Raw genomic sequence first — 128,566 nt, 5'->3', positions numbered from 1 at the left:
AATTTTCTCAAATTAAGGAAAAATAAGTGCGTTTACTACAGTAAAAAAGAAGTAACATTTCTTATACTGCCCATTCTTCTTGTTTGCCAGACTATTTTTTTCCATATCCTCCTGTCCTCAGCATCTTGCTCTAGTACACCCACAACCTGCATGTCTTTTCTCACTACATCCATAAACCTCCTCTTAGGCCATCCTTTTTTCCTCTTACCTGGTAGCTCCATCCTTAGCATCCTTTTCCCAATATATCGAGCATGTCCAAACCAATGAATGCTCGCCTCTCTGACTTTGTCTCCAAACCGTCCAACCTGAGCTGATTCTCTAATGTACTCATTTCTAATCCTGTTCATCCTCGTCACATCCAATGCAAATCTTAACATCTTTAACTCTGCCACCTCCAGCTCTGTCTCTGTCTCCTGTTTTTTGGTCAGTGCCACCGTCTACAATCCATATAACATAGTTGGTCTCACTACCGTCCTGTATACCTTCTCTTTCACTCTTGCTGGCACTCATCTACACACAAGTATTCTGTCTTGGTCCTACTGACCTTCATTCCTCTCCTCTCTAGAGCATATCTCCACCTCTCCAGGGTCTCCTCAACCTGCTCCCTATTCTTGCCACAGATCACAATGTCATCAGCACACATCATAGTCCACAGGGACCCCTGTCTAATCTCATCTGTCAACCAGACCATCACCATTGCATATAGGAAAGGGCTCAGAGCTGATCCCTGATGTAGTCCCACCTCCACCTTGAATGTATCCTTCACTCCTACCGCAGACCTCACTACTGTCACACTTACCTTGTACATATCCTGTACAACTCTCACATACTTCTCTGTCACTTCTGACTTCCTCATACAATACCACAACTCCTCTCTAAGCACCCTGTCATATGCTTTCTCCAGGTCCACAAAGACACAATGCAACTCCTTCTGGCCTTCTCTATACGTCTCCATCAACACCCTCACAGCAAACATTGCATCTGTGGTGCTCTTTCCTGGCATGAAATCATACTGCAGCTCACTAATCATCACCTCCCTTCTTAACCTAGCTTCCACTAATATTCCCTATAATTTCATGCTGTGGCTCATCAATTTTATCCCTTTGTAGTTACTCCAGCTTTGCATATCCCCCACTTATTCTTAAAAATCAGTACCAGTACACTTCTTCTCCACCCCTCAGGCATCCTCTCACTTTCCAAGATTGTGTTAACCAATCTGGTTAAAAACTCCACTGCCATCTCTTCTAAACACCCCCATGCTTCCACAGGTATGTCATCTGGAACAGCAGCCTTTCCATTCTTCATCCTCTTCATAGCTGTTCTTACTTCCTCCTTGTTAATCCATTGTACTTCCTGATTCACTGTCTCCACATCATTCAACCTTCTCTCTCTCATTCTCTACATTCATCAGGCTCTCAAAGTACTCTTTCCATCTGCTCAACACGCTCTCCTCGCTTGTGAGTATGTTTCCATCTATATCCTTTATCATCCTAACCTTCTGCACATCTTTCCCAGCTCAGTCCTTCTGTCTAGTCCAGGGGTCTCCAACATGTCGCTCACGAGCTACCAGTAGCTCGCCACCCCTTTCCAAGTAGCTTGCCTAAGGGTTAATGAATCCTACATAAATTTGAAAACTTGATTAGTCAAATTAGGGGTGGGCGATCTTTCCAAAAAATCATATCACGATCCACAATCTGAATTGCAATCTATCTTTTCAATGTGGCATACATTTAAGAGAATATCCGGACTCAAACTCATCAAGATCCAAGTAACACTTTATTTTAAATATCAAACAAAGTTGAATTCAATTGTTCTCTCATTCGCTAGTTAAGCAGAGTTAAGGAACACACCCTGAAGCTGGCGAGTGAGTAAGGAAGGCCCCTCCCCTTGGCCCGCTGCATGTTTCTTGGATTTGCGCAAATAAATCGGTTCTGCAAGCAAACTATGATACGTAGCGAAGTCGCAAAATCAACCGGAATGTTCAAGCAAATTATAGAAAAAAACCCGATTTAAATCCGTTAAGTAGTTCTCTCGTTTAAAGCAGACGGACATACAGACAGACAGACTTTGGATTTTATATATTATATATTAGTAAACCTTCAAAATAATGTGCAGTTAAAGTCTCAACAGCATTCTCAGCATTTCTGGAGCTTAGTAGAGCCAGATAACTATAAGAATCTTCACTAAGTAGTTCTGTAAATGTCTGCTTTGTTTGGGTCTACATACCTCTGTGAGTCTGCCTTTTCTGACATGAATGTCAAGAAATCAAAGTTCAGAACAAGATAGAATTGCCAGACAGCCCTTATATACGGGACATGTCCCATATTTGATAATTTTGTCCCCTGTCCCGTACTTACCTTTCAGGGACACTCAAATGTCCCGTATTTAGTTAATTTCAAATTTCATAATAAAAATATATTTTTACTGCCTTCTTGCGGTACTTAGTTGTAACTTTATAAGTAATTATACTTTCCTTTCTCAGATTCTCTTGATGAAAATAACCTAAATCTAACAAGGAAACTAGTGTTTGCTGGCTGTTTGCAACTTGTTCATTTGCTATGGTTGGCTGAGGACAGTGACACTGTTACCATTTTGCTCTCCAGCTGTGCAGTTCTGTATCAGCATTGCAACATATAGTGTCAACAAAGTGTGTTGTTACTACTTGCCATGGCCCATTTTTTTTCTAACTGCCTGTATTAAATAATAATAATATTTCTCTGTTGTCTGTATTAAATAAATATTTTCAAATGATTTCACTTTTACAGAATTGTTTTTTTAGCTTGTATTAAATAATTTTCAAATGATTTTACTTTTGTTTTCCTCATAACCCATTAAAATCCTTGCTTTATGTTTTCAACCTATGTCTCTACTTTTACATAATATATTGGTCTGGGTGTGTAGGGGGCATGTATAAATTTATATATATAGTAATATAGAGAAAGATTTTAAGAATGTCCCATATTTCTAATCTGGCAACCCTAGAACAAGACTGACAGATGAACATTTAAATTACTCCACAAGAGTGAACCTAAGTGGCGACATTCCACCATACACCTCCTTTGTTGACTCCATGCAGTGCCAGTCATCTGACTAACTAAAAAAACACATCACACATGCAAATGGACATGTGAATACTCTTGTGAAGTGAAACAGTGACATGTAACAAAATGACAAATGAGTAAGTAACATCTGTGTATTTGTAATTGCATTGTTTTGTTTTGACAGCATTCATGTTTTAATTCAATAGTGTGAGATACACTAGAAAATGCATACAGACATACAAAATGCACTTGCAGGTGAACTAAATATTTTTGTGATGTTTTAATGCAAAATGTGAGTTGTGGACACCAACATTTTGTAAATGTTCAGGCAAAACACGCTTATTCCATTTGTTTGGGTTGAAATAAGCTAAGAGAATAAATGTTAGAAAACATGAGTAGCTCTCAGCCATTTTCATTTTGTAAAAGCAGCTCTCAAAGGAAAAAAAGTTGGAGACCCCTGGTCTAGCCAAACGGTACAGGTTCTTTTCTCCCTTCTTAGTGCCCAACCTCTCCTACAGCTCATTATACACCTTTTCTTTTGCTTTTACTACCTCTCTTCACCTTACGCCTTATCTCCTTGTTTTCCTATCTACTTTCTGCATCTCTCTGAAAACCCCACTTCTTATTCACCAACCTCTTCCTCTGTGTATTACCCTGTACTTCCCCATTCCACCACCAGGTTTTCTTTTCCTCCTTCCTCTGTCCAGATGTCACGCCAAGCACCCTTCTTGTTGTCACCCATACTACTTCTGCTGTAGTCGCCCAGCTGTCTGGTAACTCTTTACTGCCACCCAGTGCCTGTCTTACCTCTTCCCTAAACTCAACCTTGCAGTCTTCCTTTTTCAACTTCAACAATTTGATCCTTGGCACTGTCCTCACTCTTCTCCTCTTCTTTTTCTCCAAAGTCATCTTACAGACCACCATCCTATGTTGCCCAAATATGCTTTCCCCTGCCACCACTTTGCAGTCTACAATCTCCTTTAGACTGACCCTCCTGCACAGGATATAATATACCTGTGTGAATCTTCCTCCACTCTTGCACATCACCCTATGGTTCCTCCCTCTTCCATACATACAAATCCATATTCTCCACAGCCATGCCCATCCTTTTCTCGCAATCCCCTATCCTTTGGCCTTCTGCATTCCTCTCCTTGACACTATACCTACCTATCACTTCCTCATTTCCTCTGTTCCCTTCACCAACATGTCCACTGATATCTGCTCCAATCACCACTCTCTATCCATTGGGTACAGCCTCCATCACTTCATCCAACTCATTCCAAAAATCTTCTTTCTCATCCATCACACACCCAACTTGCGGGGCATATGCACTAACAACATTCACCTTCAGCTTCCAGCTTCATAATCATTACTCTGTCTGACACTCTTTTCACCTCCAAAACACTCTTGACATAATCTTCCTTCAGGATAACCCCTACTCCATTTCTTCTCCCATCCACATCATGATAGAACAATTTGAACCCACCTCCAATACACCTGGCCTTACTTCCCTTCCATTTAGTCTCTTGCACCCACAATATATCAACCTTCCTTCTTTTCATCACATCAGCTATCTCTCTCCCGTTACCAGTCATATTGCCAACATTCAAAGTTCCTACACTCTGCTCCACTGTCTTTACCTTCCTCCTGTCCTCCTGCCTCTGGAAACGCCTTCCCCCTCTTCTTCTCCTTCTTAAGCCAACAGTGGCCCAATTTCCACCAGAATCCTGTTGGGTAACTGTACTGGTGGTGGCCATTGTTAACCCGGGCCTCAACCAATCCGGTATGAAAATCTGTATTGTTGTCCGCATATTGATCTGGCAAAAGTTTACACCGGATGCCCATCCTGATGTAACCCACCCCAGCACAAAATGTCTACATATTCAATAAGCCATTTATTATCTATATTGTAACATATGAATGGATTCTCTGCTCTTTAGATGGCTCTTTGAGGTGGCTCGCCATCCTTAAAAGGACTGTTTGCCTTTTGCCCCACTAGTACAAAAAGCACGCAACTTTGCAGGCTTGGCATTTATATAAGCACCCCTGCCACTGGTGATGTAATGCCAGCTCATACTTGGGTGACACGTCCCTGGTTGATGTAACTTGTCAGCGCTGTTACATAGCCTACCCACTTCAAACTCCTTGCAACAGCTCACAAACTTGTGGTCTTTTTTCTCTTGCTTCAGTTGTGCAGCTGGAGATGACTGCACATCAGCAGGGATCATGAGCACTGTGTTATCAAATGGCACAGTTGGCATGTTTATTGTAATGTGGTGTAGCAGAGGTGCTCAATGTTGATCAGTTGTAAGGAAGCAGGCAAACCTCCTTGTGCTGAAATGCAGATGTTCCAGTCTTTTGGCTATTTTCTTTCACTGAACTGTAGCTGCAAACCGTGTTCTAGGTCTGGATCTCAGCTTTCAGACTCTCCTGCTGCTTCCAACGCCTCTACGATCTGCCTTGTCCTTTGCCTTCACCTTTTCACCACTGGCCCTGCTACTCACAGCTCACCTGGGGTTGGTGGCAACTCAGTCTTCTACATTTTTCTCCAGCTTGATAACCCGAAGCTCTGTTTGCATCTGCACATCCAGACTAATGGACCTTAGCAGATGGAGAAGCGTTGGTTGAGCTGCAGAGATATTAGTCTCTCAGTTGTCTTTCTCCCTGTTCTGCTGCAGACGTCACTCCAAATTACAAATTTGATCTTCAAGCCTCTCCACCAGCTTCCCCAAGGAGCCAATCAGGTGCATTTTCAGTCTCCAAGGAACTTGGCACTTTGTTGAGTTGGACTGTAGGTTTTCTCTTTCCGCTTCTGACACCAATGTAGCATTGGCAGTGAGTGCAGTAATAAATGGATTCTCTGCTCTTCACATGGCAGGTGGCGTGCTATCTTTAAAAGGACTGTTTGCCTTATGCACTAGTAGGAAAAGCATGCGACTTTGCAGGCTTGCAATTTATATGGGCACCCCTGGAACTAGTTATGTAATGCCACCTCATACTTGGGTGACTCATCCCTGGCTGATGTACAGTGCATCCAGAAAGTAATCACAGCGCATCACTTTTTCCACGTTTTGTTATATTACAGCCTTATTCCAAAATGGATTAAATTCATTTTTTTCCTCAGAATTCTACACACAACACCCCATAATGACAACGTGAAAAAAGTTTACTTGAGATTTTTGCAAATTTATTAAAAATAAAAAAATTGAGAACGCACATGTACATAAGTATTCACAGCCTTTGCCATGAAGCTCGAAATTGAGCTCAGGTGCATCCTGTTTCCCCTGATCATCCTTGAGATGTTTCTGCAGCTTAATTGGAGTCCACCTGTGGTAAATTCAGTTGATTGGACATGATTTGGAAAGGCACACACCTGTCTATATAAGGTCCCATAGTTGACAGTTCATGTCAGAGCACAAACCAAGCATGAAGTCAAAGGAATTGTCTGTAGACCTCCAAGACAGGATTGTCTCGAGGCACAAATCTGGGGAAGGTTGCAGAAAAATATCTGCTGCTTTGAAGGTCCAAATGAGCACAGTGGCCTCCATTATCAGTAAGTGGAAGAAGTTCGAAACCACCAGGACTCTTCCTAGAGCTGGCTGGCCGGCCATCTAAACTGAGCGATCGGGGGAGAAGGGCCTTAGTCAGGGAGGTGACCAAGATCCCGATGGTCACTCTGTCAGAGCTCCAGAAGTCCTCTGTGGAGAGAGGAGAAACTTCCAGAAGGACAACCATCTCTGCAGCAATCCACTAATCAGGCCTGTATGGTAGAGTGGCCAGACGGAAGCCACTCCTTAGTAAAAGGCACATGGCAGCCCGCCTGGAGTTTGCCAAAAGGCACCTGAAGGACTCTCAGACCATGAGAAAGAAAATTCTCTGGTCTGATGAGACAAAGATTGAACTCTTTGGTGTGAATGCCAGGCGTCACGTTTGGAGGAAACCTGGCACCATCTCTACAGTGAAGCATGGTGGTGGCAGCATCATGCTGTGGGGATGTTTTTCAGCGGCAGGGACTGGGAGACTAGTCAGGATAAAGGGAAAGATGACTGCAGCAATGTACAGAGACACCCTGGATAAAAACCTGCTCCAGAGCGCTCTTGACCTCAGACTGGGGCAACGGTTCATCTTTCAGCAGGACAACGACCCTAAGCACACAGCCAAGATTTCAAAGGAGTGGCTTCAGGACAACTCTGTGTGAATGTCCTTGAGTGGCCCAGCCAGAGCCCAGACTTGAATCCGATTGAACATCTCTGGAGAGATCTTAAAATGGCTGTGCACCAACGCTTACCATCCAACCTTGAGAGGTGCTACAAAGAGGAATGGGCGAAACTGGCCAAGGATAGGTGTGCCAAGCTTATGGCATAATATTCAAAAAGACTTGAGGCTGTAATTGCTGCCAAAGGTGCATTAAGAAAGTATTGAGCAAAGGCTGTGAATACTTATGTACATGTGATTTCTTAGTTTTTTTATTTTTAATAAATTTGCAAAAACCTCAAGTAAACTTTTTTCACATTGTTATTATGGGGTGTTGTGTATAGAATTCTGAGGGAAAAAAATGAATTTAATTCATTTTGGAATAAGGCTGTAACATAACAAAATGTGGAAAAAGTGATGCGCTGTGAATACTTTCCGGATGCACTGTAACTTGTCAGTGCCGTTACCATATTTATGAAATTATAAGGGTTGTCCATCTACCAAGCAAGAACTAATGAACCACTGGTCCTTGAACTTTGGTTTTCATCTTACTCAAAAGGTAAGGATATCACACATGTGACACGACCCACAAACTGAAAGTGCAGGCTACCTTGACCACTTAATTGAGCTTTGGGTTTTTCCCAGCCAACAAAAAACCACTGCGATGAAGACACATGGTATTTCTGAAAGGAAAAGAACTGCGGTGACCAGGGCTGGACTGGGATTAACATATCCAACTAGGCCACACACCATGGATGTATAAAAAATCCATGCCATATAAAACAGTGCTACCCTTCCTGGAAAATCAGTAGATGGCAGAAGAATTTGTTGCTCATTGTAACCTGGTCAAATAAATTGTCAGTGACCAGTCCAAAGTCTCCCTCTGTACTGACATGATCGTAAAGGTCTCAAAGTACTCTTGTGTAACAGAGGTCCCCAGCTTGCTCTTCAAAAGCTTCCGTGTGGAGAGACTTTGCTCATAGGCCACTCGTGTCACAGACAAGGTCACTAGAAAACTTGTAGCCAAAGCCAATGACATGGTAGACATTAGTTGACAGGATGACAAGGCAGCATATTTTTGCAAGTTGAACAATTTAAATTCATCTCCACGGTCTCATCAGAATCCCAAGGATTATCATCTGATTTTGAGAGCCACTTTCAGATTAATAAATAACTGCTGTATCACTACTCTAATTAATACTCTATTTTTTAACACTTTTTATAATTGCATAGCATGTTTAACTGACTAACCGATCCTCAGATATCTCCAAATCATAGTAGTGTGTGTGTGTTGATGAATTTGTTGATTTTGCAAGACAAAATTCAGAAGACTTTTGTGTGTGTGAGTTGACCTTTGAATTCTGTCTTTATCTGAAAGGCCAGGTTGTGGTATGCAATAAAAGAAAAAAAAAACACACCTTTGTTCTGGTCACTTATTCTTTCAGTTGTTCCTGTTGCTGTGTTCTTAAGAAAAGAAATATGTTAAAATGTCCTTACAGCCCTCCCTGCTGTCATGATTAGGTTTTTTTGTGAATTAATTTAGTATTTTCTGCATCTTGAACACTATTTTTTAGGTACTTATATCACCACAGTTTTGAAAGCTGTCATTGGTGCTGCTTCAGACGTTGCTAAGGTTGTGACATGCAGGTAATTGCAGCCACATGATAAATCTTTCAATAGACTCTAGCTATGGGCCTCAAGAACTCCACTGCATTGAGGAGGTTGTTGCTTTATATTATACATCAGTGATAACACCTGGTTACACCAGAGTTAAGATTAGGGCTGGGGGGGTGAGGTGGGGTTATTTGACTCAAATTAGGAAAATCCAAGTGACAAAAACCTGCAATCTAATTGGCTGTCCAGTGGAGCTACTGAATCGTGGAGCTGTGGAGATCTGCATCTGGATCAATCTCAGAAGTCTGGCTGGGGGTTCCTTTCATTGTCTGATCTGCAGATACAAACCTCCTAAAATAAAATAAATAAATATTAATTCGAATACTTAAAGGAAACCTTTATTATTGTGCATGTTACGAATTACATTTGGTTTGATCTCATTTGTTTTTTATTTTTACTTTGATTCTTGTTTCTCATTAGGACTTGGCAGCTAGGTTTATTTTCATTTTTTTTTGGTTTAAATTTTTCTCCCAGTTTAGCTTGGTAAATAAATCACCAGTCTGTTTCTCAGAACCTTACACTCCCTGAAGAAATAAAAAAAAGTCATGTATTTCGTAGTTATTGTTTTTTCCATATCTGTTATTAATTACCTACGTATCTATATATTTTTATTGTAACTAATGCAATGTTCGGGTTCAGCGGGTTGGAAAATGGATGGATGGATGCAATGTTATTTTTAACAGGTCTAAGGCAAGGGTAAATCTTTTTGTACCCTGAAAAAAATTTGTTTTGTATTTTTTTTCTTACAGCCTCTTAGAGTGCTCCTCCATTTTGTTGTGATGTGTACAAAAATATTGAAAAAGTAATATTCAATTCACATGGGTGTCACATTTGCAATAGCAGAATCGTCCATGAAAGGGTTCACTCTGTGAGAGAAAGGAATTTATTTTTTTTTGTATCAGAGTATTGCATAAATAATAATATGAGGAATTGGGATTTCTGCAAGATTGAGAATCACTTGCGGGAAATTGGGAGAAGATGCCAATTTTCAGGATATCTGCACTTCACGCAGTGATTTAAATGGATCTGTGCTTTTACTGCATTTGACAGCATAGATATGCAAGGCTTTCCTCATTTTTCCTTGATGTCTTTCAGCTCCTGCTGGATGTTTTCTCACCAATACATATTCTTTCAATGCACTAGCCTCCTCCTGTATCCAGTAAAGTTCAGTGCTTCATTCTGGTTGAAAAAAGAAAAAAAAAAAAAAAAACATTACACGGAGTGCAGGCCAAATTTGTTAAAAGATATGCCAGGCCATCAAGACTCTTAAAACTGATGTTGTTTTATTTTAATTTATATTTTATTTGCTTGTTTTACATTAGGTCTCATGTATTCTTCTAATTTGTACAGTGTATTTGGACCATGCTGCATGGTAATTTTGCACTTTAAATAAAGTTGATTGATTGATTGATTGATTGATTGATTCTGCTCCAGGCCCAATGGCAACCTCTGCTGACACTGAAGCACATTGCACAGGCTGATTGATCATTTTTATCGCAAACGCAATTCATACAAGACCAAAGATTTGGAGGTGTGGGCTATCACCACAATGTAATTGGGATTTGGATTCTTCTCATGGCAAGGGGAGACATGGTCATGCGGGACAACACTTCTGCGTCTGTTGAGGGTTGCTTGTCTGCCGTCGAGGCAATTGCAGATTCACAGTGCCACAGAAACAACTACAAGATGACCACTGTCATGCGAAAAAGCACTGGTCACCCAATTGGTGATGCAGGGAACATTATAACTTTGCCACTGACCAGGCCCCAACCCTGCCTGTTTGCTGTTTCAGTGTATAGTAGAATGGTAGACCCAGCTACAATAAATAACCTTGCTGTTCCTGTTTTGAGCTGAATAAAGCTGGTTTGCTAAAGTACTAAGACTTAGCCTTGTCTTTGAGGTGCAAGGCACCGACTCACACGTCACATGGTACCAGGAGTGGGGTCTTGCACTAATGGAACACCAAGAGGCATGTAACATCCCAATACCAGCGGAGCAAAATTAGGCTCCTGAGGGCGCTCCTGTTTTTGCACTCCCCAGTGATGTGCTGGTGAAGATGGCTTCCTCGGATGACCCAGAGTGCTTCCTATTCTGCTTTGAACGCACGGCAACATTGATATGCTGGGATAGGGGAGCCTGGGCAACTATTGTGGCCCCATTTTTAACTGAGAAGACCATACAGGTTGTGCAAAACCTTGCTCCTGAAAGGTTCAATGATGACTTCATGAAGCAACAGGTCCTCCACCACACGGCTATCAAGAGGTCACCGCACAGTGGTCATGTGGCACATTGACCCAGATCGTCCTATAGGAGGACAGATCCAGGACTTAGTGGGCCTGATTCAAAGCTGGGTCCACGGGGACACTTTCAAGCACATTGTGGACAACCTCACTATTGACACAGTCCTGTCGAGGATGGATGAGGGCCTTTGTGATGAAATGCTCCATAATGATGTCCACTCGCTGTTAGACCTGACCCTCTGACTGGAGGGCACCCAAGCCACCTGGAAACAAAGGGACTACCCGGGGTTGGTCCCGACTTCAATCCAACCAGCACAGGCTCCTCAAGTTGCCGGCACCACGGGTGGAAAAAGCCAACATAGGAACACCATAGTGCAGACTGAATGCAAGCTGCTTTCGGTGTGATCAACCAGGACATCTGGTTCAGGAGTGCCACCTCCCACCTGCACAAACCATGGCCATCGGTCTGGCCCAGGTATCCGGCTCACAAGTTTCCCCCAGGATGTTAAGGGAGGACAATTTTAACGTCTCTATTACGTTGGCTGGAGGGGAATTCCTGGCACTGTTGGACTCTGGTAGTGACCTCTGTGTAGTCTGCCATTACTTGCTCTGACGGAGCCCTTATAGGTCCACAGACCAGGTGAACATTTGCTGTGTCCATGGGGACATTAAAACATACAAGATTATACCTTCTCCCACTTGTCTTGGCCACCTGCAGAGCGCCTCCTTCTGCACTGGGTACAGAGGGGTCTCGCCTCTGACAACGTCAGTCAAGGAGCCGGGTTTGAAATTCAACCAGAGTTGTCCAGTGACGTCAGGGACGAATCCTCAAGTGAGGACCAAGGGCAGCTGGCGGACTTTATCACGCTGTCGCTCACGCAAACAGCCTCCCCAGACCAGACACCCACTACGGACCCAGACGAGATAGCAGCGGGCAGTGAGCGAGATGCTGCATCGGGCACAGAGGAAGTGGACCCTGATGAAATAGCAGCAGGTGGTGAGTGAGATTCTGCACCGGGCACAGAGGAAGCAGAGACTGCAACTGCCATTCAGACAGAGTTTGCTCACCTTCAGCAAGCCAATAGCAACTTGGATTTTGCATTCAGATAAGCCCACATCTCAAATGACTCTTACCATCTGGAGAGAGAGGACCCGAACTTTAAAACACACCACACCTCTTAGTGGAAGCCTTTGAGGTTTTAGGTCCACCTTTACTAGCCATTATCAATGATTCTATTAGTGAGGGGGTTGTGCCCTCACTCTTTAAACATGCTGCAGTGCGTCCCTGTCTAAAAAAGGCAGAATTAGATCCTGGAGTTTTAGCCAATTTTCGCCCAATTTCCCAATTGCCATTTTTGGCTAAAAAATTAGAAAGAACTATTTATAATCAATTGGTTGATCACCTTAACTCCAATAATTTATTTGCGATCTACCAATCTGGCTTTGGGCGTTATCATGGTGTTGAGACGGCCCTCCTGAAAGTATTCAATGACATCTCTATTATTACTGACTCAGGTGGCGCTGCAGTCCTTGTCCTCCTTGACCTGTCTGCTGCCTTTGACTCTATTGACCATGAGATATTGCTGTTGCGGCTTGAACATCTTGTTGAGCTGAAAGGGGCTGCTCTTAACTGGTTCAGGTCATATCTAATTGGTAGACACTTTTCAGTGATTTTAAATTCCTCTTTTTCGTCTACTGCTCCTTTTAAATGTGGTGTTCCTCAGGGATCCATTTTGGGTCTTATTTTATTCTCTATATACCCTATTGGAGCTACAGTCATATGAAAAAGTTTGGGAACCCCTGTCAGCCTGCATAATAATTTACTCTTTTCAACAAAAAAGATAACAGTGGTATGTTTTTCATTTCCTAGGAACATCTGAGTACTGGGGTGTTTTCCGAACAAAGATTTTTAGTGAAGCAGTATTTAGTTGTATGAAATTAAATATAATGTGAAAAACTGTCTCTGCAAAAATTTGGGTCCCCTTGTAATTTTGCTGATTTGAATGTATGTAACTGCTCAATACTGATTACTTGCAACACCAAATTGGTTGGATTAGCTCGTTAAGCCTTGAACTTCATAGAAAGGTGTGTCCAATCATGAGAAAAGGTATTTAAGGTGGTCAATTGCAAGTTGTACTTCCCTTTGACTCTCCTCTGAAGAGTGACAGCATGGGATCCTCAAAGCAACTCTCAAAAGAACTGAAAACAAAGATGGTTCAGTATCATGGTTTAGGGAAGGCTACAAAAAGCTATCTCAGAGGTTCAAACTGTCAGTTTCAACTGTAAGGAAAGTAATCAGGAAATGGAAAGCCACAGGCACAGTTGCTGTTAAACCCAGGTCTGGCAGGTCAAGGAAAATACAGGAGCAGCATATGCGCAACATTGTGAGAATGGTTACAGACAACCCACAGATCTTGCAGGTCTTTGGAGGTGAACATCTTGCTGCAGATGGTGTATCTGTACATCGTTCTACAATTCAGTGTAATTTGCACAAAGAATATCTGTATGGCAGGGTGATGAGAAAGAAGCCCTTTCTGCACTCACGCCACAAACAGAGTCACTTGTTGTATGAAAATGCTCATTTAGACAAGCCAGATTCATTTTAGAACAAAGTGCTTTGGACTGATGAGACAAAAATGTAATTATTTGGTCATAACAAAAAGCACTTTGCATGGCGGAAGAAGAACACCGCATTCCAAGAAAAACACCTGCTACCTACTGTCAAATTTGGTGGAGGTTCCATCATGCTGTGGGGCTGTGTGGCTAGTTCAGGGACTGGGGTCCTTCTTAGAGTCAAGGGTCGGATGAATTCAACCCAATATCAACAAATTCTTCAGGATAATGTTCAAGCATCAGTCACAAAGTTGAAGTTACGCAGGGGTTGGATATTCCAACAAGACAATGACCCAAAACACAGTTTGAAATCTACAAAGGCATTCATGCAGAGGGAGAAGTCCAATGTTCTGGACGTCACCGTCCCCTGACTTGAATATCATCGAAAATCTATGGGATGATTTGAAGCAGGCTGTCCATGCTCAGCAGCCATCAAATTGAACTGAGCTGGAGAGATTTTGTATGGAAGAATGGTGAAAAATACCTCCATCCAGAATCAAAGGCACATAGGAGGCGTCTAGAGGCTGTTATATTTGCAAAAGGAGGCTCAACTAAGTATTGATGTAATAGCTCTGTCGGGGTGCCCACATTTATGCACCTCTGTAATTTTGTTATGATGCATATTGCATGTTTTTTGTTAATCCAATAAACGTAATGTTACTGCTGAAATACTACTGTTTCCATAAGGCATGTCATATATTAAAAGGAAGTTGCTACTTTGAAAGCTCTGCCAATGATAAACAAATATCTAAAGAATTAAGAGAGGTTCCCAAACTTTTTCATATGACTGTATTTTTAGGAAATTTAACATTTCTTTTCACTGCTATGCTGATGATACACATGTTTATATTCCGGTCTGCAACTCTGCAATGAATCAACTGCACAACTGTCTTTTTGAACTAAGATCCTGGATGGCTAATGGCTAATGATCTGAATCAAAATAAAACTGAGGTGCTTATAGTGGGTCCATCAGCTTAAGCCCAAATTGGTCTTGGACTTCTCTTCTCTTTCTCTGTCTTTTGCAAACCTCAAGTCTGCAATCTTTGTGTTATTTTTGACAGTAACCTCTCTTTTGAGAAACAGATTAATTCTGTAGTCAAGAGTTGCTTTTTCCAGCTTCGTCTTTTAGGTAAGATCAAGCCTTTTTTTATTTTCTAGGGATCTTGAGAAAGCTACTCATGCTTTTATCTTTTCTCGCCTTGATTACTGCAACTTGCTGTATTCTGGGATTAGCAAATCCCTGATACGCAGGTTAAAGTTGGTCCAGAATGCTGCCGCTCGCTTTCTGGTTGGAGCAAGAAAGTCTAATTCTGTTCTCCAATATTAGCTTCTTTACACTGGCTGCGTGTCAGTTTTCAAATTGATTTTAAAATCTTGTTGCTAGTTTTTAAATCTTTACATGGGTTTGCTCCTGCCTATTCATCTGAATTGTGTGCTTTACACCAGCCATCTAGAGTGCTTAGATCTTCTGGTCAGTTGCCTCTTGTCCCTCGTACCAAGTGTAAAACTAAGGGGGACAGGGCTTTTGCAGCTGCTGCACCTCGCCTGTGGAACTCTTTACCTCATTACATAAAGGAGTCATCTACAATTGAACTGTTCAAAACAAGATTAAAGACTCATTTCTATTCACTTGCTTTCCGTGACCTTCAGTAATACTGATGGCTTCCTCATTGTGATTATGTAATCTTACTTCTATTTATATTATTTATTTTGTTTATGTTCATTTATTTTATTTCTATTTATGTTGTGTTTTTTTCTTCTTTTATTGTAAAGCACTTTGGCCACAGCATTCCTATGTTGTTTTAAATGTGCTATATAAATAAATTGACATTGACATTATAACTTGGCCACTGACAAGGCACAGGCCCTGCCTGTTTGCTGTGTCTGTGTTTAGTAGAATGTCAGATCCCATTACAATAAACCTTGCTGTTCCTGTTTCCAGTTGAATAAAACTGGTTTTGCTAAAGTACTGAGACTGAGATTCGTCTTTGGGGTGCAAGGCACAATATATAATTAAAAATAGTAGCGGCGTCAGCACTTTTGACAGTTTAATAAAATCGGTGGAGAAATTAATAAATTACCTCAGAGATTAACATGAGAAGTCAGTATGCCTTAAAACAACACATAGTAGCTAGAATTCGAAACCAACTTTCCTGGCAGCATTTAACTGCTCCTCCCTTCAAACACCCTGGACGTGAGGTAAAAGAATGTTGATCCAGAATTGTGAACCAGAAGCAACGCTCACAACCGCTTTGGATCTTTAAACAGGGACCAGACAATTTGTAAAACGGAGCATGCGCACGTCAAAATGCAAACTTCCCGCGAGCTCTTCAGAAACGTTGAGTCTGGAGTCACCAGGTCAGAGCTCCACCCCGGAGCGTTTAGTACCCAGAGTTGATTTAATGGGCAGTCGTTTGAGTCAGGTTACCATCGTACAACCCTAATCTTAACCAGGAAAAGCTCAGCTGTTAGACTCTATTGGCGCCCCCTGGAGCTTCAGGGTAGAGGCTCCGGGCTACAGAGATATAAAAAAGAAAACGTTCAGAGATCACGGAGTGTTATCTACCCTGTCTTTTGTTCAACTAATAAATTGGCGTGGTCAGTGCTTTTTATAAGGGCAGGCGAAAAGGAGAAACGAAACCGAAAACATCTTATCACGTTTTACTAACAAAACTGACACGTCGGCCTGGAATGCACCGGCTGTCGCATAAATTCTCCGACATTCGCGGTACACTGGCAGAGCATCTCCGTACGACGGGACTGATCATTTAACCGAAGAAAGAACCTGAGGAAGTCGCAGCTTTACAGTCGTCGATTTATGTCGGAATACGCGATGTCTTACAATGTAAGTGAGTCTGCTGCCAACTATTGTAGTTTCTAAAAATAAACTAAACTGCGTTTTCTTAAGTTTGACCAGTGCGGTGCATGTAAATGATTCCGGGCGCTCTATCTTCTTTCTACGTTGAAGAAATAAAATCAAAGTTAATTCCTTTGTATATATAGTTGTAACTAAAGTGTAAACTCCAAACAGTACCTTTTGGGGTGATATCAGGTTGCATTACAATGACAATCTAGCAAATATTTCTTATGGTAATGAGTTTCCTCACTTCCAATGCATGTACTGTACCTGTAAAGTATTTGCTCGACCGTTTTATTCTTTTACGTATTGTGCGAAGTGCTTGATGCACAGCTGTTAAATCCTAATAGCCACAGGGTCAAGTGGACTACAGAGGATTTTATTTACAGGTCAGCTTACCCAAGAAAGGAAAATATATGCATATTGAGAGGACAGTCTCTCTTTATGGACGGTAATTTGTTGATATTTCCCCGGAACCCCAAGCTGTCTAAAACCTTTTATTGGGGTGGGGTGGAGGAGGTTTGGAATGGGTGGGTTCGTATAACAAACATTGATTGACATTCTAAAAAAAGCTGCATTAGTGTCAATGACTTCATGCTGTACCTGGCAGTGCCAAGGACAGATCTTTATCAGTTGTAAATTATCGATTTTTTTTTTTTTAGTTTAACTGCTCCATCTTAAAAGAAAATTTGAATAGTAAATAACAGTCAACGCATGGCACCAATACATTAATTGTTCATTTTGTTACAGCAGCAGAAATATGCGTTTTCATTTCCTTATGACCATCAATTTTGAACCCACTTATACAGGTCAGAGTTGTGAAGAGCAGATGCCTGTCCTTGGCAGAATCAAGCTCATGGGAGCTAACAAACCAAGGTGCTAACGGGAACACTCACACACCCACATATGTTACTACTGGGCCAGTTTCACGTTTGGAAGATTATTAGTCTGTGAATATCTATTATTATGGCATAAATTTGGATTAGAACACATTAAAAGCCATTCATTCAGGAATCAAAAAATCCAGAGTTCAAACACGTTTTCTTACATCTGTATGTGAATTCAGGCCACATTTGAAGCAATGTATTTAATGGTCTTTGTATTTTATAAATTTTACTTGACTATTCCATAACATTTAAGTAAGTTCTAAATCACTTTCATTGAAATAATTTGCAATAAAGTGTATGTATAGTGCCTTGCAAAACAATTCTGCCAACAATTCCCTTATTTTACTGAATGCCTTATCCTTCACTGAACTTTTGTTCTCTGAGTTAGTTTCATTTTACAGCACTAAAACGTTTTTATTATTGTAATAGTTTGTTACAAAAGAAAAAATAAGAAAGACATTTACTGTTTGTATTTCTTCTCTTTGGTGTGGAAGCTCTAAATTTACATGGGAGAAAAATAGTTGCCTAACAGGTATGGAGTTGCCTTACAGTTGGTTTCTACCAGTGGATGATTAAAGTAATTGCCACTTATTCTGGATAAAAATCACATACAGTAGTTGACTGATCGTTATTTACATTGCGACTCTGAAGGAAAACTCAGAAATTAAAAACTAAAGAGCCTCCACAAGAGCTCCGAGATAAAATACAAATGAATAAATTAGGAAATGGGTACAAAATAATATCCAAGTGTATGGATGCCCCAGGGGAAATTTGCTGGATCATTTATCAAGAAGGGGAAGCTACATCAAACCACCAGCAGACTAGAAAAGAACATCCATGAAAAGTGTCTGAATAAACAAAAAGCAGACTTGAGAGAAAAGCCACAGAGAGGCTAACAACCACTTTGAAGTAACCACAAAGTTCAGCAGCTGAGACTGAAGCAAAAGTGTATTAGTCCACCATGTCAAGAGCTCTGCATAACACTGATCTGTATGAGAGGCTGGCAGAAAAGAAGCCATTGCTCAAAAAGATCCATGCCAGAGCACATTCTGAGATTGGCAGAAAGCATGACCATGACCCAGGTGCAATGTGGGAAAATAAGTTATGATCTGGCTAGTCCATGATATAGCTTTCTGGCTAAAGTTCAAGAAATACGTGGGGCAGAAATGCAACACCTCCCACACTTAAAAAAAAACAAAAAAAAAAAACACTTTTCCTACTGTGAAGTGTGATGGCTATAGGATTATGCAATGGAGTTGGTTCAAACAGAACCATGTTCTTTCCCAAGGCACCTTGATTTAGCCAGTCTCCTACACTAAAAAAAACCAAGCACTTGTAGTCAAGTGCATTCCATGGCAGATAGCATCTGATGTCACCCTTGCCCATTTAGAGAAGACATGAGGCATGACAGTTACTTGTGTGTGCCAACTTTGAGTAAGCTTCATCTTCCCAGAATTCAGTCAGTCTACTTTATTCAAGATCTACCCATCAATCACATTCAAACAAGTTGTTTTTTGTCACACTGATGTGCTATTACAGCAGTAATCAGCTGTCTGATAGTTGCTTATAATTGGATATTGCTGCTGTCCTTTGATGCTGTTTTTTAAAGTTTGTTTTATAATGATTTAGTTTCATAAGGGTGTGCCAGTTTAAATCACAACACACTGTTTAAAATGGCAACCAACCAACAGCACAGCAAGATCTGAAGTGGACCCCTACAGTAGCAATGCCAGCCAGAACTGTACCTGTTATGAGAATTTGAAAGGAGTCCACACATTTTATGACCTGCTAATAATGGAATAAACTGGGGCTCATTCACTGTGTTTTCTTCTATTTCCTGAAAATACCTCAAACAAAGGGACTCCAGCAAGTACAAGTTCAGTAAGTGATGGCTGGGGAGTATTGCACTTTGTCCTATAATCAAGGTACAAAAAAGCCTGGTATCTAAATGGTTTTGAATATGAGAAAAGGCAGTCTAAAGGTGCTGAATATAGATTTGCTTTATCACAAAACGTCCTATAAAAAGCTTGATGGTCTGATTCAAAAGAAAGTCAGTGTGCTGTAGCTTGTATTTAGGAAGTAACATAGATGACTTTGTTTTTAGAGCCTTTTAAGTGGAAAATATAATTTGTGAATATGAATTTGAAACCAACAGACAAAGTATAGATGAGCAAGTTTAGAAGTTAGACCATTGTGAAATTTAGTGTATGTCACACATGACCACTGTATCATACTAACTTTCTGCTCTAAGGAAATATATTACTGTTTTTCTGAGTGGCAGCAGGTGAAATAAGTAATCCATGTCTTGTTTCTTTCAGAATTCTGAAGAACCTAAGCCTGGAGATCTAATTGAAATCTTGCGTACTGGTTATAGACACTGGGCTTTGTATTTGGGAAAAGGTTATGTTGTCCATCTAGCACCTCCATGTAAGTTTTACAGTAGCAGCAATAATTAGAAAAATTAATATTTAATCAGTATTTCAGTTCTCTGTTTTGAAATCTTTATATTGCTTATAATGGTTTTTTAACTGTCGGGTTCCTATAGAATGCTAATTACTTCCTGAAATTATATTCAATGTTGAGTTGAGAATTAATCTGAAAACTGTCTGGCAGTGCTTAAAAATATGAAACCAACTAATGTTTAAAGAAATATTTTTTTCCCCAAGAAACCTTTTGAGTGCACAGCTGCCAAATGCAGCTATTGTAATAACATTCTACAAAACTCTGTATTATCTTTCACAATCGGAAGAATCTCAGATACAATAACACAGTCTAGAAAAGGATGTCTTATTTTAAATAAAATTTTAAAAAATTATTACATTCACTTTACAAATCACAATTCAAATGTTTTTAGAATCTGTCAGGCATTTACAGTGCATCCAGAAAGTATTCACAGTGCATCACTTTTTCCACATTTTGTTATGTTACAGCCTTATTCCAAAATGGATTAAATTCATTTTTTTCCTCAGAATTCTACACACAACACCCCATAATGACAACGTGAAAAAAGTTTACTTAAGGTTTTTGAAAATTAAAAAAACTTGAGAAATCACATGTACGTAAGTATTCACAGCCTTTGCTCAATACTTTGTCGATGCACCTTTGGCAGCAATTACAGCCTCAAGTCTTTTTGAATATGATGCCACAAGCTTGGCACACCTATCCTTGGCCAGTTTCGCCCATTCCTCTTTGCAGCACCTCTCAAGCTCCATCAGGTTGGATGGGAAGCGTCGGTGCACAGCCATTTTAAGATCTCTCCAGAGATGTTCAATCAGATTCAAGTCTGAGCTCTGGCTGGGCCACTCAAGGACATTCACAGAGTTGTCCTGAAGCCACTCCTTTGATATCTTGGCTGTGTGCTTAGGGTCGTTGTCCTGCTGAAAGATGAACCGTCGCCCCAGTCTGAGGTCAAGAGCACTCTGGAGCAGGTTTTCATCCAGGATGTCTCTGTACATTGCTGCAGTCATCTTTCCCTTTATCCTGACTAGTCTCCCAGTCCCTGCCGCTGAAAAACATCCCCACAGCATGATGGTGCCACCACCATGCTTCACTGTAGGGATGGTATTGGCCTGGTGATGAGCGGTGCCTGGTTTCCTCCAAACGTGATGCCTGGCATTCACAGCAAAGAGTTCAATCTTTGTTTCATCAGACCAGAGAATTTTGTTTCTACTTGGTCTGAGAATCCTTCAGGTGCCTTTTGGCAAACTCCAGGCAGGCTGCCATGTGCCTTTTACTAAGGAGTGGCTTCTGTCTGGCCACTATACCATACAGGCCTGATCAGTGGATTGCTGCAGAGATGGTTGTCCTTCTGGAAGGTTCTCCTCTCTCCACAGAGGACCTCTGGGGCTCTGACAGAGTGACCATTGGGTTCTTGGTCACCTCCCTGACTAAGGCCCTTCTCCCCCGATCGCTCAGTTTAGATGGCTGTCCAGCTCTAGGAAGAGTCCTGGTGGTTTCAAACTTCTTCCACTTACAGATGATGGAGGCCACTGTGCTCATTGGGACCTTCAAAGCAGTAGAAATTTTTCTGTAACCTTCCCCAGATTTGTGCCTCGAGACAATCCTGTCTCAGAGGTCTACAGAGAATTCCTTTGACTACATGCTTGGTTTGTGCTCGTTTGACTACATGCTTGGTTTATGCTCTGACATGAACTGTCAACTGTGGGACCTTATATAGACAGGTGTGTGCCTTTCCAAATCATGTCCAATCAACTGAATTTACCACAGGTGGACTCCAATTAAGCTGCAGAAACATCTCAAGGATGATCAGGGGAAACAGGATGCACCTGAGCTCAATTTTGAGCTTCATGGCAAAGGCTGTGAATACTTATGTACATGTGCTTTCTCAATTTTTTTTATTTTTAATAAATTTGCAAAAACCTCAAGTAAACTTTTTTCACATTGTCATTATGGGGTGTTGTGTGTAGAATTCTGAGGGAAAAAAATGAATTTCATCCATTTTGGAATAAGGCTGTAACATAACAAAATGTGGAAAAAGTGATGCGCTGCGAATACTTTCCGGATGCACTGTATAACTGTTGTCTTTAATAAACCGAGGATGCTCAATCATTAATATCCTTTTGGATATTTCAGGATGTCTGAGTAATTACTTCATGTTAAATCTTTTTCTAAGTGTGCTTTTTACTTGAGTATGTGAGGAGGTATCTGTCTGAATGTGATTCTTATTGATCTGTATTGTATATACAGTATTGTAATGAAATGTGTGTCGGTCATGTAGTTTGAAAAGTAGGTGGATGAATACAAAAAAGAGGTGGATGAATACAAATTATGTATTTAAAATGGAAGAAGCTTTTAATTTTTTGTCCTTGGATTTCTTGTGGCTGCAGGTGAAACTGGTGGTGCCACAGCATCCAGCATTGTGTCCGTGTACTGTGAAAAGGCGATGATTAAGAAAGAACGTCTCTGTGATGTGGTGGGAAATAGCCAGTACCGTATTAACAACAAGTATGATAAAAAGTACGATCCTCTTCCTGTTAACATGATTCTGAAGAATGCAAAAGAAGCTATAGGTAAAGAGGTCCCGTATGACCTGATGAGTCAAAACTGTGAGCATTTTGTCACAGGCCTGCGATATAACATCGAAAAGAGTGAACAGGTGAGTAATAATTTATAATGTCAGAAAGCTGGAATGAATAGAAGAAAAGACATTTTAAATTACTTAGGTATAGTTAAAATACATGTAAATCAAAATCACATTTGTATAAAGAAATGAATATGAAAGTGTTGTTTTTTTAATTGAGAACAGACAATTTTTCAAGTCATAACAATTTTAGTCCAGATGAGAGGAAAGTACAAAAAAAAATTTTTGCTTACAAAACATTTTGTGTTTTGGATCAGACCTGGATAGCTGTGAGATATTTACATATTTCATATATGAAGGATGTATTTATTGCTTTCATAAATAATAGCTTGGGGTTTCAACAGAAAATCATGTTTTGATTTTTCTAGAAAAAGTTTTGAACCTTTTTGGAAAGATGTGACGTCTGTGTGTTTGTGTGTCCGTAGTATAAAATGTTAGGCACTGTAGCTTGGGAATGAGTGGACCAATTCATATGAACTTTCATGGAGAAGCAGCATTGATTAGTCTTACAAACCAATCAGGTTTTTGAATAATCTATTGAGCTTTTTAAAGGTCACCACGACAACAGTCACAACACTAGTAAGAGGTTCACAAAATTTGGTATATGCATTTAGGACTTTGAAAGAAAGTTTTTGTGAATTTTGAGTTCAGTCTTAAGCTCCTGCTTTGAGCTCTCAAAGTTCAATTTTTTTTTATTTGTAGAAGTCGCAGCAACTAAAATGTAATTATAAAGAAACATTTATCATATTTTATTTCTTTATTAAATTATGAATCTGCTTCTAAATTTGAATAAAATATAAAAGATAAACTTAAGTGGTAAAGCATCTTGTATATATGAAGGGGAGTCAAGCTAAAGTTAAAAAATGGGATTTATCAGAAAATGGAAGAACCATAACAAAACTGGTAATACATTTCTCTATTTAGTCTCCACCCTTCTCAATGCACTTGCGCCACCTGCTGGAAGGCCTGGATTCCAGAAGAATAAAAGGTTTTGTCTTGTCCTTGCAACCACTCATGCATCGCTTTCTTCACTGCGTCATCTGTCTTGAATTGACGACTACCCAGATGGTTTTTTAGTGGTTCAAAAAGATGGAAATCACACTGTGCCAAATCTGGCAAATAAGGAGGATGTGGCAATACCTCAAACTTCAGTTTCTCCAGACAAGCCTTGCTGTTCTTAGCAGTGTGTGGACGGGCATTGTCTTGCAGCAAAAGGACTTCTTGAGACAGCAGTTCCTGCCACTTGGGTCGAATAGAAGGCTTCTCATTGGTCTCCAGCAAGTCACAGTAACTTGCACTAGTGACTGTAGTACCCCTTGGCATGTAGTGTTTGACAATAACTCAGGTGCAGGAGTGGATGCGAGGACAAGACAAAACCTTTTATTCTACTGGAATCCTGGCACTTCCAGGCAGGTGGCACAAGTGCATTGAGAAGGGTAGGGGAGTCTACATTGAGAAATGACATTATCAGTTTTGTTAAGGTTCGTCCCATTTTCTAACTTTAGCTTGACTCCTCCTCGTATATTGATAAATTCAAACTATATACTGCACTCATGTTATAGATGCTTACAGAAGCTTAGTAAATAATACAATAAACAACACCAAATCACACAAGAATTACTAAAAAGAAAGAAAAACTCCTCAATTTGCTAAAGATAAAAAAACAGTCACAATCACATGTGAGGCATTAAAAAGGCGTATTGTAGTAGGTATAAAGGAGAAATAATAGCGAGAATGTCATGTCCTGACAACACCAGATTTTTTTTTCCATTTATGTATGAATTATGTAAACAAGGACTCAACATATTTCATATTGTAAAGTTGGGATATATTCACATTTTTTCAACACTTATTTCATTCTTTCTTTTTGGATAGGCTGTTTTTGAATATGTTTTTCTATTCAGGATCACAGTGGCTGAGTACAGAGTGCAGGACATACATTATAACTTTAGATGGTTGATTTTTTTTTTTTTTCGTAATGTAAGTAATATCGTAAGCATTGGCTCTAGCAGACCCCCTTGACCCTGTAGTTAGGATATAGCAGGTTGGATAATGGATGGAATATCGTAAGCCCTTTTCAGAATAAGGAAGAGTCAGTTATTAAATGTACATAACCCAGTTCAGTGTCGGGAGCTGGAGTCTGTGCTTAGCAGCATCAGGTGTAGAGCCAACACCAACCCAAGACAAGGAGCCAGTCTAGCACAGGTCACACTTAAGTGCACACCCACACCACAGAGGGCCAGAATTGGAGAAAATGAGGTATGCAGAACACTGCAGAGCAAATATTTAAAAGAAAGTTTAAGTGGAGCCTTAGACAAATAAGGAATCCTACAAGGAGTTCAAGGTGACCTATACTTAAGATTCATTTTCTGGTCAAGATTCCCTTAAAAATAACACAGCGAAACCAAGTAAATGTCAACTGCAAGTGCATGGTTTACTACAGCCATACATTTTAGATTAGAGATCTTTATTGTTGCATACACTGCATGGGCATAGTGAAATTCTTCTGCCACAGTTGTGTTGTGGGCAGTAAGGAAGTATGTGTATGTAATAAGAATATAACATGATTTATAAATAAATACAGTAAATAAAAGCAGGAGATAAATTATACAGTAACAGGAGTATCAAGTGCAAAACAGAACTGTATAGACATACAGATTGTGTTCAACAGTAGGGAAAATGTAGATGGCAGTACACATGTAACATCCAGTATAATTACACATAAACCAGCACAGGGCATATAAACAGTTTACAGAGAGTTCAGTGACCATATGGCCTGGGGGAATAAGTTGACCGAAGTCAGGTAGAGTGAGTGGTGAAGCTCTGGTAGTGCTGTCCAGAAGGCAGAAGGGAAAACAGGATAAGCTGGGTAGCTGTCATCGGAGATGGTGGAGTCAGCTCTCTTCATATCTCTGGTGAATAGATGGCAGCCCCATTCATTGTAGAAGCCGTACGCTGCAAGGCATTTGTGATCCTGGCAAGTCAGGTTACCAAGCCACACTGTATTTCATATTACAATTAAAAATAATTGCAGCATTGCACAAGTCTGTAGCAAAGATCTAGCAAGATAATTTCCTTAGTAGATTAGGACTCAGTCTTATGTCTGCCAAACTGGTATACAGAATAGGGGAACTAAGGTAGTCCAAATGTGTATATAATGGCACAAATTAAGTGAGTTCAGTAATTGATAGATGTTTGCCATTTTTGTTGTTGTTGAACTCTAAACGCAAAGATAGATAAACCCATTTTATGAAAAAAAACTTCACCATCGTAGTTTGAGCAGGTAAATGCAGTGGTGTTAAAGCAAAACAAGGACAAAAGTAAGAGTTTAAACAATTTTTATGCGGTTATTTACAATTTTGACATGTCTTGTTCAGGGTTGGTTTTTGCCTTGCACCTAATGAGTTGGGACAAAAGTGCCAACTCCCAGAAACCCTAAATTTGATAAGTTGTATAAAAAATGGATGGATAATTTCCTCCTTAACTATTTTTCCCTATAAGAAAATGTGCATATTTGCTTTACTTTTAGACAGTGCTTGAGCACTGAACACCACTGTGCCATTGGTGGTACTGTATTTAGCTGTTAAATTCAAGTCCAGACAGGGACATTAAGACTTTCGGTAAACAGTCATGTGGTATGCACCGTGTTTAACTAGTCACTGCAATGTTGTGCATAAGTAACCAGAAGACCTACAGGTGAAGCATTTTTACCGATTTATTTGACAGTTATACATTAACTGTTGCTGCTAAAATGTTTATAGCTAACAAATAATGCACAACTAGTCAAAAGTTAAGGAACAGATTTGGTTTAGCAGAAAAAATATATGATGTGCAGTTGTTGCTGTGAGGATAACCTCCATCATTCTCCAAATACAATGACAAATGGAGAAGTTGTTATTCACCTTTTAGACCTGCTTTTTCCATTGTATGAGTACAGAAAGCTGAAGGCTATTCTAGTAGCATCAAGTGGTTCTGGATAGGATCATAGTTCAGTAGGGTAACTATTCATATACACACTCACAATTCTAAGTTTGGCTGCCCTTCATTGTTTATGCCGTAGATAGACTACAAGTTTCTTTTCAAGTAACCAATAACGTTTTACTGGTTGGAGCTGCAGCACTTTTCCTTTGAGGATCAAACTGTACCTAAATTTTGTCAGCACAATTTGCTGAGCAAATAACATCCTATTATTGCTGAAACACACCCGTATGATTGCAATACTTTCTCAGCTTTGGGTCAAAGTGTGCAAGATAACCTGGTACCAACGTGGTACCACTCTACATATGGTTGCCTGTTATCTATTTAATTTCTATGTGTATGTTATTTTTCACATGTGCCCACTAATCGTCTTACTTTCCTGATTAAAATATTTCACTGTCTGAGAACTCCTAGATTAAATGGCATAATACCATAATGTCTATGTATGACAGGTCCTTAAATATTTTTTACCTGCATCCCATCTATCCTTTTAAAGTTTACATTTCTTAATAAAAGCTGTTGTACTGTTGATTGCAGGTTGACTTTGCCAAGGAAGCAGTGGGAACTGCAGCAGGAGTTCTTGGCGTTATTGGAATTGCTGGAGCTATTGCATACATGTTTTTGAAAAATAAACGACATGAAGAGAAGTAGCTCATCTTGAAAAGATGCATTGCTTCATTGTAATATGGTTGATAAGCTAATGTGCCTTTGGTATTGCAATATATTTAACAAGGCTACAACAAAGTAAAAACTATTTGTAGTGGTGCAATATTGACATTTTCTTTAAATTGTGTGGTTATATAGCTTGTTTTTAAATGTAGTAAAAGTAAATTATGCTTAACCACAGGCACACATTTAATATTGATATTAGATATTAATATTTGTATTGAAACTTCAAGATGTTTATTTTTATGTACATAAGTTAAAACTCCATTGTTTCAGATACTTACTTTTATCTGACATATATTGTATAGTACTGCTTTTGAATTATTAGCTGTGTCTCTGGAAATCATTCTTTGGAATGTGTTAAAACATCATATATTTGTTAAACAGAATAAAGGATTCACGTGTGTCTTTACATAAAGCATTACTACCTTTTCAAAAACAGACTTTTGTTTGTGCAAAAATAGTCACATTTTTATTAGCAAGTAGTATATCAAAGATTCATCAATATTTCATAACAAGTAACAAGTTAGGGTTTGGTCCTAATTTCCAAATGAAACTATGGGGTTGTAATGTTTTATACTAATGCAACGTTTGCTACATTTATAGCTTATTTTCAAATTAACTCAGTGACAGTTGATATGAATACAATCTGACTTTTTACTTGTAACAGTTAACAGCTATTAAAAGTTTTATTTGTACAGCTTTATCTTGTGTTTCCTAAGTGGTCTAATTTTATAGCAACTTTCATATAGACATCAGAACATGATTTACAAAGCAATCAAGAGTACACTTCAAAATTGTCCAATAAAATTCAAGATAACTAAATAAGTGAGATTTGAAAGTGACTAAGTGTCATACAGACAGACTAAGGCATATGCTAACATGGCAGAGATAGAAAATCATGAGGTACTGGCGGCACATTACTTGGGTATCTGTAGAGCTGGATTTGTGAGTGGTAGTCCCTCTGGCAATCGCTACACAAAACGTTGCTGTTGCCTGGATTCATTCCCTGAATTACTTTTTGTTATGCTGTCTTCTCTGCTGCAGATTCTTTCACAATGGTCTCTCTTTTCCAGATGTCCTGTCGTCTTTAGTGAACATGGTTACAGGCACAATCTTTCCAGCTGTTGACATCAATGCCCATGGAATTCATGTCATGCTTGCAAACATCCTTAAAGTGGAGGTGGGGGAAACCTTGTGCTCTGGCGTCAGCAGCTAGCTTACCGTACAAGAGATTCTTGAGGATGCTTGCATTAGACATCTCATGGAAGTGGCCATTCCAGAGAAGTCTGCGCTGCATTAGCATGGTGTTGAGACTAGGGACAATGGCACATTTAAAGACCTCCTCATTCGTCACATGGTCCTGCCAGCTGATCTCTAGAATGTGTTTGATGTTGCATGTGTGAAATATATTTAATTGCCTTTCTTGTCTGGAGTACAGCATCCAGGATTCACTGCCATACTGCAAAATGCTCAGCACGCAGGCACTGTAGACAGCTGTCTTAGTATGGAGAGTCAATTTTATGTTGTTAACGAGTTTTTGAGTCAACTTGGCAAAGGTTGAGGCACCACAGTTGATCCTCTCATTCTCTGCATCCAGCAAATGGATGTGAGAAACTGTGGAGCCAAGGTAGGGGGACTGATGCACCATTTCCAACTCGTAGACGGAGATGGTAATAGAGGGTGGACTCTTGACACCTTGGCCCACCACATTGTTCTTCTTCAGACCGATATTGACACCAAAGTCCTAACATGCTCTGGAGAACTGATCCATCAGTCACTGCAGTTGCTCTTCTGAATGCGAAGTCAATACAGCATCATCAATATACAGCATGTCTCTGATGAGGACATGCCAGGACTCTGGTCTTTGTTTTAGATATGAATGGCTGAAGAGCTTGCCATAAGTTTCAGCACCTAAGCAAAGAATATGTTGAAAAGCCTGAGTGCAAGGACGCAGTCTTGTTTTACACTGCTGCAAATGCTAAAGGCATTGGATGATACACCACTGAACAACTAGAAAACACCCTTCATGTCTGTGGAGAAGGACTGGATTAGGCTCGGGAGCTTAGGAGCGCATCCTATCTTACTGAGTTTCTTGAACAGACCATCCCGACTGACAAGGTGGAAGGCCTTGGCCAGACCAATAAAGGCAAGATACAAAGGCATTCTCTGTTGTCTACTCTCCTCCTCTGCAGCTGCCGTATGGAATATATTATCTCAGTTGTGCAGCACTCTGACTGGAAGTTGCACTATGACCAAGGAAATTCACTCTGCGAGTTTTCAGAGCTTATTCAGGATTACAAGGGCAAAAATGTTACCAACATGCTCAGCAGAGAGATTCCTCAATAGCTGTTGCAGTCACTTCTGTCCGCTTTGCTCTTTTACAAGGTAGTAATATTGCCGTCTCGCATATCCTGTACTGTTCTCTCCTTGCAACACTAGCAGAGAATATCGTGAAGGTAGTTCAGTAGGGGACCTTTGGCACTTATGATCTCTAGTGGGATCCCATCTCAGCCCCTCACCCCAGTCCTGCCTTGGGCAAAGTTATAAATGCCAACCCCCGTTGATTTGAGTGGTTACTGCCTAACCTGTACATATAAACTTGGAGACACAAAAAAGGAGCTGGGGCTGGGCACACCAAAGTATAGACATTTTGGATACAATTTGATTACTTATAGAAAGATCTGTTTACAAACCTGTATCCAAAAAATACATTCTTGAGGGGTGCTATTTTAGAAAACAAGTAGAAACTTTACTGTATTAGAAGGCATCATTTATTTATAGCTTTTTACATTTCTCCAAAGGTAGACTTTTATTTCTTGTAACCATTTTATCACTTAACTATACTTTTCATTTTTTCAATTTAAACCTCTAGCAAGGCATATATTTATAATGATGGTGAAAGTCTAATTATAATTTTACCAAATCAGTTTCATAACATATACTGTACACTACCAGTCAAAAGATTTAGAACACCTAAGTTTTTCTGTTTTTTTTTTTTAATTTTATTTATTAATTTTATTGAAATCATTCCATACAAATAGATCAATTTATACAAAAAAGAAGTGAAGACAAATCAAACCCCACCCTTGAGAAGGACAGCATGGCAAAAGGAGAATTGCTTAGGGCTTTTTAATAGGGCAAAAATAAACAAAAAGGAAAAAATATATATAGGTAAATAAAAAATGGAGAAGGGAAAGATATGCAGAAATAATTATTTCTTCTTATTCTAAAATATTATTGATTAGATCCTGCCAGGTTTTGAAAAAATTTTGTACAGATCCTCTAACTGAGAATTAGATTTTTTCCAATTTCAAATAATATAAAACATCAGTTTCCCACTGACTTATTAGAGGAGAGTTAGGATTCTTCCAATTTAACAGAATAAGTCTGCGTGCCAAAAGTGTAGTGAATGCAATCACCGTTTGCTTGTCCTTCTCCACTTCAAGTCCGTCTGGAAGAACACCGAACACAGCTGTTAATGGGTTAGGAGGGATTGTGACACCAAGGCTGTCTGAAAGGCACTTAAAAATTTTGGTCCAAAATGATGTTAATTTGGTGCAGGCCCAAAACATGTGACCCAGTGAGGCAGGAGCTTGGTTGCAGCGTTCACAGGTTGGATCTTGCCCTGGAAACATTTTGGACAGTTTTAAGCGAGACAGATGAGCTCGATATATAATTTTTAGTTGAATAATTCTATGCTTTGCACATATGGAGCTCGAGTGAATTCTCTGCAATGCTACCTTCCACTCCTTTTCTGATATATTGATTAAGATATCTTTTTCCCAATGTCCTCTTGGATCTTTGAAAGGAAGGGACTCTAATAAGATGTTATATAATGCAGAAATGGTGTCTAATTCCTCGAAATTGAGCAGTATTTTTTCCAGTATGGTGGAGGGTACGAGGTGAGGAAAATCAGGCAGTTTCTGTTTAACAAAGTTTCTAATTTGAAGATAGTGAAAGAAATGTGTAGCTGGGAGGTTGAATTTGGAACGTAATTGTTCAAAGGATGCAAAGATATTGTCTATATAAAGATCTCTGAGCAATTTAATCCCAAATCTTTTCCAGGTATTAAAAACTGGATGTTTGCGAGGGTTGAAAGAGGTGGTTCTCTTGCAGAGGTGCCACAGATAAAAGTTTTTCAGTTTTTAATCACATAGTTTAATGTCTTAATGTTTCATGCAATCAAGGTGTAGAACAAAGAAACAATGACAAAAATATAAGTCAAGCAATTATTCAGTGTACAAAATTTTATTATGATTTTTGATTCCTCAAAGCAGCCACCTTTTGTTGATGTAATAGCCAAACTGTGGTAACCCTGTTGATTCAGAATGCCAGTCACTCTGTGCAAATCACCAATTCTCCCTCCAGCAAAAGAACCCCAGACCATCAAACTTCCTCCTCCATGTTTGACAGATGGTGTCAGACACCGAAGAACCATCCTTTCACCAAATCAATGGTGTACAAACACCCAGTGTAATGAACAGTCCATAAGACTTTGTTCCAGTCCGCAGTAGTTCACAGCCAGTATTTCCAGGCACTATTTTATCCTTTAAGGAATGGTTTTCTTACTGCCACTCGCCCCGTCAAACCCACACCACAAAGTCTCGTCTTTACAGAAAAAACAGACTTGTTTTTTATCGACTAATGTTAAGCTGTGCTTGAAGCTGTTGTGCCTTGATGTGCCTATCATGCAAGCTGGTAACGCTCAGAAACTTGTCTTCTGATGGGGTTGTGACTTTGGATCTGCCAGATCTCTTCCTATCGGAGGTTCTTCCAGCATCCAATTGCCTTTGCATTTTGTAGACACCATACTCACTGACACTTTGATTTTTTTGCAATTTCTCTCAATGAAAGGCCTTCACTTCTAGGGGTAATAATGCTCTGCCTCTTTAAATTTGTTAATTTCTGTTTTCTTGCCATTATCACTGGACCAAGGTAGTGCTTCAGAGGAAGTAGTAACACAGTCTGTTCCAGCTCTGCTTTAAGACAGAGAGTTTTTAAGTAATCCACAGAAGTTGGGACACCTGTGCAAATTGTTTGCTTCAACTTGTAAGGATTAATTTACTTTTAATTGCAGCAGAACATCTGTAGGTTGTAACCTATTAGCTACCTAAACTTTAACTTTAAACATCTGGCAGTTTACTGCTTATTTTTCACCATTTTGGGTCATTATATTCACATTTTTTTCAGCTTTATTTACTCAAGGCAAGTTAGAACATCCAAGTCAAAGATATACTGTATAAGCAACAGTTCAGAAAAATAATAATAAATAAAAAATTGATAAAGGATCACATTTTTCCCCCCGTCAGTGCTTTAATTACAGTCTTGAGTGTGTTGGGATACTTTTGTACTAAAGTTGCACATCTAGACTGAGCAATATTTGCCCACTCGTCTTTACAGAACTGTTCAAGCTCAGTCAAATGGGATGGTGGCCATTGATGGACTTCAAACTTCAACTCAATCCACAGATTTTAAATAGTGTTTAAGTCTGGGTTCTGACTAGACCATGCAAGGACATTCACTTTTTTTTCCTTCAGCCACTGTGTGGTCAATTTTGCTGTGTGCTTTGAGTCATTGTCATATTTAATAGTGAACCTTCTGCCCATCTTCAATTTTCTTCAAGAATTTGATTGTATTTTGCCCCATCCATTTTTCCTTCCATCCTGAAAAGTGTCCCAATTCCTGCTACAGAGAAACACCCCCGCCTCTTTGCTTTACTGTAGGTATGGTGTGTTTTGGAGAGCTGTATTGGCTTTCTGTCAGGTGTACTGTTTAGTGTTGAGGCCAAATAGTTTGATTTTGTTCTCCTCTGACCAGAACACCTTTTTCCACTTGCTCTCAGAATCTTCAAGGTGCATTTTGGCAAAGGTCAAATCAGACATAATGTGGCCTTTCTCGAGGAGTGGCTTTTTTCTTGCAATCCTCCCATACAAGCCACATTTGTGGAGCACTTGTGATATTGTTATCACATGAACACAATGATCGCTTTTTGCCATAAAGTCCTGTAACTCCTTCAAAGTTGTCATTGGCCTCTTGGCAGCCTCTATGACTAGTTTCTTCATCACTCTTCCATTCAATTTAAAGGGGCGACCTAATCTGGGGAAGGTTTTGGAAGTACAAAACACTTCTTAATTATGGACTTTACTGTGCTGCAAGGAATCAATGACGCTTTTGAAATCTTTTTGCATCCATCTCCTGACTTGTGTTTGTCCACAACTTTATCCCTGAGATCTTTTGAAAGTGCCTTGCCATCCACTGTCAATTGTTTGCTTTCAGTTGCACTACCAAGCACTGGAATGCTCAAGGAATAGCTAAATTAATCACAATGATTAACAACTGATCGCAGTTGGATTCCATTTTTCCTTGGTGTCTATAGAGAAGATGATTAATTACACCTGATTGAGTTTGAGTATTGTTGGGTGCGATCCTTTATTAATCTCAGTGATTCTTGTTTTTATTTAATATAATTTTTCCAAAGTGCTGCTGTTGTATTTTTGACTTAGATGTTATGGGTTGGACTAAGTAAATAAAGGTGAAAAAATATTTTTGTGTTTTCATTTTGGGCTGTAAAGCAATAAAATGTGAATGTTTTCACATGGGGTGATTTGTTTCTATAACCACTGTGTATGTGTGTGTAAATTATCTTTATTATTGTATTTCCAGAAAACAAAACCAATGTCATAGTCAAATTTCTTATTCCCCTGACATTCACCAATATTAATTTCAACTTCATATGTTGGTTTATTAACTCATTGAATGATACTAATTTCCTCTCTAGTAAACTCCTGAGCAAATTCTATTGCAATCAGTCAGTTAGCAAGAAGTCACCATTCAGAAAATAATTAGATTAGAATAAAAACAGCATATGACAAAGATGACCTTTTAAGACCAAACCTGATTACATAAACAACTTAAAGTAATTCTTATCAGTAGATTATACTCAAACTCCAACACAAATTTAATTTCTCTTAAATGAACATCTTAGCACCTCTGAAAAGATTATTTCCTCTCCTCCTTGCCCTGGAGAAAAAAAGTTACCATTTTTTGAAACTGTAGACTGTTTACCTAACATATAGATATGGACAATTTACATTGAAAGCATCCTCTCTTGTGGACCAATAATTTATGACCTAAATATATTCTCTCTGTATTGTATCAGTACTTTATAACTTTAATGTATTTTTTATATAGGAAATTTTATGGTGCTTTTAATCAAAACAGTCATTCAGTTTACAATTAATGGTAAAAGAAAGCAGGCATGGTAAAAGATTGTACAGATATATACAGGATCAAAGCTTTTGGGGAGAGCATTCCATTAACAGGACAGCTAGCCAATCAAATTTGTGTAATGTCACATGTTCCAGAGTGTACCACGTATGATTTTAACATAAATGTGGCTCATCCAAGGGCCCAAAAAGAAATAACACAGGAAGTGATGTCAGAGACGGAGAAATGTCAAAGAGAGTGACCATTTCATCAGGATAACGAAGAATGTAACTTATTCATCATGCCAATTGCTAAATAATAAAGTCTCCCAGGAACACATCAACCCTTGACAACGCCGATTTTTAGTTCACTTTCTAAGATTATATATAATCGAAACCTAGCTATTTTATTTTCTATTACACTTTCTTGTACTGGTATTATTATACTTTATAAATGCTATCTTGCTTTCACATTTCTATACTTTGTCTTTATATATAGAGTGACTGAAATAATAAAGCAAATATTAGGGCACCTGGTGCTGGGGTAGATTGCCATTTGTTCGTCCCTGCAAAGTTTATCAAGATGATTGGAATGTTGTAATAGAAGATGAGTTTTAAATGTGACTATTAAAGGAGTTTCACACAGGCTAACCCCGAAAGAAAATTTCATGGAGTATAAGCCACAAACAAAAAAAAAGTGATCACCACTCTTTGAAACGACTACAAGGATTAATCAGCCTACAGAAGCGAGGTGGCAACAACATTCCTCCTATCTTGCTTTTTTTAACGAAGGTTATAAAGGAACATAAGGAATCATACCCAAAAAGGAGAGTCCTATACTGAAAACCTGTTGCACTTTAATGTAGTCTCATTCAAAAGCCAGCTTTCCTAGCTGTCGCATCTTATAAGGAGCTCAAACTTCCCAGCCATTATGGGACTGCAGGGCCATGCACTTGTATACAAAAATTTCAGAATCATTCATTGTTGGGGTGCAACATAACATTGCAAGATGCTGAGAAATTAGTTCACGCTTTTGTTTTCAGTCGACTAGATTACTGTAACGCAGTCCTCAGAGGACCACCCAAAAAAGACATCAATCGATTGCAACTAATGCAGAATGCAGCTGCTAGAATCTTAACTAGGAAAAGAAAATCTGACCACATTTCTCCAGTTTTGATGTCACTACATTGGTTACCTGTGCCATTTAGAATTGACTTTAAAATACTGCTTATGGTTTACAAAGCCTTAAATAATCTCGCTCCATCTTATATATCGGAAAAACTTACACCTTACACTACAAATCGTAACCTTACATCTTCAAATCAGTGTCTACTTAGAATTCCAAGAGCAAAACTTAAAAGAAGTGGTGAGGCGGCCTTCTGCTGTTATGCACATAAAATCTGGAATAGCTTACCATTAGGAATTCGCCATGCTAATACAGTGGAGTACATTAAAACACTGCTGAAAACACATTACTGTACCTTAACATGGCTTTCTCATAGCTTAATCTTAGTTTAATCCTGATGCTATGTATACTCAATTAATTATCATTATTCATGGTGGTTTCAAAATCCGTACTAACCCCTACTCTCTCTTCTGTTCTTTTTCCGGTTTTCTGTGGTGACGATCTGCACCGGTATCCGTCAATAAGGGCGCACACATAAAGGCGACCTTCAAAAGGGCGACCTCAATTGGGCGCAGCGAATAAAAGCGCACATAAATAAAAGCGATCTTCAAAAGGGCGACCTCAATTGAGCGCCGAATAAAGGCGCACACAAATAAAGGCGAGCTTCAGAAGGACGACCTCAATTGAGCGCCGAATAACTGCGCGTATAAATAAAGGAGTGCTTCAAAAGGGTGACGTCAATTGGGCGCAGCGAATAAAGGCAAACGCAACAAAATTACAGAAAATTTATTAGATAAAGGCAATGATTGAACGTATAAAAAGGTGAAAGCAAGAATATTAAAACATCCAATTAATTAATGCATGAACTTCTAACGAACTACTTCTAACGAACTATTTCTAAAGCTCTCTATATTTCGTTGTTTTCAAAATTGCAGAAAATTAGATTAAGGCAATGACTGAATGTATAAAAAGGTGAAAGCAAGTTACACTTGAAGCTGTAGATTATGTGCAATGCCACGCAGATATTCGAGAGGCGGTCTATTAGCATAATCAAGGACAATTAATTTAATTCGCTCCACAGGTCATCCTTTTGAAGCGCTCCTTTATTTGCGCGCGCATTTATTCGGCGCCCAATTGAGGTCGCCCTTTTGAAGGTCGCCTTTTTGTGCGCGCCCTTATTGAATAGAACCATCTGCACCATCACCACCTAATCAAAGCACCATGATGTCCCTACATTGATAAATTAAAGGCCAGAAGTCCACATGACCATCATCATCAAATTCTTCCATGAGAACCCTGAATACAATGAGGACTGATTGAGGTTATTTATGTTAGGTAGAATGCCTACAGGGGGCTTGGCTGTCTCATGGCCTGGAACCCCTGCAGATTTTATTTTTTTCTCCAGCCATCTAGAGTTTTATTTTTTTGTTTTTTCTGTCCTCCCTGGCTATCGGACCTTACTTTTATTCTATGTTAATTAGTGTTCCCTAATTTTAATTCTTATTTATTTGGTCTTTTTTCATCATGTAAAGCACTTTGAGCTACATTATTTGTACGAAAATATGCTATATAAATAAATGTTGTTGAAGTCTTGGTAACTTTTGGGTGACTTCACTACTTGACCAAGTATTTATCTTTAGGTCAAAATTTCAACTTCTGGACTTCATCTACCTCAAAGATTTCACGCATCAGTTAACAGAGTTAAATCACTTTTCAGAGTAATGTCTGTGTGTGTGTGAGAATACCAGCTGTGGAAACCATAAACAAAAATCAACCATTTAGTCCAAAATAAACTCTGTACAGTTTTTTAGCATTTTAAAGTACTTACCTATTAATGAAAAAAATGCTCTGGGTCGATTTTGCTCAAAATAATTAATTTCTGATTAATTTAAGAGCTCAGTTAATAACAACACATATTAAACAAAGAAACTGGTTAGGACTAGGACTGGCCTCCCCTGGGTTAATCAGCATACTGTAGACTAGGAGAGGCAATTGAGGCCAGGAATGAAGTAAAACTGACTCAATTTGGATGACTCTGCGACTCATTCATACATAGTTATGGTGGAGGTGAAAACTTTAAAATAATATCATCACATTTTATATCACATACAGGTTTACTGATCTTCACAAAAACGTAAGCATTCAATTTTGTTTGAAAGTTGAGATGCAACAGATCTGCACAAATTGCCCCAAATCAAGTGGTACCTACATGTGTTTTCAGGAGTGCATCCCTTTTACTTAAGGCATGTCTAAACTGACTCTGCCAACTAAAAGCAAAAACGTTAAGTCTGTCATAAAAATAAAGTGTATAAGGGCAGCAATCATCCCTGTAATACATACGCAAATTCAACAAGCAAATGATAGTCCTCGGCTAATCTGACAACCTGTCATTGGGCCATCATGAGATGACCCTGCTGGAGTCCAGGAAAACACGGAGAGATGATGTAAACTCGAACTTCATTATTTTGTTTAACAACTATATTCTGACTTTCTCTTTATTTCTAAAAACGTTATCTTCCAGCGTAACACCGAAATAAAGTTAACTTATAACAGCATGCTCGTATTGCCCATTTCAAGACCCCACATGACGCCAAAATACTCCACACAGAGGCTGTGAAGTCACTGCTAGACTCGCTAAGTCCTTAGTACTATTAATATACCTGTTGATTAAAATGTTCGTAAACGAGCGTTATACTATCAAAGACTTATGAAAAAAAAATTAATTGTGATACTTAGCTGGTATACAGTGATTCAGCACTGAGTAATTTTGCCACGAATTGCGTCCTCATTCATGTTCTTGGTAAACCCAGTTGTATCCAGCTGCAGGTAGACTCGTGTGTGCCTCATTGATGCCTTAAAACATTTTTGGCCCGACTAGCATTCCGTAAGTCAACGAAACCGTAGAGAACAGTGATTGGTCCATGGACGGAACGAAATAAAGAAGTAACCAATCAGAAATGTGCCGTTCACGGTACGCTTTGAATAGGTCAGTGGTCATGGCAAACATGGCTCTTTCGTGCTGCGCGAGAATGAAAAATGGAATTAAAATACTTAAAGCCACTGGTACTTTCTCAAGAGTTGGTGCTAAAATGCAGGTAATGTCAATTATGTGATTCCAAGTGTGGAAAGTTGTATTAGATGAATAATCATCACTCATTTTAACTTTTGTTTAGTGAGGTCGGGGTCATTACGATACATCTATTTACTAGCTCTTCAAGCTATGTGGTCACGGAGTTTGCTTGATTATGTGACGGGTAAACACGTAAAGCGACTCGTTGAGCATCTAGATTAAAGCGCGCGTCACTGACTTGACATTGAGTCTGGGCTGCCTGTGCCCACTTAACGCCAAGATCAAGAAAGACATGTGGACAGTGTTTGATAGGTGGCCTGCCATTGCTGTGGTGTGAAGAAAGTGAACATTACGATAAATGGGATTGTTGTTTTTCAGTCAATCAAAGCTTTATTGTTATAGAGTACAGTGTAAAAGTACGATGAAAATTCTTAGTTGAGTGTCTAATTGGAATACAACCGTCAAATAAGAATTAATGGTACAATTAACAGTACGTGCAGTAATGCAACATTAGAGAATAATGAACACCACAGAGCAGAAAATACTGTGCAATAATAGCTAACAACATACAGCCGGGAGTAGTAAAAATGAGGTAGAACGAAGTGGCCAGTATTGTTAGATAAGGAGTTGTAATCGCTGTATCAGTTTAGAAATTAAGCAATACATTGACAGTTCTGAGATTCAGTAATAATAATAATAGAGCAGAGCAGAATTAAAACAATGCATCACAGATAACTGACAGTTCTTGGAGTTGGCATTACAGTAAGTGACATTGCAAGAACATGTATTGCAAAATACAGAATGTAAATCACAGTTAAAACAAAACATAAATACAACGGTGCAAAATAAGGTGACATGAATATACAGATTATTGCAGACTCGGGCAATTGGAACACTGGAAGAAACCCTAACTACAAAGAGGACTATTTCATTTATGTTAGGTAGAATGCCCAAAGGGGACTGGGCGGTCTCGTGGCCTGGAACCCCTACAGATTTTATTTTTTTCTCCAGCCTTCTGGAGTTTTTTTTTGTTTTTTCTGTCCACCCTGGCCATCGGACCTTACTCCTTTCTATGTTAACTAATGTTGTCTTATTTTAATTTCTTATTTGTCTTTTATTCTTCTTTTCTTCATTATGTAAAGCACTTTGAGCTACTTTTTGTATGAAAATGTGCTATATAAATAAATGTTGTTGTTGTTGTTGTTGGAAGAAATGCAGAATTTGTACGTGTACATTGATGACAAATAGTGTCTGTATACTGCCAGTCAATGCTTGTTTGGCACTCTTGTTGCCCGAGGATTGAATCTGTTGCTGAACTTTGTGGTGTGTGTAATATAAGTGGTCCTGAGTCTTTTTCCAAAGCAAATGAAAGAGAAGAGCATCACAGTGAAATAGCTGGAGTTCTTCATGGGTAGGAAGAATCCTGTGAACATCCCAACCTCATATTTCGTTTCATGCATTTTATTTAGTAAAATAAAATCATCATCCTTGGACTTGAAGAAAGTCCTGAAAGCGTAGAAAAGTAACTGTAACTCTGCGATGGACTGGTTTCCCTGTTCAGGACTGTTTCCTGCCATGAGCCCTGTGCTACCAAGAGAGACACCCTAAGACTCAGAACTGGATTGCACATGTTTAAGCACATTCTGTTCTGTTATTTAAACAGTCCTCTGTTATCCTTCTATCCTTAACATTTGAACTGCAGCACTAACAGCTGCATGTGCTTGCATATAGGATGCCCATTCATTCATCATCAGACTTGCTCACTTATGCTTAGGCTCATAGCAGCGATGGTATGTATCTTCAGCAGTGGGTGCAAAGTAGGAGCCAGCCATGGACCAGGCACAAATTCTTCATAGTGTATAATTGCTAATACCGAGTCATTTAACTGGGAGGGAACATGGCACACCGACATGGGGAAATTCTCTGGAAATAAATTGAAGGAGAAAGAAATTCTGTAAGCATACATAAGACTGAATTGACTGAACAATATTACCTGCAGATTATTATTGTAAAGAACTGATGTTATCAACCTGTAGCTAAATGGTATTTGAACTAATTAATAACATGGGAAAAGCGCAGCTGCCCTGATATAAACAACAAACGGGTTTAAAAATGGATAAGTGGCGTCAAGAGGTGCGAGAATTTACTGACATAAGAACCTGATCTTTCAGTCCCAGATATACACAAATAATCACAGCAAGTCCCCTGATCTATTTGTCCTTTCATATTCTGTTATGCGATGCATCAGCTCCTTTCCAAGTTCTTACTTATTTATACTGTATAATCGCAATGAATTACTGGATTTTAACTAATATTAATAGCTATATAGGGAACTTATTTTCAGTTCTTTTTCTCCTTTCATGGGGTAATATTGAAACTAATTTTATGCAAGTTTTGGTCATCCTATATAAATACATATTTTCAAATGCAAATTATTGGATAATGCTCTATTGGCTATAATTTAAGGAATGTTTAAGAAAATTGAACAACAGTTAGTCACAGACCTACCACCACTATTGCACATCATTCAATTCCATTTTCACATCACTTGAATTGCAATCTGCTGTGTATGTAAGCTATTGAGCTTCCACAGCCACTTTGTGCTTCATTTTAACTCTATTGTAAAGTGCTGTTAAAAAGCACCATGCATGTAATTGCTTTCTATTATTGCTGTTACTTTTGAATATCACACATTGTATTAAAACTATTTAATAAACAAAAATGTAATAACTGACTCATAGATGAAATAAATAATAAATGTGAAATGCTCAAATGTTCGAATCAGTTAACTTAGTTGCTGAATGCACCTGAATGTTACACCATGTGTACATTGTCTAACTTCTCTTTGGTGATAGGTTTCTGACAGCTCTCTTGTCTTTGGCATCATCACTAAGCAACAGGGAATGAATGTGACTGTTTAAAAGTATTAAAGCCAGAATTAATTGGTTTATTCTAGACATGTGAAAACTGTAAACTTTACAGACAAAACTAATTTCACTGCAGTGAGAAACTGGTTCTTCTACCCAAACTGATTTCAATTGTTCAAAAGGGTGCCCAAAACTCTGTCATGCCAGTTTTTACACTGTTTTTACAAATTGCATTTTTAAATTGTTACTATTTTGTTCTGCACCAAAAAAATTAGTATTTACAGACCAAAACTGTTTTACTGCCCACTTTTTTCAGGAAATATTTTACATAGCATACCTAAAATGCAAGGTTGTCAATATCGTTGGCCACAACTGTAAGTAAGTCTGCTGCCTGTTGTGTCTTGTGATGGGACTGCTAGAGTACCTAGAGGTGCTTGCAGGCTTTTGACCGCTGTCCACTGGCATAGACCCTCATTTCCTGGGACCTATTATTTACAAATGTGTTCAGAAAATTCATAGATGGAAATATATGGAGCTGCTTATATATTATTATATTCCTCCCACTTTGGCAGTGTGCACTTTTAGTATGCTGTCAAACAACTACTTTAGACTGGTGTGTAAACCTTCAATATCAAAAACAACAATGTCACTTTATTTTCAGGCAAATTACTGTGCAAGTGCCAGTTCAAGCCAGACGTATCCTGGTATCACAGAGTCAACAGAGGAGTACAAATACGTTGAGAGGTTGATCCCACCAAGCAGCGTACCAACTCCACCCAAACATGATCAGTATCCCACGCCATCTGGTTGGCGTCCACCTGCAGGTAAATAATCTGCCAATAAGCACATGTTGGTCATTTTTATGGAGTCTTTTGCAAAGATGTATTCCTTTAATTGGATCTCAAACTTGAATAATTTTTTCTTTTTCTTTTTTAGCTGTTCCACCCCCTCTACCTTATATGGTGCGCCGCTCACGTATGCATAACGTGCCAGTGTACTCTGACATCACACACGGCAATCGAAAAATGACCATCGTCCGAAAGATTGAGGGTGATATTTGGGTAATTATCTATAAGCATGTGACTACACAAATTAGAAAGCTGCAGGATGCATAGTGAAATATTTATTTTTATTTTTTAATTTGTTCAGATAAGGGGTATGAAAATCCATAATTCATATACTTTATTAAGGCAAGTGTTTTAAATCTTTAGCTGATTTCAGCCTGTGCATTTTCCAGAGAAGGGGAATGACCATCTTTGAATTGGTGTGGCTTTGAGGTTCTCTTACACTATGTCAGTGCAGTTTTTTTTGTAAACTTGTTTTACAAGTTAATGCAAAAAAGCAGGTACTGCAACTTAGTGGTTAGAAAAGTAAATGTCAATGCCTGCCAGTGACCAACACTCTGAACCTAAAGAAGTCCTTGAAACTACCAATACTACACTTCCAAAAAATACATTAATAAAAATTTGATTGTAGCAGGATTTTGTAAGTTGCCTTGAAACTAGGCATGGGCCAAGTACTCGGTAATAAGCAGCAGTTTTAGGAAACAGCAAAATTACTTGGAAAACATCATGCAGTGGTCCTCATTGCATTTGTGCCACACAGTCATACTGTTCAATTAAAAACAAAACCATAGCACAGTTTTCAGTCTCTTGGGTTTACTTGTTTGTTTTAATGGAAGCAGATGGTGTCTCGATTTACACTGCTGTCCCACAGCCTGTGATTATTGGGTACATACCTTGACCTGGACTAAGATTATAATAGTTAATGAAAAATGAAATTATTAATAAACAAAGCTATTAAAGTAGCTGAAAAGACTAACTGAAATGAAATTATTTACTAAAAATATTTTTAGTTTTCGTCACAACTGGACTTACACAAGGGCTAACCTGGGATGCAGTGGTCCTGAAGTTAATCAAACTATATTAATAAGAATTTCATATTTTGTTTTTAAATAAATATTCTTGCCATTAGACTTGAACCCTTGTAACTTTTAACTCTAAAACAGAAAGTTGTCCCCCACAAGCCGCCCGCATATATTCATCCAGTAAACAACGGCCAGTGATGGAAGGCGGGTGTTCACACAGCGTTTGTGGTTACAGAAAAAGCTGAATATCGGTACGTAAAGCGTGTGAAACAGAAAGTGGTTTACTGTGTTATAACAGTGACAGTTCTTCATGAGCTGATAGTGACAGCATGATGTATTCCGGTTCAAGTGTTAAGTATACCAAGGTAATGATTTTGATTTGAATGTGCTCGGTAGCTTTCAAAGCTGCTATTCACTGGATCTCTGGCACTCAATAGAGAAGTATTAGATACAGATAATCCCTTACAGAATTTGTCTGTTTATTAATGATGGTGTGTTAGCTGTAATTCTGCCAGAGTCCAAGATACAGTATGTACAGAGCAAGTATTAAACAGCAGCACACACTAAGCCAAATTCAAGGCTGCATATGATTCTGACGTTTGTTATGTTGAGCCGCCCCATTTCTTTGTGCTTCTTGTATGTCAAGAGGTTATTTAAACACCTAAATTCAGAATGTGCTAGTCAACAAAATCTTTACTGTATGCACAGAAAAATCACAACTTGAGCCATGTCAGTTTATTTCTCGGGTGTCCACATTTTGTTGACAATAATTCACCTGCCACTTTGCACAGGAGAAATCCTTTTTGAAAATAAAACGGCACTGATTGAGAGACTGACTAGGTTAACCTACTGTTGCTGACCAATCACTTTTACTTTAAAAAGGTTAACAACAAAACAATACAAACTTTGTAAAATTCCTGAGGTGGCAATGTCTCTACTAAACTACACGTAGGTAGGTGAAGAGAGTCTGCCAACTGGTGAATAACTAAACATACTATTGTGTTTTTGTTTTTAGTCTATATTTATTAATTTCTATTTTTAATTTACATTCACGGGTCAAAATAGCCGATATTGTGAAAATAATCCAGTAACAAAATTTTTAAAATATTTGTCCCACTTTTTTCAATTTTTCTCTCTCTCTCACAATTGATAGTTAATACAGTATATCATTCTTCTTGTTGTTAACATCAGCCATATCATACATATTGCATACCAGGGATTTTTCCTGTCTTGCATCCAAACTTGCAGGGGTAGACTCCAGGTTTCCTGCAATCCTGCTCTGGATAAATGGGTTTAGAAAATTAATATATTGTTCCTAATATCTGATGCTGTTGCTGTCATTTTGTGCCCATCAATGCTCCTATTACCTGCTCTTAGGGCTTACTGTTCTTATGCATGGGCTATTCAAGTCTCACTGCCCCTAACCTTCACGCTACATGCGTGTTTCCCTCAAAAGAGCTAGGTGGGGTCTGCACACTGATTCAAACTTAAGCACCCATGATTTTCATGATCACACTTGTCAGAACACTGCAGAATATATTTTTTGATATCTTTTCAGGCCTACAGGTGGCAAAATTGTATGTGTCTGAGATGGAATCAGAGATCAGAAAATCAGAGATGGCTGGTAGAAAATAAAGCCCAGTAATGGAGATTTTTGAATGCAATGTTGAAGGGATTAATTATAAGCACCTTGTCTTTGAGCAGGATATGTTGCGTGCTATAGACATTTAGAGTAAAAAATGCTTAAGCCTTAACATTGACCTAGATTTCATTAAAAATTGGCCCATTCTGGGCAAGAGGAGGAAAAGATGAAAAGTGCTAACATTTTTATGCTAAATTAAAACTAAAAATACAAAAAGGAAAACTAAAACCAAACTGAATTTCCAAGTAAGATCATTAAAAAATATAGAAATGAAAGCTAATATAAAAAAGCAAAACTATAATAACCTTGAACTGGACAGTGTCTTTACAGTGTTAGTATAGATTTCCTCTAACACTCTATAGACATGCAAATTAGGTTAACTGACAATTGTAAATTGGCTTGGTATGTATGAATGTGCACTGCAACAGATTGACCTCTAATCCATGGCTGTTTTCTGCCCCATGCTCTAATTGGGATTAGGCAGGTCCAATGATGAGAAGGTAAAGTTGTCAAAGTCACTTATTTGATGCATAAGAAAATTTAGGTGTCAAGTATAACCTAAAAAGCTTAGTGTCCCCCCCCCATCCCCCAATAAATGTACATATCTGTGTTAGGTTCAACATTAATTCTAAATTGGCACCGTAAGTGGGCCCTATGATGTACTGGCACGCTCACCTGAGTTGGACAAGGGAACCTAACCAGAAACTTTGTAAAATACATTTGGTCAACTGACTTCAAGAAGACTTCAAAAACAGTATAAAGAATGGGGGTTCCTGAATTCAGACTAAACTTACTGTTCAATGTTTTTAGGTATGAAGTGAAATTAATCTAGTGAATGTAAGTTCCCTATAACAAAAATATGAATCATTTAACCCCTTTTAACTTTATTTTTAGGCTCTTGAAAAGGACTTGAAAGACTTTTTGACGAAGTCATCAGGTACCACACCACTGATGCAGGTCAACGAAGTAAACATGAGCATCCGTATCAAGGGTTCTTTTGACAAGGACTTGAAATCTTGGCTGCTAGAGAAGGGATTCTGAAAATTCATAGCTATTCCATGAACATACTGGTGTTTCTACAAAAGATAAATGTCCAGGTCCCAGGCACACTGAATGGACTCACTGTAATGGGATTCCAAGTCTTTTGTTGAAATTACAATACACTTCAAATAATGTGATTATCAATATGTATAACATAAATAGAAACTTGAATTTTGTTGACTTAAGCATATCATGAAAAACGATTTCATCAATAAAACCCATGTCAAAATGAAGCATAAAAGTAGTTGCGATATTTTAATATAGCTATGAAATATCCATGGAAACAGCATAAATTACTTGTTTAATTTATTATTTCAGAGTGAAGTCTGGGTAATGTTTTAAAATGTTAAAATTTCAGTTTTATTGATTAAGAAACAGCAAAATTCTAATAAATATTTTCTTTAATTTTATTGGAAAAATATGAATTCATGTTTAAAAAAGTGGATGCTCAGCCTACATCAAACATGTAGATTTACATTAACACATGTCAACTTTCAATAATAATGTAAAATACATATTCAGTTTGAGTTTCAAGCAGTTTAAAAAAACAACAAAAAAAAAAAAAAACACGTTGGCATGTTAGTTTTCTTCTGCTAAAACAAATCTGCGCCTAAAGGAAGTAATACTCCGACCTTTAACTTCAAATGCAGATAAAAATCTAAACATTAAAGTAGAAATATTTCCACAAATTTATATGTATACAAATCACTTAAAATGCATTTTAATGGCATGAAATCTCATTTTTGCTAAGTAGAAATGTGTACATTTAACTGCATAATATTCCACCGTTTTACACAGATACAACATGTTCACATTAAATTTAAAAACAACAATGTACCAAATTTATTTGAATTTCTCAACAAAAAAATAAATAGTATCCTGAGTTATATGGAACTTGACCTTTTCAGACTGGGCCGAGATTCAGGGCTTTTTTTCATGCCATACTTGACTCATAAAACCGTTTCCTTTCTCCTGTCCCAGACAATTTACATTGCCACATACAGCAATCACCACTTTTCTGGCAAATAGTTCAGAGTGTATTAAAAGAAAGAAAAAAAAAAAGACACCAGCCAAGTACAGTAAAATTGACCAAATTGTATGTTTTTTTTTTTTTTTGACCCTTTAAAATTTGCCAGTGTCGATTCTTCTACAATAATGACATGAGCTTGATACAACAAATTTAGCTCAGTTTTTCAAGTCTTACACTTCCTGCAGCATTAATCATATTCTACATCTGAACAGAATAGCTACTGAAAGAAATAAAACTGCATCTTTAAAAGCCAGGTTAACATCGGCCCTGGAAGGAAAGAATAAACTGCAGGACTACGGTTCTTCTCATTGACTTGTTCAGCTTTGATTAACAATCTTCTAACTTGAGGGGTAATACTGATTGTAGTTCCATGTGGATGGATAGCCATAGCTTCCATAATGTTGCTGGAAAAAATGTTAATACCATTAAAATAATGCAAACAAAATGTGTTCACAAAATTAAAATTTAGATTAAAATGTACTGCAAAAAAAAAAAAAAAAAGCTTTTGACCCCACTAACTGTAAAACTGGTCTTGATTACTCAAATAATAAATAGCTTTTAATAATATATATATATATATATATATATATATATATATATATATATATATATATATATATATGTATATATATATATATTATATGCAATATAACATGGCATGTTGTTAAGTAGTAATTTTTTGTAATATGAACCTCAATAATTAATAGTTTATTGTATTAATCAAAAATAATGCTATATTTGTCATGATAACTTTAAAGAACTTCTTACAACAGATTTCTTCCAGACCAAAAAAAAAAAAAAAACTGATGCGATTTTTTTTTTCTTGTATTCAACAATTTAAGGTGTTACTCTTCATTGGGCGCAAATGATGTAATCAAGTTAATAACACTGCCTTACTCTTATCCAGAAGTGATTTTGAAGGTTAAAAATATTTTGGACATTTTCAAAATAACTGACCACAAGGTATCACTACAGACAACAATCCTCCTGTAAATCAACTGTAACAAGTTCTATTATTAGCTGTTATATGAAATAGATCTGTAAATGTAAAAAATTCTTGCATGACAATGCATGAGCAGTACATTGTAATTTTTCAGCTGCAATGCACCCATAGTAATGTCATCAATATTTAAAAATAGAATGACAAGAAACAGCAACCTAGTATTTTTTAATACTATCAGACAGGAAGGTACGCTTTTAAGTATTAATTGGTTAGTGCCATGGAGCAGAAATTTTATTTACCAATGTAAAATTGGGAAAAGGTACAAAAATTCATATGGAATAAACTGCTTTGGTACGGTTTGTAACAGTATAAATAGGTTGTATTTGTGAATAATTAAAAATTTTAACAAGTCTGTTTGTGATTTGTATACAACATATATATGTGTATTTGCACTAGGGGTAGATGTACAGTGCATCCAGAAAGTATTCACAGTGCATCACTTTTTCCACATTTTGTTATGTTACAGCCTTATTCCAAAATGGATTAAATTCATTTTTTTCCTCAGAATTCTGCACACAACACCCCATAATGACAACGTGAAAAAAGTTTACATGAGGTTTTTGCAAATTTATTAAAAATAAAAAAAACTGGGAAATCACATGTACATAAGTATTCACAGCCTTTGCTCAATACTTTGTCGATGCACCTTTGGCAGCAATTACAGCCTCAAGTCTTTTTGAATATGATGCCACAAGCTTGGCACACCTATCCTTGGCCAGTTTCACCCATTCCTCTTTGCAGCACCTCTCAAGCTCAATCAGGTTGGATGGGAAGCGTCGGTGCACAGCCATTTTAAGATCTCTCCAGAGATGTTCAATCAGATTCAAGTCTGGGCCACTCAAGGACATTCACAGAGTTGTCCTGAAGCCACTCCTTTGATATCTTGGCTGTGTGCTTAGGGTCGTTGTCCTGCTGAAAGATGAACCGTCATCCCAGTCTGAGGTCAAGAGCGCTCTGGAGCAGGTTTTCATCCAGGATATCTCTGTACATTGCTGCAGTCATCTTTCCTTTTATCCTGACTAGTCTCCCAGTTCCTGCCGCTGAAAAACATCCCCACAGCATGATGCTGCCACCACCATGCTTCACTGTAGGGATGGTGTCAGGTTTCCTCCAAACGTGATGCCTGGAATTCACACCAAAGAGTTCAATCTTTGTCTCATCAGACCAGAGAATTTTCTTTTTCATGGTCTGAGAGTTCTTCAGGTGCCTTTTGGAAAACTCCAGGTGGGCTGCCATGTGCCTTTTACTAAGGAGTGGCTTCCGTCTGGCCATTCTACCATACAGGCCTGATTGGTGGATTGCTGCAGAGATGGTTGTCCTTTTGGAAGGTTCTCTCTCCACAGAGGACCTCTGGAGCTCTGACAGAGTGACCATCGGGTTCTTGGTCACCTCCCTGACTAAGGCCCTTCTCCCCCGATCGCTCAGTTTAGATGGCGGCCAGCTCTAGGAAGAGTCCTGGTGGTTTCGAACTTCTTCCACTTACGGATGATAGAGGCCACTGTGCTCATTGGGACCTTCAAAGCAGCAGAAATTTTTCTGTAACCTTCCCCAGATTTGTGCCTCGAGACAATCCTGTCTCGGAGGTCTACAGACAATTCCTTTGACTTCATGCATGGTTTGTGCTCTGACATGAACTGTCAACTGTGGGACCTTATATAGACAGGTTTGTGCCTTTCCAAATCATGTCCAATCAACTGAATTTACCACAGGTGGACTCCAATTAAGCTGCAGAAACATCTCAAGGATGATCAGGGGAAACAGGATGTACCTGAGCTCAATTTTGAGCTTCATGGCAAAGGCTGTGAATACTTATGTACATGTGCTTTCTCAATTTTTTTATTTTTAATAAATTTGCAAAAATCTCAAGTAAACTTTTTTCACGTTGTCATTATGGGATGTTGTATGCAGAATTCTGAGGAAAAAAATGAATTTAATCCATTTTGGAATAAGGCTGTAACATAACAAAATGTGGAAAAAGTGATGCGCTGTGAATACTTTCCGGATGCACTGTATATATGTAAACCCAATGTCCTACTCTGAGGAAGATAAAAATAACATTTGTTTTAAATTATGTAATAATTTTCTGTCTTTCATTTGAGGTTGATAGTTCCTATTAGAGGGAAAAAAAATTGCACAGTAATTAAACAATTAGTAGAAACTAAAACAATGTAAAAAAACACTTTGTAAGATGTTTAGTTTGAGTACACACATTATATTCTTTTTGGGTAAAGTACAAAACATGGATGTATTCAAGTAGTCGAGTATTAAAGTTTAAGAATAGTCCTGGAATAAGAGTAAATATCTCAGATTTAAAGCTATTTTCCATACACTGTTCTTTTAATTTCAGTTAAACACATATGCCCTTACATAGCTTATCTGTCATTTGCTGTAACAGATACCAGTCTTGGTATTTTATGTTGTTTTCTCCTTTTTCTAAACGCGTCTACCATTCATCTCCAGCCCTGTTAATTAAAATGAATCTAACCGTTATCCATTCCTGCTACATATGACATATTCTGAGCCTATAAGTTATTTTATTTCAGTATTTCATGCAACTGCAAAGAAACAGAAGAAATGCATATTTATAAGTGAAATTAATGTCCTGAACAGTGTATGCAATAACTGGTTGCTCAGTATCATATACATATTTACAATTTAAAAAGTCACTCAGCTGATTCACCATCTTCATATAATCTAATCTAAATAACATAAAGAAGCAACAGTCTACCTACCTGATACCAGGCACTATAGTTATAAGAGTTTTGATTATTCATCACGTCTCCCGTCATGCTGTTTGGCATTGAACTTATACCAGTAGTGGCACACACAGACGGGGACATAACAGAATGTGTGACAGCAAGGCCATCTTCTGTTTTTGCTTTTTTCTCTTCTGATTCAGCAGAGTCTCTGTCAGTTAAAAAAAAGAATCATCATCAAAACAGAAGGCCACAAGTGTTTTACAGAAATGTCTGGGAAAAATCCAGTGGGACGACCAGACTAAAAGAGAATGAGGTTCCTTAGAAACAGCTACCAAATAATTCTGGTGAAATCCCAGACTCTCAGAGGAAAAAGGACAGGCATCTATCCCCACTAATGTTTCAAGAATTTGACCTAAAGTAGCACTGCTCCCTTCACTTACAGTATGTATGACTGAGCTCTTTGGGTCATACAACCAACATGTGAAGTCTGAGTGATATTTGCTTATTTTTAAATCGGAACCACAGCAGGGCAAATTCTGGATTGGTTTTTATTTAGCCCCTCTTCCTTTATCAATTTGACAACAATTATTAGTACACTGACAACAAATTTCATATAAAGTTTTATGGATGACTGCACACAAATCCATTAACCGCACCAAAGTTATATTACTGTATCAGTCTTTTGGGCTGTCTGAATAGCAGAGCCAAAATGTACAAAGAGTTTTGATAGCACCATGTGCAAAAATTAAGTTCTGTGTAAGAAAATGTATACATTTATGCATAGTATACCTGTTTCATATTTTTATACATACTGTATCTCCATCCATCCATCCATCTTCCAACCCGCTGAATCCGAACACAGGGTCACGGGGGTCTGCTGGAGCCAATCCCAGCCAACACAGGGCACAAGGCAGGAAACAATCCTGGGCAGGGTGCCAACCCACCGCAGTACTGTATCTCTCTATTATAAAAAAAAAAATTCTTGGAAGGTTGGAAGGAGACGAGATGTGATCTTCTTGGAGAGACACTTTCATGTTCCACGAGATGAGACTTTGTGCCAAGAGATTTAATCATGCCCGGGGCCAGAAATAAAGAGTAGATGACAAAGTAGAATGTCATAAAGAATTCAAAAACGTTGGTGTGGTACACATGCAGAACTGGTTAGAGATAATGGAAGTAGAAAATTCGAAAGTCTCAAAAAAAGGATAGTGAAGATTGCATTAGCGCAAACGAACAGAAATTATTACTCGATGAAATAACTACAGCGAAGAGAGATCGAATATATTGTTTGGATTTAAACTTTAAGTCAGACTTGTAGATCGTATAATTCGTGTTGCCATCAGGGGGGAAAAAAAAAAAGTTGTGTTTCTTCCCAGTAAAGAGGTGCATCTGCAAGAATTAAAGGATTGGTTGTATGGTGAAAGTGAAATCCCGCGAGACAAATCATTTCTCATTTGTGTGAATGCTATTGTCAGACACATTTCTTGTAGAGAGAAAGAAACGATATTCACTCACAAGCAGTTATACGTTGCGTTTTCACAATGTAATTTCAATCACGGAATCAAAATTCAGTGCGATTTTCATGAAAAGGTAAAAGCGAAAAGAGATTGAATATATGGACATAGGTGACATGACATTTAGATCACACGGCACAGCAGCAGCAAGCCAGCAGCTGATCGAGCAAATTGGAGGTTTAAAAAAAAAAAAAAAACTATTTCCCATTGTATCACTGTTTAAGAGGGGGTTTTGGAGGATTCAGCATTCAGCCCCCCTCTTCACAACGCGAGTGGCAGAGACGCAAAGTGGCTGAAAATTGTGCAACCAACACACAGAGTCAGTTAGAATACTCCAGTTGACAATATGTTGTCAGAAGACCCAGAGACAAACAATATCTGTAACCAGTGGCAGCAGGTGGTCTTTCAAACAGAGTATGCACATTTTAGGCCTACTTGTCAGTCAATTATTGCATCATTTATTTTTATGCCCTCCTTTTTGTAGAAAATGGTCTGTGACCCTGTTATACCAACTGAGAGTCTTTTCCAGAAACCTGACCAGTTTCCTCTCAATGGCCAGCAAAGCAAAGTTGCTTAAACGGTTTTGGCCCATTGTGTTGTGGCTGTACGACTTGACTTGTTTTAAGCAGGAAAGTCTCCTCTCTATACCTGTTGATGTAGCTCCAATTTCTGCCAATAAAGACAATAGCTTGGATAGTGGAGGCACTGCACTATCCAACTCCATATCTTAATACATAATTCGCCTGCCTCCTCACTCACTCACTCACTCATGTCCGTCCGTCCAAAGCCAAATGCGCAGTCGCCTTCTGCGTACGTCCGAAGCCGAATGTGCAGTTGCCTTCTGTGCAGCTGCCCGAAAAACCTTACGAGACCGACATCCAACCCCAACATCGTGGCAGGTGGCAGATTTACGGCGGCAAAAATTCAAAGAGAAAGGTGACTTCGATTAAAGCTCTAGAGGCCTGAAATGCGAATTCGACTACAGCTCGAGGCCTAATTACGCATTCTGATTCAATTACGCATTCATTCAGGTTTGTAGTGCTTTTACTTACTACTATTCCACAAAAATTCCTGGCGCCGCCGAGAGTGGCAGCCTTTTCAGCAGCTCCGCGTATGACTGTATGTGTATGTGTACTTTTCTACTTTTATTTTTCTATTTTTATTTATTGATCACTCCTATCACTTTATTTTATGTGGATTTGTTCACTGGACACACTTACTTTTACAACGTGGGCATGGATTTTTACACGCCGAGACTCGCCTATTCAAGTACTCAACTTCGAGCGCTGAGAACAAATGCCAGTGCTGGTGTGGTTCCCTATTTACCCGATGAGGTAAGAAGGCGGTATCGTGGCAGCAGAGCGGGCACTAAGCTAAAAATGAAGCGGCTTGCGAGAAAGTGGCGTTTTAAGCCTTCGGTGCCTTCTGTGATTCTGGGGAATGTAAACTCAATCTCAAATAAGATCGACGAACTGGCTGCGCTGGTGAAAAATGTCAGAACCTACAGAGATCGCAGTTTGTTGTGTTTTTGCGAAACGTGGCTAACTACCATCATCCCAGATGCTAACGTGGAGCTACCCGGGTTTAGCACAATTAGAGCGGACAGAGACGCAAGTACCTGTGGGAAGCACAAAGGAGGAGGACTCGCTCTCTATGTTAATACACGGTGGTGTAACTCTGGACATGTTAACGTCAAAATCTCCACTTGCTGCAGGGACATCGAACTGTTGGCCGTAAGTTTGCGTCCCTATTACTTGCCTAGAGAGTTTGGACACGTCATTGTTGTTATCGTTTACATTCCTCCTTGGGCGGACGTGGAGACAGTGAGTGACATCATCCATTCTGCTGTTGCTAAGTTACAAACGCAGCACCCTGAGGCGCCTGTGCTAATCGCTGGAGACTTTAACCATGTGACGCTGGACAAAACATTACCTGCTTTCTCCCAGTATGTGGACTGTAACACCCGGGGAAATAAGACTATTGATTTACTGTATGCAAACGTTAAAGACGCATATACAGCGCCACCCCACTGCCTGCGCTTGGGAAAGCAGATCATAACCTGGTTCTGCTTCTGCCTCACTACAAACCAAAAGTTAGGATCCTACCTGCAACCACACGATCATTCAGGAAGTGGACCCCGGAGGCTGAGAATACTCTAAGAGAATGTTTTGGAACTACAGTCTGGGATATCCTGCAGGGATCACATAGTGAGAACATTGAGGAAGTTGTTGACTGCACTACTGACTACATCAACTTCTGTATGGACATTGTAGTTCCAGTAAGAACTGTACGCTGCTATGCTAACAAAAAGCCATGGATTACAAGTGACATCAAGGGCCTTTTGAACCAGAAGAAAGGGGCTTTTAAAGACGGTGATCAGCATGAGCTCAAGTGCGTGCAGAAGGAACTCCGAGTCCAGCTCAGGGCGGCGAAGGAGCAGTACAGGAGAAAGCTGGAGCAGAAGTTGCAGAATAACAGTATGAAGGAAGTGTGGGATGGGATGAAGATCATCACTGGCTGCAGCTCGAAGCGGGGTACCACCATCGAGAGAGACATGAAGAGAGCAAACCAAATGAACAACTTCTTTAACAGGTTTGACCACCCTAACCCACTCTCACCTCGGAGTACTGCACCCCCCACACATCCTTCTGCTGATACCAGCATAGGAGAGACATCCCCCCCCCATAATTACAACAGCGCAGGTGAGCAGAGAGCTGAGGAGACTTCGTGCCAGCAAAGCAGCGGGTCCAGATGGAGTATCACCACGACTGCTGAAGGTCTGTGCATTGGAGCTGGGGGGTCCTCTACAGCGCATCTTCAACCTGAGCCTGGAACAGGGGAGAGTCCCAAGGCTTTGGAAAACATCTTGCATCACCCCAGTCCCAAAGGTATCACGTCCTAGTGAGCTGAATGACTTTCGGCCTGTTGCTCTGACATCACATGTGATGAAGACCATGGAGAGGATGCTTCACCACCTTAGGCCACAGGTTCAACACGCCCTTGACCCTCTGCAGTTTGCATATCAGGAGAAGGTGGGAGCGGAGGATGCCATCATCTACATGCTACACCGATCCCTCTCCCACTTGGACAGAGGCAGTGGTGCTGTAAGAATTATGTTTCTAGACTTCTCTAGCGCCTTCAACACAATCCAACCTCTGCTCCTTAGGGACAAGCTGACAGAGATGGGAGTAGATTCATACCTAGTGGCATGGATCGTGGACTATCTTAAAGACAGACCTCAGTATGTGCGTCTTGGAAACTGCACGTCTGACATTGTGGTCAGCAACACAGGAGTGCCACAAGGGACTGTACTTTCTCCGGTCCTGTTCAGCATATATACATCGGACTTCCAATACAACTCGGAGTCATGCCATGTGCAAAAGTTCGCTGATGACACTGCTATCGTGGGCTGCATCAGGAATGGGCTGGAAGAGGAGTATAGGGACCTAATCAATGACTTTCTTAAATGGTGCGACTCAAACCACCTATAACTGAACACCAGCAAAACCAAGGAGCTGGTGGTGTATTTTAGGAGGCCCAGACCCCTCATGGACCCCGTGATCATCAAAGGTGACTGTGTGCAGATGGTGCAGACCTATAAATATCTGGGAGTGCAGCTGGATGATAAATTAGACTGGACTGCCAATACTGATGCTCTGTGCAAGAAAGGACAGAGCCGACTATACTTCCTTAGAAGGCTGGCGTCCTTCAACATCTGCAATAAGATGCTGCAGATGTTCTATCAGACGGTTGTGGTGAGCGCCCTCTTCTACGCGGTAGTGTGCTGGGGAGGCAGTATTAAGAAGAAAGACGCCTCACGCCTGGACAAACTGGTGAGGAAAGCAGGCTCTATTGTTGGCATGGAGCTGGACAGTTTAACATCTGTGGCAGAGCGAAGGGCGCTCAGCAGGCTCCTATCAATTATGGAGAATCCACTGCATCCACTAAATAGTATCATCTCCAGACAGAAGAGCAGCTTCAGCGACAGACTGCTGTCACTGTCCTGCTCCACTGACAGATTGAGGAGATCGTTCTTCCCCTAAGCTATGCGACTCTTCAATTTCACCTGGGGGGGGGGGGGGGTAAACGTTAACATTTAACATTATACAAAGATATTGTCTGTTTTTCACCTGCATTATTATCAATCTTTAATTTATTGTATCAGTATGCTGCTGCTGCAGAATGTGAATTTCCCATTGGGATTAATAAAGTATCTATCTATTGTACTGGAACATTCATCATTCAATATTATACTATAGGCCTGGAAAATTCATCAACTAACAGTACAAGCCTGTACAATAATGAGTAAAGCGGATTACAATCATTACAAAACAACTTCTTCATTACTTATCATTTGTTCTTCATACACTGCTGACACAAACTTGTGCCCATTTCATCTTACGTTGTCGAAACGGCCTTTTTGTCTAGTCTTTAATAAACACCAAGAAATCACACAGCTTACCCCTGTTGCCCTGCAAATCACGATTTGAATATAGGACTTGGAGTTCAGATCTCAGTCTCCCTAAATCAAAGAAATGGCCATAACTTTTCAGGACACTTTATAATGCCTCTTCAGGAAACACCTGTCTCATTTCATCAAATTTCCTTGGATTGGTTAGTTCTAGGAAGTGCATATTTTGCAAATTTGAGAAATCTACTCCACAAGATTGTTTAGGATGGTCATGTAAAGATTTCTGTAATGCTCCTGGGGATCCTGCAATTGTGACAGACACAAACATTTTCACCTAGACTCATCTTGAGGGTCCCACATGAGACTTGCTGCTTTAGCATAAACAGCTTTAAAATCATCCTCTGACCTCTTCTCCTTTGCAAAAGCAAGAAAACTCTCAGTTCTTTGCTTGCAGTAAATAACATCCATAGGCCTCTGCTGCACGGTGTCAAAGACCACATCAGTTTTTGAGAAGATTTGTTCATGTGTATTCAACACGAAAACAAACTCAATCTTCCAGTGTCCATAAGAAGCCTTTGGCAGCATTGAATGTGTCCTCACCTATTATGTTCTCATCCTCGACAATCTTTTCTGCAAGTCTGCAGGAGCCCATCATAGTCCGCCACAGTGCTCACAATTCATAATGTAAAGTTCCACCAAGTAGGTGCATTTCTGGACAACCTTGAAAACTCTTAAGACTCGAGAAAGGACATCTTGGTAGATTTAGGGGAAAAAAAAATGCGGCAAACCCAGGCAGATGCAAAAAACATTCTGGATTCAGACAAGCATTTTGCCCCCGAGACAACACCAGGTTCTGTTTGTGTGCATCACAGTGTACAAAAATTGCATTTGGGCCTACTTCTTTAACTTTAGCCTGAAGTGTATTCACAGGGGGAACCAGAACAGCAGCTCCATCATAGGTTTGCACCAAATGTTTCTTTGTACTATAGCCCTGCATTTTTTATTTGAAACATCAAAGATAGACTGGGCATCTTGCTCACCCAAAAACATAAGAAAATCCAACAAATTGCTCCTAAATTTGACCTGCAGTATCGACATGTTGAACTATGACAGACAGTTGTGCATGACTTACAATGCAAAAAAAGGAGCAGTTTGAACTTGACCATTGATTTTCATCAACAACAGTGACTGCAATAGGAGAAGTTAAATCATTTTGAAAGGAATGGGACATGCCAGAAAACACAGAAGATGACTTCAAGTGTGTGGCCAAGACAATCATGTCTGGATAATGTTTCAGTGAATTCTCTGTAATTCCCCTTGTTAGCAGATTCACTACCTTTATCATACCCTCTGAATGCCAGCTCTTGACAGCCAAATAGTGAAGTGACGTCAATTAGGCAGTTAAGAAAGGCTGTTTTTTTCACGTTTCATTGTGTTTTGCCATCTTAATGCAAACACCATCATTAATTGCATGTTCTACTCTGACCCTGCCAAGACAACTTATCCGTGCACATGAACCGACATGTTCATTGCTTTTCTCATGTCTTTTGTATGCCCTGTCAAACCCAGTTTTGAATGGACAACCTGAGATGGTTTCATTATGCATGGCCAACAGTACATTCTCTTTGTCACAGCACTTCCAGTCAGCCAGCTCACCTTGTTACACCAGGAGAGTTGAAAAGGCTGGTTATTTTTCCCTGATATTTGAACCAAATCAGTCTTGGGTGTTGATCTGCCCTGCTGTTTAATTCTGAGTCTCTCCTCATAAGGAAGATTATCAAATGGCTTTGCCAAAGTCAGGTCAACAATATTAGCACTGTCTGCCATTATGCACAGCTAGCTGGCTGGCTGGCTGGCTAGTCTTCAAAACCGTAACCTAGTTTGAAATAAATGAACGAACTTTTCTAAACTGAAACAAGGAGCAAACTCAAGGATGCTATATTTATGTTTTTATTTACAGTAAGATATGTAAAAATGAATATAGAGGGCTATATCACTAGCAAATAACAGACTACAAACAGCAGGTTGTCTCACGACTTCACTTGCCAAATATCTGCATGGGACTGAACTTGAAATACTCCAATGCCAAAATGCTGTCAATCAAAAAGAGGTCCAGTCACTTTGACAGTTCATCCAATAATCATGCAGCAGCTCAGCATCCTGGCCAGCCCACAGCCTCATTCACTCCCAGAGATGCTGAGCTTCCATGGAAATCGTGCTTTGAAGCATTTGTCCAATAAACTTCTAGCTTTGCTGAACTGAAAACAAAGCATATTGTGAAGAGCCACTGAAGTCCAGTGAAAATGCACAATGGGTTTTAATGGATAATACTTCCACGAGAATGTATGAGGAAAAAAAAAAAACAGGAAGTTATTGCAAATCATGAAGTTATTGCAGACTCAATGAATTAGCCATGAAGTTGAAAATGTTCTACCATGCTCTTTGTAATACCAATGTAAATACAACAGTACATATTTGAATATTTTTTTCCCAGATATTTTAGAGGAGGCAGAGCTTCCCTTATAGTCTTAAGATCAGCGGCCTCTGTCCGCAACATAATCATTTATCAGTGTAAACATATTAACTGCCTACATCTGCTGAAGCGGTATTGAATGCACAGCCAGCAAAACTATTTGATGCCCTACAGAACAGACTTATTAATGATCCTTCTTTTACCTCTTGAAATTTTATATGTTTTGTATAAACACCTTTGGGGAAAAACATGACTGTTTTTGACATATTGGTGTGAATTTACATACATTATGATACTTTAGGTGACCTCTTTGATATATATTATTAATTTCACAGCTTTATATTGACTTTGGTTTTACTACCTTTAGTTTGTTAATTTTTAATTTACATTAAAAATCTGAATGTAATATAAACCTTCTAGACTGCCTTTATAGAAATAAAGTTAAATTTGTACTTCATAATGCACACTGTATTTATTGTGATATGTTTAAGTTCACAGCTTCCAAATAATTAAAATTTAGGGACTGTCTCTTCAGGCTGATATTGCCTAGTTCAGTTGGTACATATATCTTGAACTTTCCTAAAGATTCCTATAATAAAAGGCATGTCAAAAGACTCGAGTAAAGTCATATTAAAGTAAAATAATAATTTACCCATTTTCTGCAGCTCTCTTCCTAGATGATAGTTCAAGTAACTTTTGATGCTCTTCATAAGCAGTAAGCAAACTATTTAAAAGAGAAAAATGTTTACTTTAAAACAACATTCTCCTAGTTGTATTTAACCGCAACATATGCTTGAAGCCATTTTCCATACACACACACACCTTTGTATGGTAGTGCCAAAGTCCTCGTGAAACTCAAGGCGTCTTTGTGAGAAAATTTTCCTCATTTCAGGTGGCAGGTTACTACTCAGTGCTCCATTTATACACTGTAGAATGTTGCCTTCGTTCTGTCGCACATCTGCACTGAACTCCAGCTCCAATAAATTCATATGCAATTTGCCGTTTTCCTGAATAAGAAAAAAAAAACCTTGTGAATCTTTGTCACTTTTCCCTTACTGAGCGTGAACATTTTCATAAATTAAACATGAAGTCATATCATCAGCATACATCACTTTCTCACAGTCTTAAAAATACATTGCCTATTTTATTTAAAATATTCTTGGTATATGCACAATTGATGAACAAAAAAAAATGTATGAGCCTAGACCTATAAAGAGTATTTTATGGTGCTGGTTTTGCAAATGGTCAAAGTATGTAAATTACACATTTCTATAATTGCTAGTCATGTTTCTTGTGTTTGACATGAGTTGATAGAAGCGCCAAGAAATGCAAAAATCAAGAATTATTCTGTTTTTGCTAGAAGACGATACCCTTGAGCTACATCAGTCAAAAGACTGGCTGCAGAATTCCATCAAGGCAGGATCCATCTTGAAGGAAATCCTATTACACTGATAGCAGAAATTTACCCATATAGACCGATATATAGTATAATTAAGAATTAGAGTTACAGTCCAGGAAAGAGCAATGGAAGAATGGCATTTCTCAGCACCAAGGAAATGTGAAGGTCCAAGACAGTTCCATCAGGATCATATGTACAATTTATGTTGAGGGCACAGTTCGTACTAAACTCCATGACTCAAAAGACTACATAAACAGTCAATATTACACTGAATTTCTTTAGCATTCGCAGAAGTCAGTAAGGGAAAAGTGGCAAAGAAAGCTGTTGCATCTGCCTTCTGCTTCACAACAATGCCCTCACTCACACTGCAAAGGTTCCAAAGATAGCTTTGCAAAACTGTGGATTTGAACAGATGCCTCATCCACCATATTCTCCAGGCCTTGCCCTGTGTGACTACTACCTGTTCCAAAATCTAAAAGGACTACCTTTATGCCAATGAAGAAGGAATCAAGTCACCTTCAGAAGACTGGTTCCATAAGCAAGACAATTATGAGTGGACAGAGAATATTTATGGCCATTGTAACAAAAGAAACATCCGGGAAGCTCAACAACTGTAATTTTTCAACATAATCCCAGTGAATACTAATACACTTAATTAGTCAAACTCAAAACCTTTTGATTACTTCATACATTTTTTTTTCATTAACAATACATTATAACATGTGTATGCTTTGCTTTTTGTCATGGTTTCTCTCTTCACCTCCATCCTATTACACAGTATGACAAAGAGTCTGGATGTAATACAAAATTATTTTAGTAATGCTTTGTTAAACTTTGAGTTTTCATGTGTGTAATTATTAACACAATACTTTTAAATCCTAAATTATATTGTCCTTTTTAAAATGCACTTAGTAACCTGAACCCATTTTCCATATCCATATCTAGGCAGGCATTATAAACTAAACTGTAAGATGTATAACATATGCATATTTATTTACTGTGTTTTCAGTATGCGTTTAAGGACTAGTAACTGCAGTGTTATTTTAAGCATGTATAATGTACTTTTGTATTCTTAAAAATTAATATTAAAACCATTTAAAACTATACGACAAGCTTTACAATGTTTAAAAACAGATGCCTATACTCAAAACCTTAAATGATAAAATTTGTGTAAATACTACCAGAGACTTTAAAATCTCTTTTTGTTTGATTAAAACATGTTCAGTGTTTAAAGTAAAAAAAAAAAAAAAAAGTCTAATTTTCAAATTGGATTTTTTGGTCTTCAACTTTGTTTTGCATATATGACAAGATAATTTTAGGTCAACTTGCAAGGATGCTCTTCTGCTTAGTATTTTAGTGAGATAGAATCAAATGAATAGATGCTTAATGCTGACTGCAAGAGGGGAGTTACCCTTACAGGCACAACCCGGATTACATAAGCTTACGTACTACAGAACACTGTACATTTATGAATAAGGTGGTGGGGTAGTATTGTCTTTTTTGAGAGATTGCCAAATCTTTTGTGAAGTTCTTGTAGAAATTGTTTGAAATGAGAATGAAGAAAAAGTCATTATAATTGAAAATTACATAGATAAAAGTCTTACGTTAACCCTTAATTATCTTTATGTGCATGCAGGATGTGTATCCTGTGATGGACTGGTGTTACACCATGAAGAGTCCATGATGTTTGGATAGGCTTTATCATGCTGTGATTGGTAGATGACTGGATTAAAGTAGGCTAAGAAGATAGTTAGGTCCATAAATATTTGGACAGAGACAACTTTTTTCTAATTTTGGTTCTGTACATTACCACAATGAATTTTAAATGAAACAACTCAGATGCAGTTGAAGTGCAGACTTTCAGCTTTAATTCAGTGGGGTGAACAAACGATTGCATAAAAATGTGAGGCAACTAAAGCATTTTTTTAACACAATCCTCCCTCATTTCAGGGGCTCAAAAGTAATTGGACAAATTAAATAACTGGAAATAAAATGTTCATTTCTAATACTTGGTTGAAAACCCTTTGCTGGCAATGACAGCCTGAAGTCTTGAACTCATGGATATCACCAGATCCTGGGTTTCCTCCTTTTTAATGCTCTGCCAGGCCTTTACTGCAGCGGCTTTCAGTTGCTGTTTGTTTATGGGCCTTTCTGTCTGAAGTTTAGTCTTCAACAAGTGAAATGCATGCTCAATTGGTTTAAGATCAGGTGACTGACTTGGCCATTCAAGAATTGTCCACTTCTTTGCTTTAATAAACTCCTGGGTTGCTTTGGCTGTATGTTTTGCGTCATTGTCCATCTGTATCATGAAACGCCGCCCAATCAATTTGACTGCATTTAGCTGGATTTGAGCAGATGGTATGTCTCTGAACACCTCAGAATTCATTCGGCTGCTTCTGTCCTGTGTCGCATCATCAATAAACACTAGTGTTTAAGTCAAGACGGAGGTAAAAAGCTTAGGGGTAACTGTTGACTGTAATCCGAATTTTAAATCGCATATTAATGAGTTCACTAGGACAGCATTTTTTTCACTTAAGAAACATAGCAAAAATAAGACCTCTTATATCATTGAAAGATGCTGAGAAATAAGTTCACGCGTTTGTTTTCAGTCGGCTAGATTACTGTAACACAATCCTCTCAGGAGTACCCAAAAAAAGACATAAATCGTTTGCAGCTAGTGCAGAATGCAGCTGCTAGAATCCTCTCTTCACCATGGAAATGATTCTGCGATCATCCACCACTGTTGTGGACATCCAAGTCTTTTTGCGTTGCCGAGTTCACCAGTGCTTGCTTTCTTTCTCAGGATGTACCAAACTGTAGATTTTGCCACTCATAATATTGTAGCAATTTCTCGGATGGGTTTTTTCTGTTTTCGCAGCTTAAGGATGGCTTCTTTCACCTGCATGGAGAGCTCCTTTGACCGCATGTTGTCTGTTCACAGCAGAATCTTCCAAATGCAAGCACCACACCACAAATCAACTCCAGGCCTTTTATCTGCTTAATTGATAATGACATAACGACGGACTTGCCCACAACTGCCCATGAAACAGCCTTTGAGTCAATTGTCCAATTAATTTTGAGCCCCTGAAATGTAGGGATTGTGTTAAAAAAATGCTTTAGTTGCCTCATATTTTTATGCAATCACTTTGTTCACCCCACTGAATTAAAGCTGAAAGTCTGCACTTCAACTGCATCCGAGTTGTTTCATTTAAAATTCATTGTGGTAATGTACAGAACCAAAATTAGAAAAAAGTTCTCTGTCCAAATATTTATGGACCTAACTGTAGATGGATGGATATCTACTATAACAAATATTTACAGTAATACAGAAAGCATACTTATAGGAAATAAAAGAAAACAAAAATAAAATTACTAGGAAGACAAGTATTAATACAGAATATTCCTGACGAACAATAAGAGAAGTTTTCTCAAATTTGGTAGAATAAGGATTCCTGGAAGTGGACAGCTAAAACTGATGATTGTGACATATGCTGCTTCAACGGTGTTTTGAAAAATACAATCTGTGCTATACAGACATTTTCCCAGACTTGATTAAATTAACAGCAATTTTAAATTATATGCTATTACAGGCAATTTTAGAAAAAAAATCATATGGTCCTCCTTTACCGGTTCTTTTTCAATAGCATCAAGCAGTACTTTTCTAGCACGGCCCAGGTTCTTCTGAACCCTTAGTAGCTGCCTGGCCAGCTTTATTGAATAAAAAGCATGGAGAGGAGTTCCTTGGCTATACTGCACTGCTTCCCGCAACAGCGACTCTGCTGCCTCCATGTTCCCTGCCCGCCTTTCCAAGCTAGCTCTGCGCAATCGCACCATTGCCAGTCCTGGAACTAACTGCTCCAAATTTTCCAGTATACGCCGAGCTTCTTGACGGTTACCTAGAGAGAAAGATTTGAGAAAAACTCATGTTCACATTTTAATCATGATAAATACAGCTGCTTATATTGCCCCATTATTTTACTTTAAGTTCACTTACATTGAGATTAAAGAACTGGAGGCATTTTACAGTTGTGCTTGAAAGTTTGTGAACCCTTTAGAATTTTCTATATTTCTGCATAAATATGACCTAAAACATCACTCAAGTCCTAAAAGTAGATAAACCAGTTAAACAAATGAGATAAAAATATTATACTTGGTCATTTATTTATTGAGGAAAACGATCGAATATTACATATTTGTGAGTGGCAAAAGTATGTGAACCTCTAGGATTTGCAGTTAGTTTGAAGGTGAAATTCGAGTCAGGTGTTTTCAATCAATGGGATGAAAATCAGGCGTGAGTGGGCACCCTGTGTTATTTAATGAACAGGGATCTATCAAAGTCTGCTCTTCACAACACACGTTTGTGGAAGTGTATCATGGCACAAACAAAGGAGATTTCTGAAGACCTCAGAAAAAGAGTTGTTGATGCTCATCAGGCTGGAAAAGGTTACAAAATCATCCCTAATGAGTCTCGACTCCACCAATCCACAGTCAGACAGATTATGTACAAATGGAGGAAATTCAAGACCATTGTTACCCTCCCCAGGAGTGGTCGATCAACAAAGATCACTCCAAGAGCAAGGCGTGTAATAGTCGGTGAGGTCACAAAGGACCCCAGGGTAACTTCTAAGCAACTGAAGGCCTCTCTCACATTGGCTAATGTTCATTTTCATGAGTCCACCATCAGGAGAACACTGAACAACAATGGTGTACATGGCAGGGTTGCAAGGAGAAAGCCACTGCTCTCCAAAAAAAACACTGCTGCTCGTCTACAGTTTGCTAAAGATCACGTGGACAAACCAGAAGGCTATTGGAAGAATGTTTTGTGGATGGATGAGACCAAAATAGAACTTTTTGGTTTAAATGAAAAGCGTGATGTTTGGAGAAAGGAAAACACTGCATTCCAGCATAAGAACCTTATCCCATCTGTGAAACATGGTGGTGGTAGTATCATGGTTTGGGCCTGTTTTGCTGCATCTGGGCCAGGACGGCTTGCCTTCATTGATGGAACAATGAATTCTGAATTATATCAGAGAATTCTTAAGGAAAATGTCAGGACATCTGTCCATGAACTGAATCTCAAGAGAAGGTGGGTCATACAGCAAGACAACAACCCTAAGCACACAAGTTGTTCTACCAAAGAATGGTTAAAGAAGAATAAAGTTAATGTTTTGGAATGGCCAAGTCAAAGTCCCGACCTTAATCCACTCGAAATGTTGTGGATGGACCTGAAAGCGAGCAGTTAATGTGAGGAAACCCATCAACATCCCAGAGTTGAAGCTGTTCTTTTCTGGCTAAAATTCCTCCAAGCCGGTGTGCAGGACTGATCAAAAGTTACCAGAAACGTTTAGTTGCAGTTATTGCTGCAAAGGGGGGTCACACCAGATACTGAAAGCAAAGGTTCACATACTTTTGCCACTCACAAATATGTAATATTCAATATTTTTCCTTAATAAATAAATGACCAAGTATAATATTTTTTTCTCATTTGTTTAACTGGTTTCTCTTTATCTACTTTTAGGACTTGAGTGAAAATCTGATGATGTTTTAGGTCATATTTATGCAGAAATAGACAATTCTAAAGGGTTCACAAACTTTCAAGCACAACTGTATCTGCACAAGGAATCCATTTTAGGAAAGATCATTGTCCTCTGGGTTATAAGAAGAAACCTGCTGTATACAATGCATCCGAAAAGTATTCACAGCACATCACTTTTTCCACATTTTGTTATGTTACAGCCTTATTCCAAAATAGATTAAATTCATTTTTTTCCTCAGACTTCTGCACACAACACCCCATAATGACAACGTGAAAAAAGTTTACTTGAGATTTTTGCAAATTTATTAAAAATAAAAAAAAATTGAGAAAGCGCATGTACATAAGTATTCACAGCCTTTGCTATGAAGCTCAAAATTGAGCTCAGGTGCATCCTGTTTCCACTGATCATCCTTGAGATGTTTCTGCAGCTTAATTGGAGTCCACCTGTTGTAAATTCAGTTGATTGGACATGATTTGGAAAGGCACACACCTGTCTATATAAGGTCCCACAGTTGACAGTTCATGTCAGAGCACAAACCAAGCATGAAGGCAAAGGAATTGTCTGTAGATCTCCGAGACAGGATTGTCTCGAGGCACAAATCTGGGGAAGGTTACAGAAAAATTTCTGCTGCTTTGAAGGTCCCAATGAGCACAGTGGCCTCCATCATCCATAAGTGGAAGAAGTTCAAAACCACCAGGACTCTTCCTAGAGCTGGCCGGCCATCTAAACTGAGCGATCGGGGGAGAAGGGCCTTAGTCAGGGAGGTGACCAAGAACCCGATGGTCACTCTGTCAGACCTCCAGAGGTCCTCTGTGGAGAGAGGAGAACCTTCCAGAAGGACAACCATTTCTGCAGCAATCCACCAATCAGGCCTGTATGGTAGAGTGGCCAGATGGAAGCCACTCCTTAGTAAAAGGCATATGGCAGCCCGCCTGGAGTTTGCCAAAAGGCATCTGAAGGACTCTCAGACCATGAGAAAGAAAAGATTGAACTCTTTGGTGTGAATTCCAGGCATCACGTTTGGAGGAAACCAGGCACTGCTCATCACCAGGCCAATACCATCCCTACAGTGAAGCATGGTGGTGGCAGCATCATGCTGTGGGGATGTTTTTCAGCGGCAGGAACTGGGAGACTAGTCAGGATAAAGGGAAAGATGACTGCAGCAATGTACAGAGACATCCTGGATGAAAACCTGCTCCAGAGCGCTCTTGACCTCAGACTGGGGTGACGGTTCATCTTTCAGCAGGACAACGACCCTAAGCACACAGCCAAAATATCAAAGGAGTGGCTTCAGGACAACTCTGTGAATGTCCTTGAGTGGCCCAGCCAGAGCCCAGACTTTAAATCGATTGAACAATTCTGGAGTGATCTTAAAATGGCTGTGCACCGACGCTTCCCAACCAACCTGATAGAGCTTGAGAGGTGCTGCAAAGAGGAATGGGTGAAACTGGCCAAGGATAGGTGTGCTAAGCTTGTGGCATCATATTCAAAAAGACTTGAGGCTGTAATTGCTGCCAAAGGTGCATCGACATAGTATTGAGCAAAGGCTGTAAATACTTATGTACATGTGCTTTCTCAATTTTTTTATTTATAATAAATTTGCAAAAACCTCAAGTAAACTTTTTTCACGTTGTCATTATGGAGTGTTGTGTGTAGAATTCTGAGGAAAAAAATGAATTTAATCCATTTTGGAATAAGGCTGTAACCTAACAAAATGTGGAAAAAGTGATGCGCTGTGAATACTTTCCGGATGCACTGTACATATACATACTGTATACATATATACACACACACTCACACACACACACATAATAAATTGTTAAAAATTATACACAATTCATTTAACTGCATCTAGTGGTTTTACAGTCTTGAACCAAACACTAAATATTATATTTAGTTGTGATCCAAAGTATTTATATGTGTGATGAAAAGGAAAGCCAGTTAAATGCCCTGACAAATTAAGGTGTACTGTATTTTGAACCATGTGTTACAATTAGTCTCTTGCTTTCACTTTCATCTAACATAGTGAATCAAAGTACTATATAGATAGTTTAATAAAAAAAAATACTCTACCATGTTGCTCTTCAAAAGTAGCCCACAAAAGGTGAATGTTAGGTCTTCTTGGAAGGTGGACCTCACAGGCTCTTTGAAAAACATTCCTTGTACCTTCCTCACTAAGCTTTTCCATGTATTTCGTATACTAAACAGCATATCCAGGTGGAAAAAACAGGAAGAGGACAAATGCATTAGGTAAAACACTAGCTGTTTAGTGCTGAACGATGTTCAAATAAATGTGATGAAACTTGGAAAATTGAAATGGCGGCAGCATTACTGAGGTTGAGGGTTTGAGACTCACATTGAGAATTTCGATTACACACACCACCACTTCCTTGCGTTATTTCCTTGCGCCTTCCACACGTGGCAAGCACGTGACCATTCCACAACGGAATTCAAAAAAACTGAGTTAGAAGAGGATTCAAAATCATAATGGAAGAATAATAAATGAAAATAAATTACATACATAAAATATGGAAGATATTACTGCTCTAAAATAACTATTTACCTACACCACAAGTTTTTGCTGTTACTGAATATCAGCGATGGGTGATGGAGGTTGAAAATGTTAAAAACAAGTTTACCCACTAGTAAACTGCAGTGTATAAAAAAGGCACATGTTTGATCCCAGCACTGACCCAATTAATACATTTTTAAAATTATGATGATAATATCTGAAATATATGGCACATTGCAGCATTAACACTTGTGTAATGAAAGAAATAAAAACGTTGTGACCATTCATCTTTCAGAAGAGGTTGAATTTCTGATGATGTTTTAAAATATCAGCACCTCAACTGTAAACCTATATTTTACCAAATTAAAATGTATTTTAAGTGATCTTTTTTCATATTAAGACATCAGAATTTTGAAAAAACTTGTCTTTCATATTTTTGGGACTCTGGTGACGAACAAGCATAAAATGCCACAAATACTCAATCTAGGGAGCACTCATGTTCTGGTCTTCAAGGAAAACTAATAATTTTTAAATTTAACATCATGCAGACAGTTTAGTGATCTGCATTAACATATAACATAATTACATGTATCAAATGAAAGTTTGTGTTTTTTTAATAGAAACATTCCATAATTAAAAAAATAAATCACCCATGGCTGTTAATGAAGAAAAATATTTGTAAATAAAACTACAATTTGCTCTAAAAATAGCCATAAACTCACCTTGCACCAGAAGTCTTCATATAGTGTACATGCAATCATGCAGCGCTCAAAGAGTACTATAACTCGCTCGTGTGAATCAATGGCAATCTCAAAATCAAGGTAACTTTGCCAGTTCCGCAGCTGTGCTCTGTCTAGTGGCTTCACATGGAAATATGGCCTCTTTATCTATGGAACACAATTTAGCAGGTTTTTTTTTTTTTTTTTTTTTTTTAATTTCAGTGTATAAACAAAATAAAAATGAGCCACTCTACAATACTAACATCAAAACACTTTATCTCATATTTTAATCAAATTATTTAAACATTTTAATAACATAAACCCCTAAGAGTGATTACAACAGAACAGTTAGAAATCATTACATTAAAATTTCAGAAATAAAACACATTTTTATGATACCATTATATAATCTTCAAATATATAACAGCCTATTCAAGCAGATACAGTGCTGTAAAAAAGAATCTGCCCCTTCTTAATATTCTCTATTTTTGCTTATTGTATACAATTAATTCCTCAGATCTTTAGAAAAAATGTATTAAGATAGAAAACCTGATTGAATTTGCAAGTTTTTAAATCAAGAAACAAAGCTTTCCAAAGCTTTATCAGCCATGTGAAAAAGAATTTTACCCCACAGTTTGAATACTTAATTACAGTACCTTTAAGCATAAATAATATTAGTAGTAATCACAACTAAATGCTTCCAATAATTTGACAACTGTCTTTGTCAATGTTGAGGATTCTTAGCTCACTCTTCTTTGCAGAACTGCTTTAAACCATACACACTTGAAAGTTTGCAGGTGTGAACTGCTCAATTCAAGTCCTGCCACAGCATCTCTACCGAGTTTAGGACTAACTATGCTACTGCAAAACTTTGATTTGGAATCTTCTGAGTCATTCAGTTGTAGTCTTGCTTTTGAGCCTTGGGTTATTGCTTCAGCTTCAGAACCAGATGATCAGACACCCTCCTTAAGAATATTGTGGTAAAGTCCACAATTCATGGTTTCTTCAATAATGGAAAGTCTTCCAGTTCCTGGGGCAGCAAAGCATCCCCATACTATCCCTGCATATTTTATTGTGGGTATGGTGTTCTTATTGTCAAATGCTGGGTTTGCTTTATGCCAGACATATTGGGACCTGTGACATCTGAAGAGTTCTGACTTGTCTTTCCATTTCTTATTGTGAAGCCATGAACACTGACCTTCACTAAGGCTGAAGTGGGCTGCAGGTCTTTGGTTGTTATTCAGGAGAAGTTACAGAGGATCCCATGAGCCTTTGCACTGCCCTTGGCATAATTTTGACTGGTAGGTCTTTGAAGGGATGATTCGCCACTGTTCCAGATGTTCAACATTTGGAGATAATGGCTCTCACTATAGTGTGGTCCCAGAGCCCCAGAAATGGCTTTGTAACCCTTTCCTGACTGGAAGGTTTTAACAACACCCCCCACCACCAATCAAGTAGTTACTTTGATTGCGGTTTTTCAACATACCTTGTAGTAAGTACTTTACATTTATGGTAAGGATCAATATATGGCGAGGTTTAGATTCAACAGGGATACCTACTACTGTAGGTCTGGCTGTGTTCAGTCAACTGAGTCTAACCATCTAAGTAAGTAAGTAAGGGAACAATTACCTCTTCACATGGTCAACATAGATATTGGACAACTTTATTATTTAAATAAATTAAGTAGCAATGTAACACTAGTGTTAAAGGTTTACTCTATAGGATGTCGGGAAGTGAATAAATAGTTTTCACAGCACTGTATCTGTCCTCTACCTACAAAGATCATTTAAATGTATAAAATGCACTGTGGAAAGCAAATGTTGAAACAACATTGTTAAACTAAACATTATACATATTTAATAACATTAAAATCATTTAAGTTTCTTGAATATATGCATAGAAAAAGTACACTTTTTTTTTTTTTTTTTTTTTTTTTAAAACTCAAGTAGACTCACAGCCTCTTCAAAATTCCAACGTTTGCTGACTTCAATTTCATTGTTTTGGAAAACCACCTGTCTCTCGGCAATCAGCAGCTCACGAACCTTCTGTTCCTGTTCTGCCTGAATGCAAAAATCATAAAAAGGAAACTATTTTAACTAGACTTTTAGATAAAAATGAAAATACTAAGCATAAAAGTGAAGCTGAAATTTTTGCTTTATAAATACTATTCATTATATATGAATTCATCTTGCACTACTACTGGAAGGGTTATGTAACCCCAATAAAGCCAATGTCACATTATACTACTTTTGGTCATGTGGTATGTCAAATTTGCTGCCTGCAGTCACTGATGCTGTCGACAGACCATGTCATTTTATGTGATTGAAAATCACTGCCTATGTTATATTTACCGACTGGCTGCTGATCTTCCAGTGATGTCGTGCTCATCCCTTTTTGTGACAGCCAATAATATTCTGCCTAACAGAACCAGCGCTGTATGAAGGGTTAACAGGTACAGCAATATCAGCTGCCCTTTTTTCCATTCTGTTTTTATACATACAATATCAGAAAGAAGGGCCTTTCCTCTGTTTGCAAGCTTCAAAACATACATGTTCCTTATTCCAAACTGATACATTTTATGCACTTTACTTCTGGAGGAGCCTTTGTTGGTTGTCAGCTCACATGCACACAAAGCCAAGTACTACAACTAAAGATAAAATCATAGCAAGTCCTAGGCTAGTTGGAGTGAGTCACTGCATATGTCAGAAGAAGCAACCAACCTTACTAGAGAATGCCGGCAATTGTCCCAGGTTATAATAACATTATGTAAATGAAGGCTACAACTGAAAAAATAAAAAAAAATAAAAAATCACTAGAAAAGTTGTGTAACGTGACATTGGCTTAAAATGCTTTGAGGTATTCTGTTCAAACATAACTAAACTGAAGACAATGTTACACTAATTATACTCTAAAAAACAAATCTTGGTCCATAACCTTAACATCTCCTGACAACACAGTTCTAAGGATCATCAATGAGGATGATTTTGGTTAATTTTCAGGTTTACTTCTTTCATCTGCTGGACAGTTGCATTTTATTCTACATCACAGAAAATACATGCCCCACTATCAAAAACCTTCTCATTCCACCCACCACCCAAAATGACGGTGCCATAGAGATTTCAATACTAATGAACATGTGCATGCTTACATATTCTGTTCTTTTTAAATGATCCTTTTTATAGAGAATGCAAGAATCAAAATTGTTCTCACTTAAAGTTTGAAATACTAAAGTGTAATGTTAAAGGGTGAAGTATGCCGACAGAGGTTTATATGAAACATTGGTATTTAATAGATTGCCACACAGCTACTGTTCTATGACTCCATTTCTCCCATCAGTGAAAGATGTCATTTATGTGAGTATTTATTTTGCTCTTTTTTTTTTTTTTTTTTTTAAATTCACTGTGGGTCTCAAGCACCAGGCAGCCTATCTCTGTGTCAGCTTACAACTGACATAGGTACCCATGGTACTTTTTTTTTTTTTTTTTGTGGCAGCATCACGCGGAATATAGTATCAGAAATATACAATCCATAGTTATATTGTCTTGAAAAACACATAATGATGTTTTTAAGATTTGTTGTAAGATATTTTTATTATAATGGCAGCGATTGAGATAGTGACAATTAATTAGATTATTTGGAACCTGCAGCCTCTGGTACTGATGCGGATGTCAATTCTTCATTACAAGGCATCCGATTTGACCTGACTGACAGGACAGCACCACATAGACATTTTGATGCCCACTAAGTGCAACTAGTCACCAACTACTGAATGTGCTGTGTGCAACAAGTGCAGACACTGCAAAGAAATGTTATATTTGTGGCACTTCTAAGCCTGTACTCTGCAAGGTGCCATGCTTCAAGGACTCTCATTCAAATTGAGAGACTTCATGTTTACCAGCAACATTACTAAAAGCAATGAACAGTTTCCTTATATTTTTTTTATTGGACTTATTTACATTTGGAGGCTTTAACAGAGTTACTTTTGATAATAAAACTGTTACTTTCTAATATACTTCTTTTTGAGCTTTGATAGAGTTCACTATTTAGCATATATGCATACACCTATACTGCAGCAGTGAATGTGTTTCTTGAAAAAGCAGGGTGTAAATGAAGTAACTGGGTGCTCCACAACTAAAGTGGTCTACCTTTAAGTTAAGTTGAACTACTGTATTATCTCATTCATTTAAATTAAGAAATTGATAAAGTGCATAACTTGTTGCATTAGAAATTTAATTTAGAAAGAGGTTTGGCGCTCTACTTGAGCTATGAAGTTCTGGAATATATTGCATACCTCATTTCCTGTGGTGTCTTAACTTGCAATAGACAAGAAGCATAACAATTGTTTCTCTCTCTCTATACTCTCTGGTTTTTGCCATTATTCAAAAACTGGCACAGATGCAGCAAGAATTAAAGGGAGGGAACACTATTTTCTCTGGCATTGCTGTCAACTGCACTCATGGGTGGGGGGTGGAGTTATACAACTAGGAACCTACCTATGTCAGCCACACTTGTAGGCTTTTTTAACAATAAAAGTCCATTTTTATTTTACTGTAAGAGGTCTGGGAGTCCTTGTTCATTTACTGCATTCTTTAGAATTACTTCTGATGGTGCACCCTACACCTCAGTGGTCGGAAGGGAATCCATTCCCGTGCTCCTGGATTTCTGGACATTTTTCATTCCTGCATTCCCGAGAATGAAACTGCTGTAATTCCCGGGGAAATGGGAACGGCCAAGCTCGCATATATAGCGTGTAAATGTAAAAATCGATCAAGAAATAACAGAGTTATAGTTGAAAATAATTAAGGTGGCGCCATTGCTGCAGCTTGCACTTCATCAGGCAACAGCTTTGAACAGCAACTTGAAATTGCAATGTGTCAGTCTGTTGCATCCGCATTATCTGTGCCAAGAAACTTGCCATCACAGAATGATGACAAGAAACTGGATGCATCAGTAAAAACTGAAATGGCGGTGTTTCAGAGCAATGGCAAGCGCAGGTGTTGTTTAGAACAAGTGTATCAGTATCTGAGGATTGTGCCGCCTACTTCAGTGGAGGCAGAGCGTGCTTTCTCAGCAGTTGGCGTACTTTTGCACGAAGGTGCACTCTCGCATGGACGACCGCACACTGGACACGTTAATAATAATAATAATAATAATAATAATAAATTACATTTATATAGTGCTTTCCTCAGTACTCAAAGCACTATCCACACAGGGAGGAACCGGGAAGCGAACCCACAATCTTCCACAGTCTCCTTACTGCAAAGCAGCAGCACTATCACTGCCCCACCTGTGAGGACGTTGTGCTTCCTACGCTCTTATTACCGCAACTAAAGATACATGTACTTCTATGACAGCATGAACTGCTTGTAGATAAGGTTAGTCTTTTATCTGTGTCAACATATTGCAGTAGTTTTACAGTATTAAAAATAAGTGTCGGTCGTTCTAAAACCGTTCACATGTGAGATGCCCGTGCACTGTGTCATCCCTGGGAGCCGGGATTCCCGGGAATGAAATGTGGGATTCCCAAATTCCCAGGAATGGATAAACTCGTCCGGGAATGGATTCCCTAGTGGTCGGCCTAATGTAGCTACTTTAGCTAGATTGCTAACTTACCACCTTTTACCACACATACTTATTTGGTGTAATGCAGTTGCAAATTAAAAAGAACTAAATAAATGGCAAAAAAGGCACACATAAACAGGCTATTAAAATTAATACTGTAAACAAAAATAATAAAAAGTCATTACAAAATCTTTAGTAGTAGAATCGATTCCTGGTGGTGCATCCTCTGGCAATGATCCATCCTGGACTTCCTCGGTTTTTGAAGTGGTATGGGTTGATACAACCTGGGTCCTAAGTCTCAAGAATTCCTCAGTGGACAATATTTTACGGGGTGGGTGGCTTGCCACATGCTCTTTGAACCTAAAGATTTGATATAACAAAACTCTTGTCAGAGAGTAACTTGAAAAGGGCATTTGACAAAACATGTTCACCGATTATCCACCCAAACATTATCATGCCCACTTAATAATCCTAACAGAATAATTAAGTTGATTATAGACACAACTGATTATACTATTAACCTTTAAGAGCACACTGTAACACTTAAAGGACCAGTGCTGAGAACTGAAAACATCATTTTATGTGTTCCTTTAATATTTTAGGTTAGGTCTCCAAAATGTTCATTTCCAAAGTGACCTAAAAAAAAATGTGTGTGTTTTGTATAGTGATTCAAAGTGTATTAAATATCAAAATATGGAATCCAATTAAGCCTGTGGTGTTTGTACAACAAAATATCTTTCCAGATTTGGTTAAAATGCATTTTCTTAAGTGAAAGATGTGTGTGCTTCCATTCTACAATTAAGCAATTTTAAATCCTCCCCCATTTAATTCAACAATTCACTTTTAACCAGGTTTCTTGTGATACAGACACTTTACCTCTCAAAGTGGTTGCTGTATAGCTGGGTGGGAATCCTTAGCAGCCGGTCATAAATGGCTGTGACAGCTTTCATATTTCCTTGTTCTTTTTCCCAATTAACATACATTTCCCAGAGACGATCAGACCGGAAGTCTGTTCCTGCTGCTAGTGTTGCCGATTCAAATGCACTGTTTAAGAGAGAGAGATAGGGGATGGGGATAGACATCTTTTCTCATTAATTCATATTAAACAACTTGTCTCATTTACCATCAGTGGTCCAGGTGACAACCACTACAGTAGGAGATGGTCACTGTAAAGCCGAATATCAATTTAGAACATGCCACCAAAAATTATTATTATTTATTTATTTATTTTTTTAAGTTAACTCATGTAGTATTTAATGATAGCCAAGAAAAAACATTATGCCTAACAGAAAGAAAATGGTTTGATACAACAGAATCAGAAGGTGGCCAATACGGCAAATGATTAGAAAAAAATGTCCAAGGAAAAAAGAAAACAAACAAACAAACAAACAATCTCATGTTGTATGTGTTGCATAATCCTCGTGTCAGTTATCAAGGCATACGTTCAAAACAATAACACATGTATTTTTTGCAAAAATATTGTTAAATGAGAGGGGGAGTCAAGCAAAAGTTACAAAATGTGATTTATTAGAAAATGGAATGAACCTTAACAAAACTAATAAATGTAATTTCTCAACGTAGTCTCCACTCTTCACAGTGCACTTGTGCCACCTGCCTGGAAGTGCCTGGATTCCAGCAAAATAAAAGGTTTTGTCTTGTACGTATTTTGAGAAAAATCCATGCACATTATAAACAGAAAATGCATTCCCGTAATACTGTGCTGAATTGACACAGGACTCTTGACCAGCGAATGAGGGAGAGAAGCAGATCTTCAGTTCAAAAGTGCACTACTATGGAAATGCGTTTCTTGATTATGATGTCCATGGACTTTTCCAGAAATGTATGTTTAACAATATTTTTGCCAAAAATAAATGTTTTGCCCATTTTGAGCATTCAACTGTATAACAGACATATGTATTAACATATTTTTTTACTTTTGTCTATAGACAATTTTGACATCATTTTCTCTTGTACAGTATTGGTGATCTATGGGTGCTCTTATATACTGTAAAGTGTTTTTTAACTCTGTTCTGCATGAAAACATGAGATTAAATCTTTTTTTCGGCCACCACTATAAAACCACATGGTAGTGCTGGGCGGTATGACCAAAATTCTATACCACGGTATTTTTTAAAATTATACCAGTTTCACGGTATTTCACTGTATTTTTTTTCCCATGCAAGAGAGGATGTTAACTACATTTTCCACTGTAATTACTGCAGTAGACTGGCTAAGAATAACTTATTCCACTGTCATGAGAATTGTACATTGTACAAAAAAAAAAAAATACTTTAATGTGCACACAAGTATTAATACAGGTTTGCATGGTCCCATAAAGTGATGGGTGGCACTAATAAAGAGAAGGAATCACATTGCACGACAGTTGCAGTCAAAATATAGAACCTTTTTATTGAACAAATTTTGCAAACAACAAACTATAATTTTGACAACATATTTTCAACCATCCAAAGAGGCATTTAGTCTTAGTAAAATATCCAGAGGTGTTTGTCAAAAGTTGTATTACACTGAACATGTCTTAGAAAATGAATACTAAATATTTTTTGTAAACCAACTACACTTTCTGTTAATGCTAATAATTTCAGTCCACTGACATGTTAGCTATATGGATTGTAATGGCACTGGTTATCTCAATCCACCGTTTGCTTATTTTGTCGTAGGCAGTACCTCTAGCAAACACGTCTACAAGTGACATCTGACTCGAGTGTCCTCTAGCTTTTTCAGTTTTACCCGAGGGCGTGGAGGGTGCCAATCTTAGTTCCATACATTCATGGTACTCCAAAGCATGTTTGCGGCTAAGGTGGTGCAGCAAATTGCTTGTTTTGCCGCCTCCGGCGACAACTTTAGCCAACAGCATTTGTAGTAAATAGTTGTTTGGTCCACATCTGACCCTTTAAAACCCAAGTATCTCCAGACAACAGACAAGGCTCCTTTTTTGGCAAAAGTTCTTCTATGTCATCATGTTTAACTTTATCATCTGCTACAGCTTTGGTTTTAGAATGTTCTCTGTTCATTTTCACCGCTCAATACCTCCACTAACACATGTACTCCGTTGCATGCGTGTTTAGCAGTGTAGCAGTGAAAAAGGTCCCCCCTTAAACAGTTTCCCACTGCGCCACATTCTGAATGTTGTTTAGGCTATTTAAACCAGTGTTGCAGTATAAGAAAAATCCATATAACAAAAATAAACGGTTTTCGGTATGAACCGGTATACCACCCAGGACTACTACATAGGGTAAGTAACATTTTAAAAATATATATAACTAGCCAACCCGCAGCGTAGCATGTGCTGCATAATTATTTATTGATGGGTGAACACTTCCTGAACGACACAGTTGTCCAAATGGGGTGGGTTTGAGGATACGACTGTCAGTGAATGAAAGGATGGAACTCTGGAGAGAGCAACACACAATTGTCCGTGACTGAACACTGGTTTTGGCAGATACAGGCATATCGTTTTGAAAGTTTGTCTCTGTGCCTTATTAATTGTCATTGCAAAGGCCAATCTAACAGGAAATTGTCTGTGTGTAAAAGTAAAAGGCAAATTTGAATCTGATGAGGTCAGGGATATCCAGGGAATAAGGACAGTTTGTGAGGTAGGAGCTGCAATAGTTTTACACTCCAGTAAATTGCGGTGAATGCTGGTAACAGTCAGTCTAGTGCCATCACAGAGACGTCTTGCTGGCATGAGGTTTCTGAGAAGCACCTATTTTAATTTTGAGTTTATGCAGAGGCATGCCAGTGGGAGTAAGACTGTTAAGAAATTCTTCGGGGAATGAAACTTGATCTGCAGGATCGTCTGTGACGATGGAGTCAACGCTGGTGAAAGTTACTTCGTCGGTAGGGATAAGTTTCAGTACTTGTTCATTAAGGTGTAGCGAGTCTTCGTTGGTGACGCTTAATATAGCTTGCGTACTGAGTTGTTCTGGAGTCACAGTTGAGAAGTCGATGTTGCCATATAGTTGTTGAACGGGATCAGAAATAAAAGGAAAACAATGTGAAGGTAATGGACGTGGGAGGAGTGTTAGAGTTGGCGGGCGGGGCTGTGTCGTGCGTATCCCATGACGCGGGTGGAGGGTTAGAGTTGGCGGGTGGGGCTCTGTCTTGCGTGCGTGCGTATCCCATGGTCGGGTGACTTGGTGGATTATATATAGAAAAGCAGCCGGAACCGAAAAGAACAATGAAATGTCAACGTGGCTCAGAGGTGCATGTGGACTGTAGAAGAGACGAAAGCGACTGAAGCGGTGTTTGGTGAGGTCTTGCGTGCTGGCACATGAGCAGGCAGTGTGCGTGACTCGAGAGCGAGGGTGGACGCGGAAGGAGGGTTTGAGTTGGCGGGCGGGGCTCTGTCGTGCATATCCCATGACACGGGAGGAGGGTTAGAGTTGGCGGGCGGGGCTCTGTCTTGCATCTTGCCTGCCATGGTCGGCTGCCTTAGTGAGGCTCTGTCTTGCGTCTTGCCTGCCATGGTCGGCTGCTAGATTATGGGCGTGGCTCTGTCTTGCCTGCCATGGTCGGCTGCCTTAGTGAATTATGGGCATGGCTCCGTCTTGCATCTTGCCTGCCATGGTCGGCTGCCTTAGTGAATTATATATATAGATTTTGGGTAGAATAATTCTTAAGTTAAAACACCCTGAATAAGACAGGAAAACTTGAATATTTAACAATTACAAGAAGCTACTTCAGTATCTCAACATGTTGTACTGTGGTAGTTTCATTTACATACAGATTCTGGTATTTGCATTTTCATGTGCTCTCTACCTACATCTCTCAATATCAACACCCTTAATTTTTTCCAAGAGGAACTTTTTAAAATTTGCTTCAGATATTTTTCATATAACTTAAACAGCTCGAGTCTCAGTTAAGTTACTGTGACTGGTTGAGGGTAGAGCCTGTCTGAATTATATGTCTTGTTGGAATTGGTGGGACCCTAGTAAATTTAACTTGATCTAACAAACTGTAAAACATATAGCAATCTTTGCTTTTGAACTTTTATACATAGTGCTTATTTTCAATTAAGCATGAAGTAGTGTGTGCCGTATACACATGATAAGTATGTTCCTAATATTCTTACATTGATTTTTTTGGAAGGAAACTCTAATAATGCACAAAGGGCACTGTACACAAATTGTAAATTAGTTTCCTATAGTCACCACCCAAAAGATGGGTTTCTTCAGTCTCAATCTGTACGTTACCTGCGAATTTTCTCTGTAGACTCCTTCAGATTCATATTCAGTGTCTCCCGCAGAAAGGTAATATAATGAATCCACAGATCCAGACTGAGGGGGAACATCTGCAATGCTTGAAGACACACCTGTAATATAAAGAAAGCAACATCAATTCAGTATAATTATAGTAATAAAAACATTCTACAGCAACATACATCATTAATTTAAAAAAAAAAAAAATTTAAAAAAACAAAACAAAAAAAAAAACAATTCAAGAAATACTACCATGCCCATTTCAACATGCTTTTACGAATATGTATTTATCTTTTTTCAACAACGCACTGAAAAAATTGACAGGGCTTATTTATTTTAAACATAGACTCCATGTGTTTTACTTTGTTCAGAGATGGTATTAAGTCTATACAAGTATTAAAACAAAAAACACTCTACAATTAAGTAACTCTCTTCAAAAACTCCAGGGTTTAAGCATACTGCTTGTGTTGCAAAGGAAGAAACAGTAATGTAGCATGATCTTGTAAGTCAGCTAGGTTAAAGATGTCTGCCAAACATGCAACTTAAGGTTAAGTTTATACTCTTTCGATTACAGTACTACGACACTGGGAGATTTAATTCTCTGTTCCTGAAATAAATGTGACTATTTAAATGCTAACAAAGTTAATGATAAATGAGCAGGTATGAAGATAACTCCTGAAGTGTTAATCTGATGACGGCTTTAGAAAAGTTTACATTTTATAACATAATTCATGTGACGCTTTTTGTGAACTATACACATTTAAATTTGCTGGTTACCTGCATTTCTGTATATTTTCCTGATAAACTGCTTTAGATTTTGCCATGGTTAAGGTAAAAGTCGATAATTCCACAGCCATAGAGATACTAAGCAATAATACTAAGAAAATTAAATAAATGTACTAAGAAAATATTCCCCTTTGACCAGATTTCAATTACCCTAAGTTCTTGTCTATAAGCCGGACTCATGTATTAGCCGGAGACCAAAAATCATACGAATTTTTAAAATAAAATCGTATCATAGATAAGCCGGACTCATGGATAAGCCGAACATACTATAACCTATAACTAATAGAAGGGAGGGAGGTCAGTGGTCTCACTCGCGCCCATTTAATTTCTTTAAGGGGGGAGAGAGTGTGAGATATTGCCGTCTCTCTCACTCCCCGCATGGCGCGGTTGGAGCGGCCGGAGCGCGTTCTTTCTGCTCTGGGCGTCGCCGAGTCAACACGAGCGCGTAGCGGTCATTTAAATTGTGATTTTATATGTAAGCATATTTAAATATATATCGCGGATTTCTGCGGACAATGGGTCTTTTAATTTCTGGTACATGCTTCCTCAGTTGGTTTGCCCAGTTGATTTCATACAAGGGACGCTATTGGCAGATGGCTGAGAAGCTAGATTGCTTACTTTTCTGTCAATCTTGCGCTGACTATCTGTGATCCTGACGTATGGGGATTGAGCAGGGGGGCTGTTTGCACACCTAGACGATACAGACGCTCGTCTAAAAATGCTGAAAGATTATCTTCACGTTGCTATCTTTTGTAAAGCTGATTCCTGAAAAGACATGCTGCACAGTGCTTCGCATACTTAAAAGCTCGAAGGGCACGTATTGATTTTTGACTGAAAAACAAACTCTCCCTCTCCCTCTCTTTGTCTGCTCCTGACGGAGGGGGTGTGAGCTGCCGCCTTCAACAGCTTTGTGCCGCGGTGCTTCGCATACTTAAAAGCCAAACAGACATATTGATTTGTTTCTTCCTTTGAAGAGGAAGATATGTTTGCATTCTTTTAATTGTGAGACTGAACTGTCATCTGTCTTGTCATGGAGCACAGTTTAAACTTTTGAAAGAGACAAATGTTTGTTTGCAGTGTTTGAATAACGTTCCTGTCTCTCTACAACCTCCTGTGTTTCTGCGCAAATCTGTGACCCAAGCATGACAATATAAAAATAACCATATAAACATATGGTTTCTACTTCGCGGATATTCTTATTTCGCGGGTGGCTCTGGAACGCAACCCCCGCGATGGATGTATAAGCCGGACTTATGTATAAGCCGATATTCTATTTTTTCATTTTCACAACTTTTTTCCTTAGATAAGCCGCGGCTTATTGACAAGAATTTAGGGTACTTTTTTTTTTTTTTTTCCAACTCACAAATCATACACTGCAACATTGAAATAACCTATCAGTATCATTGTGCATTTAATGCTAACCCGTGGTGGATACCGTGGAGCAGCCTGAAGGAGCCAGGCATAACTTAAGAGTGAGGGCCAAACAGCACAGCAAATATGCACAGAGACAAATAGGCTCAAGCTAAAGACATCACAATGCCTTTTCTGTCAGAAGGGTACAATTCACATTTGTCAAGATACCTGCAAAACTATCGCTGTAGTTGCACAGCTTGTGGGTTTTTTCCATTTTGAACAGTCAAGTCACTGGGGGGGAAAAACTAAGGAATTGAATTTAATACGCACTTATCAAAAAGTAAGAATAGGTTCGCCTGCACATTAAAATGCAATTAGCTTTAAGTTTTGTCTACTATGAAAGTTGTCTCTCCTGTGTCCAAACTGTAAATGATTTAAAAACAAGATTACACCAGTTTTAATGAAACCATAACTTTAATACAAAATCATCCGGCAATATGCTCCAACCACCACTATATTCTCTCTCTTAAAAGGTTCACTCACAGAACAAAATGTTAAAGTGTAGAATAGTGTGTGTTTGTGTATATATATATTCATGGCATTCGTAGTCTGAATCACAATCTGATTGTATGGGTGGTTACCTACCAGGTAACACTTGTGGTTGGTCAGCAAGTCGGCTAACATCCGCCACGGTGCCCTCTTTCAGTTGCGAGAAGCAGATTAGGGCGAAACACGTGTCGTGTACTTTTTGCATTATTTGACAGTAAAAACTATTTCAACCATATATATAGCTTTATATATAGCTTATGTAGTACAGTGGAACCTCGGTTCACGAACGTCTCGGAACACGTACAAATCGGTTTACGACCAAAAAGTTCGCCAAACTTTTGCATCTGTTCACGACCACACACTCTGTATACGAACAAGCTAGTTTCCCTTTCGGTTTGTACGTGTTCAGTCTCTCCCTGTGCAGCGAGCTAGAGAGAGAGAGAGAGAGAGAGCGACACACATAGGCGCACGCGAGAGAAAGACACACACAGGCGCGAGAGAGACACACACACACACACACACACACACACACACACGCACGAGAGAGACACACACACACACACAGGCGCGTGCGAGAGAGACACACACACGCACGCACGAGAGAGAGAGAGAGAGAGAGAGAGAGAGAGAGAGAGAGAGAGAGACACACACACACACACAGGCACGCGAGAGAGAGAGAGACAGACACACACACACACGCGCGCACACGCACACACGAGAGAGAGAAAGAGAGAGAGACAGACAGACAGAGGCACACACAGGCAGGCACACACACACACACGAGAGAGAAAGAGAAAGAGAGAGACACACACACACACACACACACAGGTGCGAGAGAGAGAGAGAGAGAGAGGTGGGGGGCTGGACACAGAAGGCAGTTAAAGAATGCACCGGGTTTGATTTTGTCTTCACTTCTGTTTACAGTGATCGGTACGTAGCATGCATTGTTGCAATGTTACTTTTCTTGGTAGTTTATTAAATTACGGATTTTTCAAATGTTCATTTTTTTTCCCCTGTGCTTAAAACTCATTAAAAAAGTGTTTTTAGCGAGCGGTTTGTAGCGCTGTAGCGCGAACTCTTGCAGTGTTAGTTTTCTCTGTTGTTCAAGGTTTTCTCACACTCAATGTTTTTGCATTTAGTTTACTATTACGCTGTGCATTCTATGGTATAATTAACTATATTTCTGCTTAAAAACTTAAAAAAATATATATATTTACATACAGTTCGTACGGTCTGGAACGGATTAATTGTATTTACATTCAATCCTATGGGAGAAATTACTTCGGTTCACGACCAAATCGGGTTACGACGAGTTTTGGAACGAATTATGGTCGTGAACCGAGGTTCCACTGTATATATAAAATAAGTTTGTTAATTACCAATGTTATTTTTGAACAAATAAAGAGCATTTACAACAAATAGAAATTATATAAATATTAATTATTAAGTAGCAAAACATTTTGATAAAAGAATTTGAAGAAGATATAAGAAGAGTATAAATTATTAAACAGTCAAACATTAACATTTAAGAAGTAAAGATACATTGAGTACTACTGCAGTGGTTTCGGGCAAACTACCTGCTTGACAACCTTGCACTATGTGCCTGTGATTTAAGCGAAAAATTATTGAGAGAAATGTGGACCCTGCCTTTCCGTGCTTAACAGGCAGAAGGTCCAAACAATTCCTAAGTCTAATACTTAGCATGAAGAGGTCGGTACATCTTTTTAGATGTAAACCCTAAATTTTCTTAAAAGAATTCATCACAAAAGCAACCTTGAATGTTGGGGGGTTTTAGTGACCTGAATTCATCTTAAGGGACAGGAAGTAGCCATGCACCGCAATTTACCAAGAGAGTCCCGGTTCGATAGCGCTGATTACACTTATTTGTAAAGATTTCCACTGTCCCAGGAGCCAACGGGGCACTTGAAGTGTGACAAACAGTGCGAGAAAAGAGGACACTGCCTGAAACTGCAAAGCTGTTGACCCGGAGGAAAAGCCCGACATTCCGCACCTCCCAGCGTCCACTTTGTTCTTACGACCCCTCGCCACTGAAGGCGGTCTCGTCTTCACATTGTTTACAGCTTGGCGCAGTTAAAAAGTAGAAAGATGCAAAGCTGTTTTCTTCATCTCTCTTACTATCAAAGTGTAGCATGTTCCTCTTAAGTTGAATGAGGAGCCCAGCACACACAAAAATCTCCTACTCTTAGGAAAATTAATTCTATTAAGTACGGAACCCAACCGAACCTTAGCCCCAATTTGATATCCTCATCTGGAGTTGTCTTTTATGAATTTATACAAAGGAAATAATCACCCCAACAATTCTTTAAACAATCAAAAAAGAATATATTATAAATCAAACAAAACAATAAACACCCTTTAAATCCTTGTCAAATCTATAATAACTACACAAACCCCAATTAATATGCCACCCCCTTAAACACTCTATAATATACTTCCCAGAAAACGGCGAAACAGCAAAGAAAGAAAGCAAGCAAGGAAAAGAAACAGAAAATTACCCTATTTACAAACAGCACAAATATATTCACAGTACTTAAACCTATATTACATCTATATACAAATATAAATTAGACACACACAATCCCCACACGTTCCCCAGTCTCTTTTATATTAACTTTGTTTTAAAGTCTAAATTGACATGGCCTGGGAAATCTGCAATGAATCAAGTCAGATACGTTCCGCTGACTCATATACTAAATTTAAATGTACAAGAAGCGATCTCACCGGCCTGGCGACGATTCCTTTGTTGAAGGAAGAAGTCTGTCTCACCCGGGTGCCTTGGCGTTAGTGTCCGTCCATGGCCGACGCCCGCACCATAAAAGCAAAGTAAAGCCGTGTGCTCCGAAGGTCTTTCTAGGTTAGCTGGCACTCCTTCTCCGTGCACCCAACCATCCTTATTACGGAGTCTCATTTGCTTTACCGCTGGCTGCTTCTTTACATTCACCTTCCCAGCTCCTTATTTAAACACTCTTTTTTCTTCTTTTCAATATCAGTAAAATAACTCTCACACAAATAATAAGTTCCTATATTATAATATGTTCTGTGGTCATACGTTATTTCCGTTTCAAACACGAAAAGAATTTTATTTATATTATATATTATATTTTAGAGAGAGAGAGAAATGCAGTGATTCCTAGGCAATGTAAATGAAAATTATTTTGTAATCTTTAACGTGATTTGATTTTGAAGCAGTGTTAGCATTTACTGTGATGAATATGATAAATTAATAAATATATTTGTTCATATTTGTTTTTAAATATTGCATGATTCATAAAATACCAAAATATTTTGTTAAACCTTTTAAGCTAGAATTTAAAAAAAAAATGATTGAGATTACCAATTTGTACTTTATGATAACAGGGAGGAGGAGAGATGCATTGTATCTGTGTTTCTCAAAGTAGGTATTTGCACATTCAATTCCCCATTGCACACCCCCACCCCACCCAAAGGCATTACTCTGTGGAAAATAATGGCTTCCACAAAGTTTAAGCACTCTGGATTTTACCTTCCGGCCTTATTTTTCCTGATGGATGTTTATTTATTAAATATTATTCACATCTCTCAAAATGATACCACACATACATCACCTTCAAACAGTTTAACAATATAAACAGTGGGTCTAGATAAGATAAAGATTCATAGATCAGGGATGAACAAATTATAATTGCACATGGTAGTCTGCTGGACTACCAGCTTTGTAAACCTAGTAGTCCAGCTTTACATATGGAGTGGAAGGTTAACTGCAACTTTTTTACATCGATGTTTATTTGTAAAATTATGTTGTACACAAGTACGTAGCACTCTTCTACTACAATGTAAACAGAATCAGCATCTTGGGGGTGGGGGACTTTTAGCAAAATACACTTTTAAAGAAAAATGTCATGTTGATGTCTTATTCCACAATGTACACACAAATTTTATTAAAAATGAACTTTCAGTTGTATATTTCATGAAAACGCTCAGCGCTGCATCAGTATTTGTGCGATATTGCAGACTAACTAGTATAATAAACAGTGTGTTACTGTCCTTTCTCACCTTTTCAATTCAAAAATTAGTTTTGCATGAAAACAAAAGACCTCTTTTATATGTGCTTTCCAGATGATCTCTGAATAAAGCATGGTACATTTTTCAATGTCTCCCTGCAGTCATTATTACAGTGTGGAATTATCCTCCATATTTATTCCATTGAAAAAGTTCTTCCACTATTTGAAAAGTTTTTATTTTTTTTTATTTTTTACTTATTGTCATAATGCTGCTTGTAATTACGATTCCTTTGACTTGTAACTGGTATTGAAGCACTACTGGAATGGTTCACTTTGTCCTCGGACGATGGTTACAGATGTCTTTCATGCTATAAGCAGCTGCCTTTAAAAGCAACGCCAAAGTTAGGATTGTACGTAAAGAATTGGGTATTTTTACCAAATTGTTTTTGATTTGGAAAATGTTGTATGGAGCAAAGATCTGAAACATCTGGTAGTCTGCCAAGGTTTGCAAGTCTGTGGTCTGAATGCCTAGTGCCCCCAGTTTTTAATTCCAGTATCCCTGGTTGTTTTGTTCCAGTCTTGGTCATGTCAGATATGTCACATAAAAAAACAATAAAAAAATTATCAATAAAAATAGTTTATAAAGTGGATCAAGGTAAAAATGTCCGACAGTGTACTGAGAGTCCTTGTGTAGTGTACCTGGGAGCATTTAACTCTTTGATATTTTCCTAATGAATCAAAAAGAAAAAACAAAATAACACCAAGCAAAACTTCTCACACATCACCTTCAAATGGTGATGCAAAAAAGTGTTATTAGGTCAGGTCAGGTTGGGGAGTATGCGCTGGTACGGTGTGTTGCTGCACCCACCACACAACAAAACAGCTTGGGATCCCGGTTGGCAACCCCCCAGACAGACACATGGTCCAGCCCCCACCAGAAATGACCATCTATAGTATCTGCTGCAGGCAAGTGTTACATGGGATTCCCTTTGGTCTGGTGCAGCCACTCGGGGGATCCTATGAGCTGGATCACCCTCAGGGAATCGCACCACATGGCCGTAGTACCGTAACTGATGCTCCCGCACAATGCAGGTAATGTGACTAATTTGGGACTCCATGAGCAACTGCTCATTCTACACAAAATCAAACCAGCAGTACCCAAGGATTCTCCGAAAAGATATAATACCAAAGCAGTCCAGTCTTTGTCTCAGGTCACTGGATAGCCTCCATGTCTCACAACCATATAGTAAAACAGGAAGCACCAGCGTTCTAAAAACTTGGACCTTTGTCCTTTTGCAGATATCGGGGATGTAAAAAAAACCCCTTTCCAGTAACCTCATGCCCCCCCCCCCCCCATGTTCTCCCAGTTCATTTACTGACTTCATAGGAAGAGTCATAAGAGACATGAGCGTCACTGCCAAGGTAAGTAAGTCTCTCGACAAGGTCGACACTCTCTATGCAGACAGACACACTGATGATGGCTGTGCTCAAGAAGTCATTAAAGGTCTGCATCTTGGTTATTATCCAGGACTCTCACAAGCCCAGACACCCAGACTCCTCACTCAGTCACTCAAGAGCCCCAATCAGAGCCTTCATTGACTCTGAGAAGATCACAGCATTGTTGGCAAAGTAAAGATCAGTGAATCTTTTTTCGCCAACAGATGTTCCACAGCCACTGGACCCCCATGACCTTGCCCAACACCCAGTCCCTCCAAACCTTGAACAGAGTAGGGGCAAAAACACACCCCTGACGAATCCCAGAATCAACTGGGAAAAACGCAGAGATTCTGCCTCTACTCTTCAGAGCAGTTACAGTACCAGTGTACAGGCTAGCCATGATATTTAGCAACATCCTATGAAGTCTCAGGATGCCCCACGGGGCAGCTTGATCAACCGAGTCGAATGCTTTACAAAAACAGACAAAGGCTGCAAAGAATCTCTGCTGATATTTGCATTTGTGCTCCATGACAACCCTCAGTGTCAGGATGCGGTTGATGGTAGACTTCCTAGGCATAAAACCAGACTGCTCCAGTCAATGGTTGGTGAGCAAGTGATCACAGATCCTATTGAGGATGACCCTAGCAAAGACCTTATCTGGCACCGACAGCAGTGTTATCCTCCTGTAGTTGCCACAATCCAGGAGATCACCCTTCCCTTTCCAGATAGGGACAACAAGTCCCATTTTCCAGTCAGTTGGGATGACGCCCGCCTCCCAAATGGAAGCAAAGATTGCTTGCAATGCAAGGAGTACAGCCTTACCACTAGCCTGGAGAATTTCTCCCTGGATACCACAGATCCCTGCAGCCTTCCCTAACTTCAGCTGATTCACCACCTGTGCAATCTCAGCGAGACTGTGTGGTTCACAGCTAATTGGAGGATCAGCCTCAGGAACTGTGGACCCAGAAATGTCCAGCATCCTAGCCGGAGGATCAGCTTTAAACAGCTACTCAAAGTAACCAGCCCGGTGGGTCACAATTGCAGTGTCATACGTAAGGACTGTTCCATCACCAGCCCTGACTGTGACTGTCCAAGGAAAAGATTTGGATGTGCGTAATGCTTCAATTCCTAAGTAAGCAGGATGTGAATCACTAGGCCATAGATGGTGTGTCACCTGTTCACAGATTCCTCTAACAAACGCCTTCTTTTCTGCCCTCAGAGCCCTCGCAGCAGTCCTTCTCAGTTCCCAGTACAGACCGGAATTGTCTTCAACCTGTGCACTGCGACTCCTCTCAATAATATTCAGGGTGCCTTGTGAGATGAAACACCTCCTTCTGGGAATACCGGTAACACTAACACAGCCCTCAGCAACCTTTACAGTTTTGTCACAGAAGGTCTCCCACATTATATTACGATCAGCAGTTGCACCCAGGTCTGTAAAGTTCCTCACACAAACTGAGTGCAAACTCATTAGAAACAACCTAATCTTGGAGTCTGGCCTGGTCCAGCCTCATTCCTCCTAGTAGGTGGTAGCCTATTGGACCCAAGCTGGATCTTCAGACTAGCAACAAGTCTGTGGTCTACAGTCTGCTGTAGACCTTGCAGTTACCAAATAAAACAAATCTATAAATACAAAAGAGCACAGCTGGTAAGCAGATATAGTTTTAAGAAGCACATGTAAAAATATGCAGGCATTCACCATCTTTTGCAGATTAATAAAAAGATATTGAATCTTCTAACCCAAAATCATACTCCTTACCTCTTCAGCTTTAGAACAAAAGCCAGATCTCCTTTCCAGGTCAACATACTTCTTCCAGTAGCCATAACAGTATGGATAGCGAATGAAAAATGCATTGAAAGCTTTTCGAGCAGAAGGCATGTGACCCTGAAAGCAAAAATGAAAACAAAATTAACAAGATGTGACTTATTCATTAATTATAGTACAGTTTCTGCATCAAACAACTCTGCCCAAGTACAATATGTTACCCTTACCGTTGTTACATGAATTGTTGATGAAGACTACTTATATTGGAAATTGGGGGATGAATTGCTTTAAAGTAACCTGTGAAAAGAAATACCCCATCTGATTGAGATTTTAAAAAGAAAGCTTAAAAATTATGACAAAGCAGTATTATTACTGAGCAAGAAATTTCACTACAGAATAGCTCAAGTTTGGAAAAAGGTATAAAAGCATTTCAAAGGGCACTGAACATCCCTCATGTGCAGTGCAGTGCAGTGTAGTATACTGGTGAGAACTGGAAGGGAAAGAAGAAATAAACAGCTCTAAACATAGTTGCTGAATAACAGAGACATGTCTTTAGGGGACAGGATATATTGTTACTTTGAATAAATTCCAAAAGTATTAGGCTTCAAATTAAAATTATATTAATAGGTGACTTTTATTAATAGATGTCTTTTTATAGGGAAGAGTGCACAGAAGCAGTTTGTGCAAAATGTGATGTAGAGCAGTGTTCTCAGCCTTTACGGTCCAGCATGAAATAACAGAGTTTCAAAGAGCAGGGGGTGGTGGGGGTGCCCTCCTTTGTGATTAGAACATGGGGAAACATGTCACGCAGTGCTGTCAACCCACTCGTGAGCCAATGATGGCAACCCGGCTTCTACTGCTAGCAACTCACTGTGGTTGAGAAACACTGAAGAATATTACACATACACTGATCAGCCACAACATTAAAACCACTGACAGGTGAAGTGAACAACACTGTTATCTTGTTACAATTGTACCTGTCAAGATGTGCGATACATTAGGCAGCAAGTGAACAGTTACTTCTTGAAGGCACGGTGTTGGAAGCAAGAAAAATGGACAAGCAATATACAATATTAGGCAGGTGGTCTTATTGTTGAGGCTGATTGGTGTACACTATATAATAAATGGCTAATGAAACAAAAGTTGAATTATTTGGAGAGAATTTTAAGTGAAATGCATGGCGAACATGAAAGATTGCACAATAGATTGTGTAAACTTTTGTGGCAGTAGAATAAAATTGTGAAGATGCTTTTTCAGGTTATAATGTTGTCTGTTAAGATTAATGGAAATATGAGTGGGGCAAGTTACAAAAAAATACTTCCTACAGAAATGGTGGAAGAATTTAGGCCCATCATCCAAGCACACTAACCAGTGCAACACTGCAGTGGATTAAATTAAGACAACAGATGTCACTGAGGGGCTTAATCAGAATCTGGAACTTCATTCCACTGGCAATCAGTGAAGACCTGAAAATTGCTGTCCGTCAATGTTTGCCAACTAACTTAACAGAGCTTGAGTAATTTTGGAAGAAGGAATAGAGAAAGGTTTTCCACAAAGATGACTGTGATAGTTGGCAAAGTATCACCTGGGTGACAAACACTTTTTTTATTACTGTTAATATGTTAAAACAAAGTTACTTTAGATTTCTTTAACCAATATCATCATACAGTATATTTAGAAAGTATTCAGATGCCTTCACTTATTTCAGCTGTTTATTTTGAAGAAATTTGCAAAACTTTCTGAAAATCCTGTTTTCACTTTGTCATTCTGGGATATCAAGTGTTGCTGAATAAAGGATATTGACACAGGGCTACAACATAGCAAAATGTGAAAAAAAGTGAAGAGGTCTGAATACTTTCTGAATCCACCGTATTTCATTAACCAAAGCACTGTAAAGACCTTATATAAAAGTAGTTGAAAACAACATCCCAAAAAATGAATTAATAATACTGCCACTCAGATGCAGTGATTTAATTTCTATGAAATTCAGCATGGCCAGATATTTAAGAAATACCTCAATATTTTCAATTAAAGTTATGACTACCGCTAGACATCTATGCATGGAGCTGCTCCTAAAAAAACAATGGGCAGATTGGATCATGGCGATTTCAAAATACAAGTATTCCTGGGACAGAAACCCAAGTATGACCAAATGACATGTTTATAAGTAGATTATTAGGCAAGTATGATAAAAACCAAATTGTTGGACTCAGTGAGGCCAGATGGGCCACATGATACACAGTAGCACACGCTGGCAATGATCACTAATGAAAGACTTCATTGTGAAAGATCTGTAGAGGCCACAGGAAATGCAAGGATGGTAGTACAAATCATTTCAGCCCTTGCATTAGTTAAATGGCCATCTTACATGAATTCCCTGGGAACTTTACAGACCATGGGTAGACAATATATACAAATGGGCCAACTTTAATGGAGCTCATTAAAAGAACTGCCACTGACCACATTCAGTATCCAAAACATTTAGAGCCAGGTCAGGTATAATCAAACTGAGTTACATCAGGTTAGCTAGCATGGTCCTTCGATCGATCGATCGATATATATATTATATATAAAAAAAAGTGTCCCATTTCTCCCTTTGAGCCGACCAAGAGAGTTGCAAATGAAGATGATGAGGCAGCTTAAATGCACAAGGTTATATCAAACAAACCCTCTAACCCATCATACCTCTTTCCTTTGCAAAAGAGAAATCAAACATACGTGAGTGCCATCTCCTGGAAATAACCTATGTAACATCTGCACCCTTTGACCCAGGAGTCATTTTATTAAGCCACATCCAGTTAGCTCCACACATTCTGCACACCATTGTCTCAATAGAAGAGCAGCTACACAATACTTGTTGGACGCAACACAATGTAAAGTCACCTACAACTTCACAAATTTATTGCCAATGAATGTTCCTTTGTTCTGGTTTTGAAGTAATCTGTTACACATAACACATGTTTTGAGATCTTGTTTTAGTGCAAAATGGACCACTATTTCTAGGCACAACCATTTTTTTTGTCGCACACTATTTAGCTTTGAAGTGGCTTTGGCATTACATGCAACATAAAATGCAGCATTTACACAGCCTAAAAAAATTTGACATTAAAAAGGCTCACCTCATGTTCTATGAACTGCAATAAGTCTATCCAGGCATTGAAATCTAGTGGATTTTCCTGAGTTGCTTTCCAGAACTTCTCAAATTCTGGTGGACTGTCCTGGTCAGTGTCATCCAGCTCTCCATAGTCAGCCATCATATTTGCGTACAGATGAGCCTTTTCCTTAACTAATGTCATGGAAGTACTCCCTTCATGAATAGTATTCTCTATGGTAGGGGCACGGTCTTTGCTTGAAGACTTGCTCACCAAGACATCAGGATTTGTTTCTGTCACAAATATATGAAAGCAAATTTTAAAAAATAAAATGTCTCTCTTTTTCTGGAAAAAAAAAGATTTTTAAAGCACTGCTCAAAAATATTACTTATTACTTCTACAATATTTACAAACCTGTTTGGTAGTTAATGAGATCTCCCTACTTGTCAATATGTCAGTTTAATTATCATGTTGCCCAACAAAAAGTAACAAGCTACTGAATATGATATAGTTTGTCTATTTAAATCATACTGTTTCTGTTGTGCCATACTGAGAGCATTCAACTGCTTAGTTCACATCAGAATGAGATGTCCAAAAAATCCAAAACACCAATACGAGTTTCCTCCAAAGGATAAGCACATGATAAAGTTTTATACGACAAAATACTGTTATGTCAAAACGTATATCCACCTTCATCATATCATATCATTTTATGTATCACGACATAACTAAGAATAATATAGCCTTATGTAAATCTAACTTTAGATGAGAAATAACACACAACAGAGTTTATTGACAATCAGAAAATAAAATGATTAATAGCATTACATCACTATTACAATGTGCCTAAACAAAACTTGCCAGTTGCAGCTTTGACTATGTAAAGCTGAATTCCATCAGCTTTGATATATTTTTTCAAATTCTACCTGGCAGGCCACTCACTGTTTTGTAGTGAACGCTGTTTAAAATTTTACTAGGCACAGTGATCATGTGGCCAATACCGATAAAAATGTCATAATTGAAAGAGGTTACTAAAATAGCATATTCAATAACAAACAAAAAAATGAGTTACAGTCTACAATGATTAACCAAAATAAACAAGATTGGACATAAGCAAGTAAAAATTTAGAGCTCAGTTGAGTACTGTCTGCTGATGTACTATGGAATTGTGTATTTCTGGCTTGTAGGTTATGTGACCTGAAATTGCATAATAAAACAATCACCACAATGAGAATAGGTCCATTTGACAAAACCAATTAACTAAACAAATAACATCTACCAACAGCATTTAGATATGAATATTAACACAATTTTACACAGATATTAGTACACCCATGCGTAACTTGAAAAACAATAACAAATGCTATACAATCTATTCAATATAAACTCAATCTGCATTCACTCATCATCAAAAGAGTTTAAACCAGTTCAGGGTCTCAGGAGCAACAGCCTGAACCTAGTCTATTTCAGGGTGTACTCAAACACACACGCGCACCTATGAGCCAATAAAAATTGAGATATGCAAAGAAAATTAGTGTAGTCAAAAAAATTTAATTATAGTATGAACCAAGCAAGGTAACCGTCAAACTATCCATTGAAACATGCTTCAATCAAAGAACCAAATCAACCCTCGAAAAAGTCAAAACAAAAAATGTCAAGGGAAATCTACCTTAAAAATCAAGGTAACAAAACATTCTCAAACTTGCTTAGTCCACTTTGGGGCTGTAAGTAAACGAGAATTGCAAATTCAACAAATGTGTAAGTTGGAGCAAGCGATTGGGCAAGAAAATGAATCGGTTGCTTACTTACATTAAAAATTTGTTGCATGATAAACAATGACACTAGATTGTAAATTTACTTTTAATATGTCCGCGTGCACTTGTGGGCGTTGTTGCAGCATTTAGCTCAGACAGGCTTTAACTTCGACAAAAATTGCGTTTAGAAATAAAATGTAACCCCTAAATATATTCTTGCTTGGAATCATTTCCCTCCGCAAAGAGACTTGGGTTACATGTGAACTGACCACAAATCGTTAGGTATTCATTAAGTCCCTGATCCAATACAGCACTGATACACCAAGTAACCAGAGAAACTAGTTTAACCTGAGCGCACACAGAAGAAAATCCGTGCCTTTTTGCTACTGTGTCGTTAAGTGCTTCATGACACTCTCATAGTACACCACACTGAAATAAAAAAAAATGACTTGTCAGTAACCCTAAAGGATACATTACGCCATTTAAAACTATTTTTTAAAACACCACTCAGACTCAGGCTGGAATGTACTGCATGAATATATCCGGTTCCATTAATAACCCGGCTCGAAATCAAAACATTGGAATTTACCACCTATAATGAACAAGCTCATCGACGATCGGGACACCTCAACTATCTCACATTTTAAAACACAAGGCTTTGATCATGAACCTCTTAAACAAACGCTAGACAACAAAAGGTAAAAAAAAAATTTAATACATGCCTCCAAGTCGCTAACTCCCCCCTATCAGATTCTTACGAATGTACTGACCCCGTGTAATCTCGGATCTGTTCGGACTGTTGCTCGAGTTTGTGTTTCTTTCCAAAGCCTCGGCAGCCGCCGCCATCTTCAAAACCAGCGCCGGAAATACGTCATTGGGGAGAGACGGTAGCAAAAGACTGACTTTCAATACGTTTGAGGAAATGATATCAACAACATCGAAATAAAATGACCATGCGGGAATTAATGTTTTCTGCTGTAAGTAATAAAAATAATTTGTCTCCACACATTTTAAATAGTAGCAACATTGTTGTAATGCATGAACATTAAGTTATGTTCCAGTGTATAAATTACTACCCAATGTCATAGATTCCCATGGTTTGTTAAATTTTGGATACTTTACATATTCCCGTGAATTTTCCATCATCCTTAGAACTATTTATTATAAAGTAGTAAAACTTTTACCATTTTTTATTTAATTCTGAACCTTGCTAGACCTTCACAGACTTGTTGACAGAAACCTTAAATTAGACAACGGCTATGAGAAAGAAATCTCTGAATTCAGATCATCACTGCCTTGTAGGCTACACCTTTCAAAGGCAAAGGCTAGGCGTGAGCATGCCAAACACCAGCCCAGACCACCATAGGTTTTGCAATTTTGGCACAGAAGGTGATCCAATTTACGCTAGTGACTGAAAATGAGCAAAGGCGGCCATTTCATGGATGGAAATCTATAAAGAAGCGAGTCCTTAACAGCAGGATGAAGACACGTTTTAAGAGCAGGAACACTGAAGCTTGGGAGTCTTTTGGCAAGAAGTTAAGAACTCGTGGAAGTGACAGATAGAAGAAAAATTGCATATTATAGTGCCTTCAGAAAGTATTCAGACCCCTTCTGTTTTTTTCACATTTTGCTCTGTTGCAGCTTTAAGCTATAATTGTTTAAATTCATTTTTTTCCCTCAGCAAACAGTGAATATCAAAAAGTAACAAGGCAAAAGCAGTGTTTTAGGAAATTCTGCAAATTTATTAGAAAAGAAAAAACTGAAAAATATTGCATTGGCCCAAGTATACGTACCCTTTGCTGTGACACTTGAAATTTGGCTGAGGTGCATCCCATTGTATTAGTCATCACTGAGGTGTACCTAGTTTGAAGTCCACCTGTGGTCAGTTCAATTGATCGCATATAATTTGTAAAAGCACATACCTGTCTAAAGAAGGTGTCACAGGTGACAATGTGCATCAGAATAAAAACCAAGCCATGTGATCAGAGGAACTTCCTGCAGAGTATAGAGACAGGATTGTGTCACTGCACAGTTCTTGGGATGGCTACACACATTTTTATAGCATTGAAGGTTTTCAAGAGCACAGTGGCCTCCATAATTCTTAAATGGAATAAATTAACAACCACAACTCTTTTAGAGTTGGCTGCCCGACCAAAATCAATAATCTGGGGAGAAGGGCCATGATATGAAAGGTGAACAACAACCCAATGGTCACTCTGGCAGAATTCTAGAGAATCTATGTGGAGATGGGAGAAACTTCCAGAAGGACAATCACTATTGCAACACTCCACTAATCTTGGCTTTATGGCAGAGTAGCCAAATAACACATGAAGCTCCATTTGTAGTTAGCAAAAAGCGCATCTAAAGGACTCTCAGACTATGAGAAACAAGATTCTCTGGTCTAATAAAACCAAAATTGAACTGTTTGGTCTCATGCATGAGGATCACATCTCGAAGAAGCAAGGCACTGTGCATTACCTGGATAATACCATTCCAATGGTGACTAGTGGTTGTGGCAGCATCATGTGGTGGGGTTGTTTTTTAGTGACAGGGACTTGGAGACTAGTCCGGGTTGAGGGATAGCTGAAGGGAGTAAAGTACTATACAGAGATATCTTTAATTGAAAACCTGTTCCAGAGCACTCTAGACCTAAGATTTTGCTGAAGTTTCACCTCCCAACAGGACAGTGACCCTAAGCACAAAGCAAAGACAACACAGGAGTGGCTTAGTGATAACTCTAGGAATGTCATTGAATTGTCCAGCTAGAGCTTGGACTTGAACTCAATCAAACATCTCTGGAAAGACATGAAAACGGCTAACCACTGATGGTCTCCATCCAACCTGGTAGAGCGTGAGAGGATCTACAGACAACTAGTGCAGAAAACACCCAAATCCAGGTGTGCAAAGCTTGTCTCATCATACTCAAAAAGATTCCAGGCTGTAATCTCTGCTAAAGGTGCTTCAACTAAGAACTGAGTAAACAGTCTCAATACTTCTGTCAATACAATCTTCAAGTTTTTTATTGTTAATAAATTTGCCAAAATGTCCAAAATCTTATTTTCACTTTATCATTCTGAGTTAGGGTAGCGCTGCTACCTCGCAGAAAGGAAACCAAGATTTGCATCCTAGGTCCTCTCTGCATGGAGTTTGCATGTTCTTCCTGTGTCTGCATGAGTTTTCTCCAAGTGCTCTGGTTTCATCTCACTGTCTAAAGACATGCAGGTTAGGTGAACTGGCAATACTAAGTTGGCCCTAGTGTGTGCGTGTGTTTTCCCTGTGATGGAATGGCACCCTTCCCAGGGTTTGTTTCTGTCTTGTGTCCTATACTAACTGGGATAGGCTCCAGCAATCTGCAGCAATTGGGCTAGAAAATTATATATGATATTCTGGGTTACTGTTGCTTACTGTGGGAAACAATTTAAATGATTTTATTTTAAGACTGAAACATAACAAACTGTGTAAAAAGTAACTAAATAGAAAGTTAGCAAAGCAAAAAAGTTAGGAATTGGATATAAATTGTTCTGCCACAGCTATGAAATAGAGTAGGAATATTTCTGCATCATGAACTGAAGGAGGAAATTGTAGAAGTCAACAGAAGGCCTGATTGAGTTATAAAAATCAAAGCTTTATGGAATAAAGTACCCTGTTTATGACCATTCTTATGAACTTCAAGAGTGTTCTAGTAAAAGGGAAAAGGAAAGGTTTTAGGAAAAGTTAAAAGTTTTGTAATTTACACACTGAATACAGTCTGTTTAAAAAAAATGGAACACTGATGTATTGTAAAGAAAGGTGTTGTCACATACATTTATAGTTACACTTGTACAAGTAAATTATGTTGTCATGCTATGCAACTAACCAGCTCAGGCTACAATTGTACTAAAATATTTTAAATTACTCAGATGAAAAATCATTTCCAACTGTCATGTGCATTATTGTACGCCATCTGCAAAAGAAGGACATGTTCTTGTTACATTTAAAAGCCAAAAACCTTTAGAAAAATCAGACACTTACCTATGTACTCCATTTAACACTGAAACTCTGTATGTACCTCAGTGCTTTAGGAGTTGTCAATACAAATGGTACAGTAATTATTACACTGAAGTATACTCAAAAAGATTTGATTCTAATTTTTTGGGGCTAAGACAACAACTTCACAGATCTCTCCAAGTTATTACCAGCCCTAGATTTGCTTTTGTGCTTAGCTGAAAATCTAATCTGCTTAATAAAGTTAGAAAAATGAACAGGAGTATAGTCTGGGGTGTGATAAGAATACTACCATCAGACAGCCATCAATCCCATACCACTCTAACCCCAAACTAATTATATGAGCTTCGAGATGAGTGAACAGAGCGATGAGAGGTGGCTATTGCAAGGTTCAGTGTGTTGCTCACTGCTGTCATCGACCATTTTGGGATGGGGAAAATGTGTAAAGTATGAAATCCTATTTCCACAGGAAGGTAATTCATATGAAAAAATGCCTGTTATTTTTAAGAATGTTATATTTTTATCCCCCGTAATTCCCCAAAATGAAACTCTATTCATCCCATTTTTTCACCCTATGGCCCTGACTTCCCACCAAAGTTAGGGGGATTCCTCCTGATCTGGTAAACCTGGTCAGATAGCTCTCCCATAACCTTACTCTTAACCATAATGTAGCAGGCGGAGCTCTGGAGGTCTGCACCTAGACTCCGTTGGCGTCCATTGCAGTCAACTCCCACTTATTTGGAGCTCCAGGACCCTTTCTATAGAATGGAGGCTCCGGGTTGCAGAGATACATCTTTGAAAGAAGTGGGTGCTACTGTATAATGAACGGCTAAACTGAAATTACACTTACTGCTCTTCTCGTCCGGCAGATGGCACCAATAAATTACAGTGTGAAGTTCGTCGGTGACAAGTCTTGCGACAAATCGACTTACGGCTCTGTTACTTTCTCAAAGCGATTTGGAAGCGAAACCTTTACAACACGGTATGAATTGCTCATGTCTGAAGCTTTTTAAGCCTTGCGTTAAAGTGTAATGCTAGTTTCTATACTTTCTATCTTATTGCGTAATTAGTCATTTACTGTTTAGAGCCACTGCATTTATTTTAATTAGTTTATCAATTATGCAGTGCAGTCCAGTATTAGGGGTTAATATGCTAGATTTATTTACGTTGTAGCTGTATTTAATCAATGAGAAAACCAGGAGGACAGTATTATGGGAGTGCTCAGGTGAGACGCTGATAATTGTGTTATTAACTTGGCAGAATTCTGTTACTAAAAGGGATATTTTTTCTTTGTCATTTTGTGAACCATTTTCGCGCGAAGTGTTCAAGACACTGTCAAAAACGGCTCAGTTTTAATTAAAGTATAGGACATTAGAAGTTATATAAAATTTATGTTCGCTAAAATACCTTTGTGTAATGTCATCTTATAGAGCCACTTTGAATAAAAATGCGTTCGTTCATTTCCTGAAATGGCTTAATGCAGTCTGAGGATTGGTGGGACGGGAGAACTTCGAGCACAATACAGAACTCTTTGCTGGCCCATTCTTGCAGATAACGCCTGATTATAGTCACCAGTTAATATAAAATGAATGGCTTTGGTATGTGGAAAGATAATCCACACTCGCATGGAGAGATCAGGCGTAGACTGGAGCTCTGCATCGCAAGTAGACACTTAACCGTTCTTCTACCCAACTACGGTATAATGAGATGCTTAAATTTGTTAAATTCCATAGAGTTAATCAGCTAATGGCTCAATCCACGTGAAGCCCACACAGACCTTCCGACTAAACATCTTCGATTTGTTTCATAGTTGCTGAAAACAATGTCATTTTTTCCAGTAGGTTGTGGGCAAAATTTAAGGCCTGTGTCTTCATTAGTTTCTGAACTATGGAGGTTTTTAATGGGGAGCGTGGCCCTAACTTGATTAAATAACAAATGCTACTAAAAAAATTATGTTTCATAAGTCATACATTTTGAACCGTTAATGATCGATGCATTACGTTTTCATTAGATGTCAGGGATTTCAGAGATTTGTATTAGATGTTTTTAACCTTTAAAATAGTTGGTCCACTGTTGCACTAAACCATATCAGATGTTTCAAATTTTGATGGGTATTACTCATATCAAAGCAGTTCTTTAGCAACTAGTTGCTGATCTGAAAGAAATCAAACTTTCTGATTTTTGGGGCATTAAAAATTGAAAAAATAATTTCATGCAAATATTTTAAACAAGTTTATAAAGCTAAGGCAAAAACATAGACTTTCAAGGAGGATTTAAAATTTACCAAAATTGGTGCTGACCTAATATAAAATGGTAGACTATTCCAAAGCTTTGGGGCAGGTACTGCAAAAGCACAGTCCGGTCAAAGCTTAAGTCTAGATCTCCGCAAAACCAAAAAACTTCTGGTCAGAGGACCGTAGCGATCATGACGGAGAGTAAGGGTGCAATAATTCAGTAAGGTAGAAGGGGGCTAAAGCATTCGGGAACTTTAAAACAGTAAAATTTTAAACTCAATCCTGAAACAAACAGAAACCCAGTGAAGAGAAGGTAAGACTGGTGATTCTGTTAGGGGCAGAGAATGAGGAGAAATTTCCCAGGCTGACTGAAAAGTACCTGTGAGGTATGACTTGAACCATTTCAAAACAGTTCCTTGTATACCCACATACTACTCAAGATGGGCAATAGGGCTATCATGATCAACTGTATCAAACTCTGCAGTTAGAGCTAAAAGCAACAAGACAGCAGTATCCCCAGAGTCACTTATTAATAAGTGATCATTTAAAACTCTTTAAAAGTGGTGAGTCTGTGCAACTTGGAGATGGATCTTAAGTTCAAAAAGTCTAAAATTTAGATTTTTTTTTACTTAAAGGCTGTTTCACAGCCTGTTTACAAAAGTCTGGGACTGAACCAGCCTCAAGTCAACTATTTATTATGTCCAAAATGCTGTTTCCAACCACTGCAAATCACCTTTAAGAAGGCAAGTGGGAACAATATCTAGTGAACAAGTTGTGGGTTTAAGGTGACTAATTACTTCTGGCAAAAAAGGGGGGAGATACAGGCTCAAACTGATAAAAAAAAAAAAAAAAAAAAAAACAGCTGTACATGTAGGAGGGACAGATGGGTCATCAACAGAGGGAGTGATGTGGGATCTAATGTTAGCAATTTTATGAACAAAAAATTGGAGAAAATTCTCACAGATTGTTGGTATAATGTCAGGCCATGTAGGAACACATGGGTGAAGAATAGTGTTCATATTATTACATTTAACGCTCTAGGTATATGACAGTTATCTAAAATAATATCTGGAAAATATTTTATTCTAGAAGATTTTACAGCTTTCTGATAATTAGACAAACTGTCCTTTTGAAGTATTTAAGCACACATGCCTGCCTCAGGATACAAGTGACATCATTTAACCATGGCTCAAGGTTAGGTTTTGAGCGCTTGACTTTAAAGGAGGAGTAGAGTCTAAAATGTTAGAACAAGTATCATTAAACAAAGTGACTAGACCTTCAGTGCTCATCTGAAGAGGGTGGTAGGGGACGCAAAGTATCCATAAAAGTTATGGAAAAGTTGCTAGTAGTAGTGGAGTTTATTATGTGGGAACAGCGAGTCTCACTACAAATGCTGATTGTTTGGTAAGGTAAGGAAGCCTCAATTATAACAGGAATGTGATCAAAAAAACAAGCATCACCAATTTCATTGCTAGAGGACAGATAAACCATATGATAAAACAAGTTCCATTGTATATCCATGTTCATGTGTCAGGCCTCTCACAGACTGAGCAAGATTAAAAGAATCAATGAGGTTTGAAAAGTCCTTAACCAAAGGTTTACTCAGGTGACCCACAAAGCACAAAAGACATTTTTTTCAGTAATTGTCAAATATGTAACTTTGGACTAAGTATTTTAGATGTTAAAGATATCTAATGTTAAATAACAATCCCTGAAAATTTTGTGCTCCTAGCCTAGAATTAACAGTTCAAGAGTTATGACTTATGAAGCATAGCCATTTTTTAGTAGTACACTTTTTGTTTTCGTAAATTTATGGCCACACTCCGCTTTTAAAGCCTAATGAACATTCAAGCCAAAAGTTTGCACTATAGTTATTGGGTACACTTATATTATTTTCAGCAAATATGAAGCAATTTGCTGTTTTGATTTGACACAGATTGACTCTATAATCTAGAAGAGCTGTATTTGTTTTGTAAGGGTGACTCAATAGAGCAGTGGTTAGTGCTACTGTCTCACAAAGCTAGCACATCATTTTGTGTTCAGGGATTTGCTTCTATTCCTTGTGTTCCCTTTACATTGGCAAAAAAGTGTTTTTAGAATGACTGGTTGTGTGGGAGAAACAGAATTTTGCTTCTATGAAAGTAATACTGTATATATTCAGTCAGTCAGCTTTAAAGGTAGGCTTTGATTTCATAAAGCATGGACTACACAAAATGGCATACAGAATCATCCATTATGGGACATTCATTCATCTTTCACAAAAATGCAAAAAAGATTTGTAGTTATTTAAATCTCTAAGGTAATCACATTTTTCACACTCTTTTATTAAAGGACGTGAACCAGTGTGCCTTTGTGTGTACAGTACCAACTTTATAGTATCAGAAGCTAAACTGAAATGTTTTAATGTAAATGTTTGACCCCGGGTGACAGCATTGATGTAGTATCAGGAACAATAGAAACCTGAGGAAACCACCAAAATGTCATGTGTGAGCCCTGCCATTAACTGCCAGTGGTTGGTTCTCATCTTGCTCCCTGTGTTGCCAGGCCCCACAACAATCATTTGGACTAAGTGGGTATGAGAATGTTGTGTCCAGATTTTTTGTAGAAAGTGAGATATATTAGCAAATGTTGCTCTTCTTAGGAACCATATATTTATGATGATTTTATGGACGCCTCTGTAGAATTAGAGCTTTGGAGTGGGAGCTAAAAAAATTCGCCAAACTTTTTTACTGCTTGCAACATTATAAGATTCTTGACAGGATGCATCATAATATGGTCTGGTAACTTGACCGCCCGGTATCTCAAATTACTGCAAAGGACTTTCGGGACTGCATGTAAAACTGTTTCCTTGGATGTCCCACAACTCCCAAGATATCTGCTGTCGAATGATGGCTGAATCGATTATCATGGATGCTATTCAGCCAGCTCATGCCTTTTTCACACTCCATCCCTCTGGGAAATACTATCTGAGCATCACCATCCACACCTCTCTCCTCGGAGACAGCTTCTTCCCAAAGGAACATTAAACTGAAGATTTCCACTCCCCTCTTGAGCTTTTTCAAATTATATTACATTATACGATTATCTGTTACAGTTGGAATTATTACCATTTGTTTTCACTGCCAACAGCAATTTCTAATAAATATTTAAAATAGGCAAACTGTAATTTTGCACTTTCTATTTCTTAACTTAAATTGTACATATACAGTATGGTAACTTTTATGTTGTAAATTACATTACTGTAATATCTTGCTTGTCTTGTACTTTTGTATGGTCATGTCTTTGTACTGTTTATCTTTGTTTGATTGTATTTCACTGTTCGCCTCACACCTCCCCACTCCATCCCATGTTTGCTATTGAAAGAAGAGAGTACTGTGGCTCAAGAATTTCATAGTATTTAGAATACATATGACAAGTAATTTGAATATGCATGCAACAAGACTGGTGCTTTGGCATAAAGCTTAGAAAAAAAGGTTAACTTTTTTATATCTTTTTCTGTAGGTGAAACTCTGTGGAAAGATGTAATTGGACTATATTTCAGTCATACACTTAACTTAAATTACATTGCTAAAATGGCTGAAGATCAAGCAGATCATTTAGCAGGAGCAAGCACAACACTAGATGGAGTTCCTGGCCTTAAAGACATTCTCATTCCCAGTAGAGTACAGTCGACTGATCAAGAGTTCCTTATAACGCCTTCAAATGAGGCTGACACATCTAGTCTTTGTGGATTGTGCATCTCTAATCCTGGACATTACACCTGCCCACGTTGCAATATTCGTTTCTGTTCTTTACAGTGTTATCGTGGGGATAACCATGGAGCATGTTCTGAAGAGTTCTATAAAGAGTCTATCTTTGAGCACTTGAAATTGGAACAAGCAAGTGAGGAAGGAAAGCGACGGATGGAGGAAATCCTTTTGCGAACACATCAGATGGAAAATAGTGAAGAATTAGAACAGTTTGAAGATGGCTTGGAGACAGAAGGGTTGTCAGAGAGGCTGGCAGGGTTAGACTTGGATAATGTGTCAGAAGATGAGATTTGGGATCATCTTAGTGAAGGAGATAAGAGAAAGTTTAATGATCTTCTAAGTAATGGAAAAATAGGAATAATGGTGAAGCAGTGGGTACCATGGTGGGAAAAGCACGAGACAAGATTAGTGGAAGAAGTAGAGGTAAACATGGAAGCAGAAGACATAAAACTGATTGGTCTTTCTAAGAATGAAGCCTGTTTATCAAAGCAAAATGAAAAAAGTGAGCCTGAAATTACAGAAATGACAGCTAACTTAACAAATAGCAAGAAAACCTCTATCCCACCCATATACACTAATATCCCTCCTCTCAACGCATTGAATCGTAGCCCATCTCATCTTGTCAGGTACAACCTTGTCAATGCTTTGTATTCTTACACATTTTGTTTGCAGCTTTACAATGGGGACATATCGGAGGACTTCATAAAGCTGGAGTTCACCCAGGCTTTACTGAACATTTCACAAGCCCTGGGCTCAGCCAGGGTCTTTGGCTCTGTAGAAGAAGCCCTGCATGCAGGTGTAGATTCAGTACGGACTGGTCCTCTGTATGACAAGGATGATCCCCTGGCTGCTCTACGTGCCGTATTAGCTGTAGCCCATGTACTTGTGGGAGAAAGTCGATCCCAGGTTAGCAGGTACACGCTGGCTTCTCTGTCACAGATGCGAAAAGTCTTGGGTTATGTGCGGAAAACAGACCCACAATTATCGGAGGAGGAAAAGAAAAAATATTTCAGGACCCAGAAAAAGATAGAATTTTTGATGGCCTGGGTGTGTGATAATGAGAATTTGTTAATCACTCTTGCCCTCAAGGTGCAGTCAAAGTACAAGACCTTCATGCATGAGCAAATTGAAATTAAAGCTGGTGAACTGAAACTGGAAAAGATCCAGGGACAACGGACATTATCCAACAAAGCAGTTCTCATTGAGGAGCTCAACTGATGTGCTGGAAGTATGAGAAAAGTGGTTTTTGAGAGTACTAATTTTATTGACTTTCACAGATAATCAATATGCAGGTATCTTTGCAGTGACTAAAAATGTTGTGTTAACAAAGGAAGGTATCCAATAAAAATAACTAATTTAGATTGCCAGTTATCAATAGTGTATTTTGTTACAGGAAGAAGGAATACTGGGATTTTGTTTTTGATGGTACAGTGTGTGAATTGAATATATACATCACGTATTTTCAAACCCTCTTCATCTAATTCTGTGTCACAGAAGGCTGGAGCATGTTCTGGTAGCATGTGGGGCAAGTTGGGAAGCGGCCCTCAATGGGGAGCCAGACCATTGCAAAATTTGTTAATTTGGGATGTTATGCTAAAATTATATTGTCTTGGAAATTCTACCTAGCAGTTTATTTCTAACACAGTTAACTGGCTAATTTGTATCTAATGTGAGTTAGAATAAATTGGTTTAGACAAAATGTATATAGCAACAGTTAAAATTGAAATAGAAAGCATAACAACATAATAAGGCACTCACATTCTGTATATACAAAAATAATTTACAAATAAAATGAGCTGACATTAGAAAGCTCCCAGAAAACATTTTGAATTCTTTAAATTTATGTGGATTTCTACATTAATTACTCATAAAATTGTGCTCTGAACTTCAACAAAGCCACGGTCATAGACAAACCCCATTTACTTAAACACAAACATTTGTTTTAACATTCACATTCAGGCTGAGAAAAGTACATGAACAGCTGTAGTAACCAACAGAACCACCTTTAGCAGCAATAACCATACTTCGTGTTGGTATAGCACGAAGTATTGTGCATTTCTGTCAAACTTTGCACATTTGTCCATAGAACATTATCCAAGAAATGGTGTTAATCATTCAGGGGGTTTTGCAAACTTAATAAATTAAGCATATGGTTTCTTCTGTGGTGTCCTTACATGGCCACCATTCTTGTTCATTGCTTTTCTTAGCAGACATTTGTATGAACAGATACTTTCCTTGGCTGTTTACCTTAAAATTCTGTTTTACCTCCCTCAGCATTACACTCTGAGTTACTGCCATGATCTTTCCAGGGTGGCCATTCCAAGGAAGAGTAGCAACAAACCGTTCTGAATTTCTTACATTTGCATTTGCCTTACTGTGGATTGATTAGCACCCAGATTCCGAGAAATGCTTTTTACATTTTGTTTCAGCTTTATATATCTGGACAATTCTTCTAAGGTTCTCTGATATTCCTTTTAATCACAACATGGTTGACGATACAGATATTTTATTTTGTTGTTGGGTGAGGTGAATAAAGCCTGCATTTAAATGGTCTACAACATTTGTCTGACAAGAAGCAATATTTTTATCTATTTTGTTTGTGGGTTGTCTTTCATGTTGAAACCATTTTCAGCCATTCGCTGTTTTGCACAAAAAGCTTTTTTTTTTTTTAATACAGTTTACCTTGTTTTGGCAGTCCCTTATACTAAGAAAAATATAGGTAACTTTAAAATACAACAGAACTCCTAGAACATTACAGAACAAACAGCTATCTTGTGAATGTAAATTGGCCTTTACTGATATGCTTTAATACTCAGTTTTCTGACATATCCTACTACTACTTATTACACAGTATCATTAAAAAAAAAAAACTACTTACTGGATCTTTTGTGTAGCTGCTATGTAGCACCTTTCATTGGGGCCATGATGAGAAGTCTTTTTACTAGTCATTCGGACTTTCTTGGTGAGTAACCTCTGCACAGACTTTCTGTTCCTCTTTTCTATAATGCTCTCAGAAAAACCTTGCATCTTGTGTACCACCTAAATCCTTGGTATCAAACTCCCATCAAAAAACTCTTTAACACCAGTTTACTTAGTTTAAATTTACGCATTGATTATATTTTACACCTCATAACTCACAATTAAAGGGTCTCAGCTCCGATCCCTACTGTCACTTTGCTTATACAGGTATATTTATGCATAATTTGTTTTAGTCGTCATGACCTTTTGGTCTCTTGCTCACTTTCTTCGATGCTGTCACTTACAATTTTTTTCTTGCCCTCCAAAATACGACCTTTTGGACCTTCCTCTGTTAGTGCATCAGCATATATTCTTGTATTTGGGCACTGTAGCTACTACACACCTTGCATCTAGATGGATCTGATTACACTAAGATTTAGCTGTTCACACTTTTGGAGTTTTCTGCGTCACAAATTAATAGAACATTCAGCGACTCCATTCACAGCTAGGATTCTGGTGCTTAACAAGTCAAGTCTTTTAGGCAGAGAGTTGTTATTCAGTCATTCCCTTGATCTTGTGTTGATGCTGCTGCAGTTCCTGGATGTACTGCTTAGAACATGGGACAGCGGGAGGGGTGGGAAAGGGGCATGTATTTCATATAGTGCGTACTTTTTGACCATATTGATTTCTTTTTAACTTAGTTAAAATTGATCACAAAAAAACACTTAAATCCTTGGTGACATTTTCTTAATTCAGACTCCATTTCTTAACCCAATGAAATGTGGTAATAGGGTCATCAATATTTTATATTTTACCGAGTAACTTGTCAACCTACAGCCAAATTACCTGTGTATTTGAAAGTGATGTTCTTCTTCATAGTTTCATGAAGGTTCTTTTTTTTTTTTTTTTTTGCAGTCTTTACTCAACATTTAGCTTAACTAATATACATACAGTTAATATTTGAGGTAGTTCAGTCTAACTACTTTCACATTTCTTAGTTTTCTGTCAATTAAATCTAATCTTGTAGTAACAGTACTGCATTTACGATTTCATTCTCCATATATACACTTTTCAGTGTGATGTTTGGTGAATTGAGATATGTTTTTCTACATAGTCATCTTGCTGATCACTGATTGGCTATGTGCATCATGTAGGAAAAATGTTTATGACTCAGGAATATAGTGTTCTATTTTTTAAGATTGCGCTGTCTCGGTCAAAAAGAGGATTCACCAACTAATGATCATCATTGTGTATTCATGGTATCTGAGTGTAAAATTGACTAGCTGTGTTTTTTTTTTTGTTTGTTTGTTTTTGCATATAAATAACACAGTATGGACTTTGTGAGTTGAAATATTAGTTTATGCATATACTGTATAGAGGGATATTTTTTAGGAGGTTAAAGAACTGCTTTATGTTTAGTTTAAATATTAACCGTTAAGAAGTCAATGATTCTCTGGTAATTGTTTTTTTTCCAAAGAGCTTGTCTTATCTTCTGCTTAAGACTGAAAGAGCCAGCCTCCCCAGATGATAAACTTGTGTTTTAAGTTGCCTTCTCCACTTTAAAATGGCTAATTAAAATATACCCATATTAAAAGAATAAGCTTAGTATATTTGTAATATACTCCCATTGTTTACATGAACAAACACTGATTTTTCCATTTCATCTTTGCATTTCTTTGATTGTGGAAAATTATGATCTTGTACACAACTAATAGTTTATATGTGCAAGTCAACGTAATTACTTTGAACATCTCTCTACATGTAATTCAATGCAATCAGTGTTACTAAAAATAATTTATTAAAAATAATTCAGACACATTTAGATTTTGTTTACATTTGATGACATAATTTATACTGTATGTAGAAGACATTTGTACAGTAATTTCAGGCCATAACCGTATGCTTAAAACATTTTTGCTACAGAATATTATTGAATTTTTCAACATATCTCTTCAAAGACATGCCAGTATTTCTGTTTAGCTGTTCTAGGTGTGATTTATTTCTGTAAAATTCACTTAATTGACAGTTCTTGCCCACTGTACTCTTTTGTTTAAAGGAGAAAATATGGTCTTCCCACAGTTTTACACTTACAAACTTGTTACCTAAATCCAAAAAAAAATGTACAAACAATACTGTGCTTTCTATATTTAATGATAAAACTGCCTGCCATTTTTTTAAAAATAAATAAATCATACTGTGCCATTAGGCAAATAATTTAAAATTAAATTCCAGTTAGGACTGGCACCATAATAAATGCAACTTGATTTTGCAAACATAACAAAACTTGTAGTTAGTCACCATCATTAAAATGTATTGTCTTTATTTGCAAGCAGCCTTAGTACGAAAAGCCCAAAATTGTTATGTGACCAGAACTTCTGTCATCATCATTCATCCATCTTCAGAACTCAGTTATCCAATTCAGCGTCTCTCGGTTTATCCCAGCAGCATTGGGTATCGGTCCACTGCAAGGTACAATCACACTCATTTATTGAACCATGACCAATTTAGACATGCTAGTTAGTTAACCTGTATGTCTTTAGGATTTAGGAGGAAAACCATAGTGCAAAGAGAAAAAGGCCTGTGAGGCAGCAGCTGTAACCACTAACACCATGCCACCCTCGTGATACTAGAATGAGGTAACACCACACTACCCTCATGATACTAGAATGAGGTATTGTTCAAAATTTGTGTAAATTATTTCATTCCATCTTTTAGACAGTGTGATGTAATGGGTAATGTTACCATTTTCATTTCTTAATAATGATTCTACTGTGTGATCCTGAGTAAGTCACTTTCACTTAATCTACCAGAATCATCTCCGCTTATAACACAACTTGGGATGGAGTCAGCTGTTTGTACAGAGTAAATAATGTAAGATTGTACCAGCATTCCGTGCAGGATAACTTTAGGCAACAGCGTTTTGTTGTCTGATGAGCTGAGTTCACAGTCACTACCCCTGTTATGTATTAAACAAGAAATACAAAAGAAGATGGTGCTATTATTTAAGAAGAGTTTGGCAAGTTGTGTCAGTCTTGGTTAGTAGAGATAAGGGATAATCCGGTATGGAACACGTTGGCAGTACTGTTGCCAGGCCAACCCATACTTCTTCAGGCATTGGTGTTCATCACGTGCCTCTCTGTGCACAAGCAGAACAGCAAAGTAGATCACATAGAAATATGGTAGAACATGGGAAAATCCTGTAAATGAAAAAGTTGTTTTTTAAAGGTTATTTTTAAAAGTTAAATGTTATCCTTTAGAGTCATGTGTACACTGTATAATTTAATAAACATTTTAAATACTTGAACCATTAAGCAGTTTTCAAGCAGTTTATACTTAATAGGAAAAAATTATCATTAAAACAGACAGGCTTTATATTTTCAGCTTTGCTAGAGCACTCTGCATAAACTGAAGACGTATTTTAGAAATAGTGTCTCAATGTTTTTTTTTTTTCTTTTTACTTGGAATTGACTAATAAATAACTGGTTATTTATATATACAATTCTAGACATATTATTACCTTGTTCTGTACCTTTTTGTTTTGTACAGCTTCCATAGTTGGCAGGTAGCATGTAGTTGTCAACTTTTTATGACACAAGCACTAGATTCCTGGAAATTGCATGTTTTACAAGAAAAGGTAACATGATATGCTCCTTCTTTTGTACTCATAATATATGCATTAGTTACATTTCATAGGGATCAATGATGTGTTAAAGAATAGACTCATATGGGATGATATGTAATATTCTGTCTATACAAACTAATGTGAAAATATAATTTCTTGCACTTCTTGTTTGCCTTCATAGGGAAGGAGAAACCAAATAGCACTCTGTGTAATAAATTACTATTTGTTTAAACAGTTGTAAATGCAAACACATACTTTTCCTAGGTCTGTGATTGCCATGTTGTAAGAGTAGTTAAACTTTTATCTAACAGTTCCTGCCTATAATTCACTCCAAAGGTTTACAGACTTTGACAGCTTGTTTATCATCCCTTTTAAATTCAGTGTTTGCAGCTGAAAGGAGTGTAAAATAGTTTAGTCATGCTAAACTTAAATATGACCCTAGAAAGTTATAAAAAATAATCAGGGTTTAACAAAGCAGAAGAAATTATTAAACTCACCACAAGGTAGAGACCAGGCCAGTGCCATGATCAAATCACCCAAATAATTGGGATGCCGCACAAATCCCCACCAGCCTGACACCAGTAGCCTCTTTCCAGTTGCTGTTGGAATTGTCTCCAGACCTGTTTGCAAAATGTGAAACAGAATTTGATGTGTAAGGATTAATGACTAACAGATGAAAAATTATCACTTATAAATCAACTGCCATCTACTGCCCTTACAACAACTATTTTGTTTTTATATTTGCCAAGGTACAGACTTTTACATCAGTGTGACTTCCAACATCAAAATTCCGTTTTCTATTAAATACACTTTACAAAGAACGGTGTATGATTTTCAAAATGTAGACTAAAAAATTTGCATTATTATTTTTCACTCTGTAATGGCACCCTTATGTACCTTGAGGAGTAATTAAAATGTTTTAATCCTGAAACTGAAAAGAGTGTTCTATGGTAAACAGTAAAGATTGGCTCCTGTGTATGAATTACAAGCAGATTTTGAGGTTTTTGTAGTGTATGCTTCTTGAACTGTTGTCAGCCTGGTTATGCACAAATATGATGTATACTCTTCATGTGACAGTGTTTCCAGTCGCATTTTGTTTAATCTTTAATTGTATGCCTCTCTAATACCATACTCTGTAATATTGATATGATGTGAAGCTCCATGGTAGCTAATGAATGACCTATTATTGGCTGGGGCTCCTGACCAATGAATGTGAAAGGAGGTGGGCCATAATTCCAACAATTTGTTATCATTTGAGTGTGCTCCATCCACCTTGCTCACAAGAGGGTTTTTCAGAAGTGGTTTATAAAAACCCCTCCTTTAACCGCCACCTTATCGTGGTGGAGGGGTTTGCGTGTCCCAATGATCCCAGGAGCTCTGTTGTCCGGGGCTTTATGCCCCTGGTAGGGCCACCCAAGGCAAACTGGTCCTAGGTGAGGGATGAGACAAAGAGCGGTTAAACAAATCTCCTATGAAGAAAAACAATTTTGGACGGCGTTTTCCCTTGCCCGGACGCGGGTCACCGGGGCCCCACTCTGGAGCCAGGCCTGGAGGTGGGGCTCGATGGCGAGCGCCTGGTGGCCGGGCCTGCACCCATGGGGCTCGGCCGGGCACAGCCCGAAGAGGCAACGTGGGTCCCCCTTCCCATGGGCTCACCACCTATGGGAGGGGCCAAGGAGGTCGGGTGCAGTGTGAGTTGGGTGGTGGCCGAAGGCGGGGACCTTGGCGGTCCAATCCTCGGCTACAGAAGCTGGCTCTTGGGATGTGGAATGTCACCTCTCTGAAGGGGAAGGAGCCTGAGCTAGTGCGCGAAGTTGAGAGGTTCCGGCTAGATATAGTTGGACTCACCTCGACGCACAGCTTGGACTCTGGAACCAATCTCCTTGAGAGGGGCTGGACTCTGTACCACTCTGGAGTTGCCCCCGGTGAGAGGCGCCGAGCAGGTGTGGGTATACTTATTGCCCCCCAACTTGGAGCCTGTACATTGGGGTTTACCCCAGTAGACGAGAGGGTAGCCTCCCTTCGCCTTCGAGTGGGGGGACGGGTCCTAACTGTTGTTTGTGCGTATGCACCGAACAGCAGTTCGGAGTACCCACCCTTTTTGGAGTCCCTGGAGGGGGTGCTAGAGGGCATACCTTCTGGGGACTCCCTCGTTCTGCTGGGAGACTTCAATGCTCATGTGGGCAATGACAGTGAGACCTGGAAGGGCGTGATTGGGAGGAATGGCCCCCCCGATCTGAACCCGAGCGGTGTTTTGTTATTGGACTTCTGTGCTCGTCACGGATTGTCCATAACGAACACCATGTTCAAGCATAGGGGTGTTCATATGTGCACTTGGCACCAGGACACCCTAGGCCTCAGTTCGATGATCGACTTTGTGGTCGTGTCGTCGGACTTGTGGCCACATGTCTTGGACACTCGGGTGAAGAGAGGGGCGGAGCTGTCAACTGATCACCACCTGGTGGTGAGTTGGCTTCGATGGTGGGGTAGGATGCCGGTCAGGCATGGTAGGCCCAAACGTGTTGCGAGGGTCTGCTGGGAACGTCTGGCAGAGCCCCCTGTCAGAAGTAGCTTCAACTCCCACCTCCGGCAGAACTTCGACCACATCCCGAGGGAGGTGGGGGACATTGAGTCCGAATGGGCCATGTTCCGTGCCTCTATTGTTGAGGCAGCTGACCGGAGCTGTGGCCGTAAGGTGGTCGGTGCCTGTCATGGCGGCAATCCCCGAACCCGTTGGTGGACACCGGCGGTGAAGGATGCCGTCAAGCTGAAGAAGGAGTCCTACAGGACCCTTTTGTCCTGTGGGACCCTGGAGGCAGCTGATAGGTACCGGCAGGCCAAGCGGAATGCGGCTTTGGTGGTTGCTGAGGCAAAAACTCGGGCGTGGGAGGAGTTTGGGGAGGCCATGGAGAACGACTTTCGGACGGCTTCGAGGAGATTCTGGTCCACCATCCGGCGTCTCAGGAAGGGGAAGCAGTGCAGTGTCAACACTGTATATGGTGGGGATGGTGCGCTGCTGACCTCGACTCGGGACGTTGTGGGTCGGTGGGGGGAGTACTTCGAAGACCTCCTCAATCCCATTAACATGCCTTCCAATGAGGAAGCAGAGCCTGGGGACTCAGAGGTGGGCTCCCCCATCTCTGGGACTGAGGTCACCGAGGTGGTCAAAAAACTCCTTGGTGGCAGGGCCCCGGGGGTGGATGAGATACGCCCGGAGTTCCTCAAGGCTCTGGATGTTGTAGGACTGTCTTGGCTGACACGCCTCTGCAACATCGCATGGACATCAGGGACAGTGCCTCTGGATTGGCAGACCGGGGTGGTGGTCCCCCTCTTTAAGAAGGGGGATCGGAGGGTGTGTTCCAACTACAGAGGGATCACACTCCTCAGCCTCCCTGGAAAAGTCTATTCAGGGGTCCTGGAGAGGAGGGTCCGTCGGATAGTCGAGCCTCGGATTCAGGAGGAACAGTGTGGTTTTCGTCCTGGTCGCGGAACAGTGGACCAGCTCTATACCCTTAGCAGGGTCCTGGAGGGTGCATGGGAGTTTGCCCAACCAGTCTACATATCTTTTGTGGACTTGGAAAAGGCATTCGACCGTGTCCCTCGGGGAATCCTGTGGGGGGTACTCCGAGAGTATGGGGTACCGGCCCCCCTGATAAGGGCTGTTCAGTCCCTGTACGATCGGTGCCAGAGCTTGGTCCGCATTGCCGGCAGTAAGTCGAACCCGTTTCCAGTGAGAGTTGGACTCCGCCAGGGCTGCACTTTGTCACCGATTCTGTTCATAACTTTTATGGACAGAATTTCTAGGCGCAGCCAGGGCGTTGAGGGGGTCCGGTTTGGTGGGCTCAGGATTGAGTCACTGCTTTTTGCAGATGATGTCCTGTTTGCTTCATCAGGCCGTGATCTTCAGCTCTCTCTGGATCGGTTCGCAGCCGAGTGTGAAGCAGCTGGGATGAGAATCAGCACCTCCAAATCCGAGACCATGGTCCTCAGCCGGAAAAGGATGGAGTGCCCTCTCAGGGTTGGTAGCGAGATCCTGCCCCAAGTGGAGGAGTTCAAGTATCTCGGGGTCTTGTTCACGAGTGAGGGAAGAATGGAGCATAAGATCGACAGGCGGATCAGTGCGGCATCCGCAGTAATGCGGGCGCTGCATCGGTCTGTCGTGGTGAAAAAGGAGCTGAGCCGCAAGGCGAAGCTCTCAATTTACCAGTCGATCTATGTTCCTACCCTCACCTATGGTCATGAGCTATGGGTAGTGACCGAAAGAACGAGATCGCGAATACAAGCGGCTGAAATGAGTTTCCTCTGCAGGGTGTCTGGGCTTTCCCTTAAAGATAGGGTGAGAAGCTCAGTCATCTGGGAGGGGCTCAGAGTAGAGCCGCTGCTCCTCCGCATCGAGAGGAGTCAGATGAGGTGGCTCGGGCATCTGATCAGGATGCCTCCTGGACGCCTCCCTGGTGAGGTGTTCCGGGCACGTCTAACCAGGAGGAGGCCCCAGGGAAGACCCAGGACACGCTGGAGGGACTATGTCTCTCGACTGGCCTGGGAATGCCTTGGGATTCTCCCGGAAGAGCTAGAAGAAGTGGCTGGGGAGAGGGAAGTCTGGGCATCTCTGCTCAAGCTGCTGCCCCCGCGACCCGACCTCGGATAAGCGGGAGACAATGGATGGATGGATGGATGGATGGTTTATAAAAATATTTTGGAAAAAAGACATCTGTCTGGGATATTATGAGCATATGACCAAGTACAGTACTTGACATTTGGATTATGCAACATACTGTATTGATATATTTTATGGGACATGTTATTGTTGTTCAGTGTTGGCACCCTTTGAAGTCCATTATATCACAAACTTTATCTTCATTCCCCATGTAAGCACAGCATTAAAAGATTTCCTTGGTCATCACAAGAAACATGAGGTGAATAATACAAAAGAAATATAATTTTGTGTAAGGTATTCCTTTAATCTGTGGAGAAAAGGAACAAAGCTGCCCAAAAAAATTAAACAAGATACTCATATCAATAAATTGTTCCTTTTTTCATCCAGCTTTTCGTTCATTTTGATGAATGTAGTGCATTTAGAACCAAATTTCTCTAGTGCAAAATAGGATACCTGGTGACATTGATGGTAAATTCTCTATATCTTCCAAGAATGCTTAATGTAGTGATCCCAATAAGTTCTGTAGTATACTCCACCAAGTACTTATTCCATCCAATTAATGACTTAACCAAAACCGGCCACTAATCTTCTTTAGTCTCAGGCACAGCAATACGTGTTAATGGAAATGTTGGATGATTTTTTTATATGCAGATTTACTAAACTTTTGATTGTACCGTAGTTTTAATAACTATGAAAATACAATAGATAAAAATACTCTCATTACTATTTGTTAATTAGTACTACTGTAGTAGTATTGTCACATGTATAGAGTATCATGAAATTCTCTGAGGTACAATGTCTTGTTTAATTTATGCATGTCCAATTTTCCAGTACATACAGTATAGTGTTTCCGTTATATACTATTCCTTTTATAAACATAATGCTGGGTCTCTACAGCACTCTTCTGTGTACTAAAGGAATCTTTTATGAATCTTGGAGCATTTTACACCTGTACAAATATGGCTAAAACAAATATGCAAAATTCAGTATGCACCAAACTGCATACCATTAAGAACCAGTGTGACGTTTGCATTACTAAAATCTATGTATAGTTCGTCAGTATAGATTTTTTTTATGTTCTCATTTTAAACATCCATGTGATATGTGCGCACAGCATACCTGTGATTGAGCACTTAGGCATGTAGACATCAGTCCACCATATCTGAAAATATTAATGCATATTCTGCCAAATATCAGCACATTATTGCTATAGTTATATATTTACTGCAGTGGTTTAAAACATATAACATTTTTTTTTGCCTGCTCAGGTTTGACATTTTCCTATAACCTTGAATTAGTTGAAGCAAGTTTGAAATGAGATGAGATTTGACATATTATTATTAGTTTACTGGAGCTCTTTACTCTTGAATATGCTACACACAGTTACTCATGAGTGAAAAAACATTTGCGCCATGGATCAATTCCCGATTTTCTTGCTGACTAACTTTGGCTTTTTTTGATGGTCATTTGAAAACACAAGTTTACAGTAAACTGTACTATTTTGCATTGAAAGGGGTAATTTGTAGGAATAATGGGAATTTTGGGACAGGTATAATTTCACCCTGTAGCACACTCTGTAAAAAGGGTAACTTCAATCAGATTTGAATACAACACTTTCTATAATCTTGTACCATTACTATGTTTTGGAGGATTTAAATCAAAGTAAAATACACTGATTCGTAGTTTACTTTAACTTGTTACATACAGCATTTTTTACAACATGTACATTTGTGGCCCATGGAGTGAATTAAATGTTTTAGGGATTATAAAGAAAAAAAAACAGGTGAAGATAAATAATATGGTGACCTATGTACAATATTTATCTCCTCTATGTTCTGTCCGTGGTGGACCTATTTACTGAGGCACGCAATTGTTTAAACTGAATAAGGAATGCTGTCACTCCCAGTGTATGTTGTACCCAGAACCTGAAGTGTACTGGTACTGTATGTTGTGCTGGCACTTCCCTACTTATGCTTTGTGAAACAGAATGGAGCGGCAAATCATGGTCTGACCTCCACTCACATACAGTATAATGTATGTATGTTAGTGTGCTTGACAATTTGAATTTGTCTGTTTTTCATACTGCATTGCCACGAGAAAGAAATAATCTGACAGAATAGGGAGTACTCTGTGTATCCAATGACACAGGTTGCTAAGCATGTTGTTTTTGATCTTTGCTGAACTTTCCTCCTTCTAGTTCTTCTGGTAGTGGTGTTCATTTGCAGAAAGTGGTTGATTTGTATAAATCTCTGGATGATTACAGTTTTATGCTGGTGAGTGGTACTGTTGTGCTGGTGGCATTCAGTTGTAAAAGCTGTAAGCCCCATTTCTCTTCAATGAGATTGAAAAAGGATGTGGTGCCTAAAAATAACCCACTCACTACAACATTGTTAACAACAAATATCGACAAAAAAATGTGGATCAGCAAATTTTGTTTGAAACTAAGTTTCAGTTAAATCAGTCAAAACATTTTAAAAATTTTGGGGTATGTTTTTCTGCTGTATCTCCTCTAAATATTGATATATTAAATTGGCCTTAGAAGATACCTACAACCCTAGATGTACCGTCCTGCCAAATTTCTGCTTTTTAACTGAACAAGAAATAGTGTTTTTGAATTTACATTATAGCTAGATCTGCATACACCCTGAGCCTGATGACTTTGCACATACTCTATTGCATGCCATATCATATCCTGAAAAGAAAAAAAAAATTCCACTTAAGGTCACACAAAAGTAGCTTTTTTGATCCTTTTTCATTGAAAAGGAGAGTAAAAAAGCAGCAAATAAAAACGGGTTTATTTTTTATTCATTCCACAGCTATCAGTGTTGTTTTGCAGCACATACTTGTTGAGTAAACTATGCATTGAGTGTATCATATAAGAGCTATTGGTTCAAATTATTGTGAAATACAAATATTACACTAAATATAATATTTTCAGATTAATTTTAATTATAATGTATGTTTTATGTACAAAGACATTTTGAAGAAACGGGGAAACAATGCATTTTCTGTGCATTTATTCAGACCAGCTTTCTCATTCCTAACAATGTCCCCACCATTGTTCAGTACTAACCTGCTATATTAGGGTGTGTGGGATCTCTGCGAAAGAGGTTCTTCTCAGAGTTTGCACAGCGGAAGATTAAATAACCCAGAGCTGTGGAGAGCAGGATAAACCGTTTTAAGAGTCTGCTGACGTGCTTGAAGTCATTTACATAAATGCAACAGCTAAGTAAACAAGTGCATTGCTTATTTCAATTGTACCTCATCCTCCTTTATATGCACGATCACTACTAACCATTTAAAGAAATGATCCCAAAGGCACTAAATATAGTAAGCTCCTGTGGGTTTCTGACCAAGAAATGGGCCTGCAGGCTGTATGTGAAAGGAACCCAGGTCAAGTCTCCAAAAGCAAGCATGAACCCAAATCCATCTTGTACAATGTCCATTGTAGTCAAAACAGCCTCCTGTCCAAAACATATACATATGTCATTATAAATTCACTTTATTATGTGTTCTGTAGTAGTGTGGCAAATTTGTGGCATACAACACAAGTCTGATGGTTCAGTCCATTCCTCCCTATATGACCCTGTGCAAATCACTTAATAATAATTCCAGTGCTCCTAGTCCATTTAATTAACATATAGTGAAACAAACTCTGTATATCAGGTTCTGTTTGTATATACAGTGTGTGTGTGTATGTATGTATGCAGTATGTATGTGTGTATATATATATATATACTGTATATTCACGGCATTCGAAGTCTGTGTCACAATCTGATTGTATGGGTGGTTACCTACCAGGTAACGCTTGTGGTTGGCCAGCAATCTGCTAACATCCGTTAGTTTGTGAGGAGCAGATCATAGAATGGTTGAAATAGTTTACTGTCAAATAAATGCAAAGAGTACACGACACGTGTTTCGCCCTCATTCTGGGCTCATCAGGTGTACACACTCCACTGCACTCCCTCTCGGGAATCGAACCTCGGACGTCAGCGCCAGAGGCGATGCCCCTAACGTTGCGCCACGGCGTGTGGTTCGTTTATTTGACAGCATGTAGATCGGGGTAATTACATTCACGGCATTCGAAGTCTGTGTCACAATCTGATTGTATGACCGTGGCGGATGTTAGCAGATTGCTGGCCAACCACAAGCGTTACCTGGTAGGTAACCACCCATACAATCAGATTGTGACACAGACTTTGAATGCCGTGAATGTAATTACCCCGATCTACATGCTGTCAAATAAACGAACCACACGCCGTGGCGCAACGTTAGGGGCATCACCTCTGGCGCTGACGTCCGAGGTTCGATTCCCGAGAGGGAGTGCAGTGGAGTGTGTACACCTGATGAGCCCAGAATGAGGGCGAAACACGTGTCGTGTACTCTTTGCATTTATTTGACAGTAAACTATTTCAACCATATATATACTGTATATATATATATATATACAGTATATATATATATACAGTATATGAGACTAGATCAAGAAAGGTCTTTGTGAACTTAACAGAATTATTCATTTAAAAGATAAATTTTATCTAAACCCATTTATAAAACTAAAAAATTAAATTATGCACATTTTCATAAATATGCCAAGTATCTGTGATGTGGACCTAATTATATCAGTGGGTCTCACTTAAGCTAACACATTTTCAACTGCTAGAAGTCAGTTTTAAACTCAACAGTTTTCCCTTGTAGAAATAAGTTTTCAATAAAAAGCTGAATCTTTGTTACTTTTTGCAGGTTATAGACATTTACCTCATTCCATAAAGCATCCACAACATAGAGCAGCTGAAATACATTGACCAGAATCATTGCAAGAGAGGGACTTCCTCGCAGCTCTGTCTCTTTCATTAGCATGGCCAGGTTTATCACAACCTATTGGGCAGAGAAGTGAAGTGTGCATTTGTATTTTCTAGTATTAAACTTATGTACTAATTTATTGTTTTGCTGCTTGCATATTTAATACTGTTAATCTTTTCAGAACAGGTTTTGAAGTAATATTTATGTAAATCACTATATTAAAAAAAACTTTGCTTCAGTAAAACAGCCTATAGTAATTCAGTATTATTATCAGCAAAATCATTCTGTATTTGCCACCTTTGTCAGTGAAGCCTTACGTATTTGATGGCTCAACTCCCTTAAACACTCACCCAGCCAATTAATCCTGGTCGAAGCTCACAGAAATACTTGAGATCAAAGTTGTTGAATCGGGGGTTAAGTTCATGTCCAATAAAAAAATCATAAAAGTGATTGCCTGTGGAATAAATATCAAAAGTAGCACTGAAGGAAGCAAATGGGACCAGTATGAAAGAGACAATAATCACAATTACACAGCCCTGAACATACAGTATATGATAATTTCTTAGAAATTCCATTGGATATACAGTGCATTATGATTTTTTTGATACCCATTAAATTAATGCTATGATTGATCAAAACATTGAGAGAGAGATAGAGTGAGAGAATAAACCTAAAGCAGAAAGTGTGTATCTTGACCTCTAATTTGAGTTGCTACGCTTGACACTATTTAATGGAATGTTCAACTTACTGTATGTTACTATTGGAAAATCTTTTTCCTGCCTCGATGACTACAAAACATAAATATTTTTGCTGTTACAACAACAGTGGTCTGCAGCCAACACGATTTGTGAGACTGGCTGACCCTAACCCTTCTTTATTTTAAATGCTTTCCTTTGATGCTGTAAAATTGCTAAATATAAAGTAACACCTAAAATATTCATCCAAGCAAAACTTTAATCCAGCTGCTAGAACTGTCTTTATTTTAGTTCCTTCAGTTTGAACCTTTTTATAGCATACATTTTTGGTTTTCAATATAAAGTTCAGTATTATTCATGTACACAGTGTATCCATACATATACATACAGTACATATTATTGGTTACAGAAAAGGAAAAAAACCTCTGATTTGGGTATTGATACCCAATACTATACAATAAACATTTCAATGCATCAAGATTTATGTGTGCCTGAAATACCACAGAGTCATTGGATTCCAGTAGTTAGCCTCTATAATGCAGGTATACTGCCTCATACTTATAGGGTCTTGGACTTGTATGTCATCCTAGGCACAGCCAGAGTGGAGTTTCCTGGAACAACAGGAATTTTCTCTACGTATTCTGTTTTCCTCCCACATTCTCAAGAAATGCACTTTAGCTAAAGTGATCTTGTAAAGGTTAGCCTGGGTGTTTGAGTGAGTGTATCCAACAATGGACTGGTTTCTCATCTAGAGATGGGTCCCACCTTACAGTATGCCTGAAGCTAATGAAATAGACCATGTACCCCCTACAGTCGTGTATTCAAGCAAGAATGTTCAGAACTTGAATTAGTGAATGAAATGCCTTCTTAATAAAAACTGAGTGCTGTGGTGAAATTTAAGTTAAGGTGGTGTGGCTATCATACCATTTATTATTGTTTTAGTCAAGCATTTAATTAGTACAGCTTACCTGTATTTCCACCTGGAGCCAATGCAGTTTGAGGAGCACACAATGATTTCACATATAGAAAGAAACTAAGACATAAAGCCAGTAACCCTGCTGAGACTGCCAAGGGAATGATGTGATCATAAATGTATCCAAGAGGTAAGCCAGCCAGTACACAGCAGAAAATGAGCCCTGATGTTATCAACAGAGCATGAAAGGCTAAAATAAAGGATAAAACAACAATCACTTTAAATCTGATTACAGCTTTTTAGGGGTAGCACATAGGTTAGAGCTACAGCTTCACAGCTCCAGGATTCTATGTTCAAAATGCATACCAGGCCATTATCTGTGTGCACAGCAAATACCAATTTAAAAAAAAAAAGGTTTAGTGGAAAATATTTCCTCAGGGTACAGTTACCCACTTACCATTAACAGGGTATGACAGTCTTGACCCATCTCTGAGGACCATCCCCTGAGTGATCTACAGTGTACAAGAGAACAAAACACTTTAGCCTTAAACTATATATTTTTTTTAATAAAAGTGTCAGAGTACATGAAAAGAAGGCTTGATTAACCATGAATGGCCAATGCATAACTTAGTGACAGTGATTCAACCTCTTTGTATCTAAAAATAACTGATTGACTGGAATTTTTTTTTTTTTTTTTTTTTTTTTTTTTTTTTTGCTGGTACAATTGTAACTTTACAGTATAGTGTTGCTCACCACCAAACTATCATAAAGAATTGCATTCAAAGACTAAATGTGCTTTCATGTTAGCATTTTAATGCTTAAGTCAGAGAACACAAGGCTGGTGGAGGCTTTGTCTTGTTGTGTAGAGAGAACCAAATGTAGTTCACCATCAATAAGACAGAAGAACTGGTGATGGACTTTTGAGTATGTTAAGGTGCCTTTGAGACCAGTCACCATACACAGGAACAAAGTTGAAGTGGTACATAATTACAAGTATCTGGGGGACCATATGAACAGCAAACTGGACTGGACTGGCCACACAATGGTGCTGTATAAGAACAGCCAGAGTAGACTACTTCCTGAGGAAAATAGAATGGTAGCAAAGTTGGCTGACATCATGAATAATTCTGACTATCAAAGGGTACTTTCCTGGAGTTCTTTTAGCCACAGACTCATGCCTCCATGGTGTAATAAGAAGCACCTTGGGGTATATTTTATACCTATTGCTGTTAGGTGTTTTAATGCTTCCTCCTGACATCCTTTCCTTCACTCCCTCTGGAAACCATAGGAAGATAATACAAACTTCAATTTACTAAAGTTATTTTAGCATAATATTTATTGTATTATATATTCTTATTATATTGCCTTATATTGTATTTGAGTCGATATCTGTGTATTTAATGTTTTTATTGTGCTATGCATTTGAATATCCCTTTGGAGATTAATAATGTATTACTAATCTAATTTAATTAAAAGCCAAATTTATCCTGTCAATAAAATGAAAAAGTGTACAGTACATAGTGATAAGTACCAGCTCATGATCCTCATATACAGTACAACTATTAAACCGAAGTCCAGATTGCAACTTTACCTTGCCTAAAGGCAGCAGATAGAGCAGGGCTTGAAGTGCCACCCAGCCAACTACAAATAAAAAAGCAGTAGGAAACCACAGTTCAGGCAGGGATGGCAATAGAGGAGGGAAATTAAGGATGCCACCATCGGAGGTACGGACTGCCAAAAGCAAGTAGAGCACAGTGAGGGGTAGAATCACAGGAAGACATACTGCACCTACAAAAAGCAAAAAATACAATAGATCAGTCGGGGCAAGGTAGAGCTTTCTATGCCAAAATATGCTAACAATAATACAGTTTCTTGTGGAAATGATTTTAACAAGAAGATGGCGAAGACAAGATAATTAAGAAATGAACTACATTATAAGTATTTGTAGGTAATATCGTTATCACCATATGTAGGCATCTAGTCATGCTATTGAAATCATTTTCACTTCAAATACTAAAATAACTTCACTCTTCAGTTACTTGCAAAATTTGCCAAACGCTTTCCCTATGCAATTTACTTGAAATTCACTTCCAGGTTATTTAAAAGGACAATTAAAATGCATAATTTGAAAGAATAAAAAAATTCTTATAGTTAAAAAAACAGTTGCACACTGATTATTAAAAGAAGACATGGCTGAAAATCTTTATTGAGATTCTATTCTGTTCTTTAGGTGCCAAAACAAGACCAATTGTCTAGTGCCAAAGAAATATGTACAGTATATATACAGTATAAAGTACAACAAGCAATGGTTAAACAACTAGGGCAAGAAAGATGTATATTTTAAAATAATTTTAATGTATATAGAAATTAGTTTATGCATTCATCAATTTGTCTACTCTCCTTATCCAATGTACAGTTGTGGCCAAAACTTTTGAGAATGACACAAGTATTGGTTTTCACAAAGTTTGCTGCTTCAGTGTTTTTAGATCTATTTGTCAGATGTTTCTATGCTCTACTGAAGAATAATTACAAACATTTCGTAAGTTTCAAAGGCTTTTATTGACAATTGCATTACGTTTATGAAAGGAGTCAATATTTGCAGTGTTGGCCCTTCTTTTTCAAGACCTCTGCAATTCGCCCTGGCATGGGCTAAATCCTGACTGATGGCAGCCCATTATTGCATAATCAGTGCTTGGAATTTGTCAGAATTTGTGGGTTTTTGTTTGTCCACCTGCCTCTTGAGGATTGACCACAAGTTCTCAATGGGATTAAGGTCTGGGGAATTTCCTGGCCATGGACCCAAAATTTCGATGTTTTGTTCTCCAAGCCACTTAATTATCATGTTTGCCTTGTGGCATGGTGCTCCATCATGCTGGAAAAGGCACTGTTCGTCACCAAACTGTTCTTGGATGGCTGGGAGAAGTAGCCAAAATTAATATTTTTCTAATTATATGAATCTACATCACATGTACAATATTGCATGTAATTCCAGGCACAAATGGTTTAAAGCAAAATTTGTAATACACTTACCCAATAATCCCCCAAACTCCAGCTCAGTTGTACGTGGCGTTTTATATTTTTCAGACATTCTATTACAACAAATTCTTGATATTTTTATGCAGTGCTAACAATCATGCCCTGTTAAAGTAAGTAATATAAGGGTCATTATTTTGGAGTGAATGATTGTAATCAGTCTGACAGCTAGATTTGTTTAGCTCAAACATATAGTGCATAAAATCCTCAAAACCCACATAACCAGTTCAGCGTCTCGGTAACCCTATTCTCACAACACTAGGTGTAAGGTAGGAAACAATCCAGGATGGGGAGGAGCAGTTTATCACAAGGGCCCAGTCATACACATGCCCACAGATTCAAATTGGAATAACCTATCAATCTAAAGTACACATTTATAAGAAGAAAATTAAAAGAACTGATGGGAAACTGCTCAAGATCCAGGGAAAATGGGTAAACACCACACAGATGATGACTGGGTTCAGAATTAGAACCCAGAACAATGGATCACTGAGGCAACCTTTTAATGTTTTTATAAAAGTGTAAATATGAATGCAAATACTAGTCATATTTTTTACTGTATGGACAAGAAATAGCAATGAAATGCTTTTATTTTATAGTCACAATATGAAACAATCAGTCCAGTTTTGACCTTTCCTAATCCAGCTCAGGTTTGCAAGAAAATAACCTAAAGAAACTGGGACTGTCCGAGAAATGCAAGTTCCAGGAGAATGTGCAATCGCCAAGAGGGTAGCATGCTAAACACGTAATTAAGAACATAGTTAATGTGGGAAGACTTAACATTGGTGATACTTCAATGTACATCATATTATGTTTGAAAGAGAGACACTGACACACCTTAAGTGCAACACCAATCTCCTTTTTTCTTTATTCCCCATAAAACATCCCAAGCTAAAGAAATCAAAATCTTATCTCACAAATGCAGACCAGCACCAGGCTGCATAACCAAATTCAATTATGACACAATAATACTTCATTGCTCTCTACTTCTCTGCATGGATTAGTATAAATGTATGGTTTCTGTTCTATAACCATAGTTCTTTAAGTAATGCTACTTTCTGTTGTCTGTCTGTCACCAGTAAAACTGCATTTAAAAGACTATATATATATAACTCCATATATATGTATTAAAAGTTCATATACAGTATATAATATATATATGCGCACGCACAAACTCTAATTTTAACAATTAACTAATTTTAAATTTAACTTTAATCAAACTAGTATGAAAATATGCGTATATTGTTTTTTGAATTTTAATTGTTCAGAACGTTTCAATGTGTGACAGTAAATGTATTGTCTGTCGAGTCCCTAAACAACATCATCTTAAAACTGCTTTCCAAATAATACATAAATAAAACAAGTGATAAAGCTTGACGCATTAAAATATATACATCTCATCCAAAGCACTGAGTGTGATAATTTACCAGTCATAACAAGGCACAGAGTACCGTCTCGATAATGTCTGTGCTGCGATGCTTCCTTTATTCTTGGTACCTACACTGCAGGGTGATGACGAACCTGTAACGAGCGTGTTTTCCCCTTTAAATCGGGTTAAAGACGAACAGCTGGCTACTACGCATGCGTTTTCACCACTGAGTCGTGTTACTGCGATGCTACATTCGCAGCCAATCAGCTATAGCGACAGCATATCAGAAGACGGTGGACTGGTACGTGTGTATCCAATAAAGACGGACCATGGGCGGGAGAAACGAATGTGCGGAAGGTTTTAACAAAGGAGTATAAAGAGTATACGCCTACTGGTTAGTAAGGTTAATGATAGAGAGAAGTTCAATGTTGATAATAATGGATCCTTTTTTCGAAATGAATGAGTATAATAATGCTATGCTTGACCCCGGTAGGGTATTATGAAATGTATCTACCCAAATAAATGAACATTTAGCAACAGAGTGTACTTGTTTTTATCCACAGGGTAGAGCAGCAGCATTAGTATTTGCTTCAAACCCTAAACTGGCAGAAGACCTAGAACAGCATTCGTATTAGAAGATAATTAAAACAAAATAAAGGTGTAAAATGTGTGTAGTGGTGAGTGTGCGAGTCTGCCAGGTAATAAATAAACAGTTGCCCTTTAACTGATCCCTTTTCAGGCAAAATCTAATTTAGCTGAATAGCGACAGAAGTTAACCGATTGATGAATGCTGACAGCGGAATAACAGCATTAAACCCTCAAGTCACTGCAGAGTGAGGCCTTTGTATTTCTTCTGTGGTGTGAGATTTGGTCTTATGTGCTTCTGTCTGTATTATTGCACACTTCGGTTTGTAGATACGCTTGTTTTATAATAAGACTTATTTTAATAAGATTTGGTTATTATTCATTTGGGATATACAGTACTGCATACTTCTTATTAAAGACCTTCTTTTACGACATTACTGTAAAAAGGAATGATGTACTGTATATAACACTTATTCAGTCACTTATTCAGACTGAACTATTTATATTAATTAATGCTTTATTATAACTGTTTACAAGTGGTTTTTAACGCTTTAGCTATTGTTTTTGACAAACATTCTGTGTTGTCTGCACTTTGTGCTACAGTCTGTATGAAAATGTTATTGTTATCTGTGGGTACAAGCTGAGCTCAGTGATAGGATATAAATATGAATGAGTTGATAGATAAAATGATCTTTGACACATGCTTTTATATTTGATGTAATATAAAAAATATTGTGTGTAAATAGTTGTACATTTGCAATATATATTTTTTTGCTTCTGTATGTTTGTGCTGAAATTTGTTGGTGTTTATGTGTAAATGTGAGTGGAATAATGAAAGGTGAAGTAGAGGGTTTCATTCGGGTTCTTTATTAGTAAAGGTAAGTTTGTCTAAGTGGAGTGGCATATGTGTATGAATAAATGTTAGCACAGTCAGTAAGTGTGTAACTTGGGCAGTAGTGGCTTCTTATTAGAGTACCTTGTTCTTGCAGTGCATGACCCCTTTTTGCCTTTGTAGTGATTAGTTTCGGTTTTTACTTTACTTTTTAACTCTATCAAAACAAGAGAATGTTGAATCCT

The 128,566-nt window shown here is 38.6% G+C and overlaps 5 protein-coding genes across 8 annotated transcripts; 3 read left to right on the top strand and 2 right to left on the bottom strand.

Annotated features, from left to right (window-relative positions):
• Positions 1-16,198: 16,198 nt before the first annotated feature.
• On the top strand, positions 16,199-27,955 carry LOC114653821 (phospholipase A and acyltransferase 3-like). The gene is made up of 4 exons (XM_028804370.2): positions 16,199-16,607; positions 19,825-19,933; positions 22,354-22,622; positions 27,123-27,955. The coding sequence occupies exons 1-4, from the start codon at positions 16,581-16,583 to the stop codon at positions 27,234-27,236; spliced, it is 519 nt and encodes a 172-aa protein (XP_028660203.1). The 5' UTR covers positions 16,199-16,580; the 3' UTR covers positions 27,237-27,955.
• A 10,588-nt stretch (positions 27,956-38,543) lies between these two features.
• Positions 38,544-46,305, top strand: mrpl49 (mitochondrial ribosomal protein L49). Its single transcript, XM_028804361.2, has 4 exons — positions 38,544-38,680; positions 42,184-42,346; positions 42,459-42,583; positions 45,926-46,305. Exons 1-4 carry the CDS (start codon positions 38,582-38,584, stop codon positions 46,070-46,072), a joined length of 534 nt encoding a protein of 177 aa, XP_028660194.2. The 5' UTR covers positions 38,544-38,581; the 3' UTR covers positions 46,073-46,305.
• A 150-nt stretch (positions 46,306-46,455) lies between these two features.
• Positions 46,456-96,141, bottom strand: si:ch211-114c17.1 (pre-mRNA-processing factor 39). Of its 3 annotated transcripts, none has more exons than XM_028804272.2 (14): positions 96,072-96,141; positions 93,161-93,426; positions 90,036-90,161; positions 80,145-80,263; positions 75,808-75,975; positions 75,117-75,291; positions 71,325-71,429; positions 69,373-69,537; positions 68,212-68,338; positions 64,229-64,497; positions 60,025-60,209; positions 59,855-59,926; positions 50,838-51,012; positions 46,456-47,506 (listed from the first exon to the last, which is right to left on the bottom strand). In XM_028804272.2, exons 2-14 carry the CDS (start codon positions 93,335-93,337, stop codon positions 47,441-47,443), a joined length of 1,929 nt encoding a protein of 642 aa, XP_028660105.1. In that variant the 5' UTR covers positions 93,338-93,426; positions 96,072-96,141; the 3' UTR covers positions 46,456-47,440. The 3 variants fall into 3 exon arrangements, with proteins under 3 accessions (XP_028660105.1, XP_028660122.1, XP_028660113.1); XM_028804289.2 differs by lacking the exon at positions 96,072-96,141 and adding an exon at positions 95,658-95,772; XM_028804280.2 differs by lacking the exon at positions 96,072-96,141 and adding an exon at positions 90,269-90,338 and having other exon boundaries at positions 93,161-93,303.
• Positions 95,752-107,405, top strand: znhit2 (zinc finger, HIT-type containing 2). Of its 2 annotated transcripts, none has more exons than XM_028804311.2 (2): positions 95,752-95,864; positions 104,607-107,405. In XM_028804311.2, the coding sequence occupies exon 2, from the start codon at positions 104,678-104,680 to the stop codon at positions 106,070-106,072; it is 1,395 nt and encodes a 464-aa protein (XP_028660144.1). In that variant the 5' UTR covers positions 95,752-95,864; positions 104,607-104,677; the 3' UTR covers positions 106,073-107,405. The 2 variants fall into 2 exon arrangements, with proteins under 2 accessions (XP_028660144.1, XP_028660136.1); XM_028804303.2 differs by lacking the exon at positions 95,752-95,864 and adding an exon at positions 99,730-99,853.
• A 2,192-nt stretch (positions 107,406-109,597) lies between these two features.
• On the bottom strand, positions 109,598-127,105 carry tm7sf2 (transmembrane 7 superfamily member 2). Its single transcript, XM_028804336.2, has 11 exons — positions 126,963-127,105; positions 125,533-125,640; positions 124,094-124,290; positions 122,960-123,014; positions 122,558-122,752; positions 121,245-121,348; positions 120,850-120,969; positions 119,387-119,555; positions 119,165-119,245; positions 111,932-112,054; positions 109,598-111,009 (listed from the first exon to the last, which is right to left on the bottom strand). The coding sequence occupies exons 2-11, from the start codon at positions 125,588-125,590 to the stop codon at positions 110,849-110,851; spliced, it is 1,263 nt and encodes a 420-aa protein (XP_028660169.1). The 5' UTR covers positions 125,591-125,640; positions 126,963-127,105; the 3' UTR covers positions 109,598-110,848.
• Between the last annotated feature and the right edge of the window lie 1,461 nt (positions 127,106-128,566).

This window comes from Erpetoichthys calabaricus, chromosome 1, assembly GCF_900747795.2.
Source record: "Erpetoichthys calabaricus chromosome 1, fErpCal1.3, whole genome shotgun sequence".
In the NCBI taxonomy this organism is placed as follows: Eukaryota; Metazoa; Chordata; class Cladistia; order Polypteriformes; family Polypteridae; genus Erpetoichthys; species Erpetoichthys calabaricus.
The sequence above is the reverse complement of the archived record's forward strand: the minus strand, read 5'-3'. Positions and strand labels throughout refer to the sequence as shown.

Bases quoted from the DNA above. Each gene is read 5' to 3' on its own strand.
- LOC114653821 (XM_028804370.2), top strand. From the start codon at position 16,581: ATGTCGGAATACGCGATGTCTTACAAT. The intron at 16,608-19,824 runs GTAAGTGAGTCT...TGTTTCTTTCAG, and splicing joins AATACGCGATGTCTTACAAT to AATTCTGAAGAACCTAAGCC. The intron at 19,934-22,353 runs GTAAGTTTTACA...TTGTGGCTGCAG, and splicing joins TGTCCATCTAGCACCTCCAT to GTGAAACTGGTGGTGCCACA.
- mrpl49 (XM_028804361.2), top strand. From the start codon at position 38,582: ATGGCAAACATGGCTCTTTCGTGCTGCGCGAGAATGAAAAATGGAATT. The intron at 38,681-42,183 runs GTAATGTCAATT...CTTTATTTTCAG, and splicing joins GAGTTGGTGCTAAAATGCAG to GCAAATTACTGTGCAAGTGC. The intron at 42,347-42,458 runs GTAAATAATCTG...TTTCTTTTTTAG, and splicing joins TGGTTGGCGTCCACCTGCAG to CTGTTCCACCCCCTCTACCT.
- si:ch211-114c17.1 (XM_028804289.2), bottom strand. From the start codon at position 95,733: ATGGCGGCGGCTGCCGAGGCTTTGGAAAGAAACACAAACTCGAGCAAC. The intron at 71,430-75,116 runs GTAATGACTTTT...TTTTGCATTCAG, and splicing joins ATTCTACTACTAAAGATTTT to GCAGAACAGGAACAGAAGGT. The intron at 47,507-50,837 runs GTAGGTAGACTG...CATTTTTTCCAG, and splicing joins ACTATAGTGCCTGGTATCAG to CAACATTATGGAAGCTATGG.
- znhit2 (XM_028804311.2), top strand. From the start codon at position 104,678: ATGGCTGAAGATCAAGCAGATCATTTAGCAGGAGCAAGCACAACACTA.
- tm7sf2 (XM_028804336.2), bottom strand. From the start codon at position 125,590: ATGTCTGAAAAATATAAAACGCCACGTACAACTGAGCTGGAGTTTGGG. The intron at 121,349-122,557 runs GTAAGCTGTACT...TTTATTCCACAG, and splicing joins GGCTCCAGGTGGAAATACAG to GCAATCACTTTTATGATTTT. The intron at 111,010-111,931 runs GTGAGTTTAATA...TTTCATTTACAG, and splicing joins GGCCTGGTCTCTACCTTGTG to GATTTTCCCATGTTCTACCA.